The sequence below is a fragment of the Grus americana genome, chromosome 3, assembly GCF_028858705.1.
Source record: "Grus americana isolate bGruAme1 chromosome 3, bGruAme1.mat, whole genome shotgun sequence".
Classification (NCBI taxonomy): domain Eukaryota; kingdom Metazoa; phylum Chordata; class Aves; order Gruiformes; family Gruidae; genus Grus; species Grus americana.
Genome location: NC_072854.1, coordinates 13154448 through 13298626, shown reverse-complemented (window position 1 = coordinate 13298626; position 144179 = coordinate 13154448). Strand labels below are relative to the sequence as shown.

At 39.3% G+C, this 144179-nt stretch overlaps 1 protein-coding gene across 8 annotated transcripts; it reads right to left on the bottom strand.

Moving 5' to 3' along the window:
• Window positions 1-74566: 74566 nt before the first annotated feature.
• CYRIA (CYFIP related Rac1 interactor A) lies at window positions 74567-134546 on the bottom strand. 8 transcript variants are annotated; one of them, XM_054819952.1, is made up of 14 exons: window positions 134048-134536; window positions 116487-116537; window positions 114635-114703; window positions 96844-96923; window positions 96576-96655; window positions 85826-85947; window positions 84811-84916; window positions 83633-83769; window positions 83468-83545; window positions 83078-83194; window positions 82903-82982; window positions 80912-81038; window positions 78262-78332; window positions 74567-76724 (listed from the first exon to the last, which is right to left on the bottom strand). In XM_054819952.1, the coding sequence occupies exons 5-14, from the start codon at window positions 96646-96648 to the stop codon at window positions 76661-76663; spliced, it is 975 nt and encodes a 324-aa protein (XP_054675927.1). In that variant the 5' UTR covers window positions 96649-96655; window positions 96844-96923; window positions 114635-114703; window positions 116487-116537; window positions 134048-134536; the 3' UTR covers window positions 74567-76660. The 8 variants fall into 8 exon arrangements, 7 of the variants coding, with proteins under 7 accessions (XP_054675927.1, XP_054675925.1, XP_054675929.1 ...); XM_054819950.1 differs by lacking the exon at window positions 96844-96923; XM_054819954.1 differs by lacking the exon at window positions 96576-96655 and having other exon boundaries at window positions 134048-134535.
• Window positions 134547-144179: the final 9633 nt, after the last annotated feature.

The following is a 144179-nucleotide window of genomic DNA, read 5'->3' as shown; positions in this document are numbered from 1 at the left end:
GACAGGCTGGCTTAGCTGAGAAAGCTGCTGCTCTGCAACACGTCTTGTGGGAGATGTGTGCGTGGACTTGGGCACCAGGAGCTTCTGGGAGGTAGGTGCATACATACCCAAAGTGGGGAATATCCCGTCTGCTTGGAGACGTGCATCAGAGGCATGCCTACAAGTGGGAGGTTCCCCACCGGAGTTTCGAAAAGGCGCTGCCATGATAGTCCTCAAGACAGCACTAGTGCTAGACGGAGTGGGTAGGTGGGGACTGGGCCTCGTGGGCTTTATCGTGGGCACTGTAAAAGGACAGAGCAGATCACAGACCCCAAGCCTCACCCCTGGCTGCTGCTTCCCACGAGCCTGGGAACGCTCCAGTGCCGCTTAGTGTGTGTGAAAGAGGGGAATCCTTCAAAGAGGGACTAAATCTGGCAAGGCAAGTGAAGGAACAGCCATGTAGAACTCCATATGGGAGCAAAATGACTTTGACAGTCTCTTACATGGCTTCAGTGTAACTCATTAAGCTTGTGTTTCAATGTAGTATTTGTTTGACTGTAATTTTTCTCAGATGCAGACCTTCTTCTACTTAAATTGTAAGAGCATAGGCACTTACTATTTGGGAGGTTATTGAACTAATTCTCCAATAGTCAAAACAAGGAACAACTGTGACTTGGAGTTAAGGGACTCAAAAAGCTCTTCTTTCTGCAAGATCAACAGCCTTTCAGCTGCAAAGAATTACAAGCATTTTCAAGGATTTCTGCAGAAAAGAAAACATTAATAAAACGATTAACAGATTTTTTTTCCCCCCCTCTTAATATGTTTAACACTCAGCACCTATGCTTACCTTTCAGCTTAATGTCAGTAGTTCATTTATTTTTATAATGACTGCTACAGGATATCTGGGTATAAAAATAGTTTACAGTGAGGCCTGTTTGGGAAGATCTCAATATACTGAGTAGCTGACTGATATGGAAGTTAACTACAAGCAAAACAGTATTTCTTCACTGCTGGAGACGAGGCCAAGCCTTTGTCCTACCAAAGGCCGTGTTGGAATTTGTCAGAAATCTAAGGCTTGCATTTAATTTGCATCCAGCAGAACGGCTTGCAGCAGTGAGGCTGGGACAACCTGTTCTTGGAAGTATTCCGCCATCCTGATCCGAGGGGCCAGGTATGCTGCTGAGCCCAGAATATTGCGTTCTGCTCAGATGTCCACTGAGATCAAAACAGAGCATCAAACACCTCCGAGGCAGGATTTCCTTCTTCATGATTTCCCACTTCAAGTTCCAGTTCACTATAACTGTGCCCTCTTCTTTCAGCTGAACCAGGAGACTGATCCAGGTAAAAAATCTACAGTTTAAGATACGCTCCAGTTTTAGGCTCTCTTCAATGAAATCGTATAAATTGTATATGAAGGACAATTACAATACCATTAAAAATTTAGATGCACTCAGAAGTTGTTAGAGTCATCTATGGTTTTAAGGATTAGAAATTACATAGATCAGTGACTGATATATTGTGCTAATTGTTAAATGGTTGAAAAGATCTTTGCTACTTTGGTAACTGGTGTTACTATTTGGGTTCATCTTTTTTATAGGAAACATGGAAAAAAAGTCAGCATGTCTCTAATTATATTTTGAACCTTTACTAAGAGATGGAAACATCTGTAGCGTTCAATTAATGCAGTAGCCAAAACATTGAATTATATTTTATTAGATTTTAGTGCTATTATGAAGCATAGGAAAGAATACAAGCCTTACTAATTTACTAGCATCTGCTCTAAAAATGCCAAAATCTTAAAAATTTAAGAGAGCTTTCTGAAAACATTCATTCCACTGTACAGTGAAATTACTGCCTAAAGGTAAAGTGATGTAACAGAGTTATTGCAAGAAAAAACACATGTGGCACATTAGTCACATAGGCCTTGATTCAGCAAAGCGCTGAAGTGTGTCTTTAATACGTGACTGTGCCACTGACTTCAATAGGACTATTCATACGCTTAAAATCAGGCCATTGCTTAAGTATATTGCTGATTCGAAATCAACTCAGACTAAAGAGCATGACATCATAACTTACAAGTTACATGTTATACTAATTCAGAGTGGGATTCGCCTGAACAAATGTAAGTATTTACACTGCAAGCACTGACATCTGAGCTAATCGTTTAGAGTACCAGAAGTACCTATTTCCTCTCCATTTACGATAAAAGGAGCTTGGGGAGGTTATTAGCTGAGATATAGACATCTCCCACTACAGATGTCCAAAGTGATCTGAGATGAATTTCATTCCTGTCTCTCTTCTGTGTTACCCTGATTTCTTTATGATCTGATGTAAACTAAGCATCTGTCTCTCTTAAGCTAAAAAGACGCATTGAAGCGCCTGCCTGTCTGAGGTTAGATCAAAATGTATTCTCATAAAGGAAGAGCTTTAATATTATGCTAACAAGAATCTACAGAAAACCATGCTTTTGTTTTCAGAGTGTTAATGATCTTCAGTTGGCAGGAAGCACCTGATTTCCCAGGAGCTGGATGATATAAACCAGTAGGAAAAGAACTACAGAAGCAAGACTGCTACATTGAGAACAGACTCTTTTATTGCTTCACCTTGGTTTCTCTGGCCTTTATTTGTTATGAAGTTATGTTCTGCCCCTTGCTTATGAATTCAACTTTTAATTATGCTGATTATATCTAGGTCGAATTTGAGACATGATTCAGTCCTGTGAACTGACTTCGGTGGAATTTAAAGCAAGCTTCTGTGGTTTGGCTGTTGAGTGTTTCCACAGAGAAATCCGGTGCTTACCAGAACACCTAAAAGAATTCGGAAAATTATGATTTCCTAGTAAAGGGTTCAGTCTGCATGATGAAAGTCTTATCTTATGATGTCTCAGGATCGTTTCTTAGTTTCTGTATTAGCAAATCCTTCCATTACCTGTTTACAGACACACACAAAAAAAAATAATAAAAATGCCCCCAACACTGAAAGAACTATTTAAATCCAGCAGACTTAACCTTCTGCATTCAAGAATGCAACATCCTTCAGTCAATACATCTAAAATCATCTACGAAACTACAGCTATGCATCTGAATGAGCTCACAAAGACAGTCAGTGAAGGACTATGGAAGAAAACCTTTTGAAAACAATTAGTCTTTCTTCAACCTCTTAACACTTAAAACATCTACAGAAGATGGCTTTTGGCATTAACTTTTGTTATGTCTCTAAAAATCATGGACTGAAAAAGAGATGTTATTTTCATGACATATACAAACCTTTTTGTTCTCTGCATTGTAGTTCTGCAGGTGCTAGCTCTTGTGTCACCATCTGCAACTCACAGAGCTGACAGCTTTTATCACTCTTTCTCCTAATATCCCTCTCCAATAATAACCATCCTTTTCTCTCCAGTTGGTTAACTGACTACCATAGTTAAGCGAAAAATTGAGTTATTATTCTCAACATGTATTTAACTGGCTTCTATTTGAGTACTAAAAAAGGGCTGGCTCTAGGCTCTCATTTTTCCCCTCTGTAGCAACAGTTCAATTAATTTTCTCTGCAAACATTTTTTCTCTTACATCCTAATACCACTGTGGATGTAATAATACAATTTTTACACTTGACTCATTCAATGTAGGGGACTGTCAGTCTGAGACTTCCTCTTGCAAAGCAAGAACATTCAGAGAAAAGTCATTAGAGGTGTACAGTATTTTTGAAGCTGAGTAATGAAATTGCAAATATCTGACCCCTTAGTTTCTCATCCATATGGACTTACATCTTCTCAAATTTTTTAGTCATAGCCATGAACTCAACGTCTCCAATGAAAACAAAATTTGGTCCAAGCTTTGCCTAACTTCAAGTAAAAAGCTAGTATCATTTCTAAGTTTTTCAGAATTTTATACCAATTCAGAGACCAATACTAAAGGTTGGACTTAAGGGATGAGTTAATAAAAAATTATAATGAATCATAATAATTTAATAATGATGAGATTCATTTGTTTTTTTCATGTCCTGCCAATCTTTCCTGAATACCTGTTTCTGATTCAGATGATGACTGTGAATTTTAAATGTAAGTAAAATAACAGTAAATGTGAAGATTATTAATAAAATAAAAGGTTAACTTTATTTCATGGTTTTATTATATTTCAAAAATTTCTAAGAGTTATGATTGCATTGCTATCATATTGATTCAAATTTAAAACACCCCTAATTTAAGGGCTTTTAATTCATCACTGAGGGCTTTATAATTCATTCTTCCAGGAGCCTCTGTAAAGTTTGCTTCCAGATCTAGATGTAAATGAAACATAAGTTTTCAGGATGTAATCCTTCAGTTCTTGGTTTTATTTTGGGCTAATTTTGGTAAACATCTTTCTTTCAGACAACTAGGTTAATATTTCTTGCACTTCAAACTTCACAGCAAAGAAACAAACAAAGAAATAAACAATTTCCCAGATGAACAAAGTGGTGGGGATGGTGAAAGACCAGTTTATTGCAGGAAGATGTAAGTTAGTGAAGTATAGTTTAGAGATGCCTCGGACATAGTTAACAAATTCAGTTATGCTATTACTAATAGTTAATAATGATGATGATTTGATTAATTAAGTTACCTCCTTCTCTTTTTATGAAACAGCAGAGAGAAAGTTACTGCTCTGGCCTTCTTGGAGCCAGGAACTACTTCTCAGCATCCCGTATTTCAGGTGAATGTCCCACCAGCAGCCTGTTGAGCAGCAGCTGTGTAATTCTCCTGTTGGGAGTTGACTGAGCTTGTAAAAATAACATTGTTTGAGCAAGAAAAACATTGAATATGTACCCTTTCATTAGGACATTCACCTGGAATATAGCAGATCCGTGTTCATGTTTCTTGTCATACATGTTTTACACTGGAAGCCTGTTTTTCTGTGCCTCAGGACTGTGGGACATCAGCCAGGCTCTTGATCTCTGCAGTTTTCGTCTAATTGTAATAAAGCCTGAAATCTCTTTTTGACACTGTGAAGTTTTCCAAAAGTAATTCCATCCAAACCTTCCCTTTTCTATAAAAAGTTAGGTTTTGAACATTAATATTTTCAAATGAAAATACATGTCAAAAATTCCTGATCAGTTCTACTGCAGTTAAGTTTTGTTCCTTCCAATTCTCATAAAAAGCATTTCCTGGAGAATTATAAAATATAGCTAGCCAGTTTTTAATCTAATCTGGTTTGGCTTTCAGTATCTAAATAGTACAAAGTTTGCCATTGTGTGTTTCTGAAAGAATTATGAACTGTGGTTTTCCCTAACTAAATGAAAGGATGTCTTCCTTAATTTAGATTTCCCTGGCATGTCCAGAAAACAATGATTCATGAAAACCCTATTTTAAATTCTTCTTTACAGAAAGCTTTTTCTTTGCTCTGTACACAGGGAGAAAATTGACCACAAGCTTGTCTCCTGCAGAAGTGGTTTCCTCATCACATAACTCTTCCATCAGAGGACAATGCCTTTTTCATCCTGGTAAAAGCTAGGTTAACCGAAGAGGAAAGTGTGTCCAAAACTGATTAAAAAAAAAAAAAAAAAAAAAAGGTAGCTTCTGAAATGATCAGGAAACAACCTTGCACATAACACATTCAGTAATTTCATGAGAACTGTTGTAGATTTTGCATCTTCTTAATATAGGCCAGCTTCTTGGCTACCATAAGTGGAGTATCAGGATGGATATCCAAAGAGTTACAAAAGAATTTTAACCCTTGATAATCTTGCCCACCTATTTAAAAGGAATTTTTATTTTCAGGAAAAAAAAAAAGTTTTTATAGAGAAGAGTCTAAAATAATTCATCATATGTCACACCATTCATGTCAATGGATATAATTACAAAAAATGAGGCTGGTAGACTGCACCTATCCAGTCACTATTTTATGTTAGAGTTCTTCTAAGGATGGTGCAGAACAAAATGCTAATCTAAAACAGTGCATCAAGAGGTATGAAAAAAGTAGAACTTAAAGTGCAATGCAGATTTTTAAGTGTACCTTTTGATGATTGGACTAGATGACCTTTAAAGGTCCCTTCCAACCCAAACCATTCTATGGAGACTCTTCCAGGTGTGAAAAGGTATCTTCTGTTTACCTTTCTGTCCATAACATTTCTTTACAGGTGGTTTTAAAAAGTCAGACACATGACACTTGCATAGCGAGTTTTGGTGAATTCGAGCATGCAGAAACCTAGCTCAATCCTAATTAAAAAGGAATCATAGCCCTGTAAAAATTCTTATTCCAAAAATTGATTAATTTTGAGGATCTGCATATTTTTTTAGTTGTCTGTGAAACAACTATAGCTTTCTATCCATATTCATAAGAGTTATATGTTCATGCACCAATACAATGGAGTTTTTATAACCAGATTTTGCCTTCAAATTCATCCTCATACGTTCAATTGAATCCAAAGGGAGCTGCAACGAAAAACTTGACTCCCTCATAGTCAATGAGGGAACGGCTGTGGATGTTGTCTAACTAGACATTAGTAAAGCCTTCAACACTGTTTCCCACAGCGTTTTTCTGGAGAAACTGGCTGCTCATGGCTTGGATAGGTGTACACTTCACTGGGTAAAAAACTGGCTGGATGGCTGGGCCCAAAGAGTTGAGTTAATGGAGTTAAATCCAGTTTGCAGCCAGTCACAAGTGATGTTCCCCAGAGCTCATTACTGGGGTGAGGTCTCTTTAATATCTTTATGAATGATCTGGATGAGGGGATTGAGTGCAACCTCAATAAGTTTGCAGGCAACACCAAGTTGGGCGGGAGCGTTGATCTGCTGGAGGGCAGGAAGGCTCTACAGAGGCATCTGGACAGGTTGGATGGATGGGCCGAAGCCAACTGTATGAGGTTCAACAAGGCTCAGTGCCGGGTCCTGCACTTGGGTCACAACAACCCCAGGCAACGCTACAGGCTTGGGGAAGAGTGGCTGGAAAGCTGCTCGGCAGAAAAGCACGTGGGGGCGTTGGTCAACAGCCGACTGAATATGAGCAGCCGTGTGCCCAGGTGACCGAGAAGGCCAACAGCATCTTGGCTTGTATCAGGAATAGTGTGGCCAGCAGGACTAGGGAAGTGATTGTCCCCCTGTGCTCAGCACTGGTGAGGCCATACCTCGAGTCCTGTGTTCATTTTTGGACCCCTCACAACAAGAAAGACATTGAGGTGCTGGACCATGTCTAAAGAAGAGCAACGAAGCTGGTGAAGGGTCTAGAGAACAAGTGCTATGAGGAGCAGCTGAGGGAACTGGGGTTGTTTAGCCTGGAGAAAAGGAGGCTGAGGGGAGACCTTATCGCTCTCCACAACTACCTGAAAGGAGGTTGTAGCCAGGTGGATGTTGGTCTCTTCTCCAAGTAACAAGTGACAGGACAAGAGGAAATCACCTCAAGTTGCAGCAGGGGAGGTTTAGATTGGATATTAGGGAAAAAAATCTTCGCTGAAAGGGTTGTCAAGCATTGGAACAGGCTTCCCAGGGAAGTGATTGAGTCACCATCCCTGGAGTATTTAAAAGACATGTAGATGTGGCACTTAGGGACATGGTTTAGTGGTTGGACTTAGTGTTATGTCAGTGGTTGCACTTGATGATCTTAAAGGTCTTTTCCAACCAAAAAGATTCTGTGATTCTATGATTATATGAATTATTTCCTGGTGATTTGGATGAGCTTCCAAAGAGAGGTCATAATCCTGAAATAACACCCAGAGCATATGTGAATTAGTTCTGCAATATTTTTTATTTTGTTTGCTCACCTTAACTCTGCAGTTTCATCCGATAGATCAAAAATTATTGTAAAACTGTAGTATCTGTCAGGAGCTGGATTTCACAATTTCAAGATGCACAGCTGACTTAGAGCAAGTAAATTCCACGTACATTTCCACCTTCTCTCTTGTCTATGCCTTTTCTTCATGTCCAGTTTATGGTATTCACATCCCCTACTCCAGCTTTCATTTGGAGATGACTGCAAAATCTTTTTGCCTATTAGGCTCCTCAGCATTTGAAAGCACTTTTTCAGTGTATTTGAGTAAACACTTAAAAAGCATAATCTGGTGGGGTGTATTAATGCTGAAATCGGTCAAGGCCTCTGATTAGCCATAGACATTGACACAGAAGCCTTGGCATATAACATCTATGTCCTATAAATTTATGTAAGTCTAAAGCTACTGTATGCTACAGCAGGAACAATGTCAGATTTGTATTCACCAAGCCAAATCACGGGATTTTCAGCTATTGGTTGAAGAATAAATCTGAACAGGAGAAAAAAAAAAAATCAAACAAATATTTCAAGTTTTTATGCAAACAAATATAGTTCATGTGACCCAAAATTAAATATTTTATTTAATTTTAGAGTTATTTAGCCTGATTCTTCAATGCAAGTTCTCTTTAATTTAGGTTACTTTTTCTAAGGTGTAATCCTCAAATTATTTTGAAAATCTCTCTTAACTCTACTCTTTGTTTCCATGATTATTCCCTGAATTTTACTCTGACTCTTAAGTAGATTTGACACTCCTCAAATTCCATTTTGGGGTGAGCTTGGTATTTTTTTAATTTCCTCTGATGAAGTTCTGGATTTAACTGACTCCTCAAGCTGAACTGATCCTGTGAGTAGTTTCCCTGAGTAAGTCTAACAGTCTGTTATCTTTCACTAGTGCCAGCTTTCACTAAAGAAACAGCAGGATGTTTCAATTATATATATAAAGTATCCAATTTTCCTCTTGTTTACAGTAGCTTTTTATTGAATTTTGTGAAATTCTACATGTAAAAATCATGTTGTTTAATTTAACAGTTACTATGCATGAATACTAGTATAATGTTTCTACAAATTTTAGTATTGCTGTTGTACAGATTCAGGTTCAGCTATAGAAAGCAACTTATAATATGTTCACTATTTACAATTTAAAAAAAAATGAACCTTAATGCTTTGTCTAAGCAGCTTACAAAATACTAGTAATCTTTACACCCAATCACTCATGATCTAGAGACAACCACTCTTATCTCTGGAAGAAAAATCTCATTCTCCTCAAGGATGAGGATAAGTCCGAGTCATCTGGTCTAGTTGGCGCCAAAGTTAATAAGAGATATTGGAAAGATTATCAGCCCATAATTAGGGATTTATAATTACCTACTTAAAAGCCAAATCCTCTCAGGCCCAGCCCAAGAGTTTCCATTCAAACAAGTAACAGCTCCAAGTAACGTACACTAATTGGAGGGCCCAGCTGATGAAGGCTGTAATCTGGAGAGCAGCTTGGTTTCTTCTGGTCACTCTTAATGAAGTTCTGCCCAGTCTGAAGTTCCTTTGCCCATTACTTCAGTGTCGTGGCAGCTATTAAGAGTGACGGAATAGTCCTCGTCTTACCGTACTCCTGTTGGAGATCTAAATCACTTGGAATTGTACCTGCTAAATTGGACAGGTTATGATTGAGATAGGGTAAAAGAGAGATCCATAGGTCATTGTAAGTTTACAGGGTTTGAATTCCAGCAGTGTTGAGTGGATTACACCAATCAAATCTAGGTTTAGGACTGTGGAGAAAGCCATCTGTTGTTTGTATTTTGAATCTGAATGCGTAAAATGTAGGGCGAATCAATCATCTGCCTAAAACATTGACTTTCTAGCTAAGAGTGAATAGCTTCCTCAGCGAAAAGGAGGCTTTTTGGTGGGAGGAAAATCCAGCTATTGATTTATGTGGCAAACTGTCAACTGATTAATCCTATCAGAGAACTTTAATTAGATACATGCTCATTTGCTATCCTTGTCCCAGGGCTACTACTGTGTATTGGCTGGCATTTGGACTTGCTGGTGTCAGCATTGCACAGCCAGTTTGCAACGTGCAATGTCATCACTTGCAGAAATACTGCAATTGTGCCAAAAACTATTTAAGCCTAAATAAATTGATTTCTACTAAAGTTTAAAATTAAAAAAAATAAAAATGAGTAATTATAGTTGTACTTTGTGGTCTTTAAAAGCATTTTATTACACAAACCCTCAAATAAAGGCCAGATGGTGCAACACAGAGACATTTCAAGGCCTGTATTAGAAAATCCAATCATGGTTCCCAGTGGAAGTTCTCTGGATGAAATGTAGTTTTGCCAGAGTGATAGCTAAGGTAGTTAAAATCTATCCATACAGTTTGAGACAGAGCTGCAAAGCTGTGCACCTCCCTCCTTTCAAAATGCAGTCCCCTCAAGGCCAAAAGCCACAGGTGTCAAATATAGAAATCAGGTCAGACAAGAAGATGTGAAATTCATATACAAAAGAAAAGTGTTTTCTCTCAAAAAGATGTGCCCTTTCCATCTCTTATTTTTCCCAGAAGAGTTTGACCAATCACATGTAGGAATTGCACTAGATTTTCAAATGCCGCAGAATAAACTCAAATATTGATGACTGAAGTCTGATCACCTCACTGCCTCACACTGCTTTTTAATATCCCACCTACTTGTCCTCTTCCTTGACTTTTGTAAATAAGTTTAAATAGTGTCTTTCTCTACTCATTCAAACAATGATGAGATTGCAAACTTCAGCATCACATCAGATGTAGCTTAAAGAGTAATTAAATAGTAATTTACTGAAATGCTGATCATAGAAGTCTTTCTTTCAATTGAGGTTTTGATCGAGAATCAGTTAATAAGTTGCTATTAAGGCTTATGTTCTGACAGACTTATCTAGGGATGTCCTAGGTGAAGCAAGCTTTTCATAGCAGCAAGCATACCACTAGTGTGTTTTTGCCCTACTCTGGATGAGAGGTAGGAAAGCAGTTCATTCTCAGTGGATGCTAAGTCTTTTCTGTTCCTCTCTTGAACTTGCCAGTAAAGGCAATCTAAAATATTGAAAGACCAGGTTGTCAATAAATGAACGGAGAGGTGAAGTCTGAGGCATAAATGTGGACAAGTTGCTTCAAAAGGGAAAAAAAAAAATAGGCTTTGCATTTTAAAGCAAAGAAGATGGAAAGCTTTTGCTTTGAAAGGTGAGCATTGAAAATTCAGGGATAGATTTGACCCTTGGAGGTGATGCAAAATCATTTAGTAGCAAAGCAAACAGACTTTCTTCAGACTAACCCATTCATGTGTCTGCAGTGTTTGAGCACGTTTAAACAAAGAAACTTGGAAAACACTTCATAGACAAACTGAGAGGGCTGCAGCAGTTCAGGTAATAAAGAAGGCAAATATATCAGAGGGGGGATAATAAAATAACATAAAAATGAAGAAAGGCATTGCAAAAACTTTATTAATGCTTCAGATTTACTGCCTTTTCCCCAAAGAGTGGTTGACTCTTCCTTGTCTATTCATGACAGATGCTGTCCCAGTGCTCTCAATCCCCTCACTCCCTCACCATCCTTCATGGTCCTCTGTCATGTATCCAGCCTCTTCAAGTACCGGCTTTGGGATGCACCTGCATTTGTCAGTTACCTTCTGGGTCTGGCAAGTGGTCCCAGATCTGGTCCCTCATTTACCTACATTAGATAAGTGCCAGCTCATTTCTCTTGTCTTTTGCTGAAATGACCCAACCAGCTTTCTCCCAGAGGAAACCCAGTTACAAGTGACAGTGCAGTGCACAGCAAAGTGTGTTCTAGCTAGATAATATGACCATTAATTACACCAGGTTTAGCTTCCTCTGTCCAGGACAATCCTCTTATCTCTGCAGGCCTTGCCCTCTCAGATGCTTCCCAGTGCCATGTCTTAGCATAAGCATCAAACATTCTCACAGGAATGCTATAAAAACATAGTTCTGGCAAACTTTCACATTATTTCATGCTCTCACCTGAAAGTAATTACCTGGACTTAAAGTCACCTGGAGTCCAGAGAAGATCCAGGCCAAGCGTTATGCATAGGGAGTACCCAAGTTTATGTGAATGCAGGCCACCTTAGTTGCTCCTTATGCTTGGAGGCCACAGGTAGTCTACTGGGCCACAAGTCTTAGCAGTGCCTAGGCAGAAGTACAGTTACAGTAACAGAAGTTCTGTAGTGCATTTCCCAGTTTAATCTGAATCTATAATGTGTGTTGTACAATGTGAACCAGAACACAGTAGCCAGGACCACCAGGAGATTTCTTTCAAAAGTACACTGTTGATTCAGTGTTAAATTGGTTGTCAGTGCTAAAATCCAAACTAAAATACTCAGATGCATCCTTTTCCTCCCACAACAACCTTCAGTCCCAAGCCTCTTCCTTAGCCATTAGCAGACTTGTCCAAAACAGTCATTGCTCCTAGCCCTGTCCAGCTACTTCTGCCTCTTGTTATCCTAGCACCAGTTCTGGCTCCCCATCTGATCTCCTTCTCTCTTCCCTCAGCCACTGATATCCAGTCACATTCTCCAATCTGCACCTTCCATCTTTATATTGAATTCACCTACCTCCTTCTTTCAGTTTTTGTCCAACATATCAGCATGATACCCTACAATCATTGCTAGCGCTCACATCTGACCCAGCTCAGGGACCCCAAAACACAGGTTTATGAGCATTGCAGAGGAAGGGTTGCCAGAATGTTGAACAAGACCAAGAAAATACATTCGCCTGGCCAAAGTTTGGACCATGTTAGGTGAAATTTTCCAGAAAGAAAAGAATGGTTGTATAGAGAGCTAACATGGGAATGGGGGTTGTGATCAATACATAATGCTTCATCTCTGTCACTCCTTTCTTCTCACACTCTTCTTCTACTCCAGTGTGGGGTCCCTCCCACAGGGTACAGTCCTTCATGACCTTCTCCAACATGGGTCCTTCTCATGGGCTGCAGTTCTGCATGAACTGCTCCAGCATGGTTCCTTTGCATGGGTGCAGTCTTTCAGGAACAGATAACTCCAGCATGAGTCACCCATGGGGTCACAAGTCCTGCCAGAAAACCTGCTTTTTCATGGGCTCCTCTCCATGGGCTGCAGCTCCTACCAGGAGTCTTCTTCAGCATGGGGTTCTTCATGGACTGCATTGTGGATATCTGCTCTGGCATGGTCTTTCATGAGCTGCAGAGGGACAACCTGCTTCACCACGGTCTTCTCCAAGGGCTGCAGGGGAAGCCCTGCTCTGGTGCCTGGACCACCTCCTCCCCCACCTTCTTCACTGACCTTGGTATCTGCAGAGTTTTTTCTCTCACATTTTCTCACTGCTATCACAGCTGCTGCGCAGGGGTGGGTTTTTTACCCTTTCTTTTTCTTACCCTTTCTTTTTTACCCTTTCTTAAATATGTTAGCACAGAGGTGCTATCAACATCACTCATGGGCTCACCTTAGGGCAGCGGCGGGTCCATCTTGGAGCCAGCTGAAACTGGCTCTGGGGGCAGCCACCACCCCACTACCAAAACCTTAGCTGGCCAACCAGCAGCAGATGTTCACAAAAAAGGCATGACAATTTAAAAAATGGTTTTAATATTTTCACGTCTAATTTCAAAATTTCCAATTTTACACGGGAAAAAGGGGGTTTTTTTGTTTTGTAATTTTTTGCTAATATATATAAAAATATTTTTTAACTCCATTAGCATGTAATTGTCTAGACTAAAAATTAACTATGAGGATTCTTTCTACACAGTTCAGATTTTTCTTCTTGATTTTTAGGCATGGTAATCAGTTAACAGGGATTAGAATTCAGTCTGAGATTATTTCTTTTCCCACTAAATATATTGATTCTTCAGTTTTTCATATACATTTAAATTTTGTTTAAATGTTCTGGTTTGTTTTTCCATTATGTATTGATTCTTGGGTTTTAATTAATTTCCTTTTAGTTTAGTAATAATAACTATTTTTAAACAATGTCTCATTTCTGTTTGCTTTTCTAATTCAGATAGTTCTAATAACTCTCAAGCTGTGGTGCATGCAATATACCAGTTTTGAGTAATTGCAAAATCTCTAACTTAATTACAGTTGTACAAATACTCTGAAGAAATGTTCCAGTTTTTGAAAACATTCAAATAAAAAAATAATCAGATAAATCTGTATGAAAATACAGTTTCATTTGAATTCCTGATTGATCTTACTGGATCCAGAACCTAATATTAACAAAAACCTGATGTATACAGAAATAGATCTTTTGACCTAATCTGTTATGAAAACTTTACTTGAAAACATTACCTCACAAAAATTCTGACAATGGGGGAAAGGGCAGACCCTCCGTGCATAAAAGTATTTGTTGTTGTGTTCATAGGAGTGACTGCTAATTAAATTGGGTTTGCAACAGATGGGAGGAATGTAAGTCAGTTTGTGGCAGAAGGCAGACATGCTAGCTAATGAGAAATCACAAAAGTATACTGCAAACAGTTGACTGAGGTGCGTAAGGGAGCTGCGTCTGTTATACAAGCTGCGTGTCGGTTAAAGCCCTGAGTATTTAACATTATCCTTCAGTTATTCAGGCATAATGCTATGTATAACTATTATAATGTCCTCCAATATTCCCTCAAAGGGACCAAAGGAATCTGCTCATGAAAAGTGATTCAAAAGAAAAAAATTATACTCTGGCCAGGTAGTAACTAACAAAGGAATGTGATATCTGGTCTGCAAGAACTGACTGAAAAATAAGCTTATATAAATAAACTATAATGTTTTTGCCAGAATGTGAACTGATGATGGAACTAGTCACTGATATTTGAAAAATTTCTATCAGTAGTATATCTGACTGTAAAAAATAATGCTTGTTCCATGAAAACAATGAGCCCAGTTCTTGAAATGCTGATGAAATTATATGTATTTGAACAGTGGTAGACAGTTCTACAATTCACAAATAATCAGATAATGTAAATATCAAAGACATGCACAGCTATTTCTGTATCTACATGGAGATAAAACCAGAGCAATTCAAGAGGGTGATATCAAGAAAAACTCCTTGACAATGAAATGTATTTGATGAATTCCCTGATTATGTGGCAACTACCCTACTTTCATAGCAAGTCTTAGTGGAACAATACATAGAAGAAGTCTGAGAATGAAAGTTAAAGCACTTGAAAGTCAGAGCCATCTCCAGTTCAAGACTGGGACACATCAGTCTACAGCCTGATTTATTGTAGGGGCTAATGGTATGTTAGCTTCTTACCACTCCTGCTAGATGAAATGTGTTTGTTCAAGATAAACCTTGATGAACCACTTAAAATAATGGCTCTGATTAGACTGTTTGACATTCAGAAATCACTGAGGTGGTCATCACACATGTTCTGGTGGTGGTTGCCAGGCCTATTGAAAGCACAAAACATAGTCACCCTGTGGATCACTGATCAGTGTGATGCATTTAGGTAAGTCAATGTACTGGTTTTGGCTGGGATAGAGTTAATTTTCTTCATAGTAGCTAATATAGGGCTATGCTTTGGATTTGTGCTGGAAACAGTGTTGATAACACAGGGATGTTTTTGTTACTGCTGAGCAGTGCTTACACAGAGCCAAGGCCTTTGCTGCTCCTCACACCACCCCACCAGTGAGTAGGCTGAGGGTGCACAAGGAGTTGGGAGGGGACACAGCCGGGACAGCTGACCCCAACTGACCAAAGGGGTATTCCATACCATATGATGTCATGCTCAGCATATGAAGCTGGGGGAAGAAGAAGGAAGAAGGGGACATTCTGAGTGATGTCTTCCCAAGTAATCATTAAGCATGATGGAGCCCTGCTTTCCTGGAGATGGGTGAACACGATGGGACATGGTGAATGAATTCCTTGTCTTGCTTTGCTTGTGTGTGTGGCTTTTGCTTTACCTATTAAAGTCTTTATCTCAACCCGAGTTTTCTCCCTTTTACTCTTCCGATTCTCTCCCCCATCCCACCAGGGTGGAGTGAGTGAGCAGCTGTGTGGTGTTTAGTCGCTGGCTGGGGTTAAACCATCACAGTCAAGCTTGCGGGGCTCAAATGTACAACAGATGCAGCAACTGCCCAGCGAGGTGGGCGCATCACATCTATGCCAGTCATCCTGTGTACAGTCTGTCTGAGGTTGTCTCCAAATGAGGTTACAAGTTTACAACTGTTTTCACATCTCATTTTTGAATCAGGTTTGCTTCTGATCTACACTTCGCCTGTAAATAAACCTTTTAAAACCCAGAGATTCAGAAGGTCTACTAGATCCACATCTTTCTAACTGTCATTTACAGTGTGAGGCCCTCTGGACAATTCTTCTATTTATTCTTTTATTTTATCATAAGATCGGAATAAAAAGAAAATATCCAGAGAGAGAATGATAGTAAGATCACTCTCAGCTCTCATCTAGGTCCTGGCACAGATTTAATTGACAGGCCTTCATTTTTGCTGTTTTCTATATGTGTATGTGGGGTGTTCACTGAAGTGTCTTATATGTATCCTTTTGAATTTCTACAATAACACGATTTCCACAATCATACAGTTCTGCATGATTCTAACAAAACATAAAAAGTGTTGGGAAAATCAGTTTTCCCAAAGGAAAAGCACAGTGATTGTGATGTGTGATACAATTTAAGTTGGAAAATTCAAAAGCGAACAAAGACCAAGATAGCTGCATTTTTATATCTGGGTTGTTTAAAGAGAGGACAAAAATATAGAATAAATGACAGTAGAAAAAATTTTTATTTTGCTCCTCCAATTTCCTAAGGAGATTTGCTGCTAAAACTACCTAAACTTTACTATCACTCACAGAGTAGTAACATACATATTTTAAAGATAACATATTATTCAATTTCTTTATCAGACATATTCATCAGCTGTGTGGATGTGAAATGTCTTTTTCCATATGAGTTTTCTCTTGGCAAAGACCAATCTATGAACTTGCCAATGTAAATTTAACTGCAGGGTTCTAAGAAAATTAGTTATAACTAGGAGAATTCTAAACTATTTAGGTTAACAAAGGTCCCCTATACCTAGATCTAATACAACTTGAAATAACAGTTGACTTTATATTTATGAGACAGACTGTAGACAAAGGGACCATTGCTTACCAATACCATAAAGAAAAATATATAAGCATTTGATTATAAACTTCAATGAGATGTTGTTTAAAATACGAGTTGAGTGGAGGCAGAAGCATACATGAATCATCTGGTGTGGCTGATTTTCCCCACTCCATTTTATTTAAGCAGCTTTACTGTGCTATTGCGATGGGAAAATACCAGGAATATGTATAAATTCCAGAGTTAGACTCATGTGTCTCAAAATCTCTGGAACTATTGACTCATTATCCAAGCCATTATCCTTCAGGGTTGTCTTCATAGAGCATTTTTTAATACGTAACTGGTTTAACAATATAGGGTTTAAAGGCAGCATTGTTAAACTAGCTGACCAAAGTTCTACTGATCTGCTTTACTGCTTTCCACATTACTGTGGGGCTGTGGTCTGATCTGTGCGGGGAAGGTGGCCAGCAGCGGTTGTGTATGGCACAGAGCCTCCCGTCATACTGTGTGAGTCCAGCTCTGGGAACTTCTGTCCCTCCTAAAGTGCAAGATAGTTTATACAAGGCAATGAAGGATGTGAAAGAGAGAGTCACCATCTGAAAGTCAAGTCCTTTATTTACTAAAGTCTTATAAATAAGTACACATAGCATTACTCTCAGTCCTCCTTCAAATGAGTTAAAAGCATTTTTTCAGACATCTATTTTTCCAATTAGTCTTTCTGAATATTTTTAATGTTTGTACTTAAATACTATAAGAAACAGAAGAAGATGTTGCGTATATTACAATAACAGACTCAGAACAGAACAGCAGACTCTGAAGCAGAGATTTTTTTGATGCTTCACCCAAAGAATGTTAATACGTACACATTTTGGATGTTTTATGAAGACCAAATGGTTAGTTTTAAAGAACCTTAAAAAAAAAACCAAACAGCTAAGGAATCTATCTAGACTTTGCCTGATCCCCATCTCAAGTGTGTGCCTTGGCCTTGCTGAAACTTGATTGCTCTTCCCTCTCATCCTTGGTTTCCATGCAAAGAAAAAGTGGGTATACCACTCCAGACAGGTTTGGATGCCCTGAGCATCGATGAACAGAGGACCACGACAAGAAGGTAAGGGTGCAAAGTAAATTTTGACAAGGTGCTGCAAAGACATGTGAGCTGCTTTTCATGGTAAGGGGGATTTTACTTGGTTGGGTTTGGATTTTTTTTTTTTTTAGTATAATGACTGTAGTAGTTACTTTCCCTTAGAAATATCTATTTGCCCCTCTTGTGCTGAGTTCCACTTTCTTTAGCTGTGGGCTGGTGGAAAGAGGTAGTTCTCAAGAACTGCTTTTTATGCCTTTATCCAGTAGCAGGAATGCAATAAAGCAGATGAGAGTGAGCCCACTACATCACAGAGCATGTTCTTTATTCTGGAGGAATAAGTGAAAAAAGGAGTATGCCAGTTTTTCTTTCTGGGGATACTCTGGGAAATAAGTTCATAGCACACTTACCAGCTTTGACCCTTCAAGCAGTATGGACACCTGGAGGGTGTTGAAACCCAGGGAGTGCATTGTCTTCCAGGGTAGAGGGTGTTGGGATTTTTTGGGTGAAGCAGGTGAGTATCTAGGTCCCTGTTATGATTATAGTCCTCAAGACCTTTATGTACATTCAATACATTCAACAGGTCTCCCTCTGAGATGAGAGTTATCTGTCTCTTGAAGATGAGAGGACTGATAACCCTCTAGGTCTCAATATAATTATCTTCTTTTACACCCCTAGTCCACATTTTTCCAAGAGATACGAACAAAATATATGCCTTATGCTTCCAGGTAGCACTATGAGGAAAAGAGGTCTCAGATTCACTCAGGCAGGATAATTTTGATTACTTCGTCAAGAAAAGTGTTTTTGTCAGGTCAGCTCTGTATTTCTTTGTAAAGAATAAAAGGCTTGAGAAAAGACATAGAAGAAAGAAAAGGGAACATATCTCTTTTGAAGTACAAAAGCAGTGTGTTTTGAAAGTTATATTTGAGGCTGTTATTATGGCTGCTTGTGTACCTCCACAAATGAAGCTAGAATGCAAAGGAGTCAGCATTAAGAACTGTTTTCAGAACCCATTGTACTGAAGTGTCTCATTGTAGAAGGAAAATGAAAGGAATCTGATGTACCTAAACCAGCAACATATAATTTCTTTTTTTAATTGCAGAATCAGATCACAAGTTTTTAGCATAAAACACTGCAATAATTAATCCAATTTGAAGGCAGTGCATTGCTATAAAAATGAAGCATATTCACAGCTATGCAAATACCCTTTTTAAAATCAGACCCTGGGACCAATCTGCTGGCAAATAATGTTCTGTGTCGCAGGTAGTGCTCTAACAGTTTGTAATCTTCCGCCTAGACTTGACTGTAACACTGTTCAACTCCACTTTGAAATAACAATACTAGCAGTGAGCAAAGCCAGCATGTTAACCATTCAAGCATTTCTTTTGTTCAAATTCTGCACCTTGTAATTATATTTTACTTTTTATGAGCTTTTATCACAGTTGCTGTACTTTTCAAATGTGGAATGTTCTTCTATTTTAAGTATCCTTTTTTTCAATGTGTTTCTTCCACTATGATGAATTTCCCCTATATATTTAGGTTTTCTGCATTGTTTGCTTTCCTTCTCCCTGCTTTCCAACCGTGAAATATTTTTATGTTCCTTTGCATTTAATGCCTTCGGATGGTTAGTTTACAACAATTGTAAAATTCCAAGTGGTGCTTTCTGAGAATATAATCTCTATTAATGAGGTAGAAAACAGCAGTACTTCGGAGGGGCTGCTTTCAGTATGGTACAGTATTAAATAAAGACATTTCCACTGATACAACCCGAAGGATTTAAGTTTACTTTAAAAGTGGGAAATGTAAAATTAAACAAGACCTCATTTTGTATGAAGGAGGAAAAAGTAAAGGCAAAGCGAGCCCACTGGTAACATCCTGAGAGGGAAGCACACATGAAAGCAGCACATTAAAATTTTCCCAGCCAGAGCAGCTGCTTTGGTAAAACATTTGTAAGTGTGTCAGTGCAAGAGACAGAGTTCCCTCAGAGTTTACCCAAAGTCGGAAACAAATTCCCATGGGAACGAAGAGTTACAACAAACCTCACCACCTCCTGCTGCAAAAGCAATCTGCACATCTTTGACCTTACCTTGACTAGTATAAGTATATAGGGTGTATTCTAAATACTCCATTGGTCATTGCGCATGATTATTGCCTGGGAAGGAGAGGAGTAAACAAATATATAATAGATGTTAGTCATCTCCTAGTGCGCCCTGGCAGGGACTTAGATGCGGCAGGGGTGAGTGATTACTGAGTGCACAGTAGAAAAAGAGGTTGTGACTGCTTCGTTTTTACAAGCTTAATCACAAATAACATGTTTCCCATACAATATGAAATAGTCTGGCCAAATTCTTTATAAGCTTACAGCAGTTTGACATGAAAGTAGTTCCTTTGATGTCAGGAGAATTGTTATGATTTTAGTCAGGCTTGACCAAAATGAGAGTCAGTCCCTGGTTTTTACAAATACAGAAATAGAGTAATGATGCTATTCATTCCTTTATTTTTAGTAAATGCCATTATCCTGAGGGTTTTGTGAAACTGAATTAATTCCGTAAAGAAAGACCTGCCATAAGGAGTCATGAAATGTCTTTGTGAAACCGGTAGCTGAAAAGCAGCTGTTGCATGTGAGACTCTAGGCATGAATTAGGGTGTACAGTTTGGGGGTTAACAAAGGTTCGCATCTAAGCACGTTCTGTTGTTTGATATAGTTGTGTGAATGTGTGTGTATGCATGTGCCCTCATGAAGGGGAAGAGAGAAAGAAATCCAAGCAGCAAAACTTTATAGCAGGACATTGAGAAAATAAGATGGAAGTTAAAATTTCAGCCAGGCCTTGCAGTATGATCCCAAAGGAAAAATAAGAATAGCGCTTTGGGGAGTGCTTTGGAAACGTGAACAAAGAAAACTGCTGATTCTACCCTCCATTTCTCCTTCAAATCCTCCGTGCAAGAACCTTATTAGCTAACATAGAATATTAGCTAACTGCCTTAAACAAAAATCAAGTGCACTGTCATAAATGTGGTCTAAGTGATGGCTACTGTATTTCCCTTATCAAAAATTAGGAGAATAAGAATCTGTTCAGAGCTCGTTGCTGAATGCTAGGTTATGCACATTCTTGTTCTGCCTGGAAACATTTGCAAAAGAATATTTAAGACAGGAACAATCCTATTCCATTAATAAAAATGCTGGCAAGATATGAAAAGACCTAAAGATTACGTGACTGCTCTGGTTAGGTGAGCTAAACAAGCATTGGTTTAAGTAATTGCTTTGTATATAGAGAAAGTCTCCTGAAAGAACAAGCCCATTTAAAAATTAAATATGCTACACCTAAGTGAATGTTCATAAGGTCTACAGCACTGCAAATTAAGAAAAGCTGTATGGGTCCAATAATTCCTATAGAGATGCATGTTAAATATGTATTACCCTAAAATTCACAGATCATTCAAACATAGTTAAACTTCTGAAATTGAGGCTATAGAATTTGAAGTTAATCTTTTGGTGAACAAGTCCAATAGGTGCAGAGTTCCCCATATGACCGATATTCTTACAAGCTCTCTGGGTAGAGTACTTTTACTCACTGGCACTGCTGGTAGTGTTAAAGTCCCTGCATGGTTTCCATTATAGACTCTTTTTCATCCAAGCACAATTTTCAACTCTAATCAAAATTCACTACAGAGCTGCAATCAGCCAAGAATAAGTTATTCATTCTGTATGTCTGTGTTTCTTAAACTGTCTTTTATTTTTAGAAGGAAATAGAATAGTTTTCTGAACTGGGTGTTTCCCCTCAACAGTAACAGTGAAATGTACCCCCAAGCTAAGGGTGTGTATCTGAGTCTCACTTCAGCCCCACTTGGAAACAGATCCTACAAACTATTACTCAAGACAGAGATTTTCCAAATGTAAGTAATGTCAATGAGGTGGATAGGTTTACTGATGCAGATAAATTTGTGTTTTCAGGGTCAGGCCATTGGCTTGAGCCTTTTGTATTGTCTTGCATTTTAATACCAAAATAAACCCAGCTATCTTCAGTTACCCGAGGAAAAAAAAAAAAATCCCGAAAATGAAACAATATGAAATTTCCATTTTTATTTTTGGAAATTTTCCATTGCTATTTAAATAATGTGTCAAAGTTTGGGGGTTTTTATTATTTTTCAACCTGAGAGGCAATTTTTCTCAGCTCCTCTGCCATTTGAAGAGGAGAGGATGAACTGATGTGAGGCTGGAGGCCTGAAATGATTTTAGATGACTTTTTTCTGTTTTATTAAGAAAATGGAATTAAACAAAACAACTGCTCATTCAGACCCTGCCTTTGACAGAGGAGTACATGCAGTCAATGAATAATCACGTGCTTTCACACAAGGTTCAGGCAGTGGTCAGCCCACTGCAGAGCACCAACAGCAGCAAGACACTACAAATGTACATTCAGTTCTCCTGCCCCTCTTCGTTTCGGTGCTCATGCCTCTTTTCCCTCCTGTCCTGTTCAGAAAAGGCACCTCTGAATCCTGGAAAGAAAATGCTCTTTACATGTTACGTAAATGAAAATATTTTGAAAGTTTGGGTGCAGTCACAGGTTTGTATCAGCTTATTTTTCTTCTGAATTCATTTTTTCATCTCTCATCATAATAACCAATATTTTTAGCCTCAGTTAATTGGCTACCTTGTTTGCCAGCCGGGAAAGGGTATGCTGTTGGGGAGATGCGGGAATGTATAGAGGCATTCAGTTAGGACGTTAGGCTCCATATGCTTCCTCTACAGTCAGGGGAGAGCAATAAACACCTCAAGAAGGCAATTCAAAGCATCAAAGTTAAAGTAGTCAGCTGAATCACTCTCCAGACCTACAGGCTTTATGGACCATATCTTCACTGACTACAGGAAGAGTTTAAACACTTAGCTCATATATACGCACACGTATATAGACCCATAAGCATAAGTGTCTCAGAGACCCTCCTGCTGAATGAGTCAGGTTAAGTGGCATACCTCTCTTAGATCCCCCAAAACTCTCAGTGTATTGACATTAGGAAGGTTTTTTTCTCAGTTTTGGAAAAAAACACACACCTATATGCTGTCAAGTCTGTAGTCTACTGCATTTATTGTAATCCTTCATTACATATAGATTGTGGATTTAAGGCTCAAATCTTTCAAAGCAAAAAAAAATTAAAAAGTGGGGAGAGAGATCAGTATATGAGCTCACTTTCTCTTGACTACAAACCTGACTGAGGGGCAAAGATGCCCTTGTTCATGAACCTGCAGTGTAAATGAGTGAAAAGTTTTATGTGACACGTGCAGGAAAAGCTTTTATCGGGGGAGATTAACCTTTCTTCTCCTTTATTTCTCATCTAATACATCACAAGGCACTTTCTTTGGAAGGCAACTTTTCTTGTTATTGCTCAAAAACTGCTTGTCAACGTTTCTTAGGTGCAATTCCTTTGGCTTCTCTGTGGAAGACGGCGATGCAGCTCCTCATCATATGCTTGGTGCTTAAACACTAGGGCTGTGAACTGACTGGAAATCCTCATGGCTTGTGTACAGGCACACGGAGTGAAGCCTTTCTGCCATGTATTTAAATGTGGATAGCCTCCAGCCCAGATGCCATATAACCAATATTAGAGCAACCTGGAGTTTGAAATGTTAAGTCTTGCTGAGAGCTATGGTATGTTAGAATGAGCACAGCATGGCACAAACATGGCTATATGATTTCTGCGGGGGAGATTAACTCCAATGCAGCATTTCACTAATGCAGCTACTTGCTTCCCAACAGGAGCTTGCCCTCAGATTAATAAATAGGTATAATCTGTATGTGTCACTGGTTTCACCAGCCTGCCTGCCTGTGCAGACTACAAGATAAACTCTGCTGTGGATGAAGAATCTTTAGTGAGTGTTAAATGTACTCAAAATATTCTTTTTTTTCCTACCTACAACTTATTTGAAATATAAAATTACACTACTGTGTGCTTGATGTACAAAGAACATTAAAGAGAATTTTAATGATATTCCGGAGCTTTCCAAACTTGTCTACAACCCTTCAAATCTGAGATAAAAGGCAGTCTGTACCTGACGGTTCCACTAATAAATGATCTTCCATGTTGTAAGCTCAGATTGTTTTGAGGCATTCTACCTTTACACAGAAAATATTAAATCTCATACTTAATGACATTGGCCTTGTTTTCAGTGTCAGATTCTTAGCTAGTATCAGCTGATGCTGGGTTCATTAGCTTTTTTGAATGGCTTAAATTTACACCAGCTGAGGATCTGGCTCCTATTCTTGAAAATCCAAGCCAACACAAAAGGACTTTCCTCTCTGCTTCTTATAGGTTTTTCCAGTATTACAGCTACTAATCCCAGATGTAGCTTGTGCTGCTGACAGATGTCCTCAATAATTATATTGTTGGGTCTTCTGCTTACTATGTTTAGCATGATACTGACATATGGCAATGCTGCGACGATACTGGGGCACTGAGCCAATGTTGTCATTTCCTATTTACAAAGTAATATGTTTGGGAACCAACATGAATTCAAATAGGAAGGAGCTTTCTGATGAGGGCCTCGCAGTCAGCGCTGGTTAGTGGGAGGCATAATATGTAAATGGAGAGATTAAGTGCTTTATTTTAATTAATCAATTACTTAATTAAAGGGGCAGGGCTGACAGCTGCATAATCAGGGTTGGATCTTTGGAGGTTGAAACATTTTCTTTCTCTTTTCAGGCTCTTAACCTCCATGTCACCTTTCATTTCTTTCACCCCTTTTCCCACCCTAATGTCCTGCTGCTTCTTTCTCTACAATATTTACAAAATTAGTCTCTTCCTCATCATCGCTGCTGTCCAGACATATTACCTGTTTGGCACAATTTCTCTTCTAGACTGCCACGACCTCCTTTCTTCCCTTGTTTTCCACGTAATTTCATATACAGATGCAGACATTTTCTGTCTGTCCTCCCATTGCCTCAGTGGCTTTCCTGCTCTTCCATTGCTCTGTTCTCCTGTGCCAGAATTTTCCACAGGGATAATTCAGATATATCCTTTTCTGTTTGATGCTTAAGGATTTCGTGTCTCTTCTTAGTTCACTTCCATAATGGACTTTCTACAGTGCCTCCTTTGACCTTCCTGGTTAACACAACAAAATAAGCCTTGAAGCTTGTTTCAGTTTGGAGGAGATACGAGTGCTAAAATTGGGTGTTTTGCCAATTTCTTTTATTTACAAAGACTACACAAAGACCTGTTAAACTGAACTTAGGAGGAAGCAAACAAGAGGAGACTTCTTCCTGTTAGATCAACTTCATGCCTCTTTCAGCCAGCACTTTACCCCAAAAAATCATTCTTGATAAGCTCTGTTTGTTTGTTTGTTTTAAGGGTCAGGCTCTCAACACATGTTTGGAGAGTGGCTAGTGTTTCTTTCCTCAGTGTTGTTTTTCCCACCTCGGTACCCTGCACGCACATATATCTCTCCTAAGGCAGCGTTCCCCCAAATCCTTTGTCAACGTGAACATCACAAGGGCATGGGTTTTGGTGCGTGTAGTTCTCAGGAGGTTTTCTATAGATTTGGTCATCTGGTTACAAAGTGGTTAAATTCATATTACCTAACAGATCTTATAGGCTGCTGGTTTTAAGTGAGGTTCAACTCAGACCGTAATTCTGAAACAAAATGGTCAAAGGCAAAGACTCGAGTAAGGTAAGTCTTAGAGAGGGACCCCTTATAGTTAGAGTTACCCCTTTATAACGGGTTGGTCACTCACAACTACTAAGAGTATAGACACTTCTGTGGAACAGAATATTCTTGCCTGGTATCACATATACTGTTTTATCTCCAACTCAGGTTTAAAGACAGACACAATACAGAAGGTTGTAGGACCTCTGGACCTCAAGTCTGATATTATCTTGAGAAAGCAACGCAGAACTTCACACCGGCTGTTTATAAAGATGGAGCTGCTCACACTGAGACAGATGCATGGTTTGATTCAGAGGTTCTGCAGTCCACAAGCCACTTGCAACCTGTGTTTTGTCTGCAAAGAGAAAGATTATTTCAACCACTTTTGACAGAATAAACCAGCTATGAAGGCTGTAGCCAATACAGATCTTTTCCAGTTGTGCTGGTCCCAGTATGAATAACAGAACACTTAGGGCCTGAAGTTGGCCTGTCAGCCAATTAGAAGATGGAACAGTCTGTCTTGCTGAGTTACTAACTGAGCTCCCTGGCTTTAGTCCAGAAAATCCTACATACCAGAATCCAGCTGCTTCTCTTGAATCCTGTCTCACTCCAGCAGCAAAGAGTCTGCGTCTCATCCATTTATTTTTCAGGTCAATCATCCATAACAGTTGAAACTGGACCATTAGAAGTCTGAGCACAGGTAGGATAGATCTTTCAGTGACAACCACAGAGCAAGAGAGGATTGCCCTTGTGCCATGCAGATTTGGTTCTAGACAGATTGGGCAAGCCTAGCTGTGTTAGTGGGATTAGGGAAAGTCGGTGCTTTTGCAGTTAGCAAGAGAGAAGGCACCTAAATGAAGAGACCTGAAGATGTGAAAGCAGATGCTTTTTGTCACATCCACAGAGTCAAAAATACAGTGAGTGAAGGACTTGGCACGGGAAGGAGAGATGGAGGGGCAATGAGAAACACCACATGGGTTGGGCTGCCACAAGCAGCTGTGTCAGACTGGACTGTGGCAAACCTGAGGACTGAGCGTTGCTCACAGAACCAGGGGCATGCAGAGAGCAAACCAACAGGCAGGAATGATGTATGGCTCATTTCGGCAAAGATTCACCACTGTCAGTCTACTGAATTGCCAGTTCCTCCCAAAGATTAGCTGTTCTCTTCTGGAGTTCATACACTTGTGAAGAAATGTACCCCTTGAATCTGGGGGGGGGGCGGGGGGGGGTGTTCAGACTGAGAACACAGCTGAAAAATGACACTTCGACTCTATTGTTCAAAATGAAAGAACTTTGGAATCAAAACAGTCTCAAAACTTTGGCAGTGACAGTCAGGTGTTCCCTTCCCACTCAAACATAAATTCAGCAATGGTGGTGATTTTTACCTTATTTGAAATTTTGAATTATGTCAGGTATTTCCAGCTGCATCTGTTGAACACACAATACTGGTTTCAATACACAATATCTACATTGCCATCGACACTACTCTTGTTACCCCAATGTCCTACCAGCCCTTGTCCACAGATTACATGTTAGGGATTTAAGTGAATCAAAAACTATAATTGAATGAAACATTGCAGTGAAAGCCCCAGTCTGAGGTGCATTCAATGGTAGGCAGAAAATCAAGAATATCTCAATGAGTACTTTGATGTCAGCTCACTGATGCTTAAGTTCATGATAGTGGAGAAACCACGTGCTATGAATAAGAAACTTTGTTAGCTTGTTCTTCATGAAAGTGCATTATAAACTGAACTATGATGAAGAAATTTTTGTTTCGGAACCTTCTTTTCTCCTTGTTTAAGAGAGCAGTAAAGATCTTTCAGATCATAGCTACCCATATTGTCATCCTTAGCAAGGCATTTATACCAGTTTCAGGTCTTCCTTCCAGCTTCTTGAAATATACCTCCAGTGGATCCACATCACTGGGGCAGCCAAAGTAACTAAATGTTTGAAACTATCAGGTTAATGTGAAATGCCCAGAGGAAAATTGTGCATCTGTGTCTGCCTTTCTTCTTCTGTAACATTAGAAGGATGGCAAACATTGAGGGGCCTTCCTGGCTCCCCCCATGCCCTTAATTCTTATGCCCTCTTACTTTGTGGATCTAAAGTCGACAGTGTCTTTAAAGTAAAGTTCCAGTTTGACAGAAAGAGTACGCTGCCCGGCGAGACTTCCCCTCTCTGGTGGAGGCAAACTCCCCTCTGCAGGCTGCACAAGGACAAACTGCTTGGGAAGAGCTCAAATCCTCTTCTCCAATGGTGTAACTCCCTTGACTTCAATAACAGCAAAGAATTTGGCTACAGGATCATTCTGTGTAGTGTAGTGGATAAAATCCCTGTTGCAGTTATTATCATACGAAGAGATCAGTTGAAAGCACTTTGATTCTTTGGCAAAGTCCTGAGCCCTCTGGATCTGATATTTCTAGGCTTAGTATGTGGGCTGGTTACCATGCAGCTGAAATTTTTGTTTGTTTTGGAAATACAAGATTTCTTTTTTCAGTGCATGGGTTGGATTATATTGCCAAGTGCAATAAAGAAAATCTGAAACAATAAACAAAAAATTATCCCTGCACATAATTTCCTTTTATGAGCTTGAAATTACTGATCTATTTCTCTGTAACTGTTAAAGGATGTGCATGTTTTAAAAAAAGGAAACTATTCAAAGCAAAAAAAGACCTGAAATAAAGCAACAACCCCACTTCATAATATAAAATAGAAAATTAAAAGAACGGTGAAATAAAGGTATTAAATGGAAAATATCTGTGGACACTGCTGCCCTAGGAGAATCTCCCTACTTTCACCTCCTCTCCAGAAAGCATGAATTAATAGAATAAGTTTCCTATTTTTCTACCATCTTAAGGATCTTTTCGCTTTCAGAAACTGGTATTTTCAGAAAAAATCCAATGTTACTGTCTAACAACACATCGATACTGAGCTGTTACTTCTTCACCTAGTATATATTATTAAGGCAATCACTGAAAGGTTAACACAACATATGCATGAAATAAATATGGTAGATAATACATCTTGATGACCTCTGTGTAGCAACCCATTCAAAGACAGACATATGTTGTAACAGACAGTAATGCGTCACTTAAAATCTAGACTCTTTGGAGTAGGGGGTGGAAAACACATCAGCCGCTCACACGTGGGAGAGAAGAGTGCTGATAGCAGCCGGCTTGTTCTTCCAGCTGGGGGTAGGAATGTATCTGAAAATGGGCATCTCTCTGTCTTGAGCTTTGACATCCAATGTATATGTAGAGTTGATGTTTGCTCCTCAATTAAGCCAGAATGCAGACCTTGCTATCTCTGTTGATTTGTGAGCAGGGATAAAATCAGGTATTTTACTGCCAATAACTGGAACAGAAGAAACCCTTTCTTAGCTTAAGGGAGCTAAACTCAGATCTCCTCTACTCTAAGAGGATAACCATAAGCTTATACGTATATTGACCACTCCTCAAACAGTTCACATGGTAACCACAGTCCAGCTAGCAAGTGTGGGGCCAAAAATACAGAAGGTAAGACAAGATGTAATAGCATTTTTTTATTCTGCTGTGGTGGATTGCTTCTGCATTTCAATTTAAACAGACAATCATAAAAAGGATTTCTGCCATTTCTGCTCTCTCCCAACAGTGTTTAAATAACTGGGCTACAAAATTACACTTTCTCTTACCTGTTTTTTCTCTGGTCTCATGGCTCTTACATACTTTCCTGCAGAGTTCCCAATTTTCAACTGTAAGGGGAAAAAATGGGACTTGCATTTTTCAGTATGAAATTCTAAATTATACAGATCCTATCCCCTGTGCATAATCTTTAATGAGTAAACTTCTCTGCCACCTCATTTTGTTGTGTTTCACAGTGGAAGTCATTGCGACTTTTATATTTTATTCTGAACTTTGTGCACTCAGAATGTGCTAAGTCTGGCTTAAGGGGTACAACACACTTAAAGAGACTTCTGGTGTCTAAACAGATTCAGGACTTTAGATTAGACTACTGTCCTGAATTTAGAGGTCTATATTCTATTTCAGAAACATAAATTCTATTTTGGAGCTTTCCCTAGAAACCCATTTTCAAACTGTGACTTATAGGTGTGAAATTACGTGTTATTTTTGGCCTTAAATATACTATCCTGGTTTTGGCAGGGCTGAGGATCTTCTCTTCTCCTAGGTGTCATTAGAATTTTCTGTCACATTGCACCTCAGAAAAATACTTTTTTTTTTTTTCCCATTTAGTTCTTAATTGAAAATTTAGGGTTTTTAATGATCGGAATACAAAATGGACATTTTGGCCTCAAAGTCCCTAGTGCCCAAATGCTTAGCTAGTGTCAATGATGATTTACACCAGCTGACACTCTGGCTCCAGATAGCCAGCTCATTGCTTTGGGAACTTAAAGTGACCATTTAGGCATTTAACCTTAGACATACAACTTTGCAATTCAGGTCTTAACTGCTCAATACTCATCTCCCTAAGAGAAACACCTCCCTTAGGAAGATTTCACATGTTATCAGGTCTGGTTTTCATTTAATCAACAAGTAGCATAGCAACTGCCTTGTCTCTTATTAGCTGTGAGAGCCTATGTAGATACTTCAAAGCCCCACTTGAAATTATAATGAAAAACAATTTCTAGCTGAGAACAGTAGAATCATTCGCTTTATGTTCCCACGGCACCAGAGAAGAGAGAAGAGCACAACGAAGCTGAAGAGTAATGTGTTGACAGAGAGAGAGGCTGAAGGCTATAAAGACACGTATAACAATAAACATTGTATGTCATGCCATCAAAATATTTCAGAGGGCAAAGCAGTTCAGGAAAACAGTCCGCTTTTGCAGCCCTACAGTTTGTTCTTTTCATATTCTATTTATTACAGTAAAATTATACTGGATGCCCCTTAACTTTCCATTGTAGGGAATGGCCAGCAATCAAGCTGTATTGTTATCCCAAAGGCTACCAGAAATGGTTATTTAAATATTGAAAAATATTTTTGCAAAAGAGCCTTTGTCACTGCAGGTGTTTGAGTTCTTTCGCTTTGCTTACACATTCATATTTCATGCATCCTGGAATAATTGCTTTGTTTCTGGATATGCTCAAAATTTTCATATTTCCTTCTCCTTATTCCTATCTACATTTACTGTGGTATTGCAGAAACCCAGAGGGAAAGACTGCCTAAAGCCAAGCTAGTGAGTCCCTCTCTCTAAAGCTCAGTCTCTACTCAAAATGCAGGGACGAGAGAATATGGTCCCAAACGTGCAATCCAACTTCTTGCTCTGCTGCCCTGGGTAGGTGGCTGGGCCTGTTATGTCATTACTCACAGATAAAGCAGGTTTACGCTCAGTCCCCTAACTAGGACTCACTGAGTACCAGACGAGGCCACATGTATCGGCTCTGAGATGGAGTTACCTTTCCCCACAGCAGCCCTCACAGTGCTGTGCTGTGTACCGGTAGCCAGCAAGGTGTTGGTAACACACCAGGGTTTTGGCTACTGCTGAGCAGAGCTGGCACACACCAAGGCTGTCTCTCCAGCATCCCCCCTCAGCAGTAGGCTGGGGGTGGGCAAGATCTTGGGAGGGGACACAGCCAGGACAGCTGACCCACACTGGCCAAAGGGATATTCCATACCGTATGACGTCTGCTCAGCAATAAGAGCTAAGAGAAAGGAGGAGGAAGGGGGGCATTTGTTATTTAAGTTTGTCTTCTGGAGCAACTGCTACACCTACTGAAGCCCCGCTTCCTGGGAAGTGGCCGGACATCACCTGCTGATGGGAAGTAGAGAATAAATCTTTTGTTTTCCTTTGCTTCTACGCATGACCTTTGCTTTTGCTTTATTAAACTGCCTTTATCTTGACCCATGAGTTTTATTCTCTTATTTTTCTACCTCCCTGTCCTGCTGAGGAGGGCAGTGATAGAGCGGCTTGGTGGGCACCTGGCATCCAGCCAAGGTTAAGCCACCACAGCATAGCAGAGGTGACTGCAGCACTTAATGCTGTCATAACTTCAGGAGAAGTTGGGGTGACAGAAGAGAAGACCTCAAGTCACTAATACAGCCTCCAAAAGTCTGAGGAAAGCATCATCCAGAATGTATTTACTGAGCACATCAGTTGTGCAGGTTACTACTGAATGATGCCCTAAAGAGGTAGCAATTGCCAACCTATATTCATGAGACATCTACTGCAGCACCATCCACTCACTGAGCAAACTGGGGTTTAGTCCTTTCTGTATAAACAGAACTGGCATATTCTACCCCTCCACAGAACCTCTCCTGTGAGGACAGGCTGAGAGAGTTGGGGTTGTTCAGCCTGGAGAAGAGAAGGGTCCGGGGAGACCTTATAGCAGCTTACCAATATCTGAAGGGGACCTACAGGAAAGCTGGTGAGGGACTGTTTATCAGGGAGTGTAGTGACAGGACAAGGGGTAATGGGTTTAAGGTGAAGGAGGGGAGATTTAGATTCGATGTTAGAAAGAAATTCTTTACTGTGAGGGTGGTGAGGCACTGGAACAGGTTGCCCAGAGAGGTTGTGGATGCCCCATCCCTGGAAGTGTTCAAGGCCAGGTTGGATGGGGCTTTGGGCAGTGTGGTCTAGTGGAGGGTGTCCCTGCCCATGGCAGGGGGGTTGGAACTAGATGATCTTTGAGGTCCCTTCCAACCCAAACCATTCTATGATTCTATGATTCTACCTTTCATATATTCCCGGCATATTCTGCCTTTCAACTTTATTCATTCATGACTCTGCATTCCAGTTTTCTCCTGGGTTCTTCACTTCCCCAAATAGCAGGGAAACTTTCTGTATTATTGTACTTCTAAAAATGTCATTTTTCAGTGAGTCAGGCAATGGAGGAAAGAAGACCTAAGAGCTTCCACACATTTTTACATACCGTGTGTAGAAATAAGCAAGACTACATGCCTTTTCTCTCAGACTTGGAGCATACAATGCATGGGCTGCCTCACCTCTATTCACTGGCTAATTACTCCTCTCATGAGGAACTAATTTGCTTAGCTACATCATGAACTGATGTAATTATACAGCTGCAGACTGAGGCAACCGCTCTACATGGGCTGCAGATTCCCCATATCCCGTGGATATGCCACCTTATCCAGATTTAGAATGAGACTCTGCATTTCCCAAATAAACAGATCTAAACAGGCCATCAATCATAAGTATATTTAATAATTACTAACATTTATTTTAGTATCCTTGATGATGTAAGTCTGGAAAGGTTATTAATTTTCATCTCTTGCAGTCATCTATGGGGTCCTTATTGTTTGGGTTTTATTGTTTATTTGTTTGTTTGTTTATTATTCATCCCTCCCTGGAAGTGTTTAAGACCAGGTTGGATGGGGCTTTGGGCAACCTGGTCTAGTGGAGGGTGTCCCTGCCCATGGCAGGGGGGTTGGAACTAGATGATCTTTGAGGTCCCTTCCAACTCAAACCATTCTATGATTCTATGATTCTATTTATTTAATGACTGCTACTTTCTAAATTCTTAATTTTAGCACTTTTCAAATCCAGTCAAAAATTTCTTTTTTTCCCCTACAGGTCCTGCCACTTTCAGTGAGTTTTTTTCATTATTTCTATATTCCACTCACAAAATTCTATATAAAACCTTATTAGCACATTTCTTTCTTCCTTCTGTATTTCATATGCTCAGTTGCTGAAGCATTCATTTCTGGGCTGATAACTGGGCAAGCTGTTCCCAGGTCTGGAGCCAATCTGCAGGTCAGCCAGTTGGAGCAGTGACAGAAACACTGACCTGTGTATCATCCCCAGAGGCCAGCAGCTCTCCTCAAAATGTGTTAAATCTTTTCTCATGTTCTGCTGGCCAATGGCCTCCTACTTGATGTCGACTCCATCTTCTGAGCTAGCAGTTATGTTTTGGTTTCACAATGATTATGTCTGAGTACCAAAGCCCTAAGCCTACACTTAAAATACAAATGTTCTATGACAAGATCTTACTACTGTGCTTACATTTATGCTTATTAAATACTATGTGAATCAACAACATAACTTTTAGCAAAGTTTAAACATTCAGGACTGTTGAAATCTGCAGATGTAAGAAAACTCAGAGCTGAAGCCTCTTCTCTTTTTACTTGAGCATTACACCAAAGGGAACTTATAAGTTCAAAGACTTCTGTAAATCTAAGTGTGATGCAGACAGTTGGAGGAATAGAGGAAAAGCATTCTGCAGTTTCAACACCTTTGGCTTTTAATGGTTCAAGTTAAAAATTCAGGGTTAATTCTTGCCTCAGGCAAGAAAGACAGCAGCATGGCACACAGTGTTGTATTCAGCACACTATGCCTATGATTCAAGGCAATGAAGAAGTGCCAGTACAGAGGTGTTTAGATGAGGTTTGCTGGCATAGACACAAGAATATGCTGATATCGTGCACTTGTGTAACTGAATCTGTATGTGAGTTTTTGCTAGAATAACTCCTCAGAAAATCATAGCAATATAAACTTGTGCTTATGCTAAAACATGAGTAGTGTTCCAACAGAAATATTAAGGACTCTATTTTAAGTAACCTCTGTGAAGAGGAGCAGAGTAGTAAATTCAATCCATGCTGCAGAGGCCTGAGAAATACATTTACTGAACAAGTCCTGAGTCAGCTTAAAGGATTCCCTTCAGAGCCTGCCGTTGATGGGCCAACACCATTTTCTTAGAGCAGAGAGTAATTTAATCTCCACATAAGTAACACAGTGTAACAAGGGAAAGGGTTAATATAAAAGTCTCTAAAAATGCTTCTATCTTCTACATGAGGTCTTTTGCATATTCCTCTCTTTTGATACATTAGTCTTGAGGTTTTGCTTTACTTGAGCAAAAGCAATGCATCTCTCTCTTCAGAGAGATGATTTAAATTCCTCTCCTCCATCTTTATGAATTTAATCTCCTCCACCAGTATTTATTATCCTGGGGAAGATAGTCTGGTGAGCTCACAAAGGAGCAGAAGCAATCCACCACAGTTGCTGGGGAGTGGCTATTTCGGCTGCTGTCCATCCTCCTGATCATCCAGCTATGGAATTTGGATAGTAAACACATAACCTTCTTAACGTTTCTCATCAAGCAGTGCCCATAGATTATTACAAACTGCTCCCAGCCTATTGCCACAGAGTTGTTTATTGAGCACCGTAAGTGTGGTTGGCACTGCAAAGCAAACGATAGGACATGTGGACATTGTCCCACAGGGAGAATGCTGGTGATGTCCATTAGAGAAAGCACTATGGAGACACAAGCTGCTGCTGTACTGCCCTTGGTCTCAGGAGAAAATGACAACACCATCTATATGAGCTGAGTTTGAGAAGTGATTTGCATGCTGTATGTTAACTGTTAAAGATAGATTCTCACCTTGTGTATAAATAGCTGTTAATGGAAAGACAAGTGATCCGGCATTCCCGTGGCAATTCGCACGCATCTCACTGTTTGTGCTGCATCTTTTGGTTTCTGCCACCTCCTGTCTTTCACTTCAGATTTGTCTTTTACAATCTTTAAAACTGGGTCAGGCACAATCTTTTCATCGTGTGTTTGCATCACACACAGCTCAAGGAGAATGTCCATGAAGCATCGTGATGTCTGCACTGCTTGATGGAGCCGTTGAAGATCAAGCCTGGGCCTGAGCCAACCATGCCTATACCAGATGTATGGCTAGAGCTCCTACGTGAGCCAGGACCCCTGCCCAGAGACCTGCTCCCTTTGCTCAGGACAAGACTCAGGCCATCAAGGAGTTTGGGCTCCAGTGCGGACTGCCCTGACAAGAGAGACTTCAGGTGATGTTTCACGGCTGCTTTGAGCTACTCTACGCTTATGCTGACGGGCTAATCCTACTCTCTCCCTACCTCGACTTCTTATTCTCGTACCAGTGCAAGTGCCTTTATGATAACAAATATAAAATTTAAAAAAGTCATTTCAATTTCTTAGTCTTTACAAATTCAAACCCATGGAGCCAAATACATTATTCTTGACTGACACCACTATGGTTGATAGCAAGTGGGAACACAAAGGGCCTATGGTATTACTATTTTTAGGTCAAGTCTTGCTCATTTAAATTGATCTAATGTGGTCAAATTCTACATTTCTTTAGCTTGTGCCATTTCAGGGTCTTTGGCTGGGGTTTGTAAGATATGATTTGAGTAGACCGTGTAAAACATTGTCTTACACAAGTAACTGTTCAGATATTTCCCAAAGCTGTATCAGAACTCTTTTAATTCTTACATTATTTTATCTAGAAATCATTAATGGGAAAGCATTAGTCTACATACCAAAATAATTCATAATGGAAAGTGAACACTGCCTGCAGCAGGCTCCCCTAGTTAGCCCAATTTACAGCAATATTCCCTAAATGAAATTGTACTGAAGATGTACATAATACAAACATACACAAACAAACAAAAAAAAAAAATTGAAAAAGGGGGGATTTTAAAGGTCATTTTAAGGTCATTTTTACCAAAAAAATATTTCAATAGCACTCTTTAATTGCAAGCTATTGTGTTTTTTCCAAATCAATAACCTTTAATTTAAAGATCCTTAAGTATACTATCATCAGATAGGATAAGTGATTCTACAGCAACTGGAGTCCTGAGGGTTTATTTTTTCAGCAGCGGACAGAAGGAAGGTTATAGGCAGGTTAGGATACTGACTATAGAATCCTCCTATAAATGTGAATTTAAAAGAACATATTCCCAAATAAGGAGCCTTATCTATGCTGAGAAGTTCAGTCACTTGTAATTGATCTCACTGGTCTGCTGCTCTTGAAATACAACCTGTTCAGCACTTCCACGCTGGCCAGGCTGAATCAGGGTCAGGACACTCTTTAATCCTTCACCCAAACCAGCTCACAAGCACACAGATTTAGCTGCAGTGCCTCCTGGTTTTGTAGTCTGCAGACGCTGAGAAAACAGCACATTTGGGGAATTTTAAGCATTCTTCTGGAAGGGTCACGCATTCACAGGTTGTTTGAGAAGCTGCTGTTATTTCTCTGAGATGCCTGGGTTAGGATGGAGTTCAGTTGGATTAGAAGCCATTTGCGTTGTTGCAGCAAGGACGTGTTTTATACCTGTGGGCTTAACATTACTGGCATTTCATTTTTCTCTTAATCAGCTTTCAGTGGAGTTGATCTTGACTTAAGATAGGGGATGACCTCTCAAGGTCATACCCTTTCTGTCATCTGAAAAGCATTAACCGTGGGCCATTCTAGAACTTTTTTTTTCTGACTGGCAGGCTTGTTGCCTGAGAGCACGGTTTCAGATTTGACTCATTAGTACTTTCTGTTATGAACTTTCTTTTCCTTTACAAATTTTTCTGTATGTATTATATTCTTCTGCCCATGAGTATGAGATTTCAACTTCTTCCAGTCTAAAGTCAGTGTTAGCAAGCTGATTGCTCTGAGCAGTAAACAAAAATTGCTATCAGGTCACTGTTCTTAAAAGCAATGATGAGAAAGTTATATGCTGGTTTTCACCTAGGTCTCATGGAAGTTGCCATCCCCTTTCACAAAACCATATGCTTCCAAAGGCACAGACATGACTAAAGCTGGCTGTTCCCTCGGTAATTTCTTCCAGTGATGTGCATATACTAACTATAATACATTTTAACTCAAATGTGCATGTCTTCAACTTCCAGCCGTTGGTTCTTCTTACTTCCTTCCTCCTAGATTGAAGGGTTATTTAATACCCATTACGTTCTCCCTGTGAAAGTGCTGTGATTGTGATCAAGGGCAAAACTACATCATGCTGGCAGCGGCATCCAAGGCATCTGAGTTGTCTCAGTTTATACTAACCAGCAGAAGAGGAAGTGTAGAGAAGTGCAGTACAGAGACACCAGAGCTGATTGCACTCTGAAGAGCCTGAACCCAGAGAACAGCATAGTTGCATTTGCAGGCAGGCTACAATTAGAGCTAATTATCAGCACTTTTACCATGCTGAGACCTCACGTCGGGTTGCTCCTTCACTTTGATCCCTAGCTCTCTTTCAGAGTCCTGTTTATGAAAAGATCCAGATCATCCTGTCTCATTGCCTTATCCTTATTTACTATTTTACCAAGGGCTTTTTTTTTTTCTCCCTTTTAATTACAAATGTTATCATAAGTGATTTATTATTTACTTTCAAAAATAATCAGTGAAGTCATTGAATGGTATCAGGTCTGCTACTGATCCCCATGAAACTCCGTTATAAGTATGTTCAGCTGTTGATAATTTCCTGGAGACAATCTCTTTTTAAGATCTATCACTTAACCAGTTCTTAATTCATAAAACATTTGCTTTATTAATAGTATAGGATGCCAATGTTTAAATCAGAACATCCTGTGCTGCTAAATTCAAATATTTTACAAAAATCAGATTACTCAAACAAGCTTGCAATTTCATCAAAGAATAAAGTGAGATTTCTTTGACATGATCTGCTTTTCATAAAACCATGTTGTCTGGAATTAATTTTGCTTCGATCCTTTAATTATTTCTCAGCTGATTCTCTTCCCAGCTTTTCTGTTACATTTTCTGGAACAGATGTCAGACTAATTGACCTAAAGTTACTCTAGTCATCTTGTCAGACTTTTTGGAAATTTGGCACACTGTAAGTTCACTTTCAGTCTTCTGGAATTTTCCTTGTATTCCAGAATTTTTAAAAAATGGGGATTAAAGATTTCCTAGAGAAATTAGTGGGCAAAACATCTGTGTCCACTGAATTAAAAGTGTTTAATTTTACTGGAAGTTGCTTCATATTTCCCTCAGACTATTCTATGTCTTCTAACAAGAATTTGCTGATTTGTTTCCAACATCAGGACATATCTATGTTAAGACATACTTTTCTGCCAAAATACATTAAAAAAACCACATTTTATCATGCTAACATTTTCCCTCCACATTTTTAGGTTCTCACATCCTCTTTTTGGTACTTTTTTAACCTCCAAGTTACATGCCTAGGTATTTCTACATATTGTATATTATTGTGTTTTTTTTTTTTTCCTAATTATCACCTTACTTCTTAATGTAACCAGGCTTTTTTAATACACAGTTTAGAGATTTGGATGTGAATCATTGGAAGGTTTAGGTATGTAGCAAATATACATTAATGCAATAACAATTATCAGCCTAAACTTCCTGTCCAATCCCTCCCCTCCATCAGGTTCTCCAAATTGTTCTTTCTTTAGTAAATTGAAGCCTTTTGAGAACACTTTGAAGTAATTAATAAATACAAAATAATTAATATTTGGGTTATATCTTGTGTTTTCTCACCTTAAATACAGACAAACTGCAATCAATCAGTGGTCTTTAAGCAGCAAGTTTCCAGTCCAGCACCACTCTTACCTTTATCCGTCACTTAACCTCTCCTGTTACGCTGCGGTGGAAGCTTGAAAGCATGGAAAGAAGCCCTACTTGTTCCTGAAGAAATTTATCAGCAAAGCTGACTTTTATGATCACAGCAGTCTCTGTCCTGAAGAATAAAATGAAGTTGTCCCCACTTCAGGGGAAGCGTCCCTCCTAGTTTCTCTACTAACTCTTCTTAAAATGAAATCTCTTTGCAAACATGTTTGCCATGACTGACTACACAGCAACAACAGGGACAGTTTGGAAAAGGTATAACAACTTCACGTGTAAAGAACCACTGAACGAGCGTAACCAGAGATAGAAAAACCTGATTCCTCATCGCCAGCCTGCATGCAAAGGCAGGCTTTCCACTGAGCATCCTTCAGGTTTCAGCTGAAGCCAATTAGTAGGGTAATTTGCAAAATATTACAGTGGTTCATAAGACGTTTAAATGAACTCATTACCTCTTATCAGAGCATGTCATAAGCTTTGCAACACTCCTGCAAGACAGATTTTTTTTCTGTCTTTTACTGTAGTTTTTAGCTAATGGGAAACTGACGTTCAAGTGAATTGTTGAAGATCATACACAAAATGTGCAGGAGAGAAGGGATTTGAATGCTGTTCTCCAAAAGCTTAGAGACATTAACTCATGGACTGAGCTCCCTTTCTGTAAAAACTACAGCTGTTCTTTGACTGAACAAGGAATTTACTTCCTGTGCAGTCAATTCACCCCCCCAGCAGATCTCAGATTAACTTTCCTCCAGTTCTGTTATACAGCTTATTTGCTTCTAAATCTGAACAGCAGATAGAGAAATGGGTAGCTCTGGAATGAAGCTTGTGACGAAATGAATTATAATAACACCAGATAGCCCACTAAACCGTTATCAGTCTACAACAACAACAAGCTTGCAATAATCTGTATTCCCATCTTCATCTTTCATTGTTCTAGTTAGGTTGTTTGTTTAAGCCTCTTAACCTAATTACTGAAATTCATTGTTCTCATTAGTGCCATTTGTTACCAAAAAAGAAAAAAAATATGGTTTTCCTGCCAGAGTTGGAAAACTCCCAAAGTATGTGGTTGGCTCCAGCACTTCTCTCATTCTCACAAGCTTAGGCCAGCACAGAACATCTTTGTTTTGCAGTTGTCAAGGCTCTAAGCAGTTGTTGGGGCCTCTGCACACTGCACATTTGCCATCACTTATGGACAATGTAAAATATATTGACAGCAACATGGGTATAATTCCCAGATGAGATTAGTAAAGGTAATTTTTCAGGAAATGGAAGTGCTGCAATTGATGCTAGCATAAGGATTTACAGGAAGAGAATACACAAAAAACCAGACTGTCCTGTGATAAACATCATTCTTTTCTTGTGATAAACTTATAACTAAACGCTGCCAAAGGAGTTTGCAGGAATTACAGTTTGCATTCCTGGCCATCTCAGTCCTGTTCATTGGCCACACTCCTTTTTCCCACCATGTATCTATATTCATGACAGCCTTTTTGTACAAATTTAAGTTTATCTGAGAAGCTCATCCTCTACTTAATTGAAAATAAGGGAAAAGTGAGGATCTGTGTTAGCATTTCTTCAGTACCATCCTCAGGCTCTAGTGTTTGACTTTTCAGTAGCAAGCCAACTTTTACTACATGGAATGTGGACATGGTCAGATAAATTTCAGTTGGAAGTGCAATTTTTATTTGCATAACAGGTGCACTGAAAATATGTGGTGTAAACCCTTGGAAAAGAGATTGGAGTGCGTGTCATTTTTTGTGTGTGACATGACTGAAAAAATGTGTACTTGTCCTTCTACACACTTCAAGAACTTCCTAATAAAAAAAAAATCTGATTTTTCAGAATGGCATCAAAATTTTCTAACTTTGCTGAATTTCAAGAGCCTTAAGACATGTGCATTAGGCATCCAAACCATATATGAAAACCTCTTTCTAAAATACAGAGTTGCTATGTCCCCCACCTTTGTGTATGCAAATAACTTGGCATCTCCATTTAACAAGTCTGTATTCTTTATTTTTCTGAAGCTACATTTTGTCCTCTTAGCTTTGTCCATATATTAATGAACACATTGCATCTTATACATAAGCAGAAATAACTACTCAAAATGAATTATCTACATAAAATCATATCATGATTGATTCAAATCTTATTTTATTAGGTTTAAGGAATCAGGAAGGTTTATTAGGTTTAAGGATAGGAAGCAATTTTCTAAGTAAACACTTCATTTAAGCCAATAGGGAGGCAAGGAAAGGGGAAGAGAGATAGAAATTTGTTGCAATTTCTGTTTCATTTCACACTTCTGCCTATTATGACTGAACAAGCAGTGCATGGGATTAAGAGCCAGAAAACCAGGTTTAAACCCCAGTCCTGGCAACTTGCTGTTGTCTGCCCATAGGCAAGTTACTTCAGCTTTAGCTGTTTCCTCCCTTGTCATTTTTCCATTGAAGTTATGGACACAACTCTCTTCAGCAGTGTTTGACACAGAATTAGTGTCGAGTCCCACTCAACAGCATCGTGACATCCAGTGGGTCATGTACATGCTGTTTAATGTTCAGTACGTAAAATTACACCTTGATCCTGCCTGAAAAAGGAAAGGTATTTGTGCCAGTTGTTCCATACTGATAGATTGTACCTAAAATATCATTTCTCACAAGATGTCCAGCATCAAAGCATCTAGCAATGTAAATACAGACTAAAAATATGCAGCAAATTACCCTTTTTACCTCTCCTCCTCTTCCTCCCTGCCCTCCGCCTCCACCTTGAGCTTAGTAGTAGAAACAGTCTCTTACTTTCTACTCTTAAACCTCCTCTTCTACAGATCACAGGTCATAAACACATATTTCTTTCCTGATTTTTTTTTCTTCTGCTATAGTGAATAACCTGACCAGTTCTAACAGGGACATTCCTTCCTGACACCATGATGAATCACAAATCGCTGAGATACAAATGAGACTGAGTTAATTTAGGGGTGAGAATCCAGAGAATCTAATAGTTTGTTTCATTTTGTAAACAAGGCCAGTCCTTTTAGCATTTAAATAAAATACCTTAGAAAAATCAATTAGTAATCAGTTTCAGTTAAGTATACTTACAGAATGTGCTTTTATTTCCTTTGTGGGGAAAAAAAAAGAAAGCATTGAATACATTACCACTGAAGCATGTTGCTGAACTGTTGTTATTTCAAAGAGTTAAAGCTGAGAGATATGGAAGTAGATTTCTTCAATATTATGGACTGAAATCCTAACTTCAGTGCATCAAGGGGATGGTAGCATTTATTTCAATGGCACTGAGAGTTCACCTTCTGTAGCAAACTCAGCAATTCTCTTTGCTCACAAAGTGCTTGGATCAGGCCCCTAGGACATTGCAAAGACCAAAGCATTTTCCTCTTCAGAAGCTTTTCAGAAAGCCCTAGAAAAGCTACTTTTTTGATTTGGATGTGTCTGTAGGGTGGATTCCACCAGGGCAGGAAGGTCACCCCTTCCTTCCTGGAGCTCAGGCGGAATGCAAAAAAGAGGATCCCCTGAGCACATGTAAGTCTCCTACAGTAATGAACCACACGCTTGTTGCTAAGTAAGCGTAATAATTATATTATATCCATGTGCAGCTTTTTATATCTGAATTAATGGAATAGTATTAACATATTATTTGATTATTTTTTCAGTAATATATAAAATTTCGATTTCTTGGGCTAGACTTCCTGAGTTCCAGTATATTATATTGAACAGTTATTATTTAGCACTGGGAGCTAATTTCATAGTTGAACCAAGCAGGTGCAAATCCTCTGCAGTTCTCTCTTCTGAGCTAATTCCCTGACCCTTGATTACTAAGAATTGGTGGAAATTAGAGAAGCTTAGACCATCAACACAAACTGAAAATGCATTCTAATCTCAAATCATGTGAATCAGCATCTTATCTACATTTCCTGCCTTTTACGAAGCGAGTATCGGTATTTAGCTTACCACAGTGACTTCAGAGTGTCAGTATATGTCACAATTTAATTAGTCATTCCCAAGTGAAGTATTGTAATTGATTCTTTTTTGGTCTCCACTGGTGATAAAGGTAATGGATGTTTTCGTCAAGCAAATGGACTTCCTCTAAATATCTGCTTCTCCATGTCGCTGCCTCTGAAGTAAATGGTGAGGTGCATTTCTATAAATAGACAAGTAGTTGGCAAGAGGGGGAAAAAAAAAAGAGAAGGGGAAAAAAGAGGGGAGAACCATATATTTCCTGACATTGCAACTTTAATTACCACAAACGTACATTCTCAAACCACTCTTATCTTAGGAAGCATTGCAGGAAGCAGAGAATAATTTGGATGTTAACAGATACTGCTTAAAATACAAGAGGAAAATGAATCAAATGCCCCTGTGCAGTGTCAGTGGTTTCAGTTTGGGGCAACTGATGTTGTCAGAAAAGGCTGAAGTAGCACCGCAGTAGAGAGCTGTGGTTTACAGCAAGAATTGAGATACCATTTTGCAGCAGCTGGTCTGCACTTGAAAAACAGAGCAAGCAAAGCCTGAGAAAAGCAATCATCAGCTGCATTTGTCACAACTTTCTGAAGTCCTCGGTTATGGATGTTGTTAACTGCATACAGTTTCCCTGCATACAGTGAGGGGCAACACGCCAAAAGCAGGGGTAGAGTTACCTCAAAAAACACCCTGAACGCCAGGTTCTAGAGCCTTCCTCTTCCTAACGCTGCCTTTTGCCACCTAGAAAAGACTCGCTGAGCTAGCATCCTGGATCGCATTAAAATCCCATCGCATCCAAACTCTCTGGGAAGAATTTGTTCCTCACGGAAACCAGAGCTGCTGATTCCTCGGCTTTTTGCCAGCGCTGTGATGTAACGGAACAGAAACGCCTGGCATCTTGCCAAGACCGCGCACGTGACTTTGGGAGGTACACGAGTAGCCATCGCAGGGAGGAAAATGCTACTGGTTATCTGTCAGTAGCGGTCCTTCTTGACATTCACGTGAAGATGTTAAAAGGAGAAATTCTGGCATTCTGAGATTTTCAGAAAGTTACAAGATACGAGGTACATCCCTGGATAGCTCATGAAGGATTCCTGGTGGGCTGCTGCGGTGGCTCTTGTTCCACCTTTCCGTTTAGCTGATTTTATGAAAGAAGAGCACGCATCACACACAACAGAATATGTTCCACTATATTCACCAATCCTGTCAGATCTATAAATTAAATCAAGGACTTCTACAACTGTATCTAGAGGAGAAATCTTTCAGAAAAGTCTGGTGATGCCTTCCCTAAATTGTGTTAAAGCCCTCCATGCTCTTGCCCTTGGGTGACCATATAAAAATGTGACTGAGGCCTTTGCATATCCCAAGGCATATTTTGAAAAGCAAAAGGATATTAATCTGCAGCCAAAATTGTTTGGCAATAGACAGTCTTCTGAAATTTACTGGCAGTCTCAGTATGTCATAGTTTTTCTCCTATAGTCTGTCTCCCAATCTAGAGTAGTACTGTCATGCACTTGTAAAATACTGCATAATTTTATATTAAAGATGGATAAGGAGGTCCTAACATAGAATTTTTGTAATGGTTAGGAAAGTAATCTGAATCAAAAAGCCTTATATGCTAATATAAAATATAGTTCGTTGCAATTAGAGAAGTAAAGGATTGATAAGATTAAGTTGTCCCATGATCCCATAAAGGTAAGATATAACTTCCAAAAAAACATTAACTCTTCTGTTTCCATTTCCTTTTAACTTATGTTAAGTGCCTGAGCATTTGAAGGCTTTTAAGAACCTACAAGTTAAAGTAGGTTGATTTAAACTTAAGACAGCTTAAAGGTTTCCCTTCTTCCACAGGCAGAGAGCACTCCAAATTGAATGTGAAGGGACAGCTAACATGATCTTATTGATTTTGATGGCTGCTGATACCAGCTTGTTTCAAATGACTATTGGGCTGTCATTGAAATATCACTTAACTTCCAAATCTCCTTTCTCAATTGGATATTATGTTCTGCTTTATGTTATGTTCATGATAGGTTATAGTCCATATATTTTGAATAAGACTTTGTAATACATTTTCAACCATGTTCAAGTTTAGATATCTAATCTAATCTACTTAGCTAGACACCACCCCACCCCCCCGCCCCGTATTGGTAAAACATACAGGCACTGCCAAAGAGTGCCTATAAAATGTCCTAAAAAAATAGATGGCCTGAATCTTCAGTGATGCCTGCCTGTCTCTGTAGACGGTGATCCTCCAGGCAATTCACAAAGACAGGAAAAATCTGGAGTTTATAGAGACAGGAAAACACTTTACTGATAAAAGGAGGTTGTACCAAGCTTGTTCAGAAAACTGGAGTTTGTCTAGGGATGAAATATATTCCAAAACTACCTCACTGGCTCCATTAACCAACATTAGGAAACTGGAGGTGGTCTTTTTGGAAAAAGATGACAAATAAAGGAGTTGCAGACATTTTTTTCCCCTTAAAAATGTAAGAGGGCTCTCTGTGAAACCTTCACTGATCCACTGCTGCATTGTGATATAGCTCGAAGTACTCAGAGATTGGAAAGGGAGTGGATGCGGAGGAAAGGCGCAGCGCAGCACTAGTACTGAAATGGCACAAGCTGAGTTCACCAAGCAGCAGTCAGGGACTTCATACATCTGTTCCTCAGAGCCCAGCAGGCCAGGTGCAATGGAGAGAGTTTGGCTCAAATGAAATGGAGGATGAAAAGTCGGGTGAAATTGCCACAAATAAGGTAAAGAGTGGTTCCTGGAGAGACAAGCAGCTCCATCTGTAGCAGAGCTAATGAAGCTTGGGTTTTTTTATGGCTTTGTGTCTTGTGGTTGGATTCTCTGGTGTGAGTACCAGTTCAAACTTTTCCTGTGGTTGGGGCAGCCATAATAGCTGTCTTCTGTGTGAATACTCCAGTGGGTGGAGAGCATGCTGCAACCTGGTAATCAGAGAAGGTCTGACTCAATTAGACCACTAATGACATCTTTTCTGCTCAGCCACCTATTCCTACAAAACCGGATATTTAATTCCTGCTAACTTCTGTTATACTGGGTTGAAACTAGTTAAATGATTCAGAAGTTATTGGGGTGTAGATGGAAATGATGGGCAGACCCATGTGCACAGACTCCTGCATATGCACAGTTGCATCTCATAGAACTCACACGGCAGGAAGCATCACATGCTGTGAATGTATGTATATGGACCTATGATATTATCTCCTGGGTAATGTTGGCTTGTGAGTTAAATAATAAAAGCTGAAACATGCCTACTGTCAAGGTGATGATGTTTACTAAGACGACAGTGAGTACAGAAGTGACACATGCCTTTCAGCTTAACACGGGTCAGTACAGGCTAGTGGGTGGGTCACTGTGGGACAAAGGAAACATGAAATCTAACTTTACTTTTTGGGAAAACAACTTCTCCTACAACTTTCCCTGTTTGTAAGAGGAAAATAGTGATCCCTTCCATCCACATTGTTATCCTCTTCATTAATTTCACATCACATTTTCATAGACTGATACCCCTTAAGCTGGGAAGTGCTCATCTTTTACGATGGCAATGGTGGTAATGATTGACTGTTGGGTGTCCCACTTGTGATACCAGGGAGCAGCTATTTCAGGTGACAGCACATTCATTTTTGGGAAGCAGGATTCACCTTCAAGAAAAAGTCCACAGCTGTAATGTAAAGGTCTGCAAAATTTGAATGAATTTTCTTGATGCTTTCTTCTTAGCACTGGAACAAGTGGAGCAGTTCTCTGAGCTACTTACTTAATTCCTATTTTTAGTAAACATTAAGAGTGACAATAAGATAGGAAAGGTGGTCTTATATTTGGCACTACCCTGGCTTCATTTGCTGGCTTGGTCACAGCCTTTCTGTGTGACTTGAAATCTTGTACTATTTTTCACCCTGTAAAATTGTTCACTGTCTAACAGAGTCATCGTAAACTACCACTTCTTTCTTTTTTTAGGTAGAAAGGTACTAAAGCACAAAAGCCTATATACATCCATATAAATATTAAGTTAACATTAATACATTTCTTGAGCTACTTAGTAACTCACAGATACAGGATAAACAACTGAATTCAGAAAAAAGGTTAATTTTTATAGACTACAGAAAATGATTTGCAGAATTCTCATTTCATTCCATAATTTTAACAAAAGCAAAAAAATGAAGTTCTTTTTTTTTTTCCAAAAAAAATCTTCCCCCAGCTAGAGACTTAAAAACTAAACAGAACGCTTTTGTTAGGGCAACTATTCCACATTGTGCCCAATGATTATATTAATTATAATGCACTGCTCCAGAACCATTGGCCCAGACTCATTGCTGTGGATTTCGGTGTAATAAGGCTCTCAGAATAAAACCATTCTTATGATCCAGTCAAAATGGTGATCCCATCTGCTTGCTGTCAGAGCTGGAACATAGACTAAACCCAATTCTTCCCAGATGTCAGCAGAGAATTGCCATATATTTGTGGATCTTATTCTTGAGAAATGTTATGCCAAGAACACCCCCACCTGGTCAAGGAAAGAAATAGAGTCAGAGAAAGATCACCACATTTGAAATATATCACACAAAACCCCTACTATTCTGTGCTTACTTTTGGAAAACTGTTGTCCATGAATGTCAGTACGAATTAAATTTTACAGGTCATGGAGGGAGAAAAAAGTTATCAATGATGATTTTTAACGTTTTGGTATTGTTCATTGAAAATTTGTCACACAATCCATGTATTTTAGATTGTAGTGTAAATACTCAAGCTAGCTTGCCTGGCATCAGCAGTCAGGCCTCTACATCAGCCTAAGCACAAATTAATTTCATTTGTTGATACTGAAGAACAACAGTTTTCTTAAATAATAATCCCAGCACTAGATATGCAATTCTTGTGCTCACAGGAACTGTACCATACTATACATATTTATTACTGAATTCTTTACATATGGCTGTTTATGTTGCCATTTTTGAATTCACAGTGAAATCTTATTTTCCAGAATCTAACAAAAGCACAATATACTTAAACCGTTTCAATCCTCATTGAAATTCCCTGTGATTTTTTCAGTGTGACTTTGGGGATGCTTGGACTGTGGCTTGGTCAGAACCCATCGGGAAGTTAAAGCCAACAGCCTGTTATAGAATTCAAACAATTGAAACAGTAATGGAAATGAAGCATAAGACAAGACTTACAATCTCATGCAGGATTCATATAGTCATTTTTTTTCTATCACTCCTTTCAAAAGAACTTTTATGTTACAGATGGGTAAAGCAATGGTGTCTCTACCCAGCCTCCCGAGAAGCGAGCCCAGGCCCATTCACTCAAAGAATTTTGTGATTTTTAGCACATGTTGGTTTTGGTTTTTTTCATATTTGTTTCTTTTTTTTTTTTTTAAGCAAGAAGATTTGTGCAGTGTTGAACACTCACAAAGAGCAGCCACCTACATACAGCAGTGCACAAAACACAACATCAACACAAACGTTTTTTCTGCAGTCACTCTCAACTTTCCAAGAAGAGCAGAAAAGAAAATCAAGAAGGCCTAGTTTATTTACTGTAGACAATCAACTTACAATCATCTCTAATTAGGCTTCCAACAAGATGTTTGGTTCCAGTCCAGAAGTTCTTAATTAGTCTATATAGCCATCGATTTCAAGGGGAGTTTTATCTGAGTCAGAATTTGAATGAGGTCATGAGGAGTGAGCCTCGAGGAAGCAAACGGAGCCTCACCCTTGCGCAGGTGTGTGGGTGAAGTTGCAAGGAGCTTCTCCAGTCTCTGTAATCTTTTTGGTCCCCTGTAGGGAAAAGGCTGTATTTTTAGTGTGGTACGACAGCAATTTAGAAGCATCCAGACAGGGTTAAATGTGCCTCAGAAAAGGAAAAGATCCCAGTAAAAAACAAGAAAAAAAAATGCAGGGAAAAAGAAAGCACAGTAAAGTTCAGGAACAGCAAAGCTTTACAAATATGAAATAAGGGTTTGAACTTGACACTGGGTTTCTGGGGGGGGGGGGCGGGGGGAAAGCAGCTTGTGGCAGGAGACTGGGAGGAAAATGTGAGCAGGATGTGAAGAGCAGTGCCGGCAAGGAGCTGAGGCTGGATGGAGAATCAGAGGTCAAACCAGCCGCCTGGGAGGGGGCTTTGGGAGGCACAAAAAAGAAACTTGGCTTGAGAACTGGTGAGACTGTAAAAGTGCAGAGAATGAAATGAGAAAAAGTAATGACTTCACAGAGAGACTGGGGTGACATGCTGTGCTGCTGTGGGAAGACAAGGACTGAGATGCTGTACAAGGCACAATCCCTCCCTGCCAAATTTAAAGCCCCATGGCATCTGGGTAATTGGATTAAAGTAAATCACCTCTGTAACATGAACAAAATCATATACTTTTCTCAAAAGTGATGTTTTTGTTTTCTGAAACAGCTGAAGAATTTTGGACAAAATTTTCTATGCACATGCACAGAATTCCACATGAAGCAGATGCTTGGCTTAAAAAATCACAGCCCAGAAAATAGGGGAAATTCTAAACAAGTGAAAATGGATTCCTTTATGCAGCAATGTCTTCAGCCTTAATAAGCTACAAGTGCCCCTCTAAGATTTTAAAATATGAATTGAAAGATTTAGCAGACTGCATGTGTGTAACAGTAGGTAGATGATGAAGTCCAGTAAATGTAATTGTGGCGATCAATAGGTATGTATTGGCTTTGTAATTACTTTCCTATTACAGCTAAATTAGCTAAGGTATATTTCAGGCATTTGTTATAATTTAAAGGATTGCCAATAATTCTTATCTTATTGAAAGAAAAAGATTACTCCTTATGGGAAAGGCCATAAAGCAAACCTGAAAATCTTTATCCATGGAGTTTGTCTCATAGACCATGGTGTCATCAATAAAACATTTCATGGACTGCTCGCTGCTGCTGCACAGAACTGAGGACTATTAAAAGTAGTAGGTATTGATCATTTTCTGTCCTGACACACCCTAACACATGTTTTAATGTTGGCGTTGCTCTTGGATCATGTCTCACTCCTTCAGGACACGTCAGTTCAGCACCCAGCTGACCTATCCAGCATTCCTGGCATACCTTCAGTCAAGTCCCATGAGCTGATACCCATAAAAAGCCCCTTTAGCTGACAGAAAGGGTACAATGCCCTGGTTTGAAATGCCTACTTTTAAAAATCCGCTTTGTAAAACTTATTTTTGCCTGTGCCACCCAGGTCTGCTGTTCTTTTATGCTCCATGGAGCGTCTTGCATCTCCCCCCCTGCCATTACCAGTCTGAGGGGGGAGAAGGCAGCAGTTAAATCTCTCACAAACCAAATGTTAACTCTCACAAATCACCTGTGGGGGGAAGAGTCTGCCCTCTTACGTATTCTGTGCATGCTACAGCTCCGCTCCTATGCAGGCCGGGCAGTTTTCTCAGGATTATGTGATTTACATTCTGCATACGTCTATGTGGATCCATACGTCTCAGCTGGAGTGACTTTTACAGATTTACTATACCAGCCAGAGGCCAGGGTAGGTTTTTTTTTTTTCTTTTTTACTTAGATGTGATTCACAAAAGAGTCTCAAGAGCAGAACATCCCCCAGCTGCTACAGGCTTAAACTCCTGGGAAAATCATACCTGTCCGAAGTGGAAGGCACAATCCCTGACTAAGACTTTTTAGAAGAGCTAAAGAAAACCGAGGGCTCTGACACATGATCAAGGTATTAAATATTAATGAGTTACTGTGCATCAGCTGGACCACAGCAGCTCCCTGCGTACTTAATTGTAGCCCATTGCTGCCGCCAAGGATAACGTAAAAGTATTACCTTTTCCACTGCGGCCTGGTGTGACTCATTTTATCTACATTTGCTACAAACTAAAAGCACACACACAGAGCCAGCTACTGCTGCTCAGCTGACGTGGTAAGTCATGAAACTGCAGTCACAGGGGATGCAGGGAAATCAGTAGTCAGGTTCATCAGAGTTGCTCATGCACTTCTGAAATGCCTTTTCAAATGTCAGTATGGTAGAAAAAGTACTAGCAAATAATCTCCTGACTTAAAAAAGACATCCTTCAACTGTCAGGAGAATGACGACAGTGATATGCTGAGCACTACCTTGACTTTGCCTATACAGTGGCTCTGTTCCTAAACTCTCCCTCCACCCTAGGAGCATGTACCTCACCCAAAAGAGCTTGTTTCTCACCAGAACTCCCTTGCATCCTCTTGACAAGAGGATGAAGAGATGGTTTGCAGACCAGGGCAGCCCCATCTCAGTAAGATGTCTCAATCTAATCCTCCTCTATTCAATATGCAGCACAGCTTAGCTTTTAAATAATATTTTTTGAGTTTATGCTCACAAACAAGCCTTATAGGTTAGTGAGAAAAGTGGTCTTTCTGGGTTTTGGAGGCGGTTTTGGTTTTGGTTTGTTGTGTTTTTTGGTTGTTTGGTTTTTTTTTTTTTTTGGTAATGCAGAAAATGGTGCATGAGGTCTATCCACAAGAAATGTTTTGCTTTTAGATAATACCAGCCAGATGGGGGCAGGGCATAAGAACACTAGTAGTCAATTAGTATTTAGGCTGTCCTCAGGAGCCAGAAGCCACTGAACACGCTTCAAATGATATTGCTAAGGAAATCAGGTAAATACATGCTACAGTGCCATTGTTACTGCAAAACGACTTCACTAAGTGAGACAGGACCAGTCTGTTTTGACTGGTTGCAGAAATAATATTGAGAGGGTAATGTCAATGTGAAAAATACACTTGCTTCTTTTCATACCATTTAAATTCCAGTTCTGTTATCTGATGATAAGCAGGAGTAATATATATTGAAAATATTATTTTACTTTATTTCTAGAACTCTTAATCCTCTGAGAACTTTATGCCTTTCCATTTAAGATAGTTCAAGACCTTATTTGAAGGCATGATTTTTGCAAATAGACTTCACTTGTACGTTGCTATATCAAGGGACTTTTTGCAGCCTCAGTTTCTGTCCCCTGCTCATGTGCTTTTTTTGGAGCTGTGGATCCCAGCAGCATGAAGGAGTCTTGCAATAGTTTTGAGGCAGTTTTGAGGACCTGTCTCTAGTGGCAGAAACACTGATTGTGTCTAGGTACCTTTGTGAACTACATATGGAATAGAAATGCATGGTTTTCCTGAGATCAGAGGGCCTAAAATCCCATGCCTTTTCTGTTTTTTTTTTTCCTCTTTGGCACCAGAGGATGTCTGTGCTGATATTAAAAGCATGAGCTGACCATGTTCACAGTACTTCCAAAACAGATTGCCTACGTTCAAATTGCAACTGGGACAAGCTGTTCCTGTAGAATCATTTGGAAGATGCTTCCGGCAGACTCTGGTCTAACAGTACAGATGACTGAACTTCAGTGTTCAGATACAGCTCCTGACACTTTACTAGTATATGCCTAGTATACGTTCATTTTGAAGTTTATTATCTGCTTAACAGGTAACAAAAAAATAGCACATTGGTATCTATCTATAATATAGCTATGGTAAATGTCTTCATCTGCTAAGAAGTTAAGAGACAACTAAACTGGATACCAAGACAGAGGTTAGCATTTCTGCAACTATAACCTCTCCATAACACTGAGCTTTGATTCTCCAAGGTTGAGAGATTATTTCTTTTTTTTAATTAAGATTCCTGAGATAAAGATAAAGTTGCCAAGCTTTTAGTGTTAAATATCAGGTAAGGAAGAAAGTTGCATGCCCTAGGAAAAAAAGATGCTGTCAGGCAGAGTGGGTTTTTCTTTTTTTTTAAATAAGCATGATAAAAGTGTTTAGTAAGAGTTATAAATGTAAAGAGGAAAATAAGAAATGTAAAGATGGAAACTACATGGGTCATGTAGTGAGGACATGACATTCATTTCTCAGCTATGCTTGCTCAGAAAGGGGCCATTTGCTGTGCATTTATAGACTTAAAAGTTGCCCCCTCCTAACCTTGCAGGAAGTTATGTGTAGCTTTTCACAGACCATAATTTCAATGATCCCACAGGGGGGTGGAGGGGTGTGGGTGCATATGAGTGAGTCCCCGGAGCCCTGTCGCTGATGGGAAAAAGATTAGCATGGCTTGCAAAGACACAGAGCAACATGATAGGGAAGATAACTCAGCAGAGCATCTACCCCAACATGATTTTTTACTAAATTGCCCATGTGTTGGCCTGACCGCCCCCCGGTTCACTGGGATTAACATCAAGGCTCCGGCGCGGGAACGGTTCCAGAGTGACCAGTAAGAGAGACAACAGACAAAGCTGGGGCTCTTTCATCTCGGGGCTGCCGGAGCAAAGCCCTGACAGGTGATGGATGAGCAGAAACCGACACGACTTCCCCGTGTCCTCCCCAACACTGCGCGGTTCATGGCCCGACACACTGCGCCCATTATCCCGCCCCTCGCCCCCGGCTCTCCCCGGCCCTCCTCTCCCGGGGGACGCTACGCCCTTCGTCCGCCCCGCCCGGGCCCCCGCCGGCCCCTCACCGGTGATGGGGCGGGGGAGCCGGAGGCGCCCGGCGGGGCCTGCACGCTGCCCTGCGCGGCGCTGTCCTGCGCTGTCCTGCGCTGCCCTGCGCTGTCCTGCCCTGCGCTGTCCTGCCCTGCGCTGTCCTGCCCTGCGCTGCCCTGCGCTGTCCTGCCCTGCGCTGCCCTGCCCTGCGCTGTCCTGCGCTGCCCTGCGCTGCCCTGCGCTGCTCTGCCCTGCCCTGCGCTGCTCTGCCCTGCCCTGCCCTGCCCTGCCCTGCCCTGCGCTGCCCTGCGCTGCCCTGCCCTGCCCTGCCCTGCCCTGCGCTGCGCTGCCCTGCCCTGACCTGCCCTGCGCTGCCCTGCGCTGCCCTGCCCTGCCCTGCGCTGCGCTGCCCTGCCCTGCGCTGCCCTGCCCTGCCCTGCCCTGCGCTGCGCTGCCCTGCCCTGCCCTGCCCTGCGCTGCGCTGCGCTGCCCTGCCCTGCCCTGCCCTGCCCTGCCCTGCGCTGCCCTGCGCTGCGCTGCCCTGCGCTGCTCTGCCCTGCGCTGTCCTGCCCTGCCCTGCGCTGTCCTGCCCTGCGCTGCGCTGCCCTCCCCTGCCCTGCGCGCCCGCGGCCGCCCGTGCTGCAGCACCACCTACGGCCGGGAGTGGAGGGGACGCGCCCGCGTAAGGCTGCACCGTATGGAGGGGACAGACAGACAGACACCTCGGGAGTGCCGCAGCCTGAGATGTGACACGGCCGGGCGGGGAGCGGGCAGGTAGTGGGTGTACGTGCGCGGATGGCACTGCTGCGTGGGTGTTGCACCATTGCGTGCCTGTTGCATTGCTACTTATGGCATTGCCGCGCGTGCGTGGCATTGCTCAGTGTGCGTCACATTGCTGTCCGCGTATCACAGTGCTCTGCGGGTGTGTGGTGAGGGCACGCGAGCCGGCGGACCTTTCATTGATCGGGTTCCTGGGACTTTGCTGCCATCACCCCCGTCACGCTTTTAGCCACCTCAGGCACCGAATGCCCTATTCAGTCCTCTGTCACTTTAGGGACTCTATGCTTTGTGGTCATAATTGCTGTCAGATGTGACCGTTGCACGAATGTTATGGAATATATCCCTCGAGGCTCCCAGAGGGAGACATTTAGAAAGGAACAGGAGCCCAAGAGGTGGATTCCTCCTGCTCCATCCTTCACTGAACAGCTGAATTCAGCCCTTCACATATCTCAGCCCACGAGGATTTTAGCCTGTGCACATGGTGCTTGTCCAAAAAGATAAAAATTATCTAACCTGCTTGACAGGTCAAGACTTTTTTGGTCTAGTTGCTTCTATATGAGGAAATACCCATTAAACCCCTTTACAGCAGCTGGTTTAACTCTCCAGTAATACAAACATTTAACTCTGTGATTCAAGTGCTTCCCTCAAAATTGTCTAAAGTCTGAGATGCTCTAAAGTATCTAAAGTCCTCTTGAATATGTGCTTCAAATTCATACCAACTAACTAGGAAAAAAAAACAAAAAAAGCTTTAAAACTTCTGGTAGCACAGCAGTAGTGCCACTTTGTAAGCTAAAAAAAGATCTCTGATTAGAAAGCAGGAAATTCCCTGCAGTTTAACCTGGATTTTTTCACTCGCTTTCTATTATATTTCAGATAATGACAGAAGAAGGATCATGAAGGATTAAGTATAAAGATTATAAAAGAGATAATAGTGTAATTAATTGGGCTTGCGAGGGGGTAAGGACTGAATGAAGGATTGGTCTTTAAAAAGTTGGATTTAATGGGAGGTTATGTGTACAAAATTCAGAATATTTGTATCTGTCATTGTTAACACAGGTATAGAAATATCACATCCATGGCCTTTTTTATGCATCAGCATAAGGGTGTGCTTTCCCTGCAAACGCAGTTATTGAGCACAGCTAATTTAACGGGGGGGAGGGTTGTGCTGCGGCAATAAGTCATGGAGAAGACTCAATGTTTGTCTTGGATGTGCGCATACGGTGGAGTCGTTGCACCTGTAGATGATGATTCAGAGACGTAAAAAGAAGCTTGGGGAAGCAATGAGGAACGGTCTGAGCTTGCTCCTGGTAGACCTTGACTGAGATGCCCAATATTCCCTATGTTACTAGTCAATACATAAAAACTAGAACTTCAGCGAAACACAGCAAAGCTGATTAATGTAGCAGCCTTTGAGTCCACAGTGTTATACAGCTGACAGTTTTATAAATTCAGACTCCAGGGGAGCAATGAAGAATGCATGCCATTAAGCTGAATAATAATACTATGATGCTGAACAAGAAAGCATTAATAGACTGGAATGGACCAGAAAAGCAACAAGATAGAAAGCTGAGGTGAACTGCTGTGGCGTTCAAAGGTAAAAAGGTAAACCTGATTATCAGCTTTTGGATTGTTTTGCTTCTGAACACTGGCAATTTCCTGACCTCACAAAACACACAGACCTGTTCTTACTAATTTCATGAAGCACTTTGTACTGCTGAGGAACAGATTTTATTTAGATTTTGTCAGCACATAAACAAGTCATTAGAAAGCAGTGCAGTAAAGCCATTTTAGGCAGCGATGCTACTATTGTACATTACAAAACTTTGGATTTGATATGGTGTTAGAGGGACCTTAAAAAAATTCAAGCTCTGGTTGGCATTGTGTACCAAATTTTACTCTTCTCATTGAATAATCCAGCTGCAAGCCATGTGTATTTATCTAAAAAACAAAACAAAACAAAAATACCCAATTCCTTTATTTCTATAACTTGCAATAGGTGACTTCAGATTGCCAGTAAGGTTTGTGCCCACTCTCAAACCATTGCTGGCATTTCCACCACGCCGTTAGATGAATTCAGTTGATGCAAACACTCTCTTCTGCTCAGTTTAAGGCACGAACTGGTGGTATTTCTGAAAATTTTTCTGTGACACTTTGCAGAAAGTGGGAATGGTTCTAATTTAATTAATAAATGGTTTAAACATTTTCTATTTCACTATGATTAGCAAATAGAGACCGTTTTGAGACCCAAATGAAGTTCTGTGTTACCATACAGGTTCCTTCCCGCGCCCCACTTTAACTTGCTCACTTTCTGGTGCTGTGATTGCTGCATTCCTGAGACCAGTTTTAATAAGGCTATAGGGGTGGTGGAGCACAGAAGTTTTGCTTTGAAATCACAGGTGATCTTGACATTTCTAGCAGGCGGAACTTGTGTAAAACAGCTGGATTCAGCCCAGAGAATTTGACCTGAATGAGTGAATACAGGTGAACAGAAATCCTGGGAATAACTCTGTTCACTATGACTCAGAGAGGCACTGCTGGGCATAGTCAAAATCTTAAATTAAAATTAAAAACCTGCTTGCTTTGTCATACATGTGTTTCTGATGATTTTAATGAAACTATTCACATAGGGGATTGTGCAAGATTTATCCCATATTCTGAGGAACACTACTGTCTTATGTAACATCGTGCCATTCATGTTAGGCTATCTGCACTGATAAAAGTTTGCTGTGTCATAATATTTATTTTAAATTGCCCTGATAATATGTTTCCATAAATTACAGTATCTGATCTTTCTATATACAGCCCCTGTCCATGTGTTGAAACTTAAAATAATTTGTTCCCTATTGTTCTTTAATGAAAGACATTGTTATGAGCAATTTTCTATACACATATATTAATTTTGGATTACTGAGATTGCCTAATAGGATTATAATTCTCTGTTCAATATTTCTGACAGAGAAAATCCAGAACAGAATTTGGAAAACATCTTTATCTCATGATGAAACTAACTTACAGCAGGTTTTGTCAGAAATGTTCCCAAGAAAGCCTTCACAGTTCTGCAAGAAATTATGCTGCATAATGCTATTAAAGCAGAATTATTTCAGGTTGCTGCTGACAGCAAAAAACTTCTCAATTGTTTCACCCTATCAGACTCCTATACTTGGAAATTATTACAAGCAACTTCTAGCAACAAAAAAAATGAGCATGGGAAAAAGTGCAGACAGAATTTTCTTTTCTCCAATTACTTTTGGCATCTTGGGATGATCATCCTGATCCGGATCCCAACTCAGTTATATGGGTGAAATTGCCCCCAATGGAGCACCTCTCAACACACAGGTAAAAATTCAGTTTGGTTTTGTATAGAATCAAATTTTTATGGGACTTCTGGATTATAGAATCATAGAATCAAAGAATCATAGAATCATTTAGGTTGGAAAAGACCTTTAAGATCATCAAGTGCAACCACTGACATAACACTGCCAAGTCCACCACTAAACCATGTCCCTAAGCACCACATCTACACGTCTTTTAAATATCTCCAGGGATAGTGACTCAACCACTTCCCTGGGAAGCCTGTTCCAATGGTTGATAACCCTTTCGGTGAAGATTTTTTTCCCTAATATCCAATTTAAGCCTCCCCTCACTACAACCTCCTTTCAGGTAGCTGTAGAGAGCGATCAGGTCTCCCCTCAGCCTCCTCTTCTCCAGCCTAAACAACCCCAGTTCCCTCAGCTGCTCCGCATAAGACTTGTGCTCTAGACCCTCCACCAGCTTTGTTGCCCTTCTCTGGACACGCTCCAGCACCTCAAGGTCTTTCTTGTAGAGAGGGGCCCAAATCTGAACACAGGACTCGAAGTATGGCCTCACCAGTGCTGAGCACAGGGGGACAATCACTTCCCTAGTCCTGCTGGCCACACTGTTCCTGATACAAGCCAGGATGCTGTTGGCCTTCTTGGCCACCTGGGCACACTGCCGGCTCATATTCAGTCAGCTGTTGACCAACACCCCCAGGTCCTTTTCTGCCAGGCAGCTTTCCAGCCACTCTTCCCCAAGCCTGTAGCGTTGCCTGGGGTTGTTGTGACCCAAGTGCAGGACCCGGCACTTGGCCTTGTTGAACCTCATACAGCTGGCCTCAGGCCATCGATCCAGCCTGTCCAGATGACTCTGTAGAGCCTTCCTGCCCTCCAGCAGATCAACACTCCCACCAATTTGGTGTCATCTGCAACCTTACTGAGGGTGCACTTGATCCCCTCATCCAGATCATTGATAAAGACATAAAAGAGAACTGGCCCCAGTACCAAGCCCCGGGGAACACCATTTATGACTGGCCACCAACTTGATGTAACTCCATTCACCACAATGCTTTGGGCCTGGCCATCCAGCCAGTTTTTTACCCAGCGAAGCATACGCCCATCCAAGCCATGAGCAGCCAGTTTCTCCAGGAGAATGCCGTGGGAAAATGTGTCAAAGGCTTTACCGAAGTCCAGGCAGACAACATCCACAGCCTTTCCCTCATCCACTAAGTGTGTCACCTGGTCACAGAAGGAGATCAGGTTAGTCAAGCAGGACCTGCCTTTCATAAACCCATGCTGACTGGGCCTGATCATCTGATTGTCCTGTACATGCTGTGTGACGGCACTGAAGACAATCTGCTCCATAACCTTCCCAGCACCGAGGTCCGACTGACAGGCCTGTAGTTCCCCAGATCCTCCTTCTGGCCCTTCTTGTAGAAGGGTGACATATTTGCTAACCTCCAGTCAACTGGGACCTCCCCTATTAGCCAGGACTACTGATAAATGATGGAAGTGGCTTGGTGAGCACTTCTGCCAGCTCCCTCACTCCCCTTGGGTGGATCCCATCTGGCCCCATAGACTTGTGTGTGTCTAAGTGGTGTAGCAGGTCGCTAACCATTTCCCTTGGGTTATGGGGGCTTCGCTCTGCTCCCCATCCCTGTCTTCCAGCTCAGGGGGCTGGGTACCCAGAGAACAACTGGTCTTACTGTTAAGGACTGAGGCAAAGAAGGCATTAAGTACCTCAGCCTTTTCCTCGTCCTTTGTCACTATGTTTCCCCCTGCATCCAATAAAGAATGGAGATTCTCCTTAGACTTCTTTTTGTTGTTAATGTATTTATAGAAACATTTTTTTATTTTCTTTTAAGGCAGTAGCCAGATTAAGTTCTAGAACGTATGTTTTATCATGCAACACTAGAACAGTAGGGGTTTAAAAGGGAAGATTATTTTTCTAAAATTATTTTTGAAGTAAGATGCTGCATACCAGTGTGCTTCACTAACTGATGTTCACAGGCAGGAGTTCAGTTGGTTGGAGGGAAGGTGGGCTAGTTTTTTGGTTTAGTTTTGCAGTAGGCTTTTTTTTTTTTTTTTCCCCCCTGGTTCCTGTTTGAGATGCTGCAGCTCTGGTCAGCTTGATACAAATGTTTTCTTAAAGTGAATATTGATCCAAGCAACATCTTCCTATGATTGCTGGGAAACCGGGGAAGATACTGAGCCTTTTACCACCATGTCCCGCTGATTGTGGTGAACAGCATTACAATAAAGAAGTGTAGACTAAAGCTCTGACTAGCATTAAATGACAATGAATTTGGCCCTTTCCTAGTCCCGTACTGAACAGAGCCAAAACATGAAATCAAAATATGTTAACTGATCATCCTTGGGTTATGTCAAATTTAAGAAGTTGTGTGGCCCAAGAGGAATGGATCTGTAGAGCAAAACTCTTGGTGCTGACACGATGCCCTCTGTATATGTATTTTGGAGGTTTTACTTAAAGAACAGATCTATTCTGGTGACATGGACTGAATTAGCAGCTAGAGTTGTAAAGTGAACTTCTAGAACACATCTCCTGGTTCAGTATCAGGGGAAATGTGTCGCTTCGTGTGCTCCAAGACAGCCCCACCACATGGGCAACAGAGTTGCTTCAAAAACTCCATTCCCCTGATCTAAGTTAAAAAATTAATCCACACCCCCAAATATATTGCTTAATTATTACCATGGGGCCTGCTGTATATGGATGCAAACTCTGCCATGTCAGTCGCCCTCATCTTAGATCCAGCTGCGGTCTATTCTGTTTGCCAAAAATCCACAACCATCCTGCCCACCACACACACATCTCATTTGCAAGAGAAGAGATGGTAAATGCAACTCACATTTCCTCAACTTAATCTGCAGATTGGATATTAAGGAAGTGGGAAATATGGGTCTGATGACCTCAGGCTATGTTTATCCTTGAAAATAAAATATGCCAAAGATCATAGCTTGGCTCACACCAGTACACGTAAGCTCTCTTCCCTCCAAAACCAGGGTCTCCTCAGGTAAAAGCCTTGCTTTCTTGTAGTGAAGTTGCACATATCTCTCATCCACTTCCTGCTTTTTTTGTTTAATCTTTTTAATTTGAAAATTGAATAAAAAATTCCATCAGAGCCAGCTAAATCCTCTCTCTTTAAAAGAGTGGCACTATCATGCTACTACAGCTCTTTTTCATAGGAATGACAAAACTTCATGAGTTTGTTGCACACCCTGGCAAAGACTGGTGGAATAGGACATGATGATGAAATTATATCCCTGTTTGGGAACTCAGTGCAGTGTATCCATCCCTTTTCTTACCATTCTTCTCTCAGGACCAGACCACAGAGCATGTGAGCTCACCTTTAGTCTGCAGCACCCAACACTTGACCTCAGAGACCTAGATGCATCTAAAATCCTCCATGATTTACACAAAACTAATACAGCTAAACCCATCCTGCAGATTCTGCAAACTGCAAATTGCTTTGCTTTCCTGGCACTGATGAAGATGCTGCTGATGCCCAGGGGTCCCGGTCATCATTGCTTCTAGTGCTGGCAGTTCTGTAGGTGCTGTGGCCTCTCCATTAGGTAAAAATCACCTTTTATCCTCAGCTTACACTGAAATCTTCCGTCATCTACTATTTTTTTACCTTTTTTTTTTTTTTATGACTGAATACCAAAAATAGGAGCCTGTATTTCTACACAGACAATGTAGTTAAATAGGGTTCAAGTGTAAACTGCCAGTGTTTTGCCTCAGAATGCAGTGCTTGGTAAGGCCATATCCTCTAGTTGGATAAATTAGAATTTCTCATTAAGTAGAGCTACTCAAATTTGTGCCAATTCAGGAGATGGTTCGATATGATGTAAAAAAAATGTTCCTAAAAATTAGACACAGCATCCTTGAAGACTGATGAAGGAATATATTCCTTGTATTCAGTACAGAGAATTTCTTGATTTAAAATCTCTGCACATATAAAACTCCTGTCCATGGACACTCTAAAACTGCACATCCTACACTTGTCCATATCAGGAGCATTAATTCCAGGTCGGAGTGAAGGCTTAAGAATTACCTCTCTAGTCCAACATTGGAATGTTCAAGGGGAAGTATTTATTTTAAATCCATTCATCAGGTAGAGACCTTACAGACTACCAAATTAGCATGAACAAACCTGTCTATAAAAATGGAAAAAAAATATCCAAGTTAATCTGAAATAATTCTCTTAAATGAACCTCCCACAGGAAAAAAAACATACTTAGAGTCATCAGTAGTTCATTGCCAGGAGGAAGGTATGTATCAAAAGGAGATTTGCAAAGGCCTTACCTACTGCCCAGTGTTCTTCAATATAGTTACAAAGTCATAGACAATGGGCTGATAATACTTTCATTACGTTTGTAGATAATACCAATGTGGGAAGGACTGAGAGTGCAACAAAAAGACTCAGGTACAGCTTGCTACTGAAAAATGGCCCCATTTTCCCCAGGCCACTCTTTTCCTCAGACACAATCATTCATGCAGCAGTTGGAACTAATCTAACCAAAAAGCCCCGAAAGGATTAGTTTTCAGCTGCTTATTGTAGACTGCAAAGTGACACGACACGTGGCTCATAACAAGGGATAGGGTGGGAAGGCATGAACAGAGCTGGGGGCGGGTGGGGGAGATGCCCTTTTCAGCCACAGGCATTGTAAAGGGACCCTGCAATTGCACCCCGATAATACGCTGAAGGCCAGAAATAGAGTTCAGAATCATCTTGACAAATGGGAAATTCATTGAGAATAGGATTAAATAGGATAAGAGCAAAGTACTGTACTTAAGTAATATAAATGGCCATTGTAGGTGGATTACAAGATTGCAGTTCTCCCTTTGAAGTTTATTTTATTTCCATGCTGACTTCTGAGTGCACCATCTTGATCTTCTGCCTCTGTGCTACCTATGTGAATTGGGGGTTGCCTTTCCAGTTTGGTTATGATTAAGTATTAGGGCAAAGCAGAGACAAGACTGTTCTATAAGTCAGTGAGTCGATACTCAACCTGCTGCCAATGCTTACTGCAGATAACATCTGTAGTAAACCTTGTGTCCTACAATTGTTTCACCTACAGCCTCCAGTTTCTGCCTTTTCAAACAAGCCAGGAGACAAAACAAACAAATACCTTCTCTCACAAGCAAAAATCACAACCTAAATAATATGGTTAGAAGGCTTCATGTCTCTCATGTTGTATATCCACAGTTAAACCCAACACTGAGGTCCTTCCTCAGTCTTCATTCCAGTAGTCCTTTCTCAGGAGGAAACCTTGTGGAACGGATCAGCTCACCAGAGATCTCAACTGCCTTCTCTAGATAACATTCCCTCCTATAGTTAGGCTTTATATTAACTTGCTTTTATAGACAGGTACAGCAAAGTTGTACCCGTGCCCTTCTACACTTCAACAGGGTACAAGGCCTATATAATTTCCTATATTGCCCCCGTTATCTTCCCACTATGCATGGAGCAATATTATGTATATCTAACGTGAGATTTCTTTTCTTGGGATTTTACCAGAGGGATAATAATTTCTCTTCCTAGCATTTAGATTAAAATAAAGCCTTTTTGGTTTTTTTTTTTTTTTCTTTTTTGGAAGAATTACCTTCTGATGTCATTTAGACTAATGGAATTACACTACAATGTAAACAATCAGTAAAAGAAGAGACTTGGGCTCCTAAGCCATGTTTACATAGGCTTACAGTGAGGAAGCCCTTTTTCTGAGCCACACAAACATCACTCTCCATGGAGCGTGGTTTGCATAAAGCTGTATTGTTCCCTCTTCCAACTCACTCAGAGGCCTTTTTGTGTTTTTGCTGCTTTTTTCCCCTCCAATCCTATACATGGCCTATTTTTCTCTTTTTATTCTTACTGCTGCTGTGTCCTGCTTCTTCCTTTGGCCGCTTTGCAGGATGCAGCAGAGCTCGGACTCCCACCTCGCAGTACACAAACAGTATCTCTCTCTTACAGCAGCCTGCGGTCCGCCGGCACGCACCATTCCATCATTCCCAGCCAGGGACCGGGACCTTCTCTAAACAGATGCCAAGACCCTCAGCTTCTGGCAGCAAAGTGAACCGCCGGGTGGGGAAGCCCATGGCTCAGCATTTAGCCTATGTCGGCAGTAACTCACAACCCCCTGGTTTTACTCTACAGCTATATATAAAAAAAATCCCCAAACCCAAAGAAAACACAAAACATGTAGTACTAGAATTAAATTTGCTTCCAAAACATTGTGCTCAACAGCTTCCGCTGAAAAGAGAGAAGGGTCTTTTCTTCCCCAGGTAAGATCAAGGAGTGATGGAACTGAGATAAAGAACGGTGCTTTTGTTTGGCACCCATGGTTATTAAATCCATCATTATAACTATTAGATTTCCTTTTGTTCTTTTCATATTTATTTTGACTATCTGCTGATAATAATTATATAGCAGGTATGTAACACTTAGAGTGCTACTTAGAATGTGAGAGTAACATTTTACCCATATTCAATTATGCTACACTTCACCTTTCTCAGACTATATTAATTATAATTCATGGCTTTAGCAAACCACACTTTTAGTTGAAGGGCACTCAAATAAGGAAGAAAAACAAATGTAATCTCTGACTTCAGTGTACTCGTGCAAGCCCTGCCAACCCACTGATTAAATGATCTAGCCTTGCGTAATTATCCCCGTCTTATGAACTGGTAAACAAAGGCAAAAAGGTGGCTTTCCTAGTGAGCGCCAGCAAAGGGATATCTTATCCATTCATTTCCACTGAAGCTTTAAAAATGTTATTGTTAGAATGTTAGCATTTTGCCTTAATGTTCACAACCTTCCATCAAGATAAATTCTTACACTTGAAATACAATTATGGTGTTTCAGCAGGGGATGAGAGATGACATGTAAGTCCCTTGCTTTTTAGGCTGCATGGGAGAGTTTGTATAGCATCACCTGGCTACAGTTTTATATAACACCACTTAATAAAATTAAACATTTTCCTTAATACAAATGAATGTATTTTGGTGTTTGTTTAAAGGAATAACTACACAAAAGGTACAATGTAATACAAAACAAATGTCTGATAAACCTTGCTTTTACCCACCCAACATCTCTGTCTTCTTGAACCACAGTTATCTGGGGCAAGATGCAAGGTGCCTACATAAAAAGGGTACATCTCTATTAATAAATCAAACAGGTCTAGTCTCTGGCCAGGGAGATGACTGGCATGATCTGGCTACAACCATACCCTTATTCTTTCTCTGCCTCCAAACCAGCATTGTCACACCTGACGGGGCAAAGGCTCGAGCTGTAGATGGACCTTCTCTGGTACTGGGGCACGGGGTGGGACTGGAGCACGCCAGACTCTCGGCACTCACACCCACGCCCTGGCCCCATCCAGCTGTACAGCTGGAGCGTCTGCGTTCAAGAAAGGGCTGTTCGCCTTGCAACAGCTTTATCTAGACTGCATTTCTTTAGCTACTTACAGGCAATCAGTGTGGGGTGGTATCAAAAGCCTCATGGAGGCAAATGACGTGATATTGCTGCTTCTCCTCTGCTACTTTTTCATCTCTGTTAAGGAAACTGCACTGCTTTGACATGGTCTGACATGGCCTGTTATCTAACTGGGCTGTTATTTTCACATCCCTTCCTGATTTCTAAGGGCAGGCACTTGCCTCACCTCCCCTTTAGAAATAATCACCTATAACTATAGTCTGCACTAAGCCAGTTCATCAAATACCTTACAATTAAGTTCATCAAGCCCAACCTACTCCAAAATACTGAATTTAGCTAAGGCTGGGGCACTGAAGCATGAACTCGACATTTAAGGATATTACTTGCACCATATCTACTACTTGCTATGGGATAATGGTGAAAAAACGCTAGCTAACAGACTGAGCAGCAAGTAACACTGCCAAGCTTTTCCATTACTAAGGTTGCGTTTTCTCCTATCAGGAAGTGCTATGTACCATTGGAAGCATCATTCCTTTCTTTTCTCAGTCCATTTTAATGCATCCTCATCTCCAATATTTTATGTTTAGAAAGATTTTTTCACTACAAATATCTCCACTAATATCAATCTAGAGTAGAGTAACAGCACTAAGTCAGTGCAGCAGCACCTACAGGAGAATTTCTGGTTTTAAGTATTCCAACGAGCTGAATTTCTTTGCAACACCTCTTGATTTCCTTGCCTAGTTCTAGAGGCTTTGCGTGGATCCTAAACATTTCCAGGTCCCCATGTCCCTGGTTGTTTGTATTCACCTCTCACGTTCTGATTTCACTGTTTAAAGGGCAAGGAAAGTTTACTGAATGGAAAGACCTTGGAGTCTACAATATCAAACAGCGGAGTGACCTCAAAGGAAAATATATTTCTTCAAAAGAAAAAAAAGTTTCCTTGCAAATCCAGCTTGTTTTACCCACCCAGATCTGTCTTTTAGCTGCTTCTGTGGTAACACATGTTTTATATGAATCTATATTAAGATGAATTTTAACCTACAAATAACTAGATACAGCTATGCAGTAGGAGGGAATTCCTACAAGATGATGTAGAGTTTTTGGAGCAGTAAAATTAAAAATAGCACATAAAACCTGACCAGTAGATTTGGATCTGAACCAAGGCAACACATTTGGGAAACATTATCATGTTTATCAGGAGTAACATATCACAGAAAATCTGCTTCTGTTTATATACCATTTATTATTCATTTTTGACATTTCCCTTTTTTTCTTCAACCTTTTTTGCCCCTAAGCAAATATATGTTAGATTTAACTGAGATGTGAGGTAACAGACTGGCCTTTTAATTTTCTTTCCCTATAAGACAAAAGCAGACTGACTAGAAGTAAAAAAAAAAAAATAATTATGAAATATAAGTACAGGAAAGAAAAAAGTTGCCAGAGTAGCACTGGTAATAAAGTAGAAATCTGCTTCACAATGAAAACCAAGAAAAATTAAAATGCCTAGTAAGATTAAACTAAGGGCCAAATTCTGTCCCTCCCTAAGCTGTCTGGTATTTCATGATGTATAAATAGCACATTACAGACTTCTGCCTCATGCCACATACCATATCTGTGCTAAAAAGCTATTTTTTATGTCTGGGACACCTATATTAATAGGGTTATGCCAGCAGAGACTTTTTTGCCCATGGTTGCCAGAATGTTTGCATGTCAAAACAGTTTATAGTAACCAAGTCTAAGTCAGGGAAAAATACAAACAATGAAAGCAAATTCAGTCTTGGTAAATGACTCAGTCTCTCAACTTTACTCAGACAAATTCGCGCTCATATCATCACAATAAACTTTAAATGAGAAAAAGCTGTAACTGTACTTGCTTTTGATCCATCTTCAAAATAAAGGTAATCATTAGAAGTCAGTTTAAACCTACTACAAAGTCAGCCAAGACTCATGCAGTCTTTCTACTGAATGCAGTTCAAGTTGAAGCTCAACTCAAATTTGAATTCTTTTGTTAGCTGATTGCCCATTGTTAGCTTGCAATTTTCTTCAATGGATTCAAATGCAAAATATCAACATGTCTTTGAAAGCTGTTATTGAACAGTGGCTTGTTCTGATGCTGAGCTCTCCAGCTGAGGTGAATGTTTATTATTCTTTGCTGGGATGAGCAAAGTTTTTGGAGTGGTTTCAGGAGCAGATCTTTCCTCCATGTGCTCTAGAATCCACACTTAGACCCCATCCTATCAGCAAACACTCCTTATAGCACAGAGAAGCAAACACAATAACGGGCATAAAATGGTGAAGAGGTTTATTTTAAAATACAACCAAACCCCCGGAATATAATAATAGAAATATATATTATTTAGTGCTTATTTATTCTTCAGTTTTATTTTAGTAAATGCTGCAGTTTTGTAAGTCAAGACTTATTTTAGAATCTATGTCATAAACCAGCTCTGTGATTTTATCGGTTGTTGCATAGTGTCGCTGACGCAAATGCTTTCTTTGAGTATCTGTTGAATATTTCCAATTGAACAATTATTTATGGTAATAAAAGTTAACTGTGAAGATTCTTGTACTTATGAGTTTGCAGATTCACACTTGAATGTTACTAAGGAAAGTTTGGGTAACTCCCCACTACTGTGGCAGAGCATGAAACTCGTGTTTTGGAAGATGTCAGGTAACATGTCTTAAAACATGGTATTTAGAGGACATTCCTTCAAAGGGGATACAGATGGAAGAGACCAGAGAAAGTCAAAAGAACTTCCTAATAACCCCGTAAGGCTGACCTGCTGAACCCTGTTGTGGAAATCAGCATCGCCGGTGATGCGGTCAGGTAGCTGAGCGCTACTAGACAGAGGAGATGATTTATTAGCGCACATGAAGAAAAAGCTACAACTCCTAAGAATGAAGAGGGTTTTGTTTGGGTTTTTGGGGGTTGTTTTCAGCTTGGCAGTTTGAAGGCTAATGACTTGAACTGGCTTTGAATCAGATCCTCAAAGATAAACCAAATGAGAATGAAAACCAAGTCATTTGTTTACATCGCTGCTTGTGTTGCCTCTCGCTGTTGCAGAAATCCCATCACAGGATAGCACTAGACACCGCTCAGAGCAAAAACCTTCAGATACTGGGAACACTTAGATGCTTAGTTGCCTCTCCTGCAGATCATTATAAGCGTCGGCATTCCTTCCAAGGTAGTAATCCAGGATCCCCACAGTCCACAGTGGAGAGACGAAGGCATTTCTGGGAGTGATTCAGTCCACCCTGACATACGAGTTGAAGAACAAATGAGGGTCTTTAGCCGTCTGTGTCTCCATGGAGGACTGCACATCAGATGTAATTTGCTACCTCAGGCAAAGCCCATGGCTGTTGCAAGTGGTGTGCCTTGAAATGTCAAATGAAAATTAAGGTTATAACACCTGCCACCTGTATTTTCAAGCTGTCTGTGCCGGACAGGACTCAAAAGTCTATGCTTCAAACAGCGTATCAGGTCAAGATGAACAAAGCTGTGGAAGAATTCATCTGCTTCAAATGGAAGCAAAAATGTATTTTCTAATTTTGAAAAGAGATGACAAAAAATAAATAAATTAATGCCATTAAAAAGAAGGTGAGAGGATGTCCTTTTAGCAGCTCCGATGCCAGTACTCTGACTCTGAATTATTTTCCTTCTGCTTTCAAGACCAGGGAGGTAAATGACCCATCACTGCAAAGTCTAGAATGCTGTCTTTCATTTTTATGCTTCTTGACCCATGAAGTCAATAAAAGATGTCTCAGAGGAATTCTTTCAGCAGAAGTTTCTAATACAATTGTGATACAACTGAATGAACACCCCAGGAGAAATGAACTTTCCAAATACACAAAAAATCCTAGACTGACTTTCCACGAGGCCAAACCCCTGCTATTTCACGGGCCTTTTGTTTTACACAGAAATGGCTCCATTACTGAATGGCATTAAAATAATATGAATTAAACTGAAGCCTGTACCCCTCAGAGCTGAAATTCACAAATGTTTTCTTATTAGTCTTTATCTGGCTGATTTTTCTTAAGTATGGTATTTCATATTGTTCTTGGGGTCAAAAAAGACAGCCTTTTTTTATATTTTTTTTTTTAATTTCATGAGTATGAAAGAACTGAGGAATCTCAAACTTTCCGACATGAACGGTGATCCGTGGCTTGGGCACCTGTGCCACTCTACCAAAATTGTTCTGTCTTTTCTCAGCTCTGTTACACCATGCCTCTTGATCCAAACTACATGCATACTCAGGTAATACCTGTATCAGTAGAACTCAAGTTTCTATTTGGAAAATGCATATAATGAGCAAGACTACTGATACTTCTGTGAGAAATAATCTTGTACCAGAAGTAATATTTTTCAACAAAATAATTTCAGCTAATTTTCAGATAGCATGCATTTGACTTTTGCTGACTTCCTTTACCCTACACTGGATGGTATTATTTAAAAATCTGGCCAATTATACCATGAATGACAAACATAAAGAAAAAAAATTGGTCTTATTTGCATATCGCAATTAAAGTAATTACAGTTATACAACATATAATCAGGATGGTGGGTCTCAATGTGAATGTGAAACCACTGAACAAAAGGAATCTTCATTAGCTTTTTAAGCTTCCAAATTTAATAAAGCAAATGTCACTTTGACAGGCTGTGTAAAACAAATATGGCATTCATCCTGTAGTTTTAAAACACAGCTGCAAAGAATTGGCTAAGACAATGGTTACAAATAATCTTTCGTTGTACAAATATCATAGATATTATTATGAGTGTATACCTGAGTATGCATAATCCAAAATTAATGAGAAGAACAAATATGTACATTTCATCTGATACACCTAAAAAATATCTCCACAAAATCCTTTAATTAGGTTGGCTGGATAACACAACTCTTCCCTCTCCAAATTAAAGATTTTCACAGAGATGTAATACCTGGTTCAGCTTTGTATTGATATATTCAGTACCTCAGTAACTACGACCATGTATACCTGCTTGGTGAAGTTCATCTAAGAATCCTAATTCAAGTCCACTGTAAGGAATCTTGTTTGTGAAGATTTCTATTAAACAGCCTTTGAGCTCTGATGCTGCATGCTATTTAAGTCTGAGTTTAATAGTTAAAGTGCCTATAATTAATCACAGCCTTGTGTGCAATATAAAAAAAATAAATAAAAGAAGACATGAAATGAATTTTAACTTTTTTTTTTCCCCAGCCACCCTAAACTAAATCAAACACAAAAGACCACGGAATTGCCGTATTTCACTGTCAGACATTTCTTTATTATAAGTTTATAAAGACGCAAATAGGAACTGCATAGAAAATTCTAGTGGAAAAAAATTACTATCGTATAAAAGCATGGCATTTGATTAAGAAATATCTCTCAAATTGTCAAATGTTAATACTGTTGAAAACACAGTATAAGATCACGTTTTTCAATAACCTTCTCAGAAACATTACCAAAATGAGGCTCAGTACCCATCTGTCTGAATCCACTGGGAAGATTCCATCTACAAGAGCAGAAGGCAGATGGAAGCTGCATACAGGTGAGCTAAGGTGAGCAACCTCGCATTGCCTCACACGCTGCTTTACATTACAGGGTAAAGCCAAGCATTAAAGAGCAGAGGTTACAGCCTGAGGTGGGCCCTCAGGCAGCAACTGGAGTGGAAACTGAGGCTCTGCACAGTGCTGTGCTGCTGCACAGAAAAGGAGGTAAGGTTAGTAAGAGCCCTTAAGCTTCCTCCTACCATGGCATCTTAAAATCATGTCTATAAAGAGACAAGTTTCTTCATTTTGGGTAGAACCCTTTCCGGCTTAAAGCCCTTTAGAAGAAGTTCCCTGTCCATCTAAGATGATCTGACTTTCAGACATCGCCATGTCACACAACCCACTGGACAGGGTAGTTTCTGAACTGCATGGTGACTGCATCCATGTCAAGTCTTGTGCTTTGTCCTCTTTTCATCATAGAAGATCTAAACCAGTTGAGGTTGATCATCTTCCACTGTCCCTCCAACTTCTTTTGTGTGTCTACAGAAAATAAACTCTTCCACAATTTTCAAGGCAGTAAGAGAGTAGCTGTTTGACACATCACTAAAATCCATAGAAAATTTCTTTAAACCCTAGGATTTCACTGAAGTGGATGCAGAATCAGAATGAGAACAATCACAAGCTCTAATAGCAATTTTGATCAAAGCCACATAGAAATATTCTAACCTTTAAGTTCTGTTAGCAATTTTAAAATGTCAAGAGGTATGTCAAGTTCTTAATACCCAAGTCTACATATTTAATTTTTGACAGCACAAATATCCAAGACAAGAGAATTATATTAATTCCAGCTGGACCACAAATTAAGATATGTTGAAAAATCACGATGTATCTTCCTTTTAAAGTAGGGATTAGTACTTGGTTGGTCTACTTTTTAACTATATACTTATTGATTTTCCAGAAAACCTATTGCACTGTTCATTTTAGCTTTAATTTCAAAGCAGTCAAGTGCAAGAGATTGCTGCAAGATTATCATGTTATGTCATTGATCTGCGCTAGCAGAAGACTCCATTTGCTCAGTAATAAGCAACTTAGGTCAAAGGCCACGACTGACAAAAGACAAAGGGTATCATTTACACCCATGTCAATCAGAAACAGCTCCACTGAAATCAATTCAGTTACATTTGTCTCAAATCAGTGTGAAAGAGAATTCTGTTTGCAGAATTTGGATTATGTGGCAGTCAGGAATTCACCTTTCTTAGCCTGTGGCAGGAAGCATTACAGACCACTAAGTTAAAATACTAGATCTCCTATATTGGCTTTTTAACCAAAATGGGGTTTACGGTGTTATTGGCAAATCACGTCACTGTTTCAGCTCACTGGCTTCCATTGCGTTATCTAATCTGCTTCACGGTATGAACTCATAGATTCAGTAATTTTGCATTAGAGAATTCATCTGGGGTAAGAGAATAGTAATTAGTGTGCTATTTTTTTAAAGGAAAAAAAAACCCACACCAACAAAACCCAACCTCTTCCAACTATCTGCAACTTTTAACAAAAACTTTTGGATATGCAAGATTTTATATTTCTTGACTTTCGATGTTCATATAGTCATGCACTTCTAGAACATATGCAATTTTAAAAGCATATTCCTGACTATACAAGATGATTTAGAGCAAAGATTTAATTTGGGAATTTTAATTTGGCTTGTTCAAGGATCTGGTTGGAAGAATTGAATGGGATATAGCCCTGGAGGGAAGAGGAGCCCAGGAGAGCTGGCTTATTTTCAAGGATCACCTCCTCCAAGCTCAAGAACGGTTCTTCCTGATAAGCATGAAACCAAGTAAAGATGGCAAGAGGCCTGCATGGATGAACATGGAGCTCCTGACTGAACTCAAACATAAAGAGACAGCATGCAGGGAGCAGGGACAAGTGCCCCATGTCTGAGTATCCATGGTTGGGGTTAGGAAAGCCAAAGCCTTTCTGAAGTTAAATCTGGTGAAGGATGTGAAGGCCAACAAAAAGGGCTTCTACAGGTGTATCAGCAGCAACAGGGAAGCTATGGAAAAAGTGTGCCTGCTGCTAAATGGAGTATGGGACTGTTGTGGGTTGACCTTGGCTGAATGCCAGGTGCCCACCAAGCTGCTCTATCACTTCACTCCTCAGGGAGGGCAGAAAACAAGATGGAAAAAACCTCATGGGTCAAGATAAAGGCAGTTTAATAAAGCAAAAGCAAAGGTCGCGAAGGAAAACAAAGTATTCATTCTCTACTTCCCATCAGCAGGCGATGTCCAGCTACTTCCCAGGAAGCAGGGCTTCAGTATGCATGGTGGTTGCTCCAGAAGACAAACTTAACTCCTTTCTCTTAGCTTTTATTGCTGAGCAGATGTCATATGGTATGGAATATCCCTTTGGCCAGTGTGGGTCAGCTGTCCTGGCTGTGTCCCCTCCCAAGATCTTGCCCACCCCCAGCCTACTGCTGAGGGGGGATGCTGGAGAGACAGCCTTGGCGTGTGCCAGCTCTGCTCAGCAGTAGCCAAAACCCTGGTGTGTTACCAACACCTTGCTGGCTACCGGTACACAGCACAGCGCTGCGAGGGCTGCTGTGGGGAAAGGTAACTCCAGCTCAGCCAGACCCGATACAGGGAGCTGGTGACAAAGGCGGCAGAATACATCAAGGAACTTGGTGCTTTCTTTGCCTCAGTCTTTAATGAAAGGATTTGCCTTCAGGAATCCCAGGCCCCTGAGACCAGAGAAAAAGTCTGGAGCAAGGAAGACTTACTCTTGGTGGAGAAGGATCAGTTTAGGGAACATTTAAACAAACTGGACATGCACGAGTCTACGAGACCTGATGGGATGCACCACTAATGCCAAGAGAACTGGTTGATGTCACTGAAGGCTTGTTGATCTTGACTTTAGCAAGGCTTTTGACACTGCCTCCCGTAACATCCTCATAGACAAACTGATGAAATATGGATGAGATAAACAGAAAGTGAGGTATATTGAGAACTGGCTGAAGTGTCAGGCTCAAAGGGGCTGTGATTAGCAGCACAAAATCCATCTAGAGGCCAGTCACTAGTGCTGTAACCCAGTGGTTGCTACTGGGACCAATACTAACATCTTCATTAATGACCCAGAGGGTGGGACAAAGTGCACCCTCAGGAATTTTGCAAATGATACAAAACTGGGAGGAGTTGTTGATACACCAGATGGCTGTGCTGCCATTCAGAGGGACCCTGACAGACTGAGAACTGGACAGACAAGAATCTGTACTGGTTTTGGCCAAAACCAGATGTGGCATAAAAAACTGACACAGTATTTCCTAAATGTGCATCCACCCAACTGACACTATTTTTGTAGGAACATACTGATTCCATTAAACTTCTCAAGAAGCAAATGGAGGAGGGGGAACAGAGATCAGTTCATATGACGAATTTATGTCCTACTTTGTTTAATTTAGAGTAAATGTAAGAATGCAACTCATCTTATATACTACTTCCATCTTTCTTCCAGTTTAAATTTAGATGAAATACAACATCGAAAGCAACACAGAGAAGACTTTTTGTTGCTTCGTAAATTTTAGCAGACATGGAAAACATTAGATAATTTATCTGAGTGATGTGGTCTATCACATACCAGTAAATATAATCTTAGTAACTATCACTCGTGACAGCCACTTAGTAGCAGCAGAAAGCTTAGAAGTCATAACTTATGTTTCAAACCCATTCACTTGTTTGCAGCAGAAAATTCTAGTCTTTCAAATTCATAACACCCCAAAATAATACTTTCTTCCACCACATAAAAAGCGAATTTTTAGGGCTGTTCTGACCCAAACAAGTCACACTCATTTATGCACATTCTGAAATGCTGTCATTATGAGGCTTAAATATTTATCACACTACTAACATGTATTCTTACCTAATGATGAGCCAAAATAAGAAGAAACACTGCCAAAATGGAAAGCAATAACTTTGACCATTAGTCTATATAGCTCTTCTTCTGAGAGCACTTAAGAATAAATGAATCATCCTCTGATGACCTTATTGATCAGAAATGCAACCTGAGATGGCTACCATAGCCTAGGATGACTAATGTGAAGATACAGAAGTCATAGAAGGGATTCACACCCTCTACTCTGTAAAGCAGTATCAACAATTTTCCCTGGTCAAGATGACAGACAAGTGCCAAGAATCATCAGAAAAACCCAGGAATTAAGTGATATGAGGTTATATTCTTGTGGCATACAAGTGAAACATTTTAAAATGCTTTTTAAATAAATTATAAACTGGATACATACAGGTGAACCTACTATATCTCAGATCCAAAACTTTAAATGAGACACTTTTCAGAATGCTTATGTTGTGTCTAAATACAGGCAGTCCCAATGCTTACTGTACCAAACCTTTTATTATTTCAAACAAACTTCTGTACAAAAACATCATAGCAGGCAAAGAAACTCAGTGACTTCGGCAAACAGCACATGACAACTGGCAGAATGCTTTAAGGTTTACATTTTTATTATACAAGTGACAAATAGCTTTCCTCTGGGCTACTTAAAGACTTCATTGTTTGACAAATAATTGCAGGTAAAGCATGTATTAACTTCAGTTACTAAAGCTCAACAGAATGACCTGTCATCCACCTAGATTTACCTAACTGGAAGTGACTATGAACAAAGCAGGATTTCCCCTAATATACATTTCTAAATGTCCCCCCATTAAAAATGGAGTTTGTAAACAGTGGATTTACTACTGTGAAAAAGCAGCATAATCACTGCTTCCAGAAAAAGAAAAAAGCTAGTGTGATTTCTAATTCTGTTCCTGACAACACCACAGTGATCTGCTGCTACAACTGCAGATGATGTGTGACATGAATGCTGGAGTTGTGGTGCTGCCCAGTATCACAGCACGTGTAACGTTGGCGCTTATGGGTTCTGATCAGGCTTGAGAAACCTCCTAGTTCTGCTCAGAAATAAACTCTAAGGCAATTCCTACTTCAAAGAACTTATGATATTAATACTGTTTAAGGACTGAGTTCAAGGACTGAATTTGTCACAGCGCAGCCTTTTCAACAGACCAAATGCATCTTCAAAGTCTTAACGTAATGTTTTTAGAAGTGATACGCATGAAAATTCCAGTGAGAGCACACAAACCCTGATTTACGTACACAGGAATAAGCAAATACAAATCTGAATCTGTGCACAAGCACTTAGAGTTTTCACACATACATGCAAGCAAAGTACACAAAATCGAACACATTTTCAGAACGTGACCTCTGCAAGAATATGTACAGCAACTGCAGACCACCCAGAAGACACACATAACAGAGCATGAGCACTTTGATGCTTTTGGCAAAGTATTTCTATTCCATTTACTGGAAAAATTACTAGAAAGTAAGAACAAACAACGCAGCAAGGAACTCAACTCCTTGAAGTATCAATCACATCTCAAAAACCAATGAAGAGCAGACAGCGGATAAATATTTCCGTGTTGAGTTTGAATCATCTAATGAATAATACTATCAAGGAACTTGATGGAGTGCCTAAGAACAGCTCAGCTCAAAACTTATTTATATCATCCCTAGTTTGATGAGGCCAATTTGACACTAGGGAAGTTTGCTGCTACAGAAGAGTGTTCTGCTTTATACACGTTTACGTGAGCAAAAAAATTACTTACCGGGTAGAGCTGTCCGAGAGATAATGTTCATCATGATATATTTACACTGACAAACCATTTCCTTTCTAAATCTAATAAAATTATACTGCATTTTCTAAATCTAGCAGTGGTCTTAAAACACATTTTCTGTTTATTTATATTGAATCTGAAAAAGGATATTAATTTCCTCAATTGTTGAAAGTTACAGGTTATACTTAATAAAAAAAAAAGGTAGAATGACCTCTTTGCAATATGTTTTTGGATGTCAGCCAGCATATCATCCTTAAAATTAGGTGGATCTCCACTTATTACAGGAAACACAATGTATTTTATGAGAGTGATGAACATTCAGGTATTCTCCTATTTATACAAGTTTGATGAGATCCTAAAACTAACTGACTAAACTCTGCATGTGTTCTTAAAACATATCCAATAAATTTTACTTTCTCTTCTATTAGCTTTCTTCTTCTTTAAAGTTCCTTTTCTGTGGTATCCTTGACTTTTCAGTTTATTTGATTTCCATTTTGTCTTCACTACTACTTACTTCTCTGATAGAGAAGGTGTTTAAGGATTAAAATGCACAGATAAACTGTTGTAGCTGAAGTATCTAAGTAAAAAAGTATTTTAAAAGTCAAAAGATAAAGGCTAGCATAAAAACTTAGGCTGCACTATATAAAGTCAGTCAGGTTATGAACAGATTCATATAGTTTAGCAATGTGAAGAAAATGGTTATGTAAATACACACAAGTATTAACATCAGACTGTATTAAATTATGTAAACATACACATCTTCTGTGATCAATACAAACATCCACTTGTCCCAAGATACTACTGCAGCATAGCTCGAATTTGTTTTGAAGTAGATTCATCATTCAGGTGTTTTGTAGTGAACCTAGAAATTACAAGTTAAAACAATATTTTACGAAATGAACAGGGATTAGAAAAGTTTGAAAACTTCAGTGCCTGCTTTTGAAATCAGTGCAGTTCAATTACACAAAGGAGGAACTTACGTACATGGTCTTCTAGTCACCGATCACTGGAATTTAACTGCTAATAATCTGGTGCTCTTTAACTTCTAAATAGAATCATAGAATGGTTTGGGTTGGAAGGACCCTCAAAGATCATCTAGTTCCAACCCCCCTGCCATGGACAGGGACACCCTCCACTAGACCAGGTTGCCCAAAGCCCCATCCAACCTGGTGTTAAACACTTCCAGGGATGGGGGCATCCACAACCTCTCTGGGGAAGCTGTTCCAGTGCCTCACCACCCTCACAGTAAAGAATTTCTTCCTAATATCTAATCTAAATCGACCCTCCTTTAGCTTAAACCCATTACCCCTTGTCCTAACAATAACCCTTACAATAAATTATTCCCTGTTAATAGGTGGAGGATTCTGGCTAAATCCTGGCTAAATCCTGTTTGCCATCCATCTATGACATTGTCATAATTTGAGGTCGAAATTATCTCTTTTTTTCCAGTTAAAAACCTCAAGACAAGTAAAAATCACAGAAAGACATAAGAAATAGGGTAAATACTAAAAGGATTTAGGAATCTAGATTGAATTTTGGCATAATCTATAAGCCTAATTCTAAGCAGCTTTATTAAATGTCCTGGGACGACTGAAGTGCTTGAGTGTGGTTTTTTTACCATTTAAGCCCAAACATTCTCCACCGCTTATGTTCGTAGGGAGATTGATTATCACATAAGCTCAAAACACACCTGATACCTGTACGATTTAACTCCACATCAACTTTAATTCAAAAGACTTCATAAACAAATATGGAGCTGGTTATGGCTGCAGCTCTCACTCTACCCAAGCATTCAACAGCTAGAGAATTCAATACAGCTCTGAAAACCTTGGTACTACAACTGCCTTCTCAGCCTCAGAGAAGTGTCAGACCATTGTGTCTTGCTTCCCAAGACAGCACCTTAAACACTTAGCTATAGGATTGGGATTTAGGTTGCTGTTTTCTTGAAGTTGTATAATTTAGCAAAATTAAAAAAAATAAAAAATCTTATGAAATCACAGGGAAAGAAAGAAGGGAAGTATTAAGGGTTTGTGAAACAGAAATGCTACTCTTCACTTCTAAAATGTCCTAGTTGCTGGGGTATTTTATATAACAAATCTTAGCTTAGATAGCCATCTAAACAATAAACAATCTAAGTTTTAGCTGACAAAACGAACCTTAAGTATCTCTGAAGAAGGACATCATGACTTCCAATATTAACAGTCATTACTTAACAAAGTGAAATTTAATTGAAAGAAATTAATATTTCTTAAGAAAACCCCAGGTGATGAAGGCAAACCTGAAAGGACAATTTTCTTAATAAATCAAGCTTCTAAGGTGAAAAGTCTTAAATATAAAGGGGGGGGGGGGGAGAATGAGGAATTTGTTAAGGCTGAATCAAACAATTACTCCACACATACCTGAGGGCATTCAGAAGTCCTTCCACAGTGTCAGGTGGTTGTTCCTTTAAAACTTTTATGCATCCCTTCATCTGGGAACAGAAGCATGCCACTATTGAACAATAATATATGAATTGCACTAGCTGAAAACAAGGAAAAATTTCACCAAAGACAGGCAGGTTTTTTTCCTGCTGAGTGTTAATGCTGCTTTATATGACACAATAAAAGCATTATAACTTATTAACAATTATCTTAAGTTAAAAACCTAACTTTTGAGAAAACAACACCTGCTTTAATAAGTAATAATATTAACTGTATATATTTTAACTTGCACAATTTCTCCAATTCAAACTTAAAAAAAAAATCAAGAACAGCTGATATCAGCTAAAAAAAGAGATTTTGGAAGAGAGTTCCATGTCATTGCTGTTGGCAACTATCAGAAGAGATGTTTCAACTTTGACTTTTATTTTTATGCTTGCACACAAGCAAGTAATTTTCAATATTCATTTTTTAGTTGTAAACCTAACTGGTGATAACTTATGATTTGTTTCATAACTAGTGGTTACAAACTTAATCTGAGAATAGAAGTACACGATGTTGATTTTAAACACCACACTGACTGAGTATCTTTGTGGACACTGCAAAAAACAAGTTGAAGCTCTGTCCAAATTTATGAAAGAGGAAACGAAGCAGAGAAAGCAGAGGTAGAATTCATTTCACCTACTATACAGACTCCCCACTGTGTCAACAGAGAAATAAAAAATTCCTCTAAGCTATTCAGAATATACTTTCAGATATAGTGAATCTTGCTCCAAAAGTACCTATTTCTTCCTATTGCTATGAAGATATCTAATAGCTATCCAGAAATTAATCTAGATGAATTCCATTTTATTTTAAGTAACAGATAAAGACATGGTAGAGTCAAGATTTGAACCTTCTCAAGTCACATTACAGTGCTAACTCTACATGCCATCTTTGTAGCTAAGGATCAATTCTGCCTTATTATGGAAGCGGATGATTACCCCGAAGTCAGGGTCCATGTATTTGCCATAAAAAATTATTTGGAAAATGTGACCAGCCTCCTGCACAATGACCAACCTAACAATCACTGATCACTGCTCAATTGGCTCACTTCTACCTGGAAGATAAAACTAGCAAACAGTTGATCAGATGGAATTCTCAGGGTAGCAGCACATATTTTTAAGTGATACAGTTATTCCTCTTGAACCTGCGAAACTCAAGACTATATTCACATCACTCAGGAAAGGTTTACATGCCTCATCAGATCAGACAAACTCAAAGGAGATAAAAATTCAAACCATTCTTTGCCATTTTTGTTAGAATCAGAATCCCTAAAACAGGGAAAGAAGAGAATGTCTAAGCTAGAAGCCCACATTTAACAGCTTGAAATAAAGTCTCCAGTCTTAAAGAGTAAGGAAAGGGTAATTTGTTCCATTGTCCCTGAAATTCTCTTGAAATGGCTCCCAACAAGTGACGAGCTTGGAGAAAATAGTTGTTTTTCACAATAAACTCATAATCTGAAATATTTTAAGATTTTTTTTTAATTAGAGAAGAATCTCTAAACTAATCAGGTGAATTAAAATTTGAGACCATGTATTCATTTTTAAAAACTGAGTTATACATCTCCAATCTCCCATTTACATCTATCTAAGTATCCTGCAAGATTACAGGCTTTATGATAAATGTGAGAAACAAAATACAAGCACTGTATATTTGGTCCTATCAAAATTTTACTTGTGTAGTCTCTGTAGGCAAGAAACTGAATTACAAGTCAGGAAGTCTGCATTCAATTCCTGTGCTCTATCTGCTGCATGACCTTGAGCAAATCAATTCACCTCTTTGTGATATATCTTCCCCTCTGTAAAACAGAGTCAAGGAGAAGCCATGGTAAAATACTGATATCTGCAGATGAAAAATGCTAAGGAAGACTTAGTGTCATGAAGCACAATAATATATATATATATATATTTCTCTTTTGAAGTAGGCTCTCTTGTAAAGGGAAAGACTTAGCATCTTTTTTCCATGAACTACAGTTTATTTTTGCTGAAAGACATGGTGCAGGTTTGTAAAAACCATGTAGCCCAAATATTAGTACTTTTTTGTGTGTGTTTGCAAGGTCTTACATGAAAAAATAACAGTGCTTTCCCTGTGACTAGTCAAAGCCAAAGCTAAAACTGAAGGCTCATTATCAACATTACAGCAGTAACATTTCAGTTCCGCTACTTCAGATCTCAGACAAAGCAGAGACAATGTCAAATATCTGCTTATTTACAACAGAACTACTGCCAAAGATGAGCATTTCAGCATAAATAAATTACATGATTGATAAAAAATTATGACCACAGAACTTATTCCAGGGTATGTGTAATACAAAATTATTTTAGTGTAACCATAAAGTTGGCAGGAAAGCAGAGCTAACAAAGAGAAATAAGTATTTGTGCCTGGAAGAAAATGCGAAGAAAAAAAGACCGATACTTATTTTAATTTCAAACAAGCTAATATATTAAAGTATGCAGGTGAAGATAAATTCTAAATTTTGCCATTCAAAAGTAATTAAAATGATTTATAGAAAGTCATAAGCTTGGGCTGAGAAAAAGCTGCAGACTAGTATTCTCAAATCTACAGAGTACTAAAGAAAAGTCACTCTTACATCAATCTTTGATGTCTTTGAGAAAGCTCCCACAGGATGAACGTGATCATACAGAATAATAACTCCCACCATTACTCGCATGCAGAACATAAGGGTCTCTTCACTGGTGAATCTACTCCTGTATTCTCTGGAACAAAAGAAACAAAAAAAGTCTTGACTTTTTACTGGACAAATTTGCAAGCTAGAGTATGAACGCATGAAATCCAAACATTGTATTTTAAGGTTGAAGATGAATCTTAGTAAGATTTTGAAGATCTTTCAATTGCGTAAGTCCTTGTTGTTTTACAAGGAAGGTTAGAAAACAAATAGAGATATACAAACCCCTTCTAACACCCCTTCATAGTTCAGATCCTCACTTCAACAAATGTCTAAGATGACAGCTTCACAGAAGACTTCCATAATTCATGAAATACGGTGGAGACTGATTGTACTTTTGTTTAATCTTAAGAATTGGAATCTCAGAATATTGGAACCTCAAAGGAAAGATACTCTTTTTGCTTAAATTCCTACTTCGAAATAGTTAATATTTAGGTGGGAACTAATTTCAGCAGCTAGTAAGTTCAGGGCTTCACCTAGGTGGGTCACAGTCATCTCTCTCTCTCTCCCCCTGCCCCTCCCCCAAGTACACACGCAACTTCAGCAACACAGGTTCACTAAGTGTTTAGAATGTGGAGGCCCACTAGACAAGAATGGACTGAACTTGTTCCAAAGAGGAGTTCTTTGATTTTTCAATTGCAAAATAAGAATATAGGGGCTGTCTTAACTGTGCCATCTGTCAGCTCTAATCCCTGAAACCATCATCATGAAATGAAAAATGAACTATAGTAGGAAAACTCAGAAATACTGAAAAACAGAAATTATAACAATTTTTCTAAAAAATATTGAGTAGATAATACATAGATTTGTCTACTGTCATTCACTGGTTTTCAATATAAAACTTGATTTTTTCACTTAAACGCATCATTAAAAATACTAAAATCTGTACTATACTACCTCTCAGTTTACAATAACTTCAACTTTTATTCTTCTGTTTAAATAACACAGCATGATAACATCAACAGATTTAAAGGCTACAGACATTTTGATGTGAAAATGCTTGATTATCCCACAATTAGAACTATCAGCTAATCTTCTGGTAGATGACTCAGAACTTTCTGCATCTCCACTTTTGCAAAAAATGAACTGACACATAAGGTTAGTTTTCAGTGACTACTTCTAAGATGACCTGGGATTGTGAGATGAATCCCACCACCTACATACACTTCTCCAGAATTTTCATAAATACAGTAACTTCAGGAACTCTAGCCTTTCCATGGCACCATGAACAAGCGATTTAAAGACAGGAAGACTACCTTGACTCTATCTTCTATGTGTTTTCCACTCTAATCCAAAAAATACTTGACTAAATGCATAGTTAAACAATAGGAACTCCACTGGCTATACCTCTGCTAGCAGCTAAGAAAACAACTGTACAGTTTCCATACAGCTGAAGTTTCTCATATCCAGAGCAAGACGGCTAAATCAAAAAAAGGTCTACTCAAATGATCCTCAAACAGTCTCTGTGTACCATTTGTAAAAACACTACTTGGAAAAGCCAAAATCTTGCCCCCAAGTGTACTAGTAACAGCAGCATGGGCAATCAAGAGACAGTAGCTGGCCTGTGGCCCTGGTTAGACAAGACACAGACACTGAAGCCTATGAGTGCATAAGATTACACTTGTATGTTGACTTCTTGTTGAAATACAGGCTGCCCATGTAAGCTTTCCCTAACAAAACTCAATGCTGATTCATGAAGAATATCATAAGGTGGTTAAAATAGGAGGCAAGGCTTTCTAATACCAGGTCATGCTTTGTGCACAAATGTGATAACAACTTAATGCAAATATACAGGAATTCATCTGGAAAAAAAAATGCGTTTATCCCAGGTGGCTACTTAAAATACAATACAAATTCTCTCATACAAGAAAAACAAGATTTAAGGTAAAACTTACGGTGTTTCCAACATGACTTTACATACACTAGCCATAGTACTTAGACAGTCCGTTGTATTTTCAATTGGTAATGTTTTGTTCTAGAAGGGTTAAAAACAGTCAATGTTCAGTAAACCATCTTGTAAAATTAAAATCAAGAATGTCTGTGTTAGACCTTTTCTCCCCCATTACCTACTTCTGATACAAAATGAGTAGTTGCATTACTGAGTGTTTTCAGCATTGGTGTGGCTTCTGCATAAAACAGGGACATCCTATTGGCCATTTCATTGTTTACTTCATTCTCAATGTCTAGCTGATGAAAACATGAGAAAAAATAGTCAATAAAACTCTTTAAAGTCTTGCTGGCAGCAAGATAAAGATACAGTACATGCTGATGTCAGCAAGCAGATTGCTGCATGAATACTTCCACTCTAATCACTTCATCCAGACTGCTGATTAACTCTTGGTGGGAAGGGGAGAACATGACAGCTAGCGAATCAAAAGAAAAAACATTACCACAAATGGTATAAATGCACACTGATAAGTACCTCATCAGATCAAATTTTATTTACTTTTATTTACTTACATGCATGTTGTTTATTCTGTTGCGACTTATTGTCCGCCTATAATAACTGAAGTCATTCTGAATTGCTGGGTTTCTCATCTTAGAGGAAGACAAATAGGAAATAATCAGTTTTGGTTCAAAATACAGGGGAAAAAAAATCAGCACATATTAAAAGATTTTATTAACCTTAAGTTCATCAAAACGAAGAGTAAAATGTAAGATTTCTGCAAACTCTTTTGCTAAAGCCTGTTCCCGTTCCAGGTGCTGAGTTGGGGTATAAGGTGGGCACGTCAAGGACTCCAATAAGCTCTGCAGGGCTTTCTCTGAATAAAAATCAGAAACACAAATTCTATTCAGTCCACATTATGACAAAGTTTTAAGTAAGTATCTAAATACAATTTTTTTGAAGGGAAGGAACCCTCTGAACATGCAGAGCCCTAATAGAAATGCTTTTTCTTATTATTCTAAGGTGAGAAACATGAGTCAGACACCTGCCTCTTCAGGCGCTCTGCCATTTTGTCTCCATTTTGTACCGCTGAGCTCTTTTCCCTTTTTATCACTCTTTATCTGGGTTCCCTATCAAAAATTGTAGAGAAAGCATTTTTCCTGCATTCAGATATTCAACTCTTTCTCTTTCATCTTCCTCGATTAGCCACCAGCTCAGTACAGATATTATTCTGGCATCTCTGTACTAAAAATGTGCTCTTGGGCACTGATAGCATGAATTCAGCTCCTGCAGCTATAATTACTAGCACAACTCAAAAAGTGAAAGTAAGCAGGATGGTGTAGAAGAATTCCCTTGCACTGGGAGCTCTCCCACTTCATACATAAATTTTTGCACGCTGGTTCTCTTCCGGTGTCCTAATTCAAGAAGTAATTACATTATTTTTTGGGTTCTCAGGGATGACAAAGTTAGTGTAAAACATGCCCAATTTTGGATTTTCATCTTGTGAGAGACTTTATTGATACCCTTCTCCCCTTGTTATACCTGTTTTTAAAAAGTCTCAAAATAGTATTATTGGTTTACATCCCTTTTAAAACTCTGAAGTATCCAAACTAAAAAACTAAATTGCATTTGTACAAAAGAGTGGCAGGCACCAGATAAAAACTTCAAACAGTTTTACCACTTTCTTTGCTTGTACTCTATTTAGATAATGCAGATTTATTTTAAGTGACTAACAAACTATGATAATTTTGAAATGAAATGAAGATTAAAAATATGCCTCGATAAATGTAATTGCAACTAAATGTCTGATATCAAACAGAAAGAATAATAACCTTTTAAAAGCTTATGGAAAAAGAAACTTCCTATTTCTTTATATATAAACTAGCCTAATAAACAGACACACTAAAACAGGGCTCACCTAATCTGAGTGAAAACTCATAAAAGCGCTTCAACCTTACAACCAGAGGACATACGGAATTCCATGCTTTTTCTTGCAACTGGATATCATTGGGGTTTTGTATTGCCTGGAATGAAAATATTGCTGTAAAGAACTGTGATCCATGAATAACAAGCAAAAGATGGTTTGGAAGTTTTCTAGTTCACTATTTTATGAAGTATTGTAAAACACAGAACAATTATGAGAAATTACATTGCACAGGAATAGGAAATTGGTGAGCCCAAAAATATCATTTTTCCCATTCTCTCTCTCCCCCGTAACATAGTTATTTAAAATTATTCATTCACATGCACCACTGACATAGAGAAATATGTTTTATCACATTGTATGGGGAAAAAATATGGCAGAAACATCAGGGAAGACGTTTGGTATGACTACTGGTTACAGAAATAGTCGTCTTTTTTTTTTTTTTAAATTCCAGTGCTTTTGAAATCTTCAGCATACAGCTCAGGCTAACAGTAACTGCAAAGCTGATGCAGGGAAAGGTTTGGCCAGTTGAGCCAAATTCTAAGCTACAATTCAGGATCCGTTTCATAGAATAAGATGCCTGCAAAGTTGATGTAAGGTTATAATTTACTGTGGTTCATTATTTCACTTACACAGACAAACAACTATCTACAACTTTTTTTATAGTGTATTTCTGACATCAGAGTATTATTTCTTCCAAGTCCTCAACTTTGACTTCTACCATAAGATATATGAAATGAGGTATATGAAATGGTGTTTCTCAAAGTGAAAAATAATTACTAATAGTAAACCTAAAAGAAGTTCAAACAGCCATCATTTAATGATTTGACATTAGGACTTTATATTCAATATTACACCTAATCTGTAACGTATTTTCTAAATACAATTTTAATGAAAATTTTCATATCATTTCATAGAATGTGCTTGGATACAGAACAGAAGCAAGGAACACACTGAGTTTTGCTTGATTTTGCTTCCAAAGAACTGTCATTAACTTCAGCAAACATACATCTCTAATTTCTTGTCCAGCTCCTTTGTAAGCCTGAAGGTCTGCAAGCATACTTTCCGAGTCCTGTAAAACTGCACTGATCTGATTCCATACCTCCCTTTCTCCATCTGTGGGCTGTGCATCTAAGAAACAGAAAAGCAAAATGCACAAAGTCAAAAGGTAGCTGCAATACAAATGGCAGGATTACTCAGTTCTACTTAACATTACATCCAGCTTGACTATGTGTAACTCTGTTCTGATGTGTTTTTTTAAAAAACACAATGACACTGCACTGCCGTTCTGTTAAGATCCAAGTTTTTGCTTTATATTGTAAGGAAGAAAAAGCAATCAAGTTTTTGTATGCTCTGGCTCATAATGCCTCTTCTCAAAATGCAGCATTTTAAAGTGAAACAGTATCATAAAGCAATGTTAGAAAATAGGATAATGCATCAGTCCTTTAGTAAAGATGTCCCTCTCTTTCATGAGCTCTACAGCTTGATTACAAAGGATTGTTCACTTTTCTTGCAGCTTGGGGATAAAATCAGGCTTTTCAGTAGATGGAGCAGTGGGATATTATGACACTTTAACTTTCCTCCAGGCTTCCCTAACCAGGGTAATTTATTTCTCCTTTTGTAAAACACAGCTACGGTACAGTTAAAAATAAACATTTTTCTTTTGTCTCTCAGAGATCATTCCTGCTACTAAAATAAATCCAGCTCTGTCAATGATCAGTTTTCAGGGTGGGAGCGACCTGTACACCTTTATTGTTCAGAGAAATGACACTTGAAAGTAGATCAATTTTCCCATTCCAATCCCATCCAATGGGATTTTCACAGTACTGACACACCAGGGAGTGATGTTATCCCTAGAACATCAACATGTTACACAAGGTAGAGAACTTCTGCCTTCTTTTGCTTTAAAACATAAAGACGACTGGCACTGACTGAAGACTGGATGATCCATATATAGAATTGCAGTCAGTATTTGTAGAAACAAGCACATTGTCCCAGCAGATTTCTACAGACACACAACTTTTTTTTTTTCCTTAAATTTATATTAGCTTGTAAAGACAGAATTTTAATCTTTATGGAAGAAAAAAATACTTTGAGGGTGAATCTTAGCACTTAAAGACTACTTGTTTGAATTAAAAGCAATGAGATACCTTCAGTTCAAAACTCACCAATTAGGAAGAATTTCTGTACACATCTCTACAGTAATAGACAAGAAATATTAAAAATACATTTTCTATTTCGTCTTCTCACTCTCCTTAAGAGATGAGACACAGTTTTCCATCCATACGGGATTCATTTACCCACCTCCCATTAGAAACAAATGAACTGGTTCACCTTGGAGAGTACAGAAAGCGTAGGCATTCTTTCCATGACATTTCAGGTGAGGATAATTTGTTTAAATGTGTCAAGTCATCTATGGACCTTGTACAAATGAGACACAAATGGCTGATATTTACATGTCTGTAGCTCTGAAGCAACTAATACTTAAAATCTTTCCTATATTCCTATATCACCATGAGTCCCATGAGACTGGGCACATGAAACAATCCTGACTTGACTTTCCTTTCATTCTGGAAGTTTTCCCTAATCTTGTCTAAAAGATAAAACAAGTGAAAGTAAAAATCGGTTGGGCTTACTCTGCTGGGTTTTATATCCAAAATATTTCATGTAACTAAAAAATTCCACTACCCTCTAAACAGCGAGGAAAAGTAGCACCAAAGGGAAAAACTATCCCAAACAGGAAAATCCCAGGTGGGACACGGCTGTTAGTCGCATGAAGTCTACATTGCTACTGACCGGTTCTTTCCCCAAGCTGCAAGAAGTCTCAGGTATATCAGGGGTCTGTCACCTTGTGGTAATGAAACAAACCAGTAAACGCATCTGAGTTTAACAAAGAAAGTGGTAATCCTGCTAAACAGTTATATACCATAGAACAACAGAGTAGGGGGAAGGTAGGAGTCACCTATAAATCAGTATCTATATTTTAATAGTTAAATAAAAGTTAATTAAAATATCATTTTTCAGTGAATATTAAGACACAAAAGAGAGTAAGTAATTTATTAGTACAGTTCATGAGTGTAAAATCTCCATGTTCAGGTCACCCGAAGCATGGGTTGGTTAACCAGGTACTTCTATGTTATTTTTTCACAATTTATTTACTTTAAAAAATTATTAGCCCCTAATAGACATGTAAAAACTATAGACTGCTCAGCACTTTGGGACTTAAAAATGGCCTTTAGTAACACCCTTTAAGGTTAGTCTTTTTCAAATTTTCCCAATTCATCTTTTGGAAGTTGGGAGAAGGCTGAATATTTGAAACCCATTGAGCTTTCTGTAGTACCCCAGCACCTGGGAAAGGTGTAAGAGTAGGAGTAGGAGGAAAGTAGGTGGGTGGAAGAGGGAAGGAAAGGGAGGGGAGAGGAAAAGGGCTGCAAAGGCTACAGAGCAATAGGCTTAGCTTGCATTTGCAGAAGCAGTTTGTATTTATGCTGAAAGTGCTTCACTTAAAAATAAAGGTAGGGAGGATGATTCAGGCTTTTTAAAAAAAAAAAAAACATGCATCTTACTTATGAAATATATGTTATGCAAACAGAGGTTCTGATAAGCCCATGGCCATGTTTCAAAAGGGATTTTACAGGAAGGTCTTGCCAAAAATGCTCAGCTAAAATACCTGTAATTGATCACTTTGAAAAAGATTTCATCTTGCTGTCAACAACAACAATTAAAAGGAATATAGACTTCTTCATGACAGATTTTAGCTTTTAAAATTGGTTTTCTATTCCTACAATAACAAAGCTTGTTCCTCTGTTCTGAGTAAAAAAATGCCATTCCTGAATCACAGTGCGCAATCACAGCTTGGCAGTGCTCACCTCTCTTGTCCCCGTACCGCCAGAGAACCAGCACACGCTTAAGCAATTTGAGCCCATATATAAATAAAACCATAGCCACTGACTAATCCACACTGAATGCAAGCCCTCTCAACAATGAGTTACCATAATCATCAGACTTATTGCATTTCACTTCTGAGTTTTTACAGTACCCATGCATTCAGAGTACGCTGTCTTTAATAAGACAAACCAGGAAACCCTTTCATCTCCCTTTGACCAAGTGTTTCCAATGTGAACCCTACAACCTCACAACTAATGAATCCTCTATGAAATTAATTCAAGAGTCAGACCAGGCTTGACTCTTCCATATAGCAGCCGATTTTCATTTAGAAAGCAAAAATTTTAGCACTGGAGAGAAGCACAATTCCATTAGCTCCTTCAGAAATAACCAGGATATGATAAGCTCATCCATTCCATGATCAAATGCTCTCTCTCATCTTTATACGCACTCCATTCCATGTTTTGGATGAAGCTTCAGATTTCATAAAAAAAAGGGGGAAAGCTGGACCAACTACAATCCATTTGTGGATGCGTTAAGTATTTCAGATACATGGTTGGGTAGGAGGGTGGAATCATAATTTTTTTTTCTTAGAAAAATACCTGTCGTTTGTTTCAAAAAAAGCCCCCAAAACCAAAACCAACCCAACCCTAACAGCACAACGTATCTACCTTATTCATCACAAAGTATGCATTAGAAAAAGCATAGAAACTGCTACAGGTAAGACATTAGTACTCATAGGACAAGATTAAATATAAAAAGAATGAATATGAAGCCTTTACCAATACAAAATCAAGTATAACAATATCTCAATAATTAATTTTAATGAAGAGATAACAAGACAGTACTAAAAGAAGCACTTCCAACTCATAAACCCTTTCTGTATCTGAAATGCAGACCAAAACCGCAGAACTTTATTCCACTCTCAAAGTGATTGCAGGTTAAGAGGATTCCCACTGAAGCTGGTTAGTGCCTACATTTCATTAAACGTGGAATCATATTTGTCAAAAACATCATAGCTGCCTGGCCTCAACAGCCTTGCAAAAGAATAGCGAGTAAAACAAGATGTCTTACAGGCTCTGCTTTCAGCTTTTCTTGTTCTGTCCGCTGCTGAACGCGGCTAACAATTCCACCAGTCACTGACAGAAAGTTAAAAAGCAGATTATATATATATATGTGTATATATTTTACTGTGTCATGCTGAAATCCTATTTCAGGTTTGTCACCATGGCAATGATTTTTCCCATTTCTATCTGGGACAAAATTAGATGAAAAGCTAGTTTCTGTCTTTAGAAAAGACAAAAGGCATTACGACTACTGGGAAACATGCATTTTAGAGGGTAGCAGAACCTGCTACACTCCATACATTAGAAAGAATAGTATTAGGTAGAAACAGTACCCTATCCAGTCTACATCGAATTTTGTAATTACATCCTTTCTAAACTAGCCAGAACAAAGTGGAGCAGGGAAAACCTCTCTCCAACTGAGCTGCAGCTTCTTGCTTAGGGCACTCCGCAGTGCGGGAGATAAGAGTTTAACCTCCCGCGGGCTGGATACAGATTACATCTCCAGCCTTGCCGCCTGTGGAGTGAGGGTATTAATTAATATCCTATTACGCAAAAAGTGGGCAGTTGCTCTGCTGCCAGACATGTTCTAATAATAGACACTTTTAATCATACATGAACAATGATAACTGAAAATTTCATTAATCTTTCTGGGGATGGAGGGGGGCGGAATCCTAGAAATTGTGTCCTTGATTCTTAGGGGGATTCACAGACTGGGAGGGGTTGGAAGGTACCTTCAGAGACCATCTAGTCCAACCCCCCTGCTAAAGCAGGATTAGCTAGAGCAGGTTGCACAGGATGGCGTCAAGGTGGGTTTGAGTATCTCCAGAGAAGGAGATTTCCACAACCTTTCTGGGCAGCCTGTTCCAGTGCTCGGTCACCCTCAGAGTGAAGAAGTTTTTCCTCATATTGAGATGGAACTGCCTGTGTTCCAGTTTGTGCCCGTTGCCCCTTGTCCTGTCACTGGGCACCACTGAGAAGAGTCTGGCCCCATCCTCTGGACACCCACCCTTTAGATATTTATAAGCATTGAGGAGATCCCCTCTCAGTCTTCTCTTCTCCAGGCTAACCAGACCCAGCTCTCACAGCCTTTCCTCACACGAGAGATGCTCCAGTCCCCTCATCATCTTAATGAGGGGATGAAGGGAATTAAATTAGGATCAGGTAACAAGCCCACCTCGCTAACATTTAGGAAAAAAGGGAACCTGCTCAGGTTAAGGTTAGAGAGTTTGGTCTTATAAAAAGTATTTGTATCTGAGGAAAGGATGGGACTGAAGGTGTCACTTAAGGACACCTCCTCCCAATAATCTTATTTGGTTTTTTCGGTTCAAACCAAATTGTTGTTACCTCAGTCTTCAAATTATTTCCAAGAATTCATGTGGAATTAATTGTTTACTTTGCTTGAAAAAGACCCTCCATGGGCGGCAGTAATTTGACAATAGATTTTCTGCAAAAAATAGCTGCTACTGAAAGAGCCTCAAATACCCAGAATTCATTTACCTGTGACTAATTTAAACAAGGTCAACATCTAAAGAACAAAACAGTTCTTGAACTGACAAAATCCATCTAAAGAGAATTCACCCTATGGGGTCGTGAAATCCTGAAATCCACAGGCTCTTAAGACTTGCCATACACTCACTCTTCCTAACACTATTTTCAAGTTGAGAGCTAAGAAGGAATTAAGGTAAAGTAAGTGGTATATAATCAAATCCAATATGTAGCAGTTTGATTAAGAATACCCACACCAAGATACAAGTGTAAAACAGCAGTAAGGTTCCCTTTCCTGGAATGAAGAGATTCTTTTTCTTTAGTAAACCTTTCAGCAGACATTTGAAAAAAAAAAACCAAACCAAAACCAAAAAAAACCCCCAACCAACCAAAAAAACCCCCCAACAAACCCACAGTAATTTGGCTGAATGCATAGTTTGAATTTCACCTCAAAGAAAAGGCTTTTTCACCTGCATAGGAAAACACTGTTCTCCATATCACTCGCTGAGGTTACCACCGTTGCCATCCACCCTTGATTGCCTTCAAGGCTGGACTGAATGGATCTTCAAATTGCATCTCCTTATACAGATCCAGAGTTAACTGCCTAACTCTAAAATGATTACTGGAGGGCATACAGAACTGCTTTTGCTGTACAACATTAACTGAAATTAATGCTGGATTCAAGCTTTTTCAAGTATGACCATGGAGTTAGGAAAGTTGCTTCCCAGTTTGGAATCAAAAGTAATGCCAGTACAAGGTGTCATAAGAATTGCAACTCCTGATATAGACAGCTGCAGGAAAGGGGGAAAAAGAAAGTATCTTAAACAATTTTTTCTCTGCAGCCGAAAATTTTCTAGGGAAAAAAGTAATATAGTTAAAAAAAATGGGAGGGGGAAATTTTGAAACACTTTCTTTTTCTTTCCTGATTCTTTCCAATTTTCAAATACAGTACAAGGTGGAATTTGAAAAAAACAACTTTGAATTAGGTAAGAAAACTTAATTTTTCTAAATTAATTTTTCTATACTTTTCTAAATTAAATAATAAAATTTTTCTAAACTTAATTTTCCTGTTTTTATCTGTCCATTTTTCAAGATCTCAAGAACTGCATAGAAGAGATGTACTGGAGGGACTAACACTACATATGAAAAGAACAGGTTGGTGAAAAATATGTAACAGAAAAGTGAAAATGTAATTGATGAAAAGCAACTTAATAATTAAGGGTATGTAAAAAAAAAACCCAAAAAATGAAACAAAACCAAAAACCTCATAAGGTTATTTTTCAAAAGATGCAATACAAGATGTTGTCCTCAAAATTTTCATCAAAACATAGAATTCTGCCCTGGAGAACAGTAATTCACAAGAAAATAAATTTATTTCTGTTGCACAGAACAACTCAACCCTACAAAACATTGTCTACAAAATGTGTATTAATTAAGGATAATAAAGGGAAAACAATAAAATAAAAATCTACTATGCTGACCTTCCAGTGTAGCTTCAAGACTGATCTAAGATATCAAAATCTCTACAACTGCTTGCCATCCTCTCCTGCACTTCTGTTCCCACTCATGGCCACTGCTGGGGCTCTTTCAATCCTGCCGTCATCCACATCACCCTGATCTGACTGGAAGAGTATTTAGTAGGTGGGGGAGAGTAATAAAGTGGTAGGTTGGTGGGGTTTTTTCAGCTGGTTCTTAGCAAGTTCACTTTCCCACATAGCTATCTGTGTTGGATTTGCGTGGCAAGGTTTTGGCAGCACGGGGGCTACAGGGGTGGCTCCTGTGAGAAGCTGCCAGAAGCTTCCCCCCGTGTCCAACAGAGCCAATGCCAGCCAGCTCCAAGATGGACCCGCCACTGGCCAAGGCTGAGCCCATCAGCGATGGTGGTAGCGCCTCTGGGGTAAGAAAGTTAAGAAGGGGAAAAAAACTTGTGTGCAACAGCTGGAAGAGAGGAGTGAGAATATGCGAGAGGAACAACTCTGCAGACACCCAGGTCAGTGAAGGAGGGGGAGGAGGTGCTCCAGGCACCAGAGCAGAGATTCCCCTGCAGCCTGTGGAGTAGACCATGGTGAAGCAGGCTGTCCTCCTGCAGCCCACGGAGGTCCATGGAGGAGCAGATATCCACCTGCAGCCCATGGAGGACCCCATGCCGGAGGAAGTGGATGTGCCCGAAGGAGGCTGTGACTCTGTGGGAAGACCGTGCTGGAGCAAGCTCCTGGCAGGACCTGTGGCCCCGTGGAAGGGACCCATGCTGGAGCAGTCTGCTCCTGAAGGTCTGCACCCCGTGGAAGGGACCCACACTGGAGCAGTCCATGAAGAACTGCAGCCCGTGGGAGGGACTCATGTTTGAGAAGTTTGTGGAGGACTGTCTCCCATGGGAGGGACCCCATGCTGGAGCAGGGGCAGAGTGTGAGGAGTCCTCCCCCTGAGGAGGAAGGAGCAGCAGAGACACCGTGTGATGAACTGACCCCAACCCCCATTCCCTGTTCCCCTGTGCTGCTGGGGTGGGGAGGAGGTGGAGAAATGGGGAGTGAAGTTGAGCCCGGGAAGAAGGGAGGGGTGGGGGGAGGTGTTTTAAGATTTGTTCCTATTTCTCATTATCCTACTCTGATTTGATTGGTAATAAATTAAATTAATTTTTCCCCAAGTCAAGTCTGTTTTGCCCATGTCAGTAATCATTGAGTGATCTCTCCCTGTCCTTACCTCGACTCAGGAGCCTTTCATTCTATTTTCTCTCCCCTGCCCAGCTGAGGAGGGCAGTGATTGAGCAGCTTTGGGGGCACCTGGCCTCCAGCCAGGGTCAACCCACCACAGCATCTTTCACAATGCGTGCAATCATGTGTTTGTACATTTCAATCCCAGCATAAGGATATAAGGCTACGTGGCAAAGCATCACCCATGGGATGACCCCTTTGGAGCAGCACAGATTAAATCGACTTTAATGAATTTAACACCTTAATGTTCTTTTCCCACTTTCTTTATATAAACACTTGTGTTACTTTTGACGAATGTCAGCCGATAAAGCCTCTGATTTTTGAGGAATGGGACAGATTGTATCTGTTTGACTCCTGCCTATAAGGAAAAAAGCTGCTTCTGTTTTTTTAAGCAATATTTCTGTGGCACATTGTACGCATAGCAGGAAGAAGTATGTCACACACTCTCCTTGCAGGTACAACACATACCAAATAAAGAGCAGCAAAAAAATTACCAGGGCAGGAGTATCCAAAGAATCTGTAAACATTTCAGTAGTGCTGACAGATTTACTTTGAAATTTCAGCTTACGGCTAATGAGCAAGTGCACAAAAACTAGCAAGTAATATCCTGATGCAAACAATGAAATACAGTAAACACATCAACTCAACATCTGAATGGCCAACTGCAGTGACCATTTTCATCCATGAACTCTAACTGAAAACTAAGCCCACAGAACGTCACAGGTCCAGTAAGCAGGCTCTTAGCTATGTCCACTAAGAATGTTCTTTTCCACTGTACAATGGCTAATTAAAAGAGACCAAAGCACACAACTACAGGGATCTTAAGTCACATCCCTTTGACACAATATAGATTTTGTGCCAAAAAACCTCTAGGACTTTATTTCACAAGTAAAACATTTTAACCTTTCACTGAGGAGTGTCAAACTCACTGAAATTTGGAGATGATAGTTTTGTTCCTCTCTGGGTAGGTGTCCCTGACTAGCGTGCCCATGTGCTTGCGTTAACCACCGGTCACCTCCCATGGGACAGGGTGCTTCATCCCCTTTGGTTCTTGGCAATGCGCTTTTGGAAAAAAACCCAACCTTTGGTGCCAAGGCAATAAAACAGATGTTTTCTCCTCTCACCACCACCTCAGCTGCACCAAGGCTTCCCATTGCCAGATCACCTGTTTCCTGCCCAGTCCGCAGCCCGGGTCAGGAGTACTTTCTTACCACCCAGGCCATGATGGGACTGATTAAACCTGGAAGCTCAGAGCAGCTGAAAACCTTCACAATAGCTTGGCAAAGCCACAGAGCGCTACCAAAGTCTTCCAAAGTTTGATAGAAAAAAAATTACGTGGTGTTTTGGATAAAGGTTTGACATCCCAGGTTTTCAGTAAAATTCTCCAATGATATAGACAGAAGAGAAAAAGGGATACACGGCTCGCAGTATCTTCTTAACCCAAACTAACCAATTAACATTTTCCATAATTTAAAACTGATTCTTCATAATGAGGTAAATAAGATCTAGATGAGAAGATTAAGATATGTGCAAAGTTATAGTCATACACTCTAGCTCTCATCCAAGAAAGCATGTTTGAACAATTTTATGAGATTGAAGTACGTGTTTAAATGACTTTTTGAACCAGTGCTTCAGAGTGTGTATACAAATACAGTCTCGTATCATGTCAGTAATGTTTTGCAGAAAAATAATTCAGGAATAAATGATTAAATAAAACTATTTCAAAGTGGTAAAATGTGTATCTAATCACCTGAAATTCTCTCTTAAACCATGCTTCAAAACAAAGTTGTTTTAAAAACACTGGCTTCTCTCAAAGCTTTTTTGTTGTTTTTTTTTTTTTTGAGGGGTGTGTGTGTTTTTTTCCTTTTAGAATAAAGGTATTAAGAGACGAAACATCACACGCTGCTAGCATTTTAAATAAAAAGCATTTCACCTAAGTAGTGAAGTAAGATTAAACCCATATTTAAGGATCTGATGACCTGTTTTCAAGACAACGTCTAGAAGTACATGCAGGGAAACCGTAACCAGCCAAAGTGAAATAGCTTTGAGTCAGGTCTAGATGTGACAAGGAAATTAGAATGCGAAACACTCTTTTGCAAACGGATAACCATGCAATTAAGAGAGATGCAATCAAGCACATACACTTTGACCACTTCACTACTTTTTAGAAACTACAATAATCCCAGTTAAATCATCACTGAACCAGGCAGAAATAGTGCCACCTCCACCGCTTGTATTTTTTCAGCTTTTTTTTTTTTCCAATATATATTTCCATTCAAGAAAGCAACATAAAGATTTCTTTTTAACCTTAATTTTGTTAAAGAAAGCTGAGGTCGAGTTTATTCATATGCAAATTTAACAATGGCTCAAATGTTTCGAAACTCATTCAAGGTAAGTTTTTACTTGCATATCTATCTTTCTCCCCCCTTCTCTGCTCAGAATGAATTTAAGTAATTTTGTATGGTTTTATAAATATCAAAAAGCAATATTCAACTCAAGTGTAATTTGATTTGTTTGCAAATCCCTTTTGAATTGCTTTATGATGCGTAAGCACATGCAGTTTATTAGGAAATAAGCAAAGAAGGCAAGCCAGGCAAGAAGCTTTGCTCACTTTCAAAGTCAAGGAAAAAATTTGGCCCCTGATCAAGCTCTGTGCAAGTGAGAACTTTTAAAAGATTTCCCATTTGGTTCCTGAAAAATAGAAAAGGAAGAGAAAAGGAGTCCTGAGTGAACAAATTATTTTAGAGACAAGGACTTGGATAGATTGGTTGTGCTGGAAAATACACACTGCAAGCAATCAGATTTTAAAAGTTTCTTCTCAGTTCGCTGTTAAGTCAGGGAAAAGATTCTCTCATTGTCTTGTAATTGTTTGAACTTACTTTCAAAATCCAGGAAAAAATGTGGATAGTTTTCAATTTCCCTGGTAAGGACCTTAAGAAGATTACCCATCCCAGCAAACCTAGTAAATGCAACAAAATTGTAAACAGTTATGTAAGTAAACTTAGAATACTACAACTAAGGGCTTGACACAGTCTGCATCATATAATAAACATTTTGGCAAGTTCTGGACCATGAGAAACATTTTGATGGTCAATTCTGTGATATTTATGCATGGGGACAGAGAGAGTAAGACCTTGGATAAATACAGAAATCATTCTATTCAACGAATTGGAATTTAAGCATCAGTATAACATCATAAAGTACAGACATTTATGAGTTTATTTACTTAGCAAGAGAAACAAACTCAGAACTGTATTTGTAAATCCTCTAAATTGCTGGACTCAAGCTTACTGAATACCATTCCAGTGGTTTGGATTCTCTAGCATAAAACCATGTTATTTCATAAAAATAACTCAATTTAAGGAAAAAAACCCCACTAAACTAATTGTTTCTAATCAGTAAGGTTTTATAAAATATTATTATTATAAAAATCTGTCAGAAAGAAAAGCTCAAAAGCTTGCTTTTTTAACTTTTAAAAATGTATGTACGTATGCTTTTTTTTTTTTTTAAAGAAGAAAAAAAAGAGGTTCAAACTCTATCTTTTTATCTGTTATACCTATCTTTTACCATCTTGGAAGCCTTTGTATTTCAAGTTATGAAAAACTCCCAAAAGGAAAAGTGACCAATTCTCAAAAAAGCAAGTCTCTATGGAAGACAAGAAGGAAGGACATTTGAAGAGAAAGGAGATCTGAAGAAAAGTTTTTACCAGTACAGTCCTTAGGAAGACACATTGTTCTAAAACTATATAAAAGTATATCTTTCTTGGGCAAACTTAAACTTTTTTGCAGAAGGGAGAAAAATTAAACCACAAAAAGCACATATAAGGACAAAGAGGTCTGCCCGGAGGGATGTAGAAAAATGTAATTTTAGATTTAAAAGTCAGATTGCAAACTGATTTTTGCCTCAAAGATAAGTATTCTCAGTACTCTAAACCACGGCTCTTGAGGCTTACATCCGATGCTCATCTATTTTTCAGTTTAACTCTTTTCCCACTTAAGAAATCAGACCACAAAAAAATTATTCTAAGCATGTTCATGGCTGATACTCCATATGAGGAGGCAAAGGTTTTTTCAATTTCTCCCCCAAGCATTACAGAAGAAAAGTATCATCGACCCTAATTTCTATATGCATATTAGTGATATATTTCTATAGCAGGAAAACCCTGGAAGGTAATGTAAGGCTTGGAGATTTCAAAGCAGTCATAGTAACTCCACAAAATGGTATGAATTAAATCAATAATCCGTTCAGAGCATGCAGCTTCACGTAAACCAGGCTTTGTTAGACAAATGGCTTTGTTTTGCATTAAATACTTCTTCAAAATTTTCTCTCCAGAACAAATCCAGTGAGCAGACTGTCAAGCCCTTTACAATTAGCAACATCTTGCATATACAATATTGAAACATGAAGAAATATTCTCCATTATTCATGAAGTTACACCCACTTATATGCAGGAAAAAAAATTAGTTTTACTTTCAGATCTGCACTGTATGAACCGAGTCTGACTTTCTGATTAGCCTACAAAGGAGAAAAGCATGCAAACAGAGCAAAATAGATTTTATACAGCATTACAACTCATATCTTCAATAATTTAACATTTTCATCACACTGGTATAATACATTTTATCAGCATCAGGTAAGAGGAAGAAGACAATGTGCATACACTCATTTTCCTTTTCATAACCTTGAAAGAAACAATTTATATTACTATGAAATACTATCACAATCTAAATTACTGACTCAGTTTGGATTCTTCACTTTCAACTTGTTTTAAGCTGTATCTTACCTCATTGCCTTCAATCTTCAGAGAATATCCAACCATTTCTTCTACTGCCAAAGTTAGCACTGCATCCAGAGACTGGCTTAGCTGATAGCATGCTTCAAACAGCGAGGAAGCCTTTTTGCCAAAAACCTGAGGATATGCTCCCTCATTTGCATTGGGTAGCTTGAGGTTATGTGCCCAAGCTCTGGTTTCTGATCCGTCTTACAGAACTACAGCACATTATGGCTCTGGAGACTTCTAAGTATGAGTATATTTCCTGAACTTTTACTATATTTCTTAGCTGCTTTTTCATTTTAGGTCAGAAGTATGAAACACGAACTTTATACCCATTTTCATGGCCAGTCTGCATTTTCCAGTGATCTCGAAGGCACTGGTTTGACACCATTTCCAATGTACATCAACCCAAAAAATAGCAATATTCAGCATCAATATCTAGAAGATATAGTTCAGGCAGCTGCTAAACATGCTTCAGTTCTTTATAATTTGAAATAATTTCTTTATGGTTTCCTAAAAAAACAAAACTAAAAGCAAGATCTGGTTCCAGGAAACTTTTACTTTAAACTATAACTCATCATTCAACACTGTTTTTAACTCTGTATTAGAAGGCCAACCTTCACCTTAATAGAAGTGCTAATACCTGTATTTTCTTGCCCCAAACTGAATTATTTTTTTTTCTTTATAGCTTGCTGTTTCCCAGTACTTGGATCTTCCAGACTGTCTTTCCCTGGAAACTCTAATAATGTATTCCAAACCTCAGGAACTGCAAGTCACTTCCCCCATAATTTTTAATGATATTTCAGAGTAATCAATAACATAAATTCTGAGCAGGTCAGTATATATACTGCAGTTATAACAGATATGCAAATAAACAGCTGACACACAGGAGCAAATCAGAAAGGCTTAACTTAAGAGCATAAAATTCCATTTCATTAAACTGGAAAGCATTTTATTTTACTTACTGTTAAATCAATCTAAATGTTGAAATGAGATGCAATGCATATATAAAAATATTACTGTTGCAGCACTCCTAAATGATAGCAGCTTCTCTTTAGTGTCCAAATCCCTTAAAATTATAACTTTTAACAGTATGCTTTAATAATGATGGCATGACAATGATGTTTGCAATTTCATGTTTTCTACTGTTTTCTAAACCATTAAAGTTTACTCTAAGATATTACAAAAGCATATAGAAAATACTTTCTAAGCTACTAACCTTCTACTGTTAACAGTTTAAAGCTAATTAGTCAAATTTTGATGCTCAAATTTAATTAGCGGCACACAGACATAAATAAACAGTAAAACCCATAATGAACGAGAAGGGACATTTAGCATTTTATATACCATTATGCGGCTGCATATTTAAACATGTTGAGCTTTGAACAAAGTAACACAGGCTGGTTTTCTAACACATCACTTTGTTCCTAAAATTTCATTAATTTAATTTTGATATGCTAGAGGCATTATCTAGGATGGGAAAATAACATTCTTCTCCACTAAAACAATCAGTTTAGTTTTGAACTACGATAAATAAAATACTACCCCTCCAAAAGAAATCAAAATGCAACCCTTCAAATCTGACATGGATTTTACATACATATACTGCAAATATACTGAAATACACATTTTATTATATACTGAAATACAGTTTTGAAAATTTAGTAAATGTTCACAAACTGGGTATTATGAACTAAATATTGCATGCCCAAAGCTAAATAACATGTTCTTTAACTCTTCTTTAAAATCTTTCTTTACACACAGTTTTAAACAATTACATAATTTTGAAATGTAGAGTTTTGTATTAAATTTAAATGACAGTTATAGTACTACATAAATTGCTAGAGAAGTACTATTTCTTCTTCCTTTATAGGACTAATTTACCAACTCAAAACCATCAGCATCACTGTAGCTCCACTGAAGGTGTAACAGACAGACAAAGCATTTCAACCTGGTGTTGGTGAAAAAGAAGACGTTCACCAGCTCAATCCTTTGTTGCTCACCAGTCCTCCTTTGCCAGATACTATTTCCTAAACCTACCTGCTTATATAAACATAGTCTAAAAGGCTTTTGTCAAAATGAGCTGGATCAGTGAATACCTACTGTTTAAATTCATTTAGACCATCCTAATGAAGTGAGGCTGAGAGTGTTCTCACGAGCAGCTCATTGGGAGTTTCAGGAGAAGCAGAGGCTCCCAAGTTCAGGAGTGGCAATGAATGATTAAGAAAGATACCTTCTAATGGCACAGCTACATGGGTAGAGACAGGCATCCAGACCACAGTCTGAGGGAACTGTACATGTTAGTACAGAGCAGACATTAATGACAACGTTAATGTCATTGAAGCAGTGGACCTGACCTTACCGCATGCATAATTAACTCTGGTTTCAAAAAAACAAAAAAACCACCAGCATCTGATCCCAAGATCTCTCAGATGATAGAATGATTAAATATTTTTTTAATCACTATTCCAAATCGTCATGATATTCACCTATAAAGTTTGTTGAGGTGCTTGTAAGGAAACAGCAGAGTGCAAGATTCAGAAACCAGTTTTCTTCTATTAAGGAATAAAATCAAAGTGAACAAAGAAATCTTGATTAAAAAACACGGAAGTTTCTTAACAATGATAATCTACTTTGTTTTCTGAAGAAAACCCATATCACTCATTATTTTTGTTTGGGAGAAGAAGGAAGATAATTTTAATTGCATTTGCAAACTCTATTACCAACATTTTTGTCTTTTTTTTCCTTTTTTTTTTCCTTTCTATGCTATATACATATTAAAAGCACCTAATCTCAAAGTATTTGTGTAAGACTAGCTCCAAGAAAACTGGAATGCTGCAGTGCTCAGAGTCATCCATGGAGTGAAGGTACAGGCAGAGCCTGGAGCACTTGCACACGGGTGCCCCCCCCCCCCATCAGCATGCGAATGGAGTTCTGCAAGGCTCAGGCAACAGCATGGGCTTTATCACAGGTAAGAAACTGGGAACATTATTGCTGTGAAAAGGATAGTGCTGGAGTCAGGAATAGTCAAGGAAGCATTCTGATTCATGTTCACAACAATGCCAGAAAATCCTTGGAGTTAGGGGTAGGGTTATCTAGACCACAAAACAGGAACAGCAGCAGCTCTGTTATTCTGCACAAGTTTGCCTAAACTATTCTTAAAGATCTTCAAAAAGCTCTTTAAGCTCAATAATGATAGTTCATGTTTTATTATAACTGACCTGTCTCACTGCCTTTTTCTGCAATCTCTCCAAGGGGTCCAAATTCCAGTGGGTCACTCAACTCCAGGTACAGTGCTCCCAACACATTCAAGTATGGTGCCAAATATAATGAAGGAATTGTGTCTTGCAGACAACTGTGCTTTACACATCCCTCAAATATTATTTGCATAGTTTTACTTTACCCATTGCTTCCCTTTCTGCATTTTAGCAATTTATTAGTCCTGCTTCTACACAGTACCTTTTATTTATCCCCATCAAACTCCACAGTATTTTTTTTTAATCATCTCTCCAATTTTCTTATAGTTAAGAATATTTTCATGGATGTGGTATACATTCCTTATGCAGGTGAAGCATAAATAGACCCCAAAACCCCCAATAAAACTCAAACCCAAAAAACAGATGTAAAGAATTCAAAAGTGGAATAAGAGAAGAATGTTGCTTAAGGTGAATGCAACCCAAGATAAAAGAATCATTCCTGCTTTGAACAATTATTTTATTATAATTCCTAGATAAGCAACACTTCAAGCCAAGAGCTTTTGCTGTTAACTGATATGCAGATTGCAGGACACAAAGCCTAGAAAAGAGTGAGGCAAGTCAAAGGGAGTTAATAAATGATTTCTAATGACAAATACTTCCCCCCCCCCCAAGTCATAAAATGTTAAAATAGCTAGGCAACAATATTAGTACCCATAGCCCCAAGGATTAAAGAGTTTGGCTCACGGATTCACTAAAATCAAAAGGAAAAAAAAAAAAAAAAAAAAGGATTACCTTAGACGAACTTATGACTTATTCAAGGGGGGAATTTTTCTATATGCCAACCCTCACACCTGAACATACTTTGAACAGAACTCCTATATATATATTTTCAAAGTGCATAATGTCAGAAGAGCCATCACAAAAAGATGAAAACCAGGCAACCAAAATATCTGGATTCTGATTCATAGGTCATAATAAACATAAGGAAACAACCTCCAACAAAAAATGCAGAATGGAAGCCAATTAAGTAATTAGAATAAAATCATATTTGAAATTAAGAAAACACTGTTGCACTTTGATCCTTCCACCGAGTGTACAGTAACTACAGTAACCTAGTTTGAATATGGCATCACGTGCACAGATGCTTACACACAAAACAGGGGCACGATTTCCCTGTACACAATAAATGGAGCCTCTATCAACTGATGCTGTTAGGTAAGCAAAGCGGGATACTAATGTTTACCGAACTGATACACAGGCGAAAGAGACACTTTTAACAGAAACGGAACAAGTTTGGCTAGTTTAAGTGTTTCTTCCTTCAAAACAAAACCACTTCATTTTTTTCTAGGACTTAGTTCTTCCAAACTCTTGTAAAAGAAGAGCAGCCACATCATCCTCTTCCTCTTAAAATTTCCTTGTCCTTGTCTTCTCTCACCAAAATCATAGTGAAAAAGGAAATAAACCATCTTATAAAACACTCAATTTGGGAAATGTAAGGATTTGGGCATTTGAAAAAGTATCTAGTTTCAATGTTTGTGAAGATAATGAGTGAAAAATATATTCTAAATCATATACGTTCTTAGATACAGAATCAGAGACAGGACTCAGCTGAAAAATCAGAAACAGGAAAAAAATGTTGCTGGTGCTTTCCACCTGTTAATTACTGCCAATTATTCAGCCTTCTGACTATGTCCCACAAAGTATTTTATACTATACTCACAGAAAATCCAATGCAAGTGTCTGAAAAAACAAGATGAAAATCATCATATTCTAGTTCTTTCTGCAACTATGGTAAAGACTTTTCTCAGAGTGATTTTATTTTCAAGTTATTTCTTGTGCCAGTTGATAATGGGACTAAGACTTTGCATGTTAAATTTGTTCTTTATCATCTAGTTTACTTCTCTTTTTAATACATAAATGCCAAAACAGTCAAGCCAGACACAAATCATACAGTGACTGGATTTCTCATTATGTATTTGCTAGTGATCTGATCTGAATGTGTCAGTGTGTAGGACATAATACATTTTTCCAGCTAAATTTGTATTTCTGGTTTGGATGGTAATAATCTATAAGATACGGATCTGAAGCAGTCTTTACAAGTATTCTTCTTCTGGAAAAGGGGAGAGAAGTCAAACAATGTCTTAAAATACTAAGCAGACAATTCTGATCAAAGAAACATATTGACATTACTGGAATTAAGATAGCTGTGGCTGACTACATGTATCAACAGCTCAAAATTTGAGGAATTAAAGATGAAATGTGGATCTTTGTAGGGATTAGTTGCTACTAGTTTAAATACTTCTATTTGTGTAATAGTGGTCTTATTTAATATCTCATTACACAAAATAAGAAAAGTTGCTGACTAATTTGCATTACAGTGCTGTTGATGGAAATAGCAAGAGTTCCACTAGGGAAAAATAATAATTCAAAAACCCACTGTAAATAGACTGGAGGATAATACATATTTTTTTTAAAAAAATATATATTTAAAGTTTTAGAAAAAGGTAAAAGAAAAACTTCCTATGTGTCTCTAGGTGAGGGTAAAGGAAGAAAGAACAGGTATCATCCCAAGACAGGAATTTGAGAGACCACCTAATTCCAAGAAAGTGGTGAAGAAGGTTTTGCTGAACTATGGAGGCATCTAAGTAACAGCATTGGGCAAGAAGCTTCAGGAGGGTTAATTAACCATATATCTGTACAAGCTCCTGGAGTGATAAATGTTCTTTCTAGAACACAGAGGAATTTGCCAAAGGAATCGCTATTTTAAACTTGTTTGATAGTTATGGGGCGAAGTATTGGAATATAAGGATGGAAATACAAGAGAAGTTAATTAAGAACAGCAGAGATTACTAAACAAGGAGAAAACAGCAAACTAAAGATCGTGATTTCAAACAAGCAGTTTTAGTAATCTCAAATATCTGGAAGAATAGGTCTCTTGGAAAGTTTAAGGCATAAGGGAGTGCAGGAAACTCAACAGTTAGGGAAATACACAACAGGCTACTCCAATGGACAAAATGGAGACTTAGAAATCAATATGCCTGTATGACCACATGGAAGAACTGAAGGAAGTAAAGAAATACATAAAGGAGGGAGCTTTGACAAATGACTGGAGATGAGAAAAAAGAAAATGCCATTTAGTACCATAAATTTGCTGCAACACTGAAAATCTGAAAAAGTAGTTGTCAGTGGTTTACCAGCAAGAGACAATGGTATTTTTAAACAGTATCTGGTATCTGTTGTATAGATCTAGTTTTGTTCAATACTTTCAGTTAGTGAAAGACAGAGAAGAAGAAAAATACCCTGTTAAAATATGCACTAAGCTAGACAGGAATAAAAATATTCTGGAAAATAGGATCATAACTCAAAATCACTTTGATAAACTGGAGATACTATTCAGAAGAAATTCAGTAAATACAAATGTAAAATACTCCACTCAAGGCAGAAAGACTGAGGAAAAAAAAAATTTCATCATTATACTGGACTACAAATTAAGCACAAAGCAGGTTGGAAAGTTGCTAAACTCCAGAATTTTTTGAAGATTGCTGTCACAGTCAAGTTAAAGGATGAGGGGACTGAATACTGAAAAAGAACAGATTTTCTCCAAAAACACTAATCTAATCTGTAATTATGCAAAAGTTACAGAAAAGTATAACTTCCAATAAAACTCCTCCTCTTTCCTTAATTAGCTTTGTGTAATTTTTTTTAATCCCTTCTGATATTATTTCATTAATTCTTATTCTTTCACATTAAACACTCCATTCATTAAAACATACAGGGGCAGATTGGGTCCATGACATTTTTCTGCAAAATAGCCTGCCTTGAAAATTGCATTTAGTTAATAGACAAGCACATTAGCCCTCTTAATGATGTAAACATAAAGAGATTCTTAATTTTGCATTGTGCCTAATACTTTAAGAAGCTCGTTCCCTAGTAAATCTATTTTCAAATGATGTGTTTTACTTACGCAGAATGCCAAACAAGCTTCTGTGCCCCAACGTGAGCTGCTAAAACCCATTGCAACCTTTTGTGTTGTATTAACAAGTCTGCTATTTGCTTAAGATGACAAGTAAGGAAGGAGTACTGTGGATGATGCTGAATTAAAACCATCCTTTTAATTAAAAATTAGATTTCTTGTAAGTGTAAATGAAAATTAAAATAACATACTGACCCTGACAGGCTCCACAGTAATTAATTCAAATCACAACTGGAAGCTATTCTTAATTTAGCAATGAAATTTGCACAATAACTTTTTATTACGACAATAAAATCGATGCACAGTAGTGACTTTATATCCTACTCCTACTTTGCTATAAAAACTATTTTTAGCTAATTGACAAATTTGGAGGCCGATTAATCACGAGCCCATTTATGACACAGTTTGCTCCCTTCCCATGACAAGATGCACAAGCCTATAGAGGCCCATTATACAAAGAAAACAAGAGTATTGTTCAACCACGTGAGCAAAGTCAAACATACGCACAAAAGCAGACATTGTACAGTTGTTTTGACAACCCTACAATGCTGCCGGGTGGATTTCCTGCGAAGGAGACATAGCCAGCTCTCTGCCCACCCCACGGCCGTGTGCTCCTCTCGCAGGGCCGGGGCTCATCGAGGCCGAGCGGCAGGCGGCACGGGGCGGGGGTGCCCTCTGCTGCCAGCACCAGCCCGGCCACTGGCCTCCATCATCACCACCGGCCTCCATCGCCGCCCCCAGCCTCCATCACCTCCGCCACCGGCCTCCATCATCGGCCCCGGCCCCCATTGCTGCCCCTGGCCTTCCTCAGGCCTGGCACTGTGCCCGACCAACAGGGGACAAGCCAGAGGTTTTGACACAAAGCACAGGGAAATTCAACGCTCTAAATAAAAAGCGGTTGGCTCATCTGAAACGCTTGTTACGCCCAACTAAAAGGCCGCGACTGGATCTAACTGTTAGTTTGTATTTGCACTGAATCATCAGCGCTGACTTACTGCTGCAGGAGATGCAGGCTTCACACTGAACTTTTGCAGGGACTACAGCTCCGGGACCAGTGGATAACTTTCTCCTTACTTTTCTAACTAAAGCCAAACTAATCTAGATCACCTTTCAACAACCGCATGTCAGAACAAGTAACAACATTAAAAAAATTATATTGCTTTCCCTTTCCTCTCACTGAAACTCAGAATTTAGTTTAAAAGTAACTGTGACTGCATCTAAAAATCACAAAACCTGTCATTTCCACTGTACCGCTGAACAGCCTACGGGTAACCGAAGAGAAGTCCTGTGGCTGGTGAGCGTTCCTCACAGGGCATCCCAGCCCAGCACCTAACGCGTCCTACACCACCCCACCCGTGCCCCTGGCTTCTCCATGCGAACAGAAATACCGTGTTTATTCACGCTTAGTCAAGAAATTTCGATTCGCGTTATTTCTTTTGAAGAAGCAGACTAAAAGTTGAAAAAGAAGAAATCAAGTTTTGCTTTTGTAGTCTCTGACTAAAAAACAGATACACAGGATGAGATATGCTAACTTTAAAATGCCAATTATCTGCAACCAAAAATGGGGTGAGGTACTTGAATCCAGTATTTTGTTATTGCCTCAGTGGAATACCTGTTTGAAAAGGCAAATCAAGCCTTTCAGAACTAGAAGCTAAGGAAAATACACTATATTTAGGTTTGGAGCAAAATTTAAGTTTTATTTTTATGTGAAAAGGATCTAACGGCCTTGTTGGTTTCATTTCCAGTTGCAACTAACTCTCTATTCACACTTCAATAGAGGTGACATAAGTTAAGAGAAATACACCCTCATAAAAGCATCATTCATTATTTTCTAACAAAAATTCAAATTATAAACAACTATTTAAATAGTTAATTTTAAAAGATTTTTAGAAACAGCCATGTAACTTGTTAAAAAACTTACATTGTGTCAAAATTACACAGGCACGCACACATTTCTATGTACGTATACACACATACACAGAGACCTGCAAATCAGCACATTTAACCAAGAACTGAGAAACAATTGCTTGTTACAGGAAAAAAATAAATTAAAAAAAAATCAACACTAAAACTGTAACACAGTAATAGAAATCAAGATTAAAATCATTGACTTAACTAAACTCTCTTTTTGCTGACTCAAAGCCATCTACTCTAGGTGTCCAGAGACACAAGCAGTTGCACAACAGCACAGCGTGCAGAGTTAAGGGGAGGAAGAACTCCTCGGTGATTTCAGCACTAATGAGGGTCTTAAAATTGGGTTCCTCTTAGCTCGGGACTTAGATGATGTGAGTTCTCTGGAGGATGGGATAGGGCAGGAAAAAAAATCAATTATTCCCAATCTCATGATGAACAGATGGAAGATAGAAATTTTCCAGAAAAAAATGTGTTAATATTCATCAATAATAACACTCTTTTGTAATACAGTATTGAAACATGTCTGTAAATTGAATTATGTTTTCTTCCTTCTCTGAGCCAATCATTATTTTAGTCACAGTTTATTTAACTGACTTACTAATAAAAACAGCGTAACTAAAAACTTCAGAAAAGCCTGAGAGATTAAGTAAGAAAATGCTCAGTGACTGAAGATTATTGAGGTTGATGGGAAGCAAAGGAAATTTACTTAGGGGAAAAAAGTTCAAAGAACAGAGTTTGAAGAGTGAAAACGAATGGAAATACCTAAATCAATGTATGTTTCAACAGTGCAAAAAAACTTTCCCATACAAAAGTTGTTAAATTGCAGGGGATAGTGTTCTTTTATTATAGAATGGATTTTTTTTGATGCATTAAGAAAAATATATACACAATATAAACTGTGTATATATATGCATATATACATTGGTTTCAGATAAAAAGTTTGAATTTTTTTTAATATTTAAATTTTCTATCAAATAGACCAATTTATTAATACTACCATCCAAACTACTTAGCAAAGAAGACTCTTTATGAAAAGAGTATCTTCAAGAAGTAATAACTGTAAGTGACAGTGGTGGAACAGACATTTGGTGTCTCTCACCTTTCCGATATTCCAAAGCAGAATTACCTGAAGTCTACAAAAGTCCAACTGAAGCTGGACCCAGCCCAGTCCTATACTCATCTTTTGATGAGTATTTCACAGCGTCATCCAAGAAAACGCACCAACTACTTTCAGTCAGGTCCCCTTCAATTCAGTTCTCGATTCTAGTTCAGAGTTTGCCCAGCTACCAATCTTCCAACCATAAGTGCTAAAACCAAGCATTGCCTAAAACACCAAAACTATCACCATATTACCACCTACATTTAATTAACCTAAAGAACCAGTGCAAGACCATCAAGACTGTTGTTTAGACTTTCTGATCAAATTAAATATGTAAATAAGATCCTTATTTTCCTGCAAGAAGTTTATAATTCCGTAATAAAAGATTCCTACATTTTAATACACTTCATCCACAAAGTGGATAAAGCTCCTAAAATGGAGCTGGTAATAAAAGGTTCTTTGAAAACATGCTACAATCAGAATTTTCTAGCCAGAAGGAAAACTCCAGCATAAAATCAAGAAAGCTGTCTGCCACCTGATTTGATTTTGAAAAAAGGCTGCAGTTAAGGCTGTTTTCCACTAAGTGGCATTATCAACTCAAACACCTAAATTTGACAAAAAATAATTGTGGTACAGTGCATTTTTTTCCTCCTACAAAACAAATTGATAGAAAACATTTTCTTTGGATGATTCATTTTATTCAAGTTTGTCAGTAATTCAGGCATCGTTCCAAACGAATGTACTTCTAAACCAGCATTACCAATTTACTTTTCACATCAAGGTATTTGTAAACATTAAGCAGAATGGTCAGGTTAGAAATAAAACTATCATGACAGACACCTTAAACAAAGCAACCAAAATATCAGAGTAATATAAGCTCAAATTAGACACATAAAGGTATAATTTTAAAAGTAGCTGGTATGTCCTGTTGTGAAGTACTGAAAGTCACACCACATGTTTACTTTACTTCAGATAAAACACTTTTTAAAAAAATAAATACAATAGATTAGATAAATTGATGCTACCAGATGCTAGAAAGTATGTAAAAAATGACAATAAATGGGAAAGTATTACGTTTCACTAATTATTAAAAGTTTAGTTTTTGAAATGTTAATTAAGGATTAATGACTGTAAACATAGTTTTTTTGATAAATGTTTACTGGAAAAAAGCATTTAGGAACAGTATAAATACAAGAAAAAAGTATTAGACCAGAACTCTCATTGTAAAATAGCTTTTTTTCCTTCTATTCCTATTGTTTGTCCCTGGTCTTTTATCACTGTCAATTTTTACATAGATTAACAGCTACTAAAAATAAAGGGAGAAAAAACAAACCACTGTCACTGTATACAAGAGTATAGGAAAATGAAATGAGCAACTATTTCTGTCTCTCTGCCTCTTCAAAGCGTATATTTTAAGCTTGTGAAATGTCCTACACATGCATTCAAAATTCTGAGCGTACTTCAATGCTAGAGGGATCAAGACATTCCTCTTTTTTTTTTTGGTGATTTTTTTTTCCTCACTGGTCACAGAGGAATTGCATTAGGACACAGTCCTTTTTCCCTACATCCGCCTACGACAAACATTTGCTGCAAGTCAGCGACTCCAAAACCAAATTGTTTACAATTAACTCAAAAAGCCATTAAAAAAAATTGTTTCTTTGTTCCAGTTGGAAAGAGAGACAGCCAGATGTGTGGCTTGTTGATCTTGCTCTTTTCTGACCTCTGAGTGTAGGAAGGACTGCAGCTGAGGAAGGAAGTCAGCAAGTTGTGTTAATGAAGGTAAACATTGCAAAAAATGATGTTTGCAATCTTTTTTCATGAAAGAAAAATCTCTTTGAAAGAGTTTTTATTAAAAAATAGATACTACAAAGCCTTACTTTTCACTATTGGTGAAAAAGTAGAGGCTTTGTTTCAGGGGAAGTCAATAGTCTGCAGGTTGTTACTTTTGGAAAATTCTACCCTTTATTTCAAGAACTTCATGAAGTTTCACTGCTGTAAATTAGTAAACCCCTCATCATCAACACCTGCCAGGAGACCATCTTCCTTTGAGGACGCAAAATGTACAAAAAGCGTTTTAATTTTAGGCTCTGAATGAGTCATGGTCTACCACTACACACCAAAATCAGGCCCAACGCTGAATTCCAGATTGAGATTGCGCCCACTTCTTCGGAGAACACATCTGGCCAGCAACACAAGGCAATAAACTATAGTTACCACTGTACCTTTCTTCACATTTCTCCCTGAAACAAGTTCATGCATTTTATCTGTAAAACACCTGGCAATGAATTAACTAGTAATCTGTGTTGAAAACTTCATTACACGGTACTCCTTGCAACAGTGCGGAACACGTCTGTACAAGATATTCTGAGAGCATAAAAAAGAACAATCTCTCAAAGACTGCATGTGAAATATTATCTTGTTGCTCAACTTTGAATTATTTTCTAAAACAAAGTCTGAAAATGCCTTCCTCATTTTATCGTGGTAGCCGAAAAGTTAGTAAAAGCTAGCATGCCTGAGGTGATACCTAAGGACACATTTACATGTGAAGTACAAATTCACTCCAGATATCCAATTTTAGATATTAATTCTGGCACTGAAGCATCAATTCAGACTCCTTATGCAGTTAGTGAAGCTTCCCAAACTCTAGGCATCCAACTTAATTGTTGGAATTAGGTTAAATGTTTGATGTTGCTCTCCCCACACTGCTATCTTCATCTTCACAGCTCACACTAGTTTTGGTAGAAAACGATGCCTAATTCTTGTCAAACAGTTACTATTTTAAGAATATACTTGCCATCTGAAGACCAGAATAATATCATCACAGTTAATTTTCCAACTTATGCTTATTGTGATATTAGTTAATTAAGAAATTTTTCTATGTATTCTTACAAAACAGGAAATTGAAAATGAAAACTAGTTTACTCTCTTCTCACCTCATGTTCTCCTGCCCTCCAAGGTCATTTAAAAAACAACATTAATAGATCACCACACACATGCATTCGTACATACAAAACCATTTCTGCAGTTATACAAATTTTTAATCTGATAAGAAAATTCAAATTTTGGAGAATTAAAACAGTATTTCATGTCATACTTTTCAAAACCATTGTAAGGCATACTGGTCCTTTTAAAAATAGCCTAAGAGATTCAATATTTCTATTTGCACTAAGAGAAATGAAAAACCTTATCATGTAAGACTTTCAGCACAGCTCAAACAGCTCACAGGTATGAGCACAAAGAATCGCTTCTGCTGCATTAATATTTAGAAATTATTATTAGCTTGTCATTGTCATATTAAGATTTGATTTTCAGAACCTTTTCTTTTAGCAAAAAAATGTTTAGATGCTTCTACAGTCTGTATTTTGTCATATTCTTCTGAAAGAATCAAATATACCTTTAATGATCTTAAAGATTAAGGGCTTCATTTTGAAAAAAAAAAAAATTGTCTTAATATCTCTGTAGTCTCTAATAGCAAACATTTAGGACTTCAAAAATTTATCAGGTAAAAAAAAAATTACTAAGAATTTTCCTACCAGTTGTAGTTCCTACCAGCTTATTAGTTCCTACCAATGGAATTAATAAAAGCAGTGAACTACACTGTAGTACTATTAACTTTCTAGAGATTAAATTTAAAAGAATCCATAATTTAGCAAAGCTGTACTTCCTCATTTCACACTCCTGTTTCTCATCACTTCCTGCTTCTTCTGACACGTTACATTAGGGTGTTCATCTCCATCTTTCCCTTTAACTCTTCCTCTTCACTCTACTTGTCCTGTCTCTAAGATCTCCCCTTCAGCTCATCTCAGTCCACCCCCCAGGGTGGCTAAGCCCATGCAGAGCACTTAAATTTTTGAGATCCTCTCCAGCTCAGAAAGATCTTTCTTCACTTAAAAAGTAGCATGGGCCCTAAGTTTTAATTGAAATGGTTTTTAAAGAAAATGTATTAAATTGTCATATACATAACTCCTATTTAAATTCCATATAACTGTAACAAAATAGAAGGTTGGAATGCCTTTTAAGGGAAAAAATAAAGTGTAAAAATAAAATGGACAAAGCAGCTTCACTGGTTAAGTATACAGTCCCTACAAGTATCACATCAGTAGTTTACAAGGTAGAGAAGAGAAATTTCCTACACTGCAGAAATTGTCAAAGCTATGATTATAGCCTTTCATCTTAATCAGTCTTTCCTTCCACCCCTCACACCCACCTCCTCCCTTGGATGTGAGTTTGTTCGCCTGTTCAGTGAAATGAAACAGGAATGTTGCTGGCTTTCAACTACACCAGTTCCACATTCATCAGAATCCTTTGTGGCCTTCAATTAATGGATCTCTACACCTTCCAAACTCCTCTGCAGGTGGTTTTATTTCTTTTTGAACAAACATTCACATGATTAGCAAACACCTTTACTTTGATAGACTGCCATTGAGATCCTTGGGTTCACCTGGGTACTGCAAACCCGCTTTGACAGAAAGCCAGTCAGGCTGCTGCCATGTTGGGTTTGTTTTTATCTGCAACAAATTGAAGTTTCTGTGGTCATTTACCCACAGCATCGCTTGTTGGATGCCTCTCTCAGCAGCTGAATTAATGACAGCATTCACTGTTACTAACATAGGGTTAGCTTAAAGTTCCCTCCATACTCAATGGCTTCCCTCTCTCTCAGAAACCACTGGATGAAAGCTACCATCTTGCACAGCCTTACTTCCCACAATAAAGCAAGGTATTATTCCCTTTCAGATTTTAAGTGTTACATGCTGCAACCACCCAGCTCAAACGTCACATCTGCTTCACGTTTCCCAGCAGTGCAGAAAGGGCTGGCAAACAGCAACATGTTTGGGTCAGAACCACCAGAACCGTCATCTGCAACTTGTAACCCTGGAGCTCCGGCGCAATGCTGACCACAACATGGCCGCATGATAAGTGTGACACAGATCTCCCTTCTGTTCCCTAATAATCTATGCGGAAAACACGAGGAGCCAAATTGGCACAACCTCTGGTATTTCACTATGAGTAAGAAGGTAATCTTCTGTGACAAATACTCTTGTAATTACATCTACAGATCAAAACCTTCTAGCTCTTCTCTATCACCCTCTGCTTCATCCTCAGATATTGAAGTCTGCAGCTGTTCACAACCCCTTCGTAGTCTTCCTCATGTATCAAACCTTTCCTTGGAGCAGAGAGAAGCGAGATGTTTAAAGCCAATACAACAATTTGTTGCTGCAAGTACTGACAGTGATTTTCTTGCGTCTATACCAGTATTTGTCTGAGTCCACAGTGAGCTGATGCTGAGGTCTAAACTGACAGAAAATTAATCCTCCAAGTAGTCTTTGCAGTCCTGTAGATTTTCAGCGGCAAATTCCCTAAACCACCACATCTCAGATGAGTAGAGGTGTTGATGCAAGAGAAGGGGCAGACAGAACTGAACCACTTTGAGTGGCCACAAGCTAGTCAAACAACTACATACTCAATCATAAAATTAAATCCTGTATGCAGATAGACCATGTAGACTTGCTGATGCTGTTTCTCTCAGAGAATATAAAAATTTAGGACAACTGTACTGTTACTATTTAAAATCTCAGATAACATTGGACTCATTCAACAAAGACATAAACACTCTGTACAAAGTAAAATCCAGCATACTGCACTCTTTAGCTTTCTCACAATTCATGTATAAAAGAAAGAGGGTACTTAACACAAACACTAGGTTATGTCTTACCTAGAAATACAGTGGTTCCAATTCACATTCAAAAATCCAAAGATGTGATGCTAAACATTCGACGTCCGTCTGTCACAAAAAACATTCAGGATTACACTTGGGATCACTGTGCTTTTCCCTCTCTGAATTTTCAGATGAAACTTTCTAGCTTAAAAAGGAAATATACCAGATTATATCCACAGAAAACTGAAATTCTTCTTTTTACAGTGAAATTTGGAACATCCAAAAACTTTTAAAATAATACCATTCAAAAATGCTTCCAAGATTGAAATGGTCAGGTTAAACTGAATTTTTATCCCATATAATTCTGCTGAACAGATTAAATTTAATTTGCATTTTATAATGAGCTGTTGCCAAGACTGGTACAGCCAAAGAAAAATAATGTTCACTGGTACTGGTATGCATTATACTAAGAATTAAAAGAAATAATGAAAATGCAAATCCATTTTAAAACAATTTTTTCATTGAAAGACATCTGGTTAAAGCAGTTCTAAGTTCAGAAATTAATTTCCCAATATTTTGAAACTATTGAAATAAAGACTGTAATTAAATGCCTAACAGCAACCATTTTATTCTGCAGGTGTTGCGGGGGAGGCTCAGAGAAAAACAAGGAGACCAAGTCCTTCAGAAGAATGTATAGGGACAGTTGTTCTTAAAGTCTGGCTCTTGTGTCACTTTTTTAGCTCTCTAGCTAAAGAACTCATAGCAATGCAAGTTTGCTCCCAGAACAAAGGTGAAGTCAACTTAAGAAATCTGCTACAGAAAAGCTTGGAAGTGAACATCCGTTCCAACCATAATCTCAACAATGCTAATGTAACTCCACAAATGATCATCTTCCCAAATATGCAGGTTCACTATCCTCAGGACTACGGAAAAACAGAGGTCAAGTCATCAGGTCCATAAATCAGCTGAATTAAGTTTTGACTTTGAAAAATGCGTGGTTGTGTTTCTGCGGCTATTTTTCCAAAGATATGACTGTAAACTGGTTCTAATCTAATGATGGATTTTTATTCATTTAATTTCTAAGAGTGCTTGATCACTGCCTAAAGAGGAATTATCTTTTTAAACTCGGGGGTGGTGTGGTGCAGATTTTTTTTCTTCTAAAAATATGTTCCTTACTGCAAATTATAACAATTCATTATAAAAGCAGATTAAATTAAATCAGAATGTAACAGTAATTTCTCAAGTAGAGCACCCACACAGGGAACTAATTAGAAATAGCTCCTCTGTGTAAACAAACCTTTGTACCAATTAGTAGCTGGTCAAGTCAGGGAACTCCCCTTCTCTGGGGGAAAAAAGTCTATTTTTAGCATTGCTTTATTTTGCTACTGGCTGCAAATTCTCTCCAGTTCTGTAGCCATGGAGGGCGTTTAGAACTTATATTTCAGAGAGTTTGATGGGAACCTGGTCAAGATTTGGAAAAAAAAAAAAAAAGTCAAAAATATGGCAGTAGAAGGCCTAAAAAAAAAAAAAAATCACAAATTTAGGAGTTCAAAAGGGATGAGAACAAATCCCATTCTCTGCCTAGGCCAATTCTGTCCCAAGGGTTTACATAGACCAGAACAATAACAGTGAAATGATTCAAAACAAACAGTGGAGTAAATTAAAAAAGTACATGGGAAGAAGAATTCTCAGTTGTTGTTCTATAATAAGAAAAGCAAACAAATAAAAACCTCAAGGCGAGAATATTCTGCCCAGATAGCATTTTGAAAGCATCGGTTAGGTGTAATGGTAAAACTACATAACAGGATGCCGTTCAAGGGAGGCTGAGTATTCATTTATCATTTATGACGTTCGAATCTGCTAGACAGCTGTTTTGTGCAAGACAGAAAGTACTGGAGCTGACTCTTACCTTGTTGAAGATGATCCAGAGCCTTCCTGATAATTAGACAGAGGCTGCAATCTGTGGATTTTAAAATTTGTTTAAAAGAACTGTTATTAATGAAACTGGTTTAATTAGTAAGTAAAAATCAGAAAAGTTACTTAATTGCCTTCAAAAGATAGTAATTTCTTTTTTTTTTTTTTTAAAGCAACGAGTACTGCTGCAGGGTATCTTCTACTGTGCATTATGCCCAGAGCAAAAGGTCAATTAATGCCATAGTACAGCACATCAGGATAGTGTACTACTGTTACCGTGTTTGGGATGCTTAGTTAACTCTGGAGAGTGATGCAGCTTACATGGGAAAGGTGGTGGGAAGGAGACATCGGAGAATGGGCAAAGCAGGAACACCTTGGGACAGGGAAAGGACTGGAAGCAGCTCACAGAACCCAGAAAATCACCATTTCTTATGGAGCAGTGATGTAGTAAGAGACAACTTCTGACCCTCTAGCCTTACTAGGTTGCAAAAACCAGCTCTAGATACCATCATTTTCTATAGCATTTACTGGTTGAAGGTCTATGAAAACATGACCCCTTCCCTCTTGACCCAAGAACAATAAAAATGACAAGTCTGAAGGACTCAGTAACACCAGCACTAATTAAATGAGCATCTGTGAGAAAGTTTCAAAGAGGGTATCCCACTTATTGGACCACATTAACTCCCAAGCTACTAAGCATTTAGGTATTTTCCAAGCTTCATGTAATTAAGGTTTACAGGAAGGAGCGGTTAAGCAACAATGCAGCGAGATTGATGTTAAACAGAAACCAAAGCAGATTCACTACCAGGAATGAGAGAAAGTGAAGGTGGTGGAATAGAATGGATGAAAACAATGAGCAGGGATCACAGGTAGGGAGACTGGAAAGAACAGAAACAGAAAGAGTGCAGGTAAAGAAAGAGGACTGTGAAATTTAGATGACCGTCAGAAATAAAACCAGTGGAATTTAGCTTTGAAAGGGCAAGTTGAGCACAGACTATGCTAACATGACATCAGTTGGCTTTGGAGGAATGTCATGACACGAAAAAAAGACCCTGAGTCAGTTTGAGAAAGGGGAGGAAAAGTATTTGTTAGCTGAACACTTTCAATTAATTAATCAATTAAAAAACTCATACCAAAGCAGGTACCTGCAGCATTGTATTTACATGAGCCATGATTTGATCCATTTCTTTGATCCACTCCAGGAGGAGTTCATCAATATGAAAAGATCAGTTTTTAGTCACTGAAGCCACAGGCAACACAGTTTAACTGAATTCATGACCCATTATCATAAGAAAGCAAGCAGAAGTAAAAAGACCGTAGTGAAGGAAAAAAGGTACTAAAGTTCCACTTCTTTCTGGAAGTATTAAATGGAAATATGACTACAAAGATCATAATTAGAGAGTGAATGACTACTACATTCCCTTCAAATGTACAGGACATACGTCACCAAATTCTACAGAAGTATTTCAACAGAAATGTTTTTCAGGAAAATTAATTAATTATAGAACAAGACTTACTAGTTTAATTATGGTAAAAAAATGCCAGAAACCTTTAAACCGATTGCAAGTGGGACAGAAAAAATTCCAGGGTAAAACTCTATGCAATAAAAATAAAAGATTGCTGTAAGAAATGAAATAGCATAAAAGTTCTGAAGTAGATGCAAGAACAGAAGATAAAATATATTTGATAGAAACTTCAGAATTTGTATATTGCAAAACAAGACAATTGGATTGTTTTAAAAAACTGTATGCTCATCAGAGCACATAAGCCTAGCGAGGCTAATTAAAAATGTAGAGATCTAATATAGACCAAAAGAAAGGTAAATGAGAATTTTCTTGAATCATATTCATAATTTCCATATTTTTATGCTAGACCAGTTTGTTCTGTGGCATAACTTGGCTTATTTGGAGAAAATTAACACTGCTGGCAACAATAAGCTCTCATGGAACAGGTGCAAAATATAATCACAAAAAGCTTACAGAGTCTGCTGGGAAGTAGACATAACACAGTTGCTCCGGACGTTGAAACACATTTTCATATAGAAAAACTAAATTTTGGAAACAAAACCCCAGCAACTATCAATGAGTATCTCCTGCTCAGCTAAATCATGAAATTACAAAAACTTTGCAACTTACACAGAATAGCTATCTGAAGCACAACTTAAGTAGTAGCTAGGACTGAATTAGATATTTAACAAAATACACATTACATTCTGGAAGCCTGCTTTTTAACCTTTGTTCAGACTTATCCCATATATCCAAGTTTCTTTCAGTCTAAATCAGAATCAAACTAAAACAATCTCAAAAGGAATGTAAAACCGATGTCAGTCCTATTCATAGAACTAATACGACAGCAGGGTATGAAATAGGCACTAAAAAGAGACTACAAACAGATGCCAGGAAGCACTTTTTGTTCCGCAAGCAGTAGCTGCGTGGAATGGGCTGCAAGGCAAGTTCATTGAGGTAAGTCTTTTGGACTGAGAGAAATGCCATCGAGTGGGAAAGTAAGTGCCATGGAAGAGAAAGAGGATAAACTACTCTGACCAGAAGAGCTTCAAATTTCCAATTTTGGGTCTTTAAAACAGAATATTCCTTTAAAAGTGGAGAAAAACAGTCCAAGACTGATATCAGAGTCTTCCATAGGAAAGCCGGGGGACTCAAAAGGGACAACACTTTAAAATGTTTATAAAATGACTAAATACCAAGATACTCCTTACAGTACTCCAACCTAAACATGGGGTGAAGAAACATGTTTATAAGCAACCGCCCTTCTCCTTGGGAGAATTTGTGAGTTGGGAAGAAAGGAAAGTGATCGTTTCTTAAATACCAGTATGATAAAACTAAACAGAAACACATAAGACACTCTGGAAACCTTGGCAAAAACCCTTTAAGGGAAGGATGTCAGCAAAGAGGCAAACCATCGCATATTAATGCAGAAGAGAAAATTCTCTTTTATTGTTTTGGTAACAACCAGTAAGTCAATTTATCCCTAGTTAAAATGTATTTATACAATGAACACAGAAGTCAGTTCAGTACCCTCAGCGTAGTAGCGTGGGGAACCTGCTGGGAGTAAAGCTCATTATCCATTCCGGGATTTGAGCAGTCATAGTCCACAACCAATTTGACTTAAGGCAAAACACAGCTGCTACTTTGAAAGTTTCCTGCTGTGTAAGAAATAATTAAGGCTGTATGATCAGTATTCAACAAAGCATAAATAGCAAAGATGCTAAATTAATTCTACTTGCAAATAAAGAGTTAAGTGAAATTGCATTACAGAATGGACTACATAATGTTATAGTTCAAAGGCAAAGTAGAAGAGTTAAATAAGATGAAGTGTGCGTCAGAGGCCAGACTCTGAATCCTAACTATGCAACTGCAATATTATTTCATGTTGTAGAAGTCCTTTAGTAAAAAAGTAGAAAGTACATATTCCAAAATGAAGTTACAAAAATCTGTATTTTGATATAGGAAAAAAAAAAGGAGCAGCAGCGGAACCCACTTATCAATGTATGTACTGAAAAAGTACAGGCTCATTAAAGCTTTTATTACCAAGCTAATACTATTTAAATATTATGCAGAACGATGTGAGAGACTTGATGGTAACACAGGTAATTCAGGGCAGTTCATCCCGAACAGGATCCACACTCAAGTTTTGATTTTCTCCCCACACAACCCTCAAACTACAAATCACACCAGGAACTCCCAGCCCAGGAATGGCACTTGGCCTGTCACCGTCCACATGGGGACCAGGAGCTCAGTTTCTCAGTTTCTGATCACTGGACCACTTCCACGTGGAGGGACATGTGGCCAGTTCACCAGGCAGCCTACGCCATCCCAACAGCTATTCCTCATCTCCTGTAGAGGAGAGGTTGTGAGACAGATGGAAGTACTCCATGGACTAGAGTCAACCTCTAAGTTGTCTGTTGGACCAGACTCTGTTAAATCATTAGGATGCTAATAGCTTTGACACTGCTTTAAAAAAAAAAAAAAAAACCCACAAAAAACCACCAATGAAAAAACCCACAAAAACACCCCCACGCTCTACAGTTTTTGCTAAATATAAAGTTAGGAGGCAATCAGATAATTAGAAGAGGGCTGAAACATCTGCTTGAGACAGGGATTCCCCAGGGAAAACCTAAAGATCATGCCAACTTAGGCTTGCGCTAGCAGGTTGCCACTACTCCTTTAGTTAACAGAAGGCAAAGCTTAGGACAGGGATAAATTTCACACTACTGCCAGGATATACATCCTGTGGTTGAGGACACTGTAGATGCCATCTGCTTACATTTAATTTATTCATTTAGATTCAAAATGCCAGGACATAATTCTTGATTTTTTTTAATTTTTTTTTTTTAAACTAGCACTTTCAAAATGGCTAATTACACCTATGAATTCCTTGGGGCTTTTCTTATAAAAACAATATGAAACTCAATTATTCTATGATTTTAACCTGCTCTGGATTATTTTTCCAGCTTTCCAGACACAGCTTCTCACTTTCAGCTTTTGGTAATTTTTTCTCCTATCCTAAGCACACAAAGTGCTCCCATTGCTTTCCCAAAGAAGTTGCTGAATCCCAGCTTCTGGGATTTTCAGCTTCCTGGAAAGCAGGATCTGTGGCCACATATATGTCAGAAAATAAAACAGACTAGGGCACGTAGCCATGCTCTGGGCTTGGAACCAAAGAGCATGGTACAGCTCGTGGCTGTACAACTAAAATCCTATCCCTCCAAACCAGCCCGGCCAGATCCAAACAGCCTTTTGGAAATAGTCCACCATCTCTCCTAACTCCAGAACTATGCTAAGGCATTATCTGGGAGAGTGTTGGTTGGCACAGGACAAAACTGTGTCACGAACAGTACTAAAAAATGTAACAGCACGGTTGCATGCCATATCCATTCCTTATTTAGTTCCTACTACAAACATGTATAATGATTATAGTACCCAGTTGCTTCTGGAGAACATCATTTTTAGAAGTTAATTCCATAAGCAGCCAATGCATTTCAGAATGAACAGGTCACCTTTTCCAGACATTATAGCTTCTGGCTTTAATATCACATCCTCACCTAGGTGGCTGTTGCTTTCAAATCACAAGAACAGAACCAAATAACCATGTAACAGTTGAGCATTTATGTTTCCACATGTATTATATGCAGCACACATGAAAATTTGCACTCTCTAGGTTTTGGACTTTTTTAATGTGTTCAGATAGACTGAAGATGAGCGTCTGATTTCCTCATTTCAGCAAGCCTGACGGTTGCCAGTAGAATACTGGTCCTGAGTGTCAGCTGGTATAAAGTGGGCATAGCCCTACTGACAGCATCCCAATGTACAGCAGCTGAGAGACTCTGCTTCTTCAAATTTTACCCAGATCAGGGTGGTGGGCAAGGAAGGAATTCACTTTACAAGATTAGCACTTCAGGAAGAAATCTGTGGTTTTTTCATTAATTCACAAACTTGTTTCTTTTATGTCAGAAATCCCAACTTAATTACTTTGAAAAAAATCATGCAAACCTCAATCAAAAACATTTACCCTTCTTTTGCACAAAAAGAAACAGAAGCAACAAGTCTTTGTAAGCACTGCAGAGGCATATAAAAATTTTCCAAAGGAAAACACAACTACCCTGGTGCAAATTTGGATGTAAATATTATATTTAGCAAGAATCACTGTGTTTAAAACATTGCATAGATGTAAGTGATTATGCAGTGTCACGAGGTACTGAAAAATTACACTGACAAAAACATACACCCCTTTCACAACTGCTTACCTACTGATCATCTCACTGCACGATTCTCCATTCCCAACTCTGCTTATCTTGAAGCAGTCTTAAAAATGTAATGGTATTGGGTTTGCGTGGCAAGGTGTTGGTATCGAGGGGCTACAGGGGTGGCTTCTGTGAGAAGCTGCTAAAAGCTTCCCCTGTGTCTGAGAGCACCAATGCCAGCCGGCTCCAAGACAGACCTGCTGCTGGCCAAGGCCGAGCCCATCAGCGACGGTGGTAGCGCCTCTGGGGCAAGAAAGTTAAGAAGGGGAAAAAACCTGCACACAGCAGCCGGAAGAGAGGAGTGAGAATATGCGAGAGGAACAACTCTGCAGACACCCAGGTCAGTGAAGGAGGAAGGGACATTCCCCTGCAGCCTGTGGAGTAGACCATGGTGAAGCAGGCTGTCCTCCTGCAGCCCACGGAGGTCCATGGAGGAGCAGATATCCACCTGCAGCCCATGGAGGACCCCATGCCGGAGGAAGTGGATGTGCCCGAAGGAGGCTGTGACTCTGTGGGAAGACCGTGCTGGAGCAAGCTCCTGGCAGGACCTGTGGCCCCGTGGAAGGGACCCATGCTGGAGTAGTCTGCTCCTGAAGGTCTGCACCCCGTGGAAGGGACCCACACTGGAGCAGTCCATGAAGAACTGCAGCCTGTGGGAAGGACTCATGTTTGAGAAGTTCGTGGAGGACTGTCTCCCGTGGGAGGGACCCCATGCTGGAGCAGGGGCAGAGTGTGAGGAGTCCTCCCCCTGAGGAGGAAGGAGCAGCAGAGACACCGTGTGATGAACTGACCACAAGCCCCATTCCCTGTCCCCATGTGCCGCTGGGGTGGGGAGGAGGTGGAGAAATGGGGAGTGAAGTTGAGCCCGGGAAGAAGGGAGGGGTGGGGGGAGGTGTTTTAAGATTTGTTCCTATTTCTCATTATCCTACTCTGATTTGATTGGTAATAAATTAAATTAATTTTTCCCCAAGTCAAGTCTGTTTTGCCCATGTCAGTAATCATTGAGTGATCTCTCCCTGTCCTTACCTCGACTCAGGAGCCTTTCATTCTATTTTCTCTCCCCTGCCCAGCTGAGGAGGGCAGTGATTGAGCAGCTTTGGGGGCACCTGGCCTCCAGCCAGGGTCAACCCACCACAATATTGACAAAACTGAATATTATTCTTTAAAACCTCAACAAACCATTTGTAACTGTTGGAGTACTGGCTGCCAATCTGATCCAGGGAGTCCACCTAATAGTCCACCTAATAACCATCTGCTCCAACCTAATAGTCCCAGATGATGAACTCCTACACCCCGATTTATTTGGGAATACTTTCATTGTAGTGCCTTGAACTACAGGTACAATTTCTGTCTTTCAAAGAGATGAAAAGGTGACACATCTACCCCAACAGTGACATCAACACTTAACTAAAGACCATCACTGCAATTAACCAGAAAACTCACTATCAGATCTTCCAAGAAAAACAACCAAATCCTTACAACACAACAAAAACCCTCCCACATAAGTGAAGTAACAAATTTATTAAATCCCAGTGATGAGAACACTGCTGGCATGAGACAGACATCTGCTTCTCACAGATTTTGGCCTACATCCTAGTTCTGATGTGGAAAAAAAAAATAAACCAGCTTGAAAGAAAAAGAAAATGTGACTTTAGATCCAGAATTAGTATGGTCCTTTTGCTCTGTTCCCAGGATACCTACAGTGACACTAGAAAAGGATGATGCTATGTAATGACTGCTCATTACTAAGATCTTAATTTTCTCCAGCTCCCTTTGAACACCCTGACAAAATGCTTAATTTCATAAGAAAATAAATGTTGGGGTCAAAAGTTTCCACTTCTCACATCTGTCAATGAAAAAAAAAAACCTTCTGGTTTGCACAGGTAGACCCATTCTGCTGTGATTTCTAAAGCATCTTGTGTTGGACTGCACAAAAAAGAGAGACAGCTAATTTACATGCTTCCATGTCAAATCTTTTCATAACATCATTAAGTAAAGGGAATGTGCAAAACTGACTAAAGCTAAGCTGATCAATACTGTCAATCCCGGACTAAGAGATGGTTTTGAATGCACATGGAGGACAGCAGCAGGCAGCACAGCTGCAGTTCAAGACCACCCTGATACTGGCTGCACACTCCGATGCCAAACCAGGAGCCCATCGAACACCACCTAGTAACCCATGGCAGAAGCTGGGTGGAATTTATTTAGAGCTGTTAATTGCCTTCAGTCTATGGAGAAAATGTGACTCTCATCAATGCAAGGACCATGCTTTTTGTCAGAATATGTCAAAGGAGGTCAGGCAACTCTTGCTGTACTGTACACTGAAAGTTACTGTAAGACAGCAGAGCAAGTGGGCTCAAGGACTTCTCCACTTACAGAAAGGCACCAAGATGTCCAGATTTGATTTCTAGGCGAGTCCTCAGAGATTCACCTGAATAGTCTGTTTTCTATAAACCTGGACATGAAACTTGTTAACAGTACAAAATTAAGCAATAAACTTAGGCATGCCTACCTACTGTCACTGGCACAAGATGGCTAATACCACACACATTCTTTAACTACCAGCAGGAAAGTGTCTGCTGGTTTGGAGGACAGCCTAATCCTCAAGAACTGGGATTTTTATCTTCTTTCCAAACCCATTTATATCCAACTTCCCTTCAGAATCTCTCATCCATACAGAAAAAAAAAAATGAAACCAAAACCCCAAAACAACCCCAAAACCCAAGGCATAAAGAAGTTATTAGGAGAATGAAATGTTTTACTTCAATGTCAGCTGAAGGAACTACTACCGCATACTCTCCTAGTCATACCACATTAAACACAGAAAGCAGAATGTCTCGTACTGAGTACAAGAAACAAAGCTACCTGAATAACCTCCCCCCGGATCCTTGTCTCGTGATTCTCTTCAAAGCGAGTCATATGGCAGCACTTTTCTCCTTTTACGGGCAAAAAAAAAGGAGAAAGGAAGTCAGCACCATGAGCGGGACTGCATTGCCACATGAATCAAGCAGCTCAGAGCTGTACTACTACTCACTCATCCCTACCTCAGTGCATTAAGAATATATACCCTGAGAGAGGGATACCATGAATCAACGGCCATTTACTTAATGCATATATAATTACATGTCACCAAGTGTTTCACGCTGAACTCGTCACTACAGAATGTATTAAAAACGAAAGGATAGAGGGCATGTAATGTATTTGCATTTGCTTATCTACCATCTCATTTCTTTGTGTGAATGTCCTGTTGATAGCATGAGAATCTCTTCTTTGGGAAACAGCTGTAGTGATGAGCAGCAATTAAAATTATATTACTTTCTGCCACAGATATTTCCATATGTGTCCTACACTGCCCCAGTGCCAATCTCCCACACCCAGCTCAGCCCACCTCCCTTTTCTTCACCAGCTCTACAGGACAGAGTAAAGGAAAGTTACTGATGATCTGACTTAATAAATTTGGCTTCTTGGAGAGAACTGTGGAAATTTCATTAGCTCACCACTAGGGAAAGGTAAATGACATACAGAATTCCCCATGTATCAGGCAAAAAAAAGGAATAAAAGCCTTCTTCTTCTTCTATCAGTAGAAAGAAAGAAATCATTGTTTCTGCTTCAATAACCAATATTAGAGTTAAAAGCCTACATCACGAGGACTCCTACCAATAAACAGCTAAAGAATTGAGAAATCCTAAGGAAACCCATTTCCTCTCCATGTACAGGTGATGGGATGAAGAATTTGCAACAACTCCCACCTCCCACCCAAGCATCAGCCAGACCGCTGAAGCGTACGCAGGGGCAGAACACCTGCACACATCTGTGGAGTCAGGGAACATATCTGTTCAGCCGTACAGGTACCCATCGTTGATTCAAAACCACCTTGCTTTTCCTCAGCTGTTTATGTGCAGTCATCCTGAGTTTTATTTGAATATTGCAACTTACTATTCCACTGCTTTGTTTGAGAGTGATCCTGAAAACAACTGAATTCAATTACATGAGTTATGCTTGCTTGGGTCACAGCCCACGCATCAAAGTTAAAACACAGATAAGCATTTCCAGGGTCAGAGTCTCTGTCCTTAAAACATTTTTTTTCTCTTTTTTTATTTATTTAAAGGAAGGAAACAGTCTCCCTGGTTATCAGATCATTACTAGGTCAGATCAGATGGCCAAAACAGCAGAGTTCAGTAAGGAGTTTAAAATAATCCCATCATTTGTTGAAGTCTAATATTCCTCTTAGACAGAAAATGGGATTTGCTGTATATATGTATTTGTTATTGTTTAAGATTACCATTTGCTCCTTGGTAGCTTTAAAGTCTTACCAGTATGTATTTAATTCTCTTTTGACAAAATGATATTTCAGTATAAACACAGAATATTTCTTTAAAAAGTAGTATTTTAACCTGTAGGTGTCCCTTTGCCTTACGAATAAAGGAGAAGACACTGAATAACAGCAACCACAAGAGTACAAACACTTTCTTACGATTGTGGTGACTCAGACTGCCAGGATTTGGCAGCCCACAGTGTTCCTCAGCAGCAGAACAAAAGGGGATTTTTTTTGGTGGATTTACTTTTAGTTCAGTAAAGGACAACATGATACTCTCTGTGCCATAATGAATCAAAACCTCAGTAAAACAAAGGCGTAAGTAGTCAGACCCCAATCATTTTTTGTCTCGCAGAATAAAAATGGACAAGCAGATTATCTATACTTCTAAGGCCTCTAATATGCGTGCTCTCTCCTTGTCTTTTGGAAAAAAATAAAATAAAATTAGTAAGATTATCTAGTTACAGAAATACGAATCAGTTCTACAGGCAACACATTCCCAGAATACTTCAACGTCAGGAAATATTTTCTATTTTCCTCTTGTATTCAAGAGATGTTGATACAAAATAGTAACTAGATTTTTTTAACACCTTCTCTAATTAAAAACATAAACCCCATAGACCTAAGTATCACACTCTAACAAAATCTCTCAAGTATTCAGAGCATGAAACACATTTTGAGAGAGATTCGTTTTCCAGCATCCCCATCATGATCTCATTTGGAACGGCAAGCCATCCCCACAGTAATTGGTATTACAGAGCTCTGCTGCAGCACAGCCTTCTGAGAGGGTGAGGGAAGTGTTCCAGTCCTACAGGGCATTTATGCTTTAATAATAAAAACATAGGAAAAACGTTTACAGAATATCAGCTCCCATTTCCTCTGCTGCTATCAATTATTAGGGAGATGATTACGGACTTATTTCCAGAAGCTTCTAAGATGCCAACGTCTGTCATGAAATCTTTATCTGAAGGAGTCACCAACAGTCTACAGATGATCCTTGAAGCAAAACACTGTGCAATTACAAAGCAATACAGTACAAGGCGTCAGACCGTGTATATGTGGGTGGGAGAAAGTATAACTGAAACCAAATTAGACTTCCCTGGAAATAAAACATAACAAATCTAACAATCTAGCCTTCTAAAAATCTAACCAGGTTTGAACAACTCTGAGGAATATTATTATAAAATTTTCCCCTCACCATTGCCTCCCTCCCCCAATTTCCACAGCATTAAATGAGCCCCCCCCCCCAAAAAAAAAAATTAGGACCAGCAAATCATCTGTACCAGATAAATACCACTGCACATCTCTCATGGAGGCTATTTAAACACAATTCTGGAATCAATTTACTGGATAGGATCATATGGATCAGTTACCAGAGAGAATCTTCCTTATTCTCCAAAACCAATTCAGCTCTGTAAGTGGCACCATCACTCAGCATTTCCCTACCAGCTAACAACCGACAGTAATGAATTTTTGCCCCACAGCTCCACACCACTATTAATATGCATGAGAGAAAGCAGAAGATGAACTTTCTCCCTGCCTTTCCCAGAAAGCCATTAACTCAAGCTAACCTCCCAGACTTAATCTGGGGCGGCTGCAAAATGAAAATTGTAATGACCGGGCTAGGTACCAAATACACTTGTAATAAAGAAAATAAAACAGAAAGCAGGTTTTCTTTGAAATGACTTTGAAAAACAAGAAAACAATCCCTTCATCCCACTTCTCAGTCTAACCACATTCAGCCTAGATGACAACAGCCTTAGGACACTACTGGGCTCAGTTCAGTTGCAGAGGCAAATAGTGCAAAGCTGTCTTAAAATATTCTACCTTCCCAGTAGGTGCTACTCCAAGCATGACATGGGTCTTCTGGCCACCTTGCATCTGCTAGCCAAGCATAGACGCAGTGGATGTCGTAAAGCATCTCAGCTTGATCTACAAGAAACGTCTGTGCTGGACAACTGAATCAAACCAGGCTCAAATGGTGTTCTAACCCCAAAATAAAGACTTTCTCCTGAACTGAACCTCAGTCTTGCCAAATGTTGGCCTTCACCCCCCTAAAATCCACACTTTTGTGAGACTCACTAGTCCATATGAGACTAGAAGCACAAAATGGACTCACAGAAGAATTATGAACACGGCTACAATAAAAGTTTGGTATATAATAGAAATTAAAATAACTGGGATAGTAAGCAGGAAGCCATCTAACCTAATAGGAAACACAGTTGTGAAGGCTGTACCTTAAACGTCACCTATCCTGGAAGCTCAAGAGGTACCTACGTTATTAAAAAGGTTATAAAACCTTCCGGCCTCCCCAGGAGCAAGATACAAAGTCATCCCTTTGACAAGCTGATGAGGAAAGGAGTCATACAATTTTGAAGTTTCGGATGAGAAGGCAGGAGCATGCCCCCAAGCACCATCGAGCAATTTAAGAGCATCAGGAAAGCAACCGCAGAGGAAGTAAAAGTGGGCGGAAGGCTCTTTCCAGGTGAAGAGGCTGGCTCCCAACCACACCTCTGCATGCCAGGGTAGTGCCCTAACCCACAGACTATAGTCTGTCCTAGACTATTCCTGCTGAAGCTAGGCAATGGAAAAATATTTACTGGATGAAAGAATGAAACACCCATAGAAACCAGATTTCTCTCAACTCAGCTGAAAGCCTTGAGACACAGGGCAGGAGTCACTCTCCCTCTAGCCTAATTAATTACTTCTTTCAAAGCAACACAGTTGCAGGTGAAATGAAGGACAGCTTATGACATGCTGCTTGTTGCACTCTCCTGGGAAGAGGGAGATGTGAGCTCAACTTACTTCAAGCTGAAGAGGGGACAGAGAATGAAGCTTCACACTTCATGGGTATGGGATGGAACTAATGCACCATTGAATATAAGAAGAAGGTGGTGAGATAAACATCATTGCAAATGCTTCTTCCTCAAGTTTGAGTAAATAGCTTACACCTACTTATTTCTTAGCAAAACAAGCTTTTCAAATCCTGAGGGAACATTCCCATCTCTAGATGCCAAAGGCAGTTAGGCAGGAGAGAGATACCACTCTCCAGAATGGTCATGGTGGTAACAGCTCTGGATGGACGCAGAAACAAAGCTCTATGCATCTGATTTTCTTTACAGTAAAAAATACAGACAACAGTGGGCTTTCAGACATGAGTTTTAAGAACATCAATCTTAGCTTTGAGGCATCTAATTGTAAAATAGGCCACTCATAATTTATGAATTCAGGCTGTAATTCAATAGGGAGAAGGTTTTTCCCCCCCCAAATCCCATAAATTATATATAAAAAAGCTTCTAACAACTACTTAAATTTTAAGCTAAACCTATGTGTATCAGAGTGCTATAGGGGAGTCCAGAATGGCTGTTACCTAAAATGTCAGTGTAAGTCTACACATCCGCTTAAAAACACCGAGCCACCTCCACAGTGTTATTAAATTGTGCAAGGATATGACTCAGTCATCCAGAGCTCCCCACAGATCAAACTCAAGATCCCAGTATGTTCCACACCATATTCTAAACATGACAGCTCCCGTGCCATACTGATGCTCTTCAACAGGTCTGAGGGACACACGGTCATGAATCACATTTATTAAGAATTTAACCAAACCAGACTAGCACTGGTGAGAGCCACACATAACACCACAAGTTGCACTGCTACTAGAACCTTCATTTTGAACTTTTCACATTTTATTAACTTCACAAATTCCTTACACAAATTTACTCAAAAACAAGGCTCGGACTTACGCATTAGCTTCACCTTTTGCATTGCCATTCATCCGAACCATGATGTTAAAAGTCAACCTGTACATTGCCACTACAAACAGCCTGACACAAGTATTATCACAGATAGGAAAAAAAGGATAAAATGCACAAAGAAGTCCCACAGAGCACTGGTTATGTAGTCTATGGACAAGTTTATAAATTAGACAAGACTATTTCAGCCATTAGCGTGCAAAAGTAGCCCCTCCTGAATTTAGGTAAGACTGACTGATATTTAACTTAATGTAAACATTAAGATACCAATGATGAGATTATTTCTAAACATTTAAAATCCACAATAATACATAAGAATTTTTCAAGCACCAGCATGTCAGTGCTGCACTAGGTCATATCTGTCCTAAAAGGTATTTGTCCTATACCTACTACTGTTATTTTTCCTGTATGAGCAACTACTGCTACCAGTTTAAATCAAGAACTTATATCAAGCAGTATATAAAGGCAGAAAACAAGACACGTTTTTAATTTTAACTGGAAGTGTGAATTGGAATTCTGTGAAAGTAGAATGGTAAATTCAGTACTTCACAAGAATTAGGACCTGTACATCTTACATCATTCACATTGCTCTCATCGTCATTCACACAAGTGCACAGCAGCTTCTATTACAATTTTAATTTAAACAACAAAATTCAAATTTATGACTGCATTTTTTGCAACTCTCAAGCTGCCCCATATATTAAATATTTTAATTCATGCCTCTCAAACTGTTTTCTCTGATTTAATATTACTGTTTTGCATTCCTAGATAACATGAGTAGAAAGCACTGCTAAAAGAATGATTGATAATACTGAAACAGATCCAAATACATACTGAATTCAGTATGGAGGAAACACTAAGAGGTTCTGGCTCCTTCAACATATATTATTAGTATGCGTATTTCCCTGTCCACTGATGTTATAGGTCACATTGACATGCTCAGTTTGTCTCCAGGGATTTAATAGGAGACCTAATGATGTCTGGATTGCATATGGGTTTTGGATATAGAATAATATTTTTCTGTTTTGTATAAAATGTGAACTGAATGATCAAGTTCATGTGCTACTGCATGCATTATGCACCTAGTGCTAAAGAATGCCAGTGATTCTACAAAACTCTTACAGTTTCCCTAAAAGCTCTAATTAAAAGGGTAGGTGGAAATATATACAAATATGATCTTATTTGTATAAGGTATATGAGGTCTTATTTATAGAATCTGTACACCTATAAAATATGATTTCTGTTAAAGTATGGGAATTGTTATTTGTCTAAAAAACATCTAGTATTTGACACACATTTTAAGCCCTCATTTTGTATAACACGTAACATGTGGAAATCTGCAACATACTGCACATGCAAATCCTCAATGTCTTTGTGAGACTACCATACTGCTGAGGACAAGATATTTCAGCCTGACAAAACAGTGTCAAAAAATGATGTCATGAAGACAAGCTAAGCACACTAACAATGAATTATCTTCCCAGCACGGTAAAATTCACCAACAGACTCACTACTATGGCAAAACGACATATGCTGACAGTAACTATGCAGTAGTATCCAAGATGATCACCATTTTTCCTTTGTGAATTAACCAAGTATTTTTTATTCTAATTACTGGCATACATTGTCTTTTTAATCACATGTGGGTTTTTTATTTTCTGTTTTTAATAAAGAACAGAAGTTCACAGAAAAAACAAAGTAACACTGCAAAAACAGCACAGGAGGATAGTGAAAAAGTACAGAGCAGAATACAATAAAATACTGGCCAGTCATTAAGAAACCATATAAATAACCCAGAGAGCCTCGCTTATACTTGCCATAGGTGACATTTAAGTTAAACCTTAAGAACCAGACAAACTATACAAACTGAAGTTGAAGAATTTTATTCTTAGTTGCTACTTTATGCTTTTTATGAATTTAAGTCAAACCCTTCATGCTATTCCTATAATCTGTAATTTCATTTCATTAAAACATTTTTTTTTTTACAGTCTACCCTAGGAAAGCTAAAGTCATGAGCAGTAGGGCTTTATCAATAGCTTTTAATTCAGGCCTGGTGTTGGGGGGGGGTAGGGGTATTGCAGGAGAGTAGAAAGGAGAGTCATACATGAGAAATTACCAAGTTTATTCCTTAAAAAAAATGAAGTACACTGCTGATGTGTAAGTCTTCCTTACATGTTATAAAAATATAAAAGTTAGCATCATAGAGAAAAGGGAAGTATCAGCTTGGTTCTTCCCTATGTAATGTGAGTTAGGGTATTTTTGCAGAGCAGTGCTGAGCACGTGAAATTCTTTGCCCACAAGGCAACCTCATGTCATGACAGCATTTCATTCCAGATCTCCCCACCTAAGAGTTCACAGCCAAAGCAGTTTTTATTTTCTTCTGACCTTGCAGATGGCGAGAACTGAGGCAAAGCAAAAACATACCTGTCCCTCTTAACTTGCCCTTTCCCCATACACATACAAACTGCCTTTAGGATCTGATAAACAGAGTGCAAAGATTGGCTGTCTGGCAACCAGAGACTACCAGGAACAGGCTGGAAACCAACCCACATCACCACCCTCGGCAAGTTACTACCACCACCACTGAAAGCACGTGAAGTTAAGTCTTGCTGTGTTGCCAGTGAATTATGGAGCATTCCATTTTACACAGCGGCGTCATGTATTACTGAGACCTTAGCATAACAAAACCCAGATAAACAAAATTAAAGCTAAACGGTCCTGAAATTAAATTAGGGAAAAAATAATAATAGGAAGAATAGATGCAAGCGTGGTATCTGTTCACTGTAACACATCTCAGCATGGACAGAGATTCGAACGAGATGAATGCAGCATTACAGATCGCGCTTCTCATCTTGTGCCTAGCTAGGTACTTCCCTCAGGAAACACTGCGTTTATAGCACCCTCCATCCAGCAACCACCGGCAGCTGGAACAGAAAGTTTTCGGTATAATCAAACTTGTGAGCCTAATCCCCTTCTCTCCCCCCACTACAGCAGAGGCGTACTCGACGTGTTGTTTGATAGATAGCCTCGGGCAGTCTTAGAGTTAAGCCAGGCTTCCCTGGGCCCGGGTGCAGGCAGAGACAGGTCCCCGCACCGGCGTTGCCCTCCCCTGCAGCCGCGGCGGCTCCGGCATCCACCGGCCGGCAACGAAACCCCAGAGATTTCCACCCTGCAGGGCCCGTACCCGGGGAAGCCTCTCCCCCAGCTGGGGCAAGGCCAACGGGGGAACCTCCGCGGGGGCTCGTACCGCAACCGACGCCTTTCCAAACGCAGCCGGTCGCCGAGGCGAAGCGAGCCCTCCCGGCGCTCACGGTCCCGGTGCTACAGGAGCCGGCAACGGTCTGGGGCCGGCGCTTTCCCAGGCAACAGTTGGCTGTGCCCCCCGCCACCGCCTGGCCACCTCTGTCCCGCGGCGCCGGTGGGAAGGGGCAGGGGCAGCTGCGCCGCCTGCGGCCCGCGCCGGCCGGGGAGGGGTGACCATGGACTGAGGAGCGGCCATAAAGGCAGCGGCGAAGGCTCAGCGGAGATCGCAGGGGGGCGAGGGGAGCCCTCCGGGTCGAGAAAGCCCAGGGGCTGCAGAGCCCCGTCCCCGCCCCGCTGCCGGCGGGGTTGATGCGGGAGGGCGCTGCGGGAACTAGCGGCAGAGGCGGCTCAGCCCGCCCGCCCCCGCGCAGCCCCCGGGCGGTCGGCAGCACCCGGCCCCGCCGTGCCTCTCCCCCGCTCACCTGAGCCGCCCGTCGCCGCTCGCCGCTGCAGGGACCCTGGTCCATCCCCCGCGCCTCAGAGACAGCCGGCAGTGCTGTGCTGCGCTTCGCGGCGCGGCCCAGCCCGGCCCGGCCCAGCGCGACGCTCGCAAGCCCGCCCCGCGGTGGCTGCGTGCGGCTCCCGCCGGTGGCCGGCCCGGGCGGGCGGGCGGGCGCGGCTCCCTCGGACCCGCCTCCCGTCGCCGCGGGCTGGGGGGAGCAGGCGCCGTCCGCCGCTCCTGGGGCAGGAGGGGGAGGAGGGTCCCCGGGTCGGTGGCAGATGGGGAAGGGGGGGCGCGGCGCTGAACAAGGGGAACGGGAAGGAGAGGCGGCGGGGGAGGAGGGTCCCCCACCTCCGCACAGACCTTAGGCGGGGGCCCTCAGGCTCCCCGGCCCGGCGGGTGGGGGGATCTGGGGTGTCTGCTGTCACCCGTGCCGCACCCCCGCCCGGGGACATCGGCCCTGACCCAAATCCGCCCCGTTTCGCAGAGATCCCATCCCCTTTCCTCCAGCTGGTGGGCGCTTTTTCTTTTTTTTTTTTTTTTTTTTCGGTGGGGGTGTCGGGAGTGTGTGTGTGTAAACGAGTTCGGCTGGACTGCAAATACATTTTTTGCATTTCTGGCTTTACAGAAGACAGTACTTCCTCAAGACGTCAAAACTAGATCTGAGTCCATTCACAGCTCGTGAAAATACTTTGTACTTCCTCTTGCTGTTTTGAGGGTTAAATAAGGTTAAAGTTGCAAGAGTGCCTAGCAGCGCTCGATTTCCCCCTTCCCCAAAAGGCAGTCTGAGTCATTTACAGGAAGAAAGAAAGAAAAAAAAAAAAAGAAAAAAGCCTACAAGTAACAGTATTGGAAGTACAGCATAGAAATATCTGGTAACTTGTTCGTACCAGGGTTTTGCTTGCCGACCTCTTTAAATGTGAGAACTCATGATGCTGACCACAAAGCCATTCTAGCACTGCACCAGTGAACCCCAGAGTTCGCAGCTGCGTGCTGCCTGGGGCAGACACATTGAAGAAAGGGTCTGGGCGCACCAAGAGGTGTGATTCTCATGAATAAGGGAAGTTTTGAAGCCGAGCAGTTTGGTAGAGCTGTGAGCACGTAGAGTCTGCTGCTAACTTGACCTTCTGGCCCATCACTCCCACTGAGCAAGTGTCCCAGGGCAGCATCGCTTACAGGCTTTAGCTTCTTGCCTTTACCCGGGCTGGATCCAGATGTCCTTGAATTGTTCTTCTTTGGTCTAAGAATTCCAAATTTTCTAGTTAGAAAATAATTCGGGTGACATACTTAGTCTATTAAAAGGCTTGGTGTCTGTTACTGTAGCACATATTTAATATAGCTACCCTTACAGCACCCGGCTTAGTAGAACACTAAGCTGCTGGCTTGCATTTTTTATCCACAAGTCTCAAAGTACCTTTTAAAAGAAGTAAATAGCATTGCTCCACTTTCAAGCAGGAAGAACAGTCACATGGAAAACTTGAGCCAGGAGAGAGAACTGAACCTCAGATTCTCAGCTTGCAGCGTAATGTCCCCTTTTACTTATTTTTCTGGGGCATGTCTTCTGATCTCTGTATAATAGAGATGTCTTTAACTGCATGCTTTTACAAAAGAAGAGGCAGCTGTCACCCATCATTTGGAAATATTCTGACTCTCAGTGCGTGTTATATATGCTCTCAGATTGTCTGCACTGAATGCATCAGGGACTTAGCCAGAAGAATATTTTGATTCTGGATACAGGTAGTATTTAGGAGTTAGAAAAGCCCAACTTTAAAATCCTGCCAAAACAAAGGGACCGTTATATATCGATGAAATGAACTGTAGAACATCTACGTAGCTTTAGCATCACGTACTGCCATAAGAGTGAAGTTGAACAGCCTGTAGGGGGAATGGCAGGCGAGTAATAGATTTCAGATTCTCAGCTTTGGACAATGACATTAGAGACCAGGAAATAATTGTTTAACCAGCTACTTGTGTATTAGCCAAGCCACAGTAACTGTCTGTGCAAAACTCTTATCCCATTGCTGGTGTGAGACAAATTCAGTTTGAGGCACATGGGTAGAGTTCAGATTCCTCAGTAGAGTCATGTCTTATCGCTTGGACTCCCTGAGGCATCCCACATAGTGCCCAGTTTTTGCTCTGAAGAGGTGCAGGATTCCCATAAAGTTCTGTGTCATCTCTACCAGCTTCATCCCAGTATCTCAAACACCCTAAATTTTCTCAGGTGAAAAAGGATGTGCTTGCATATATGCAGATGAATCATGCCTCTAAATTTATGTATACAGACACCTGCATGTTCTTAGACATTAATTAGGTGTCTAATCTTCCATGACAGTCAGTAGCAGGATTCAGGTCTGGTGCTTTCATATGGGTGTCTCAAGAATCACAAGAAGCAGGCAGGTGCCTACAATCAATTGTTTGATCACCAATGTCATGGACTAGCTGCTAAGAGACTGTGTTATCACAGCCCAAAGCTTACCCAGGCTGCTTTGACCCAGGTTCTGATCCACAGGTGGGATAAGCAGAAACATTCAGGGCTTTTTAAGATGCCCTTGAGTATCCTTGCCTTGTTTTCTACTGCTCTTCCAGAAGCATCAGATCTCCTGTAGGTCCTGTGACCCATAGAGGTAGCTCAGGCAGCTCAGAATGCCCATTGCTACACAAGTGAATCTGGCTTCACTACAGTGGAAACTTAGACACCTAGCTGAAGACACCTGCATGCAGATATCTAAAATTTAGGAGTCTGAATCTCACACTGAATCTCATCCAAATCAATTTGCTATCTCAAATCTCAGGGGAATTTAACACATTTTATTACACAGTTACGACAACTATGAACAACCAGTTGCCATGTCTCAACTGGGACATAGCAGCATAGCAGCAAACTCCCAAATTTTTTAGATGCTGGCCTTATAACATCTGCTGTAATTTGAATGGTGATATAGGGAGTTTGTTGTTTGTTTGTTTTTTTTAAACAGAATGATTCATAAAGTTATCTACAGTGTTGGCAAATATTTTGAATTTTTATCTACCTGGAACAGTGTTGTCTAGTCTGTTTTAGAGTATGGTGCCTTGCAAGTCTTGAAACGCATGGCTTTATGCAGAATTGCACTAACAATCACCTGGATGCAACCAGCAGTCTCAAAACAGATGGGAACGTGAGTTTTCAGCTTTTGATGTTTAACTTGCTAAGCAGAACTAATGTATCTAGCAGTTTTCTCAAGTATTACATGTAGGAGTTGATTTGTGGAATAAAAGGGCATCTTTCGTAATGCTCAATTTAGGTCTGTGCAGATTGAAATGAAGAAGGTTAGTACAAAAAGTATTCTCAGAAAAGACAGGTTTAGAGCCCAGTTCAGAGATTACCAAATTCAAAGGAAAGTGTCTTCAATTTCGGTGGCCATTGAATCAGCCCCTTAATCATCTCCTCCGTCTGGAAGTACTTTATTTTTGAACACGGAAAAAAAAGGATAATGCTAATGTATTCTATGAAGTAAATTATATGAATATTCAGCATGATCCTGTCATCACTTGCATAATTCACTGATATTGTTTGGAATTGTAGCTGTTCATCACTTGTGAAGATGAACTTCAGTGCTATTTTGGAATTTAGGGACATAATTTCTTCTCAGTTATACCACTGCAAATTAGGAGTAAAACCAGTAACTTTTGAGACATAAAAAAACAGAAGCGGAGAGGGGGGAGTTAATCTATCATTTTACAACTCTGAATTGTGTCTGAAGTTGTTTCCCGTGAGAGAAATGTGCTGTTGTGGTTTTGTCAGTATTTTTCTCTCCTCTCAAAGGACCAACCGTTAATAAGTGGACAGAGAAAACTTCTGCATCTCAATTGTTGTAGGTATCTTCAGCTTGAAGAGCTTTCTTTCTCAGCATACGTTGAGCCTTTATTACAGTAACCCCCCAGTTTCTGTCCTGTATCAATTGATGCATGGCGTTGGAAGAAGCATGGGCAGCCAGCCCTTTGCTGGCAAGGGACCAGAGATTAGAGCAGCTACACAGCTCACCAAAAATACAGGAGTCTCAACTGAATACAGCTGGAAATCTGACCTATGTTTATCTACCTCTTTGGAAGTCAATGTATAGGAAATATAATCCCTTTTAGAATACATGTACACACCTTGAATAGCACACAATAAAAATGTATGTATTTTATGTGTTAATTATTTTCAGTGTAGACTCATTTTCATTGTCAGTCTTACACAAATTAAACAACTTTACTCAGGAAAGTGATATGCTTAAGCTTCTGGTATAGGCTTTTGAAGATACCAATATGCATGCTTACATCTTAAAAATAGTCGAGGTTTATAAAATATATTGCTTAAAATAAAAATAAATTATATTCTTGACATTTTTTAGCAAGTCAGAATAATATACATTAAATAATGGGACTTAGGCTATGTAATTGTATAGGAATGTGGTTAGACCCTAGGATATTTTTTGGGAATGGTTCTTAACTGTAACTACCTTACCCACATATACATGGACAAAGCATAATAATAGTGTTCCTATACATTGATAGATGTTTGTTGTTAATGTAGTAGCACTGAAAATCATAAAAACAATTAACATGAGACTTACCTTTTGAATTCAAAAGTTTATCAAGCAGCTAACATGGAATATTTGTTCATTCCGTATGCTTCTACAATGAAACTGCAGGGTGTATTACTGGAATTACGTTGTACAAAAATTAGTTCAGATTTGCTTGAAATAATAGTCCTAATGCAAAACAAATAGCAATAATCTCAATAGCTCACTGGATATGTAATGTTTCATTTATCACTATTACTGTTAATAAGAAAATATCTAAGTACCAAACTATTTTAAGCTGGTCGGCATAAACCCATTTTCATTTGCATCTAGCAAGATGTATCCTGGCAACCGTATATTTTTGGATTCGTAACAATTTATTCTATTCATTTTATGCAAATGAGGTAACCAATACTGCAAGAATCATGAGAATTCAAGATGGATAACTTCCATCGTTCAGAGCTATAGATAGATCACTAGGAATCTATGTGAGTCATATTTTTTTAAAATGATCTATTAAACATTTCCTTCAATGTATCTACCCAGCTAAAATGTTTATCTGACATGATTCACATACTTTTCATCCAAAATGGAAAGCAGTAGCAACCCAAGCTGTGTCCTGTGAAGTAATGATTATCCCACACCACAGCCCTGCTTCTGCTTTATTATCTTCTGAAAGTGCTGCATTTTTACCCAAACTCACATCATAGAACGTAAGGAGGGAAGAAGAAGAGCAGAGGCTCCAAACGTTGACCACATCTATGCAGGCTGACTTGATAACTTGATAAGCTAGCAGAGTATCTACAGCAAACACTAAGTTTAAGTGATATATGTGGGGTTTCTATCATATTCTGTGCAAATGTTATTGAAAGGACATTTTTCAGAAAGCTGTCTTCTGGTTGTGGTGGGTATGTGGGAATGATTTGTTTGCATTTGCTATAGAAGAAGGTTTACAGCAACCTGGGTATCTTCAGTATATTCTATTACTATAAAACCTTTTTTGTTTGTTTTGAGAAGATCTAAGGAGTTCAGCTGGGAAAAAGCTCTGTTTATAGAAACGTACTGTGTATAATACCCTCATAAATGCAGGACATTTATGAAAACAATTCATTCCTTTTTTTAATTTGTGTTCTTCAAGAGCTTTCAGCCTGGATCAAAATCACTGAACCTGAATACGCTAAGAGGCAGGCTATATGGTTCCTTCTAAAGCAACAACGATAAATGAAATTCTGTAGCAGCATAGCTGGTAGACTGAATCCGGACCCTACCAGCTATTCCTCAGTGAATGTGATAGCTATTGTTGTTCCACTCTGAGACAATAATCTGACCAGTAGGACTCTATTATACCCAGAATAAATTAAAGTTGGACAACTGAAATGGTCCTCAGTCACTTTTCCTGCCCTTGTATCAGAGTTAAGCGTACAAATAGCAAGAGTGGTTGAACAGTTTCTGAAGCAACTCCTGAGCCACTGAAGTTGTCACGCAGCCTAGCACTCCTTTTTCAACTTACCTTCATACGTGATACTGACCAACACAATATTCAGAACGTGCTTCATGAGCTAATCAGGAGAGCCTTCCTTGGGTACAACAGGCTCTATCCAAGGAGAGGAGGACATAGCTGATGAAAATGGACATTTCAGCCATCTGATTTTGCCCATTGCTACATGGCAGTCAGTGAACTTAAGTTTGACTGAAATCTTTGTTAGAGAGTTAAAAGATCAGTAGTCCAGTTTGATGATGTATGAAGTGACGAGCAGTTGTTACAGGAAATTACACAAGTGTGTTAAAGTAATGGTTGGGTTGCTAAATTAGATTCTTAGTTTTTGTAATAGGAAAAGCCAGGACTTGCCCATACAATCTCAGTATGGATCCCAATACATATACATTATGATATTTTTTCAGACTCCATATGCGTGAATGCGTGATGTTTATAAACCATCGCACATGGCCTCTGACTCAGCCAGAAAGTGGGGTAGGTGCCCAGCTGGATTACATGAAAGTTATATTAAATTCTTGATTCTAATATTTCCTAATTCTTGAAATCTTAACTTTGCAACTTTAAATACTGTATTTAATACATGTTTAATGTTTGTGGCACAATTATTTAAGGAATACATCAAGTAAGGTCTAATACCCTGTCTTTGAAAGGATTTGCAGGATCCAGACTCTCCTTCGTAGAAGCATTATGTTGTCAATATTATGGATGTCGTGGATGTTATCTTCTCAGTTCCACTGACATTACCACTCCCAGCTGCTTGTCAACTTCTTGCTTGTGTTTATTGTCCCCTCCGATTTGCTGGGATGATTTGCTAATATGGTCAAAATGAGACAGGTTAGATTAAACAGTTCAAGTAGTAAGTCTTTGCTGGGTCACCTCATTTTGGCTGAACCACATTACGATATGCTCACCCTGTCAACTCTGCAAGAAGAAGTGAATAAATGTGACAACTTCTAGCACAATGTGGAGAGGGACGGGCGGGTTGTTCCTGGAGTGCGTGTCTGCTTAGCACTCAGCAGACTTAAGGAATTTAAATCTGGGTTCTCTCTTCTAAAATTATTTGGCTCTTCTGGTATAGCAAAAAACTTAAAGCACATGCTATCAGTTTTATTAAAGTCACTTGACTTTATCCGTTGTTTGCTCTGTCAAAACAAATCTCAGGGTAGATATAAATCACTAGGTGTAAATCTAATGATTTTTCCTGCACGGGCCCTTTTTCTCTTTACCCATGTTTCACAAATTGTAGAGGACCTATACTACATGTGAGGCAGTAGAAGACTGGTTCCTCTCTGTTTTCTTTTCTGTTTTTATTTGAGAACAAGGAGGACAAATAAGTTTAAAATTCTCTTACATGTTTTAGTCACCTGACAAACCCCCCACATTCCATTAATTATTTTTTTCACCTAAAATCTGAAAAAAACAAGAATAGTACCTCTTTAAAAAGGAGTGCTTCTCTCTTTTAGTCAAAAGTTCAAAGAAAAGTGTAACAGCACTGTTAAAGACTCTATTTGAGATGGTGCCAACATGCAAACAATTTAAGTCCTCTACAATCTAGGCATTCCAAGCTTCAACTATCATTTGTCTGGTTTGTAATACAAACAGTACAGCAATAGAAGTGTTAGGAACATTGAGATAATGCTTTCTTCACTTCCCAAAAGTGCATAATTCTTTTTCTGTCTTATTAGAGTTAGAATAATTGTAGCCCATATACCATCCTCCTCTTAGATGATATCAAAACGACTTATAAAAAGGTAAATGTCCTAGCTGGTCTTTTTCTGGCATCTAAACTAGGAAAGCTAAACACATTCTTCTGAGTTCTCTAAATAACCATTACATATCTTCTTGCAGGCATTGAGTCTATATGTAAATGAAATAAAATATTACTAATCTGAAAGATAAATACAGTGGTAATTATGAAAAGTCAATAGTCAGCAGTCAAGCAGCTGTTTATAATGAACAGTAATTCATGCCAAGTCAATTATAAGGATAAATGAAACACTCATTTATATAGGTGGAAAGACCTGTTTCTACAATAAATTGAACAATCGTAGGATCACAGGATCATAAAATAATTCATGTTGGAAGGGACCTCAGGCAGTTTCTAGTCCAACCTCCTGCTCAAAACAAGGTCAACTGTGACATAAGACTGTGTTACTCTGGTGTTTATCCAGTTGGGTCTTGAAAAACCCCATGAATGGAAACTGTACGGCTTCTTTGGGTAAGCTGTTCTACTGCTGACTGTCCTCATGTTGAAAAGGCTTGTCCTGACATCCAGTCTGAACCTCCCTTTTTTCAACTTACATGCATTGTATCTCCTCCTCCTGCCTGGCCCTGTCTTCTTGATAACCTTCTCATGGGCATTAGAAAGCTGCTGTTAGTTCCTCCCTAATAGCAATATACAATAGACAGTAAATCTTTGTCTCATTTTTTTCCATTACTTGCTATGAACAGGAAATAAATACCTTATTCCATCTCACTTTTATCCAGTGTCACCTCTCCTAATCCCGTGCCCCCTCCCTGTTATGTCTTTTGGGATTCATTCACACCAAAGCTCCCAAAGCCATCTTACATCATGATGTTGCCTTGAGCTTTTATTCTAGGGAGAGAAGCTCCTCGCTTGCCAGTAGTGACTAGAAGTTTCTAGGAGTCAGAAAAAGCATCTTGTTGCATTAGGCCCTGCTTCTTTCAACAGTCCCAGACAGACATCCTGCAGTTCTACCTTGCGGTTATTTCAGCTTTGTCACTATGGTGTAAAACAAAGTATTTCCCTGAGAACATGATATGCAAACAGCCTTTTCTGACATTAATAGGTGTCAACAGGAAGCTATTTCTCCTATGACAAAAATTATATTCATTCAGTTGTTAGAAGGAACAACTGAGCATTTAATTGTAAAACAATTAATTTTGCATAAAACAAATTAAACTCACAAAAAGCTTTTTGTTGGTTCCTTATAGATTTCATGACAGGAGTGAAGCATATTCTTTGCTTTATATGTCACAGTGCATTCTCTACATTTCTTTGCTTACAAGACAGGGCTTATTGCTGCAGGTGTCACTTTTAAAAACACTGTAGGACTGAACCGAGAGCTGCATCTCAGTGCAGCCTTAACAAGAGAATGCCTAACTGCACCACAGCTTCTGTCAGGATGAAGACAGAAGAAAACCATGACTGAAGCTAGAAAAAAGCATTTAAATTTTTTCCTAAGACAGCCTCTATGTCTCAAAGGTGGCAGAGGAGAAAACAAATAAGATACCTTTTCTTCCAACCATTGCTAGATCAAATCATAAGCAGATCTATCTTCATCACACAGTTTGAAATTAAGTTAAAATCTTATGTGTGACTTAGGTAGACGCTGGTCTTCCCAGTACTGCATGCAGAGCAGAAAGGAGCCTTTTGCCGAGGTTCAAGATGAGGAAATGAATTCCCTTTCTGTGTGTTTTATTTGCGCAACCAGTGATTACAGATGATATTTTCTTTATCCTGAAAGTTCAGCAGTAATAGGGAAAGCCATGCGATGAACAACACATGATGTGCCATTACGGTTTTTCCTTCCCATTAGTATCACGTTTTGTACTGAACTGTACTAACTCCTTCCCACCAAGTAAAGCACAGCAGAAAGAGAAGGCTTAATGCAAAAGAGTCAGTGAGGTAATTAGTGTTTTATTCAAACAATTCATGCAGTACTAAATAAGTATTTCCAGCTCTGCTTCCCTGACAATCTTTACTGTTAATTGAGCACATCTAGCTTGCAGTTTGCTGAATAGCACAAAGATGACGACATGGGCCGTGCTGCTGCACATGGCTTGCAGTCCATTGATTACCCTACAGCAAATGGAGAAAAAAAGGGAGAAGGTTAAAAGTTGTATTTTAACCTCTTAACAGCTATGAAACCTACTGACTTGAGGGTCTGGTTCAGGGTTTCGGTGGCTGGCAGTCAGCAACTTTCAGATCTCTAAAGGGTTCCTCTCTCTCCAAGGGTAACTGCCGTGTGAAGCTCAGCAAGAAGAAGCACAGATATGCATATTCATTTCTGGGTACAATAGCTCCATTCTCACTGTCAGGTCAGCAG

Excerpts from the sequence above, each read along its gene's own strand:
- CYRIA (XM_054819952.1), bottom strand. The coding sequence starts at position 96,648 with ATGGGAAATCTTTTAAAAGTTCTCACTTGCACAGAGCTTGATCAGGGG. Across the intron at positions 84,917-85,825 it reads CTGGACAAGAAATTAGAGAT|GCAATACAAAACCCCAATGA; the intron begins GTATGTTTGCTG and ends TTTTCATTCCAG. Across the intron at positions 76,725-78,261 it reads GGACTTCTGAATGCCCTCAG|GTTCACTACAAAACACCTGA; the intron begins GTATGTGTGGAG and ends TGTAATTTCTAG.